This window comes from Silurus meridionalis, chromosome 12 (genome assembly GCF_014805685.1).
Source record: "Silurus meridionalis isolate SWU-2019-XX chromosome 12, ASM1480568v1, whole genome shotgun sequence".
NCBI lineage: Eukaryota > Metazoa > Chordata > Actinopteri > Siluriformes > Siluridae > Silurus > Silurus meridionalis.
The window spans coordinates 3,286,599-3,394,055 of record NC_060895.1 but is presented as its reverse complement, the minus strand read 5'-3'; the positions used below and the strand labels follow the sequence as shown (position 1 = coordinate 3,394,055).

The following is a 107,457-nucleotide window of genomic DNA, read 5'->3' as shown; positions in this document are numbered from 1 at the left end:
AAAATTTCATCAAATCAAAAAAAGTCACACCATCAAAAGTCCATTACATCAGAATAGACACATCTACAAAGTCCGTGGGAGTAAAACAACTCTGAATACGAGTAACTTTCCCCAAGTATAAACTATTACTATTTGGTCTGCTAATCCCAATACTACGATGGCGTTTCAGTGCCACGTTAAAAAATGTACGATTACAAGTATGGAGTCGAAATTACGAGAATAAATTTGACATTTTTTGAGAATAAAGTCGTAGCAGTATGAGATGAACGTGGTATTATTTTAAGAAAAAACACACAATTGCGAGAAACGTTTTACTTTAGACTTTAGGTTTGATAAGTCGTTTCTCAAGAGACCATGAGGATTATGATCAAAGAAATCAACCCTGAAGGAATTGAACACTTCGGAGCTTTCCGATGTCTCCAGAACTTCAGCCGGGGTCCCGAAGCGTCCTGGAATATTTATATGATCATTTTTTATTTAATTTATATTCTCATATTTTCGTAAATTTGACTTTTCTCCTCAAAATATTATCACTTTACTCTCGTAATCGTAGATTTTTTTTTGCATATTTCTTTTTACGTGGGACTAAAACTCGTATAATACACACCTTCCTACACACAAAAAGTACCAGTTTAGCTCGTACCCAATTCATGTTGGACCCTAATTTAAAATTACAATGACATTGCAATTAGTTTGTTGTAATATTATAGTATCTAGGAGACATAAATAGGAGAGAGCATACTTGTCTACCATTTTTGTTTTGTTCAAACCCCTTTTCTCACTTCCGCCTTTGTTCCCAAGGCCCCAAAGTTCAAAGTTTGTTCGTTCTCGCAAAGTTTTATATAATAATGTGGCCAGTTTTAAGCATTCTTCATGCATTATTTTTTCACTTCATTATCCTCAACTGTCCTTGTGTGCGACTCTGTTCTTTTTTTCCGTCAAAAGCTTTGTAAATTCACTCCCTGCACGACTTACTAATTTCAGCCACCTGAGCCGCCTCTGTAGTACGATGTGGAGTTTGTGTTTAATATCTTCTCGTGCATGACCTAGAAAGATTTAGAAGCCCTTGATGTGGCAGTAGGCCTCCAGGCTGGCGAAGAGAATGTAAAGAAGCCACAAGCCGAAGAACAGGAGGGTGGTGAGGATGCGTGAAACTCTAGGACCCCCTAGCTCGCCCCCGATGGACGGCCGTCTCCGGAAGAGCAGAACGGCCATGCAGATGAAGGCGAAAATGGTAAAGAGGGTGACTGAGAAGGCCAGCGAGCCGGGCTCCACTCTAAAACTTTTCCCTTTGATTGACCAGTAGACTGCAGCGACTGACCAGGCCACGCCGATGCCCAGAAATACGTTGACGGCGTTGCTGCCTGTGACGTTGCCGATGCACGCGTCTGCGTACTGGTCCTGCGTAGCGGCCACTTTACTAGCAAACGTGTCTGATCGAGAGAAAGATGGAGAAATGATAGTTAGGAAGGAAGGTGAGTGAGATGAGAATTAAGGAAGGAGTAAAAGAAAGAAAGAAAGAAAGAAAGAAAGAAAGAAAGAAAGAAAGAAAGAAAGAAAGAAAGAAAGAAAAAGAACCAATGGAGAAGGAAGAAAGGATGGAGAAAAGGATGGAAGGAAGGAAGGAAGGAAGGAGAACAGAGAAGGAAGAAAGGATGGAGAAAAGGATGAAAGGAGAGAAGGAAGGAAGGAAAGAAGGAAGGAGAAAAGGAAAGAAGGAAGGAGAAAAGGAAAGAAGGAAGGAAGGAAAGAAGAACCAATGGAGAGAAGGAAGAAAGGAAGGATAAAGAGAAAGAAGGAATGACAGAAGGAAGGAAAGAAGAAAGGAATGAGGAACCAATAGAGAGAAAGAATGAAGATTGGAGAAAAGGATGAAAGGAGAGAAGGAAGGAGAAAGAGAAGGTAGGAAGAATGGAGAGAATGAAAGAAAGAGAAGGAATGACAGAAGAATGACGAGAAGGAAGGAAGGAAGGAAGGAAGGAAGGAAGGAAGGAAGGAAGGAAGGAAGGAAGGAAGGAAAGGAGGAAGGAAAGAAGGAAGGGAGAAGAGAGAAATAAAAACAGTTTAGATACAACAAAAGAAAGAAGTAAAGTGTGGAGGCTTTGGGGAAACACTGCAGATGGTAGACACAGGCTAAGGCAGGGATAGAAAGTAGCCAAAATAAGCTCATTGGAATTTTGGTTGTTGGTTCAAATCTCAGCATTGCCAAACTGCCTCCTCTGGGCTGTTGGTCAATGCCCTCACCCCTCAACCGCCCCAGTTGTACAGTATAAACCACCAAATCCCAGAAATGTTACTGTACACATCCATAGAGGCATCTAATGGGTTTCCCCTAAACCTCCTTACACAGGCAAGTCTTGACGCCTCACCTGGAATGGAGGTCCCCAAAGCTACAAACACCACGGCCGTGACCGTGTCCTTGAGCCCTACGGTGCACCCGAAATGGGAGGCCAGGTCTCCGATGACGGCCGTCAGCATGCCAATGGCCGTGATGGACACCATGAAGCATGCCCAGCCATTCCAGTACTCAGTGGGAGGAACGCACGCGAACACCACCTTCCAGAACACTGTCAGGAAGTGCATGACGTAGTCGGAGCAACAAGGCGGATGCTCGCGGCCCTCCACCTCGTCTTCGCCGTCTCCTAAAGGACACGGAAAAGGATCAGATCGGATCGGACTCGTGTGCCTTTAAACCTTTAACGATATTCGCGTTACTGACCAGCTCTGACTGTCACCGCCTCCACAAATTGCTCCCTCCAGGAATGCGTGCCGATGACCAGCGCCAGGTTCGTCTTCTTTATCAGCTTATCTACTGTGCTCTACAAAACAGAAAAATATTGGAAAAAATGTTTATGCGCTCAACAATCATCAACTTTCTTTTGCGTACATTTTTTTATTTCTATCCAAGGCTTAAACTCCGTGAGCATTTACAGGTATATATATATAAAAAAAATATATTTATATATTATATATATATATATATATATATATATATATATATATATATATATATATATATATATATAATTATTATATTTTTATTTTTTTTTCTCTTAAAAAAAAAGACATTCATAAACTTTTTTTAAAGGTAAAAAAAAGCCAAATAGATGGTATACTGTTTATAAAAATATAAAAATATATATATTAAAATGCTACATTTGTTTAAAAAAAAAAAGTAGGAAATTGATTAATAAAAATCTATTAGAATAAATAAATGAAACTAGTAAAAAAAAAAAAATGAAATGAGAAAATAGTTCAATAAAAATACATTTAATTGAATGTTATTAAAAAGAATGACATTGTGTTCAAGAGAGGAAGGAAGGAAGGAAGGAAGGAAGGAAGGAAGGAAGGAAGGAAGGAAGGAAGGAAGGAAGGAAGAAAGGAAGGATGGAAGGAAGGAAGAAGGAAGGAAGGAAGAAGGAAGGAAGGAAAGAAGGAAGAATGAAAGGAAAGAATTTAGGAAGTAAATAAATGTAAAAAAAATATATATATATATATATATATATATATATATATATATATATATATATATATATATATTATTTTTTTTTTTTTTTTTAAAAAGATGGGAATAAAAATAGTATCATTAATGTCAAAATGAATTTATGAAAAAATAATAAAAAACAAAATAAATGTTAAATTAAAGTCAAATGAAAATCGATTAAAAATAAATTAATAAAACAAATTTGTGGGAAAAAAATAAGAAAAAACAAATGAATTAAAGGAACAATAACGACACGTAACCATGGGCAAATTTCAATAAGCTCATGAGATGATTCCTATCACAGACCTTTTCGTGACCTGGAATTTTACCTTGAACTCATACGACTCTTCGATGACCACCTCCAGCCTGCTGTGCTCGCCCAAAACTGGCTTCCCCATCTCAGCTATCCTCTTGGCTTCCTCTTCTTCAGTACTCAGCTGCCCTTCCTGATCCTCTGGAGGGGCCGAGATGGAGATGCAAAAGACAACAAAAAGCAGGTCAGAGACGAAGCGAGAGAGAGAGAGAGGAGAGAATTGGAGCAGAAAAAATAGAGAGGAATGACAGGAGGTCACAAAGAAGAGGACGAGAAAATAAGACAAGTAGAACAGGAAGGAAGGGGGAAGGAGAAGAAAATACAGACTATGGAGAATGAAAATATTGAAATGATACATCTATGTTGTTTAAGCACCAGTCTTGACCGATGAGATATACACTGCAAAGTCAGTTTTGGAAGTTGATGTGCTGAAAGCAGGAAAAAATGGGCAAATATCAGGACTTGAGGTAGAATATTTACTGATTTTTTCTATAGAGGGAATTTTACCATGGACTCTAACAGTCACTCCTGCATCACTTCCTTGTCTTGGCATTATAATAAATAGTTAATGGACAGTTACCCGTTAAAAGTTTTGGCTTTTTGCATAATCGTACTGGGTTTTGCTCTGACCAGTGGCTTCTGGACCCCAACTGTAACAGAAAGTGCTTGGCCCCCTTAATCGCTGCTTGCAGCTACATTCATGGAGCGTGAATTGATCAAGAAAACGAGAGATAGCACAAGCAAAACAGCGAGGGTAAGTAGAAAGAATAAGCCAAAGAGACCCCAAAAAAAAGGAATGTGAGCGAAAGAGTAGAGTGAGTGGAAAGAGAATGAGAAAGAAGGAGCATAAAAAAGAGAGAGGCTGAAAAAGTGAGCAAAAGGAAGCAAACTTTAACAAATGTCTACATTTAAGGAACACATGATGGATAATGAAAGAAGGGTGAAAGGAATGAGTAAAGGAATCTGTTTACATTTACATTAACATTTGCGGCATTTAGCAGACGCCCTTATCCAGAGCGATGTACAAAAGTGCTTTGAGTCTCTAGTAATGAATAAGTCTACACTGGTACACAAGATTACAAACTTAATATGAATATAACTCTTGAATTCTACAAGGCAAACTTGGAAAGTGCTAATTTAAGTGTTTCAGGAAGAGGTCGGTCTTCAACCGTCGCTTGATGATAGTCGGACATATAGGGGAAGTTCATTCCACCATCTCGGTGCCAGAACAGAGAAGAGCCTTGAAGTATACTTACCTCTAATTCTGAGAGAGGGTGGTACCAGTCGAGCAGTGCTGGAGGATCTCAGACAACGTATTGCAATATACAGTATGTAGTGTGATGTCGCTCTAAGTTGTTTAAGCACCAGGGTTCTGGAGGAACGTTGTCCCATTTGGGCTGAGTCAGCTATATATTATTGCAATGACAATAAAAGCTTCTTGACTCAACTTGGATTGGGTCAATCGTGTCAACGTTTTGACATATTTTGGACAGGAAGTGAACATGCGCCAATGTTTTCGATGCGGCGATCGCGATCTAGTCACAAAGTGCTTTACATCCGATAGAAAAGGAACAATAAATCAAACATACTGTAGCAAACGATTGAAAAGAAAGCAGGTTTAAACAATGTTGTATGGTTTAGAGACAGTGGCATTGAGTAAAAGACAGGAGGTGGCGCTAGAAGTAGCAGAGCTCAAGATGATGAGGAATTCGTTGGGAGTGGGGACGATGGACAGGATTAGAAACGAGGGACAGCGCATGTAGGACGTTTTGGAGACAAGGTGAAGGAGGCGAGATTGAGATGGTTTGGACATGTGCAGAGGAGGGACATGGGGTATATCAGTAGGAGAATCCTGAGGATGGAGCCACCAGGAAGGAAGAAAAGAGGAAGGCCAAGGAGGAGGTTTATGGATGTGGTGAGGGAAGACATGCAGGTAGTTGGTTTGAAAGAGGCAGATGTAGAGGAGGGGGTATGGAGACGGATGATCTGCTGTGGCGCCCCCTAATGGGAAGAAGGTTTAAACACATTTTAAACAGTTTTTTACCTACCTCAATGGCACAGTCACCTTTTGCCTTTATTCTGGAGCGAGGAACCACTAGCAAGATCTGATTGGAGGATCTCAGATTCCTCTTGGAATTCTAAAGTTGTGTGAATGATCAAAATTGGCGATACGTGAGATCTCCTCCATGACGTGAATTGCGATTATCAAGGCGGGAGGAAATAAAAGCTTGTTTAATCATCTCCATCTCCACCACTGACACAAATGTTTTCGATTTCACTATGTTGCTCAACTGCTAAAAAAAAAATTCTGACCAAATGTTTAACATGTTGATCAAGATTCAGGGCTTGTACCATATAAACCCCTAGATTACGAAGGAAAGTTTTTTTTTCTTCCAGAATTGAACTACAGGTAATTGTTTGCCATCCAGACCTTTTAAAGAGTTCATACAATTCAAAAGAGGAGATCGTTCCTTAAAGGAGGTATCATTCGAATGCATTCAAAGTGCAAAACGTCAGCTTAATGCGTGAATGCACGTGGGTTTGAGTTTGGAAGCCTTACCTTGATTAAGCAGCAGAGCTGTAGGAGCAGGAGCGGCAAGAAAAAAAGAGAAGAAGGGATAGGAAGGAGGGAAGAAAGGAAAGGAAAGAAAGATTTAGTAGTTCATAAGATTTATCGCTTTCTCTCATCTCTATCTATCATTCTTACTCTTGATTTTTTTCACACGTTCTTTTTCTCGCTTTTGTGCCCACTGTTTTTTCCCCCCTCACTTTATTACTCACTATCTCCCTCTCTCTTGTGACTTCTTTTTCTTTCTCTCTTTTTCTCGGACCCTGTCTCTTATGGTCTAGCTTTCTCCTGTCTGTCTGTCTGTCTGTCTGTCTGTCTGTCTGTCTGTCTATCTATCTATCTATCTATCTATCTATCTATCTATCTATCTATCTATGTCTCTTTCTTGCTCACATGTGCTCTTAAACACACCCTCAAACCTACCAGAGATTCCTCTCTTCATCCACCTTGGTTCCTCAAGGACGATGTAGAAGTTCTCATGCTTCTCGTATTCTTCGTCGTCAATGATCCGGATCTGAATGGTTTGTCTAAAACACACACACACACTCCATTTATATTTTACTGGCTGGTGTTCACTACATAGACAAAAGTTTGTAAACACCTGAGCACAAGATTGGCTTTTTAACCCTCTCTTTTCACATTCGTCCCCATTTCCTGTTATAATCACCTCCACTCTTCTGGGAAGATATTCCACTAGATGTTAGGGTGTGTTTGTGGTTGAGACTTGAGCTCGTTCAAGCCACAAGGGTGTTAGTAAAGTCAGGTAGTGATGTAGGTGGGAAGTCTAGGGTTGAGGGTCAAAGCTCTACAGCAGGAGATCTTCCACTCCGACCCATATAAACCATATCTTCATGAAACTGGCTTTTGTCATGTCATAGTCATTATAAGTATATACTGTGTATAGGGATGTGCATCTTCATAACTGAGGCAAAATAAAAAGAAATAAAACCATGTTTTTTTCCTATTCTGTCTCTAGGAAGTTACATCTCTACCTCTGCCATGTTAATCTGTATTCTATGTGACCCTCAGGACGGGCCGTGGTCTCAGCAGTGCTGTGATACTTCGCAGGGGTGCTGAGAGAACGCAAATAATGGTCACAAATTATTGTTGACTTTCGAAATAAAAAAATAGCGCATCTACTAATAATTATATATAAATAAATCGTTTTTTTACTGACGTAAATATTTTCAAATCAACTTGTATCCTACGGATCGCCTTGCTAGCTTGTATACCGATGCCAATCTGTGAATCTTACCATGATGTTTTTTATTTTCCATTAGTTAATCCAATTTATATAGATTATGGTTTACAATTTTATGGGTTTCAATCCTTTATTGAGAAGGAGCACGAATGAATTTTCTGACCTCCCAGTCCCTGAATGTGTCGTCCGTGCCAAGTCTGTTCATGTTCTTCCACTCATAATGGCTGCCAAACGAGAAAACTCTGCCCAGTATGCCACTGCGTAGGCCATTAACAATGACAGGGATATTAAGAGTTTTCAGCCAAGGCCACATTATTATATTATTAATGCGCCAACTCCCTAATCTCATAATGCCCATAAGCAGAGGTGGGAAGTAATGAAGTACTTCATTACTGTACAAAATGTAGATTTTTCCGGGATCTGTATTTTTTCGAACAACTTTTTACTTTCACTCATTACATTTTTAACACAAACCTCTGTACTTTATACTTTTCACATTTTCAAACCAGATGTGTTACTTTAGTCCTATTCTATTTGGTGATCATCAATTTTTTTTTCCAGCCCATTGAACTGTTTCTTGTCTTTTTCAATTCACTGATGTATCATTTTCTGTCTCTCACACACCACAGACGTAGACTAGTTTAGGAAACTCACAATGACCAGGTAGAAGACGACAAGAAGTCTTGGGTTAACGTGGATGAGACAGAGGGAGTCAGTGGTTTAAACATGACTTAGAACAGACACATTCCTGATCACCTGATCATCATCTTTTCTCTGCTTGTGTTCTATATGGTGGATGTTCAGACTGAATACATTCTTTTGTATTAGTATATCAATGTGATGTGAGGTTCAGTTACCAGCGTGACACTGAAAGAGGTAATAGTAATGGCTACTTTTTAGTTGAGTAGAAGTCAGTACAAGTTTTACAGTATAAGTTTTTACAAGCTTTTCCTCCTTCCTGGTGTAAAAAAAACAAAAAACAAACCTTCAATAGTTGTGGTATTTGCTAGCTGTGTTGCTTTACGGAAATCCACGTGTGTGCGATCCATCTCACGATGCTTCCAACTCCGTGTCAACAGAGCATTGGAATCATGCCATACAAAAATGCAATTACTGACTAATAAATGCCCTGAATTTGTGCTCAAGGGCTGTGTTTGGAATCGTTGCCCCTTAGGAGCTTGGAAATTCGTATCTAGGAGGCGTACATCTAAAATTGGCATCTATTAACGTCTTCTTAATAGTTTCCTACAAAAACAAAGGTTAAAAACGAGGCTGGGGCTGATTTTCTGTCTAGCCCAGACATGAAAATCATGCAACATGACTACTAACTTGATTTTTGGCATTTGGCAAATGCCCTTATCCAGAGCCACTTACAATTATCTCATTTATTCTGAGCAATTAGGGGTTAAGAGCCTTGCTCAAGGACACAGCAGTGGCAGCTTGCTGGTGCATTCATTGGAAATCACGACTTCCTGATCAGAACCTATGCTAGGGTTAGCATACCCTAGCATACATCAAGCAGACATCAAATACAATCGTGAAGTCGTTACTGAAAAGGTTTGGCGAGCTAGCAATAGCTAAATGAATGCGTCATGAAATTTTCGAAATGCTACAGGAAAGGGGTCCCGAACTACCGCGACTGTACCAGGCCGTGAATCATTGGGTACCGCCCAGAAAGAATAAAACCTTTGTAGCTTTTACAGATACTGTCCATAGGACTCTGTCCATAATATACCCACCCGTACCCCACCTCCTGAAAAAAAAAAACCCTGTGGCATTGCTCTAATATCTCTTTAGTGGATGGATAGCATGGTATTTACAATAGTGTTGCTATGCTTCGTCCAGGCCTGCCTCTGGCCCAGTCAGCAAAAAAATTTGGCCCAGATTTGGCATTCATCTGGCATAGCTGGCATTCACTGGCATACAGCATGTGGGCCAAACATGGCCCGGTTTGGCAGAGGTGGTACCGATTTTAAGGCGGCTCACAAGACATGGGCCAGATGTCATTGAGGACCAGTTATGGGTATTTAACTTGGCTGAGACTTGGGCCAGGTATGGCCCATGTGCGGCCCTTGTCTGGAAGACCTGGTCCACACTAGGACCATAATTCATTGCGGTATTTGGGCCAAGCAAAAGCTGGTTGTTTGGACCGGAGCTGGGCCAGAGAAAAATTGCTATGTGGGGGACAGTGTCTTCTTCGATTGGAGGACACTCTGTGCAGCTGAGGACGGTTTCTCATCAACGCCTTTGGTGGTTCCATGAAATACCGGCGTAAGAACGGGAGCTTTGAGGATGGATTTGGACTGTAGTTAATGTCAACAGTCTGCTACATTGACTCAGGACTACATTTTGCTTATGATCACCATCATTGTACTCCGCAACATTGTTTATCTGTAATAAATTAACATTCAGTGAAAACCAGATGAGGATGGGTTCCCTCTTGAGTCTGGTACCTCTCAAGGTTTCTTCCTTATGCCATCTCGGGGAGTTTTTCCTTGCCACAGTTGCCACTGGCTTGCAGGGACAAACTTACTTATAAAGAACATATTCATTTTTATCACCACATTATCTGTGTAAAGCTGCTTTAAGACAATTGTTAAAAGTGCAATACAAATAAAAATGAATTGAATTAAATTAAATGTTTATACCAGAAGTTAATAGAATTCATGGCAATCCCTGTAAGTTATGTCATTTCACCAAATTAAATGAAGCTGGGGCTCATTCCTTCTTAAAGCGTTTAGAATATGAATGTCTATTGTGTGACATGAAATTTTTTTATTTGTATTTCCAATTTCCATTTGCAATTCCAACAATCGACATTGTCTCTAAACAGCGTTACATAGATAAATAGGTTATAAAGTCGTCTAAATCAATATAGAGGTCAACTGATTCATCGGTTTTGCCGCTTAATCAGCATCGATAGTTGATTGCTGGAACTGTAGGCTGTCTGCAAAAATCCATACCGATAGTTTTTCCAAATTGTGTCTGTGCTGGAGAAGGTCCGCTGCTGGTATACAGTACTAGAGCTCTAGAGGTGAATCACCGACGTCACGGGTTTTCATTCGCAAGACTGATCAGTATGTTTGTTTGTTTTGTTTTTATCCGGTATCCATTTTAAAAAGTACGGGTTGAAGGGTATCAATGAAATCTGCTATCAATAAAAGAATGCATAAGTTTAGTGCCTATAAGTTTGTTCCCTAATGAGCAAGACTGTGACGAGGAAAAACTCCCTGAGATGGCATGATGAAGAAACCTTAAGAGGAACCCGTCTTAAAAAGTAAAAACACACCCTTATCACCATTGATCAGGTGTGCTGTTCAGTGATTGGCTCTCAAATGCTAATGCACATGAACACACTGTCTAAATCCACAATTTCCCAATATATAACGAAGAAATCCTAAATCATCTATTCAGTGTCTGTAGCGCTGTTTGCCTCCAGCTGCTTGATGGAAGGAAATCTCAAGCCCCTGATCTACGTCTCCCGCAGGGATCCTCTCGCAATCTCCCGAAACATGCCTCCTGATTGATCGCGATGCTCTATTCCTGCTTCTTTGCCTGGAGCTCCTGCACCTGCGACTCATTTCCTGTGCTTGTGTCTCATTTCACTGAACGTAACCCTGAAAAGACTCTAAATGAAACACACCTTGCAGACTGGAATTGAACTGGATGTTTGTGGGATTGGAGATTGGTAGGAGGAGGTCTTGTTTTTCCCTTGGGGGGGAGATAAAGCAATAAACTCCGGGCCATGAGCTCAGCACCTGACATGAAATAATTTCCAAGATTTCACAGCGCAAAATTGTTTCCTGGGGGGGTGTGGGTGGAGGGGCTATGTAGGTTCTAAAGGGCATGTAAAATAAAAAGATTATTTTAATGGAATAACCAATTACACCAATCATGCTGTACAAAAATTATGAAGAGAATCGAGTTCCTATGGAATTTTCCTTATGAACAATGGACATTTTAACTGTTCAAATGTACAAGAGACTCAAAAGGGGTGGTTTTCACTGAAACTTGCTGAAATTTCATGTGGAAGAAACCTTGACAGAACAAAACCCCATCCTTATCTGAGTGACACCGAATGTATGTTCATTATAGTTCCAACATGATGGACACATGAGTGAAAAATCCATCTTCATGGTTTTCAAGGTCCTCAAGTTTAACATTCCGCCTTTAGGAACCATCTTCAGCTGCAGCAAGTCATGTCTCCATTCAGGCGCAGCTCTAAATGATGAACTTTTTGACGATTCTGGCAGACGTATATAAACTTATGACCTAATCTTACTCCCCGCTGTCAGTCAGAAGAGTCTGGTTCCTCTCGAGGGACTGTTTCCTCACCACTCTCGCCTCTGGCTTGCTCATCTGAATCTACAGCTAGGCTTGTACCAGAGCTCGAGTAGAAACATTTTTTAATGCGTTTGTGTTTTTGTCACCAATTGGATTATGAACTTAATGTCAATCCTGAATAGTAACACACACATAAACTTGTACACACTCCATCACTTAATACCAAATCCCACAATACCACACATACACACCCGCTCTATCTAATAGAGTAGTGTTAGTATGTGACACGTTAGCAAAGCAAAACCACTGCAAAAACACCACAAACACAATGCAACACTACATTAAAACTAAAAACAGAAACATCACCACAGGAAACAAAAACTAGAACAGGCAAATGAGAAAACACATTAGTAAAACACTCTGTAAACACAGCAAAACTGATACCACAACTTCACAAACAGAAACAACAGCCAACAAGCAAACAAAACTGACGACACATCTGCACATCCAGGAACCCAAAATACACAAAAAAAAATATTACAACTGACAACACAACTACACACCTAGATACACAAGAATCTGGAAACACAATATAAAAACTGGCAATTGCACAAACAAAAACACAAGAACCCACAAATTAATCTGCAAAGTTTTAAAGATACCAGGAATCAACAATTGAATAGTAAAATTATATATATATACCACTAAAGGTATATTACTTATGTGCACTTTAATCAAGGAATCTAGAAATGCTTAATAATGGGTTAGGGTTAGGGTTAGGAACTTCTAATCAGCACACACAAACTCACGTGGTCTGGTCGTTGGTGAACTCCAGCTCCCCACATGCATCTTCATAGTCGATGCCTCCTCCCTGGGCTTTCCCTGGCTCGGTGTGATAGGGTAGGATCACAGTTCCACGGGCACCGGAGTTCCTTACCACCGTCACCTCCATGGTTCCCACACTCTCGCTCACCCGCATAACGGAATCGCTGAACGTAAAGATGCCCGCGTGGTCGTCATCCAGAATGGTCACCGTGGTGACCAGCGGTTCCACCAACCGGCCCTTGGGCACCTCGCCGGCCTCGTCGCTTTCAAACATGCCTTCTGCGTCACCGACTCGCAGGTTAAGCAGACGCACAAAGAAGTGCTCGTCCTCCTCGAAGATATCGTCGTCAATAATTCCGACCTGAAAGAACAGACATTGTTCAGACCGGTGAAAAAACTTGACTCAAATCGACTTCAGATTTTTGATCTCACCTTGATCTCTTTCCTGGTCTCTCCTGGCTTAAAGACCAGCGTGCCCTCGACAAACTTGTAATCCGATCCGGCGTTGGCCGTGCCGTCCTCCGTGCAGTAGTCCACGTAAAAGGTGTTCTCGCCGGTTCCCCCCTGGCACACCACGGTTAAGTTCACTGTTCCGCAGTTCTCCATGCACTGGCTGTGGCTGCTCTCGAATGAGATGCGGCTGCACGTGGCGTAGTCGTCCGGCTCGGATGTGTCGGCGTCTTTAACGGCTGTCCGACGAGCATGGTCTGCCGCATGTTTTTTCAGCACATTGCCTGCTCCTATCATCATGCGCGTGGCCTGGACGCGGTAGAAGGCGCGGCTCTTTTGCTGATGCAGAAGGGCGTAATAGTTGGCCAGCTCCATTAGCTGGTCCAGATCTTTTTTGGGATACTTCTGCTTCAGGTCCTTCAGGATACGAATAACCTAAAGAAAATGGGGAACATCATCAACCAAATCAAGTCCTGAGGTCCATTCAAAGTGACTAGTTTTTGAGAACACAGAGGCTAATACACTGATTCAGATAAATGTAAAAAAGTCTTTTTGGTCAAAACAATGCCTAACATTAATCAGTTACGGGTCCGTAATGGTTCAATCCGTGTTTTGCCAAGATGCCAGACTTGGGCCCTTGATCAGGGCCCTTTTCCCTTTGTGCTCTGGGTGTTTCTTTCATGGCTGGCCCTAGCCTCCCAACATTACCAATATATGCAACGAAAGAATTTCTCTGTATTGTATACATGACGAGTAAAAAGCCTATTTCTATACTTTCATTTGTTTAGCAAGAACACTAATTATGAGTATAAAATATAATTAGCATTTGGGCCCTCAAGCCCAAATAAGAAGAAAGGGGATGTAGGATCATGTCCTCCTTCTTTATTTTCACATTTTAACAAGATTTAAGAGGTTACTTTAGGTTAAGTATGCACTTAAAAAAACACCTCTTTGCGGCTCTCATCCAGCTCTTTGGTGCTTTCCATGGTAATGGTGGCGCTGTTGGATTTCAGCAGCGTTGCCATGGTGCCAGCACTGTTATTAGGCCCATCCTGGCAGTGTTCCAGTGTAATAATTCCAGCTGACGCACTTGGTGGAAACTTCCCACGCACGATCATATCCCCTCCTTTAGGGGACATTTCCCCTTCCGTCTCCACGACAACCCCGGTCCTTTTGTCAGCACGGTAGCGCTTCGACATGTATTTGTAGAAGAGGAGACGGCGATCGGCGATCCAGGCCAAAATCACACACACTGGGAACAGGGATAGAGTGACCAGGGCCTCCCAAACCTAACACATTTCAAACACACAAACACACACTTGTCTTAGTATACTTGTGAGGACTTTCTATTCAAATAGTGTAATTATTAATGTAGCTATTAATGACAATTTATCCTCAGTATTCTAATTCTGATTATATACATCCTAGTTATATACATTCCTGTGCTTTAATGTACATTCTTCTTCTATACATCTTGACATTCTGATTATGGATTCATCTTCATTTATTTTGATTCCAAATTGTTTACATTATTGTAAAAATTACTATATATTATAGATGAATATTACATTCTTACATCCTACTTCTAGGTAGTCTCTTTCTATATATTTAATCTCTACACATTCTAATTCTTTACATTCGGATTATACAGTACACTACACTGGATAAATATTGTGGTGATGAATATGTTTCAGGTGGTTCATTTATCCTTAATAATCCAAATTTACTGTGAGAAGATTTCAGATTTTTTTTCCTGCGGTCAAACCAAGAACCAATAGGAGCACCGTATCTGATAATGCATTGAGAACGACAACTTCAAACCACCTCAGAGAAAATGTCAAAAACAATTCAGGTGGACACTAAAGCAAGAAGAGAAACTTATCGAGTTATAGAAGAAGAAGCAATTTGTTTTTGACATTTTTATTGTCAAGCCATGTCACGAACCAAATTAACGCTAAATTTTTTTTGCTGCTGGCTACCATTAGCGAGAGAACGCGGGTCTGAACATGTCACGGTTTGATGATATAAAATCTTTTTCTTGTGTTCATCAGATTTTGACTTTCGTACAGCCTGACATTATGACAACTGAGGTCCTACAGTGTGACATGAGGATCATGTTGTCCAACAATCTCAAATGACTATAACAACTGTTCATTGCGTTATTAAAATCTGGAACAATAGTGATGAACCGTCATCTTCAAGAAAGAAATGACCGTGATCATTAAACGCTTGGTGAAATCAAATAATAAATAAACAACGGTATAACTCATGTTTATTAGTCAAAATACTTTACAAGCCTGTGGGGGTACTGTTATGATCTGGGGTTGCTGTATACTGAACGAATATACTAAATGATTAGGGTTTTTTTTTTCCATCAATGGATTTTGATGGCAAATTCCAAGACATCATTTTTCCACATGGATTGGCTACCACATGGCCACCAGAATTTATCTCTATTGAGACTCTTTGGAATGTGCTGGAGAAGATTTTATGCAACGGTCCGACAGTCATCATCAATACCTGATCTTGGTGGGAAATTATTATTGGGACAACATTTGTGGTCCAACAAAATACTAGTGTTCGTAGCTTGTTTTTCAGCCCTGCAGTGCACATGCATTATATTCAATATTGTTTCTATGCATTCTCCTACCTTCTATATGTATGCACCCTTTATTCATTTTTGCATTCTAGGCATTCCCTTTCTACCCATCTTGATTTTATTCTTTTGGATTCTCTCAATCTACATGCTAAACATGCTGATTCTGTTTTTGTTTTATACTGCCTGCTTCTATTTCTTATGATCCTACTCATTGTGCTGCCATTCGCGAAAGCCGCAAAAAACTTGGACGTACCGCGACGACTCCAGGTGAGATGACTGCGAGTATTAGGTAAAGCCAAATGTATGCAAAGATGCTCCAGAAGGCGGTAATAAAGAAGACTCTCAGATGTTTGATCTTCCTCACTTCTCCATTGGGGATCACCCAGACACAGATACCGATGATGACGAACATGTTGAAGGCGGCGCTGCCGATGATTGTGCTGGGACCCAGGTCGCCAGATTTGAAACCATGCCCGCAAACCTAGACATACATACACACACATATACACACATATAAACTCACGAAAAACATTGGTGTATTGGATCTTTAAATAGAGATACGAATAAGTTGCTATGTTATAAATAAAAATAAATAAAAACAGGCAAATTTGTCCCCGCAATTACCAACATAACTTGAGGACTTAAGTTGATCAAGTCAAGTCAAGTTAAGAGACTTTTACTGTCATTTCTACTATACACAGTGGTACACAGTAGTACACAGTAAAAACGAGACAACGTTCCTCCGGAACCCTGGTGCTACACTAGACAACATAATGCTACAACACAACACAAGCTACATAAAGTGCATCGAGTGCAACCTAGTGCGAACAGTGCAGACAAAAAACAGTACAGACAGACAGTGCAGACAGAAAACACAAGACAACACAAGACAAGACAAAAAAAACAATATAGCGCCAACTAGTAAAACTACTGTAAACGTAATTTTATACAGTACTGTGCGAGGTAAAATGTGAAATGTAAAAACTATAACTGGGAGTAAATATAAACCAAACAAACAGAACCATGTAGTGCAAAAGAACAACAGCAGTCAAGAAGTACAAACTGAACTGCCCGTGTTTAAAATGTTGAAAATGATGTTTGCAAATTATTTGCATTACAACTGTTTACTCACTTCAATGACTGACAGTAAGATCTCAGGCGCAGAGGAGCCCAGTGCCATTAAGGTCAAGTTGGACACTGTCTCATTCCAGATGCGTACGGTAGCCACTGTCGTCTCTCCACTGGGCAGGGTTATTGTAACTTCTTTCTCCTGAAAAGCAAAGCTGGTGTTATGACCTTATTTTTGTAAAATGGGGAGAAGAATGTTGAAAATGTTTGATGGAAAATGAAGGCATGGCAAAAATTTGATGCAGTAGGGGCCCATTCTGGTAAAGGTGGGGTTACAGGATGAAAAAATGCTAATCACAGTCTTGAAACTCAAATACTGTTATAGTATACATATCCTAGTAACACTGCCCTGGTAGCTCCGGGGATTTATTCCAAGCACCTAATGCTCTAGTAAGATTTATAGTCCCTTTACCAAATGTCCCCAGGCATGTTTTTCAAATGTATGGAATTGGATATGCTGCCTATTAATTATTCAACGGGCTCACCTGTGATGTAATAACCTCAATGGATGCCATAAAGCGATCGGCGATGATCGACACACCCAGGAACATGTACATCAGGGAGACGAAGTAGACAATGGATCGGGCAATCTTTTCCCCAATTTCAGGGTTGTTAGGCTTCCACACGGGCAGGAGGATACCTGGTGCACACTCCACCACCTCACCACATCGCTTTGAACTAGCATTAGAACTGGGAAACAAATTATCATAAGGCTCTGTCACTGTAGGGGTTACACCCAGCTCTTCTTCTCTTTGGGACTCAGGGGTGCAGGATGGAAAGAGAAAGAGGAAAAGGTACAAGGATAGAAGGAAAACAGCAGAGCTAAGAAAAGACTGTGCCATGGCTATCTATCCTCAGGCAGTGACAGTGACGTGTGAATTGAAGACGAAGAAAGGAGATGGGGCAGCCGACCTGAGGAAAGAGAGAGAAACAGGGTCAGAATTAGTAACAGAGGTATATATTAATGTGCTCAATCTAATATGTTATCATTTAAAAAGTAACAATTAGTTCAACAAGGGACCACACTTGTGGAACTATTGGAAAAGCTTGTGGCTATGAAATACAATCCAAAACAAAAATTTTAACAGGTGAACTAAAGACAAATTTTCATTCTTTAATACTTCACTAATATCTGACAGAGACACCAGGGGGCTATCCACAGAACCCAGGAAGCAAGGGTCTAAGCATCCTTTACAATGAGTGCACCCCTATTGGGAAGTGGTACTGTAGCTAGTGGTTAGGGCTCTGAGTTACTAATGAAAAAGTTTGGAGGGTTTCAGGTATGCTGACCCCAGCTTCCTAACATTGCTGGTGTATGCAAAGAAAGAATTTCACCAATACCCATACCATACACCAATTAGGCATACAATTATGGCCACCTGCCTAATATTGCGTTGGTCCCTCTTTTCGCTACAAAGCAGTCTTGACCCCTCGAGCATTAACAGCATTTACAATTTGAGCTACAGTAGCTCGTCTGTTAGAACGGACCACATGGGCCAGCTTTCACTCCCCACGTGCAACATTGAGCCTTGGCTGCCCATGACCCTATCACCGGGTCACCACTGTTCCTTCCTTAAACCACTTTTGACAGATACTGTCCACTGCAGCCCCGGGAACACCCCTCAGTTTTGGATGCAGTTTTGGAGATGCTCTGTCCCAGTCGTCTAGCCATAACAATTTGACCCTTGTCAAACTCGCTCAAATCCTTACACTTGAACACTTTTCCTGCTTCTAACACATCAACTTTTAGGACAAAATGTTCACTTGCTGCCTAATCTATCCCACCCACTAACAGGTGCCATGATGAAGAGATAATCAGTGTTATTCACTTCACCAGTCATAATGTTATGCCTGGTTGGTGTATGACAAGTAAATTCATGTATTCTATTTTTTTTTTTTTTCAGGTCTCACCATGTTGCATATGACACCAAAAACCCCACAGAATGGGGTTGAATGGGTTTCCTTACAATACCTCCATACATGCCTGCAATAAACTGATTACCAAAAGCCAATCATGTTTGGTAAATAATCATTAATCACCTGAAATTCATTTACCAATTAGGATAAAGATTCAGGGTCCAAAATTTCAGGCTTCTAAGAAAGAATTATTTGACTGTTGAGGCTGACCATATCCTGTGGGGACCACAAGTTTAAACCTCGGTGATTCCATTGCCATCTGAGGCCGGGAATCAATCAAAGCAAAATTTGCCCTTCTCTCTGGGGGGGGGATTCTTCTCTGTCAATCAATATGGCACTCAATAATGGCAATCTATAGCATCTATGAGGAAGGGGGAAGGATAGCACTTTCATCTAATTGTTATATCACCTTTAACCCTATCAATATCCACACACCTATCTCTGCCCAAGCCCCTATAACATTGCTATACATGGCTTTTAAGGTCCATACAGCCAATCATGAGTGCTGTGTTTTTTAAGCAAAACAAGCTCAACCATCTATGACTGACTTGCATGTGGCAGCCATATTGGTAACAGATATCAGTATTATTAAAGTTATTAAGACTTCCATGCCATTTGGATAATTTGACACCATTCTCTGGAAGATATTCAAAAACTCCAAGGATATCTTTTGCTTATGGTACTTAGATGTTTAGACATACTTTCTAAGATTCGTAATACCTCAGGCGTGTCCATTCCAAATGCCTAATGAAAGCTGGTGGCGATGTTTTTAAAGAATCAGGTTAGTGTAAAAATTCTATAAACCAAATTTTATCTGAAATTAGAGTCTCAAAATACAGTTATTTGAACTTAATTCTACCTTTTTATGAACAATGTTTTATGGTTTTGTTTCTAGTAATCCATTGCTTCCATCTAGTATTTTGATGCCTCTTTATCTAAAAGCTTGAGTTTTCAATTATTCTGCAAATCTTTTAATCTAAGTGGGCAGAATTAAAGGTTACTCTGGATTCCTAATGATATCTGTCATAGATATATCATATCCAAAATGTGTGGAAATATAACACCTACTAAACTTATTGCATTCCTTCCTGTTCCTACCCTTTACTTATTCCACCCATCCATCCATCACCAGCCTTATCCTCATGTGTAATTAAAATGGCTGGGTTTCATAGCCACATTATCAGATTGCCCTCCAGTCTGGAAATCACACTTATTAGAGCACAGCCAGAGGCCATTTTAGCTCCAGTAGTCATGTCATCAATCAGTCCCACTATTAGACATATTTTTAAATCGTTCCACCAAGCTCGAGAGATATAAGCACTGCCACATTTTTCCAAGGGACATCTGTATCCACTTGGTGGGGTTAATATTGCATTTGTTTTGGTCTATTTAAACTGGGAAGGAAAGAAAAATAAACCTCCTCATAACCCCCATGTTCTTTTTGCCTTATGTACTGTACATGAACCACATAGAGCTATTACTTGGCAACTTGCGACTATGGTTGAACTCACAGGTATCTAGAATGGCAAAGCTAGATTATAGGTTTCTCTCATCGTCTTCACTTCAGTGCACTTTTTATTGAATCCTACAGCAATCTATAGTGTATGTTAGCCATAAAACAATTTTTCCTTGCCTTGTCACCTAGCAGGCCTATATGCCCCAGTGTCATTAAATGGTTTATCTTTTCTATATGTTGCACAGTCCGTGTGCTTCAGCATCGACCATCCTAAGGACACAGTGCCTGATTCGATTATACATTGCCTCGATAATGGCCTGCTCTGCTGGTGGATTTAAACCCTGAGGTCTTTTGGAAGTGCTGAAGCCGAAACAGCTATCTGGGCTCAGATGCCGACATTCAGCAATGAGATACCAAACAGGAAGCCTAGAAAGCTTTTAAATTAAGTTGATAAACAACCGGATGGTAGGCATAGACACAAACTGTACAAATAGCTTTTGTCCCTGAAATTAACCTCTATGATTACGAAAACTCCTGACATCCTTCTTAGATGCAAAGATGATATGTCCACAGCTACATCCATATTTACAGACAGAGAAGTTGAAACATCATGTTACGAGTGTCTAAAAAGTACCTGGCCATGGCAGGTTTGAAAAATTCTGTAGCAGGCATGTTACATTGGAACCCAGGACACAAAACACCAGGCCATAACTCAGTAGCCCCTAAACAACATGGTACCTTTTTTATTTAGCTAATGTAATTGATCGCATGGGTGTCCACAAGTCTAAGAGGGACTTCCTGATCACACTTTGGCATTTGAAGAGATTTTTCCAATGCGACTGAAGCCTTGCTCTTAGTGGTGGACAAGGATAAGGACCAGGAAAAACAAAACCAGCATGGCTACAAGAAAGGTCTGCATGGCAAGTCAAACATTGTGTCTCATGCTGTCTGATACTGAAGATGCCTTGACTTCACATAAAATATGTGTCAAGGACTTATCCCATGGGTTGGATGGAGGGCACTCAAACAGGGGTCTGGGGGCATGGCTATACATGCCAAAAGCTTGCACAAAGCAGGTGGAACATGGTGAATAGCCATGCCCTCAGATCCCTGTTTTAGTCTCCTCCATCCAACCAATGGGACAAGTCTTTGACTTGGAGGGCACTCAAACAGGGGTCTAGGGGCATGGCTATACACGCCAAAGGCTTGCACAAAGCAGGTGGAACCATTATGGTGGTATAGACATGTATAGCCATGCCCCCAGGCCCCAGTTTGAGTGCCCTCCATCCAACCTATGGGACAAGTCCTTGACACATATTTTATGTGAAGTCAAGGCATCTTCAGTATTAGACGAGCATTAGACGAACATTAGATGTTCAATGTAAGCTGTTCTAGTTAACTTATTTTGTTGTTTAAAAGACGAATAGCAGTTTTTGGCCAATTATAAATTTAAGAGGGTCTCTGTTCTTGAATTTGAAAAGTATAGTTCAATAATTCAAATCAAAAGATTATTAAGACCTCCGTTAACACAATGTACATGAATAAAAACCTTTCCAAAGGCTTTACCATAGCAACAATAAATCTCTATTCTGAGAAGATTGATCGCTTCAAGACACTAAGGTATAATTTGTATAAACCTACTCATGAATCAAATTTAGTAAAAGTAAATGTTTTTGACAGAAAAAAAAATGTAATACTTGAACTTTGGTCATACTAATTTGTCTACATATAATTGGCTCGCCTGAAGTGAAAGTCAGGCGCATTGATGGTGCTTAATTAATTCAACGAATTATGAGAACAGTACAGGAAAGGTAACATACTGCACCCCGAAATTTCCATCTTTGTTGCATACAGAACATACTGTTTGTTCGTGCAAACTGACGAGTGTATTTGTGTGCATGTAATTTCTCACCCTCGAGGTGGAAGAGTTACACCAAGTGGTGGAATTTCACATTGGACTTTCATATTTCGTAAACTAGAGTTTAAATCTATATAATATTGAATGCGTGATGAAGGACAGCTGTCACAAATGAGGCAAGGGCTGGATCAAAAATTATTAACAATGCAAAGACGCCACAAATTTCTTGCAGGGGAAAGTATTAAAATTTCAGCATTTTATTTCCTACAGAGCAAAACTTGTTAGACATGGTGATGTTCTTACTAAATGCTGAATTTAATCTTTGCTTGGGACATTTAAAGCCCTAATCGGTCTGACTACGGTGTATTTTGCTGATCTGAAATGTTATACTCTATTTCTGGTCACTTTGATCAACCAAGGCATGGTTTTTATAAATCTCAAGAGTTGCTTGTAGCTCAGGTGATGAAATTTTCCAATTTTGGGCTTTGGATTATGTAAAAAAAAATTCATATTTTCTTATAGAATTATACAAGGCCAGTTCTTGATATTTGGAGGCCCTAAACGAAATTTATTCTGGCGGCCCCCTGGCCTCCCTTCCTCCACCTTTCAAGAGAAATAAAAAGTACTTGAAACTAATATTTAATTTCTAACATTTTGATTTATACATATACCAGCTCTTTTCTTCTTATTGTTATTCCTTAGCCATGGTCCCCTAGTTGGAACTGTTTTGATTTACCATCTCTTACTTTTCTTTAGTATTTGAGTTTAGAAAGTCAGCTCCTGACACAAAATCACTGTACAGTCGATCACGTCGGATGCGAAGCATCATACATACGTGAATTTGAAGTCTAAACAAGTTACGGCGCTCGTTCTGTTTTGAGCTCGGAATAAACCAGCTGGAAATAGTGATCCGTTTTTAAAAGGCGCTGACGCCAATTGGAGGAATAAGTCTCTGTTTGTTTTAATAATACATTAAAGTACATTATGACAGCACACAAGCTACGCTTTCTTTGAGTGCCTGTTCAGCTTTTCGCTTAACAGCCCCAGAAAGGATGCATTCGTTTCAGCGTCATCGGGTCAGTGTGCAGTAAATTTGGATCTTGTTCATCACTGAACATACATTATACTGCCAAAAGTATTGGGTCACCGGACCTTTCCTGCTATATGTGGTTCTTTTCCAAACTGTTACCACAAAGCTGGAGGCTCTCAATTGTACGGGACGTCTTTAGATGCACTATAATGAAATTTAGCATTCACTTGAACTTGGAAACTCAAATCTGTCCCAGCATGGCAAGTGCACAAAGTTAACTCCTTGAAGACCTGATGTACATGCTTTGGAGAGGAAGATCTTGATTGGCCTGCTATAGAGCTCTGATCTCATTCCTACTGAACACCTTTGGGATGAATTGGAAGGCTGAATGCACCCCAGGCCTCATTATCTTCATCAGTACCTGCCTTTAATAATACCCTTGTGGCTGATCAACACAAATATCCATAAGCACACTCCAAAATCTAGTGGAACATCTTCCCAGAAGAATGGAGAAAATTATAAGAGCAAATTGGACCTAAATGTGCAATGCGATGCTCAAAAATCACATACCGTACCTCTGACTTGGTGACCCAATAGTGTGGACTCTTCATGCATTCAGGGGGGGTGGGAGAAACACATTTGTACTATGATATAGACCGGTCTCATTTCAGGGGTGTCAGGTATTTTATATGCAATGGACAAAGAGCCTAGTCTTACGCTGCCCCTCTTAATTGGTGAAATAGTGTAAGTTATGGTTATGGATGGCACGCCTCTAAGACCAAGACCTTTGACAATTACTTGCTCTGCCTATAGCTAGTGCCAGCCCTGAATTTAGAGCCCTGGGTTTTAAGCTCTGGACACCTGACTATAAGATTGAGCATCCCATTTAACATTTGCTGTTACTATAACATATACTCTTTTGAGAAGAGTATATGTTATAGTAACAGCAAATGTTAAATGGGATGCTCAATCTTATAGTCAATCTTTACTAATGGCCTTGTGGCCATTAGTAAAGTCAGGTACTGATGTAGGTGAGCTGGGGGATCTTCCACTCAGACCCATATAAAAGCATCTCTTCATGACGCTGATTTTGTCATGTTGGAACAGGTTTGAGTCTTCTAGTTGAAGTGAAGAGAAAAGCTTGGTGCTACCAGTTCCTGTACAGCCCTGTGACTCTGACTTTGTGGTAACAGTTTAGATGAGAACTATATATGGCTGGAAATGTCAAGTGTCCCAGTACCCAGTCTAGTGTATTTTTGGCACGAGCTGAGCCGTTAATAGTAAACCTGCTCCAGATCGGTTCTACTCCTTCAGAAGTATATTTTAATATGTACAGTATAAGCTACAGCATTGATTTGTCATTACCATAAATTTGTGGTCAGTCCAAAACGTGATAATGGAAATGGGATAGAAGTGGAATCATGGGATTGCTGAAGTGAAGAGTTATAGTTTATTAATAAGAAACAATAAAAGTTTAACAAGAAAACGGAGAGGGGGATGAGTGGATCGGTTTAAATCGTGGCTGCACAGGCGTTACACAAACACCCTGCCTTATTCGGAGGTGAGGAATTTCAAACATACACAGACTACTAGGACACAACGGTTTTTCATTCACAGACAGCAAGACGGAGGGAGGGTGTGACATAGTACAAAATCCAGACGTGCACAGAATAGGTGCATGGATGGATATATGCAGAGCTGTATGGTCTCTACTGCACACAAAAGCATTTGTCAGGACTCATTTGGATGCGTTTGGGATTCATGTTCGCCATATCGCCGGGTTGTGGTGGAAAAAACACTTGTTTTTATTTGTTCCTCAACAATTTAATTCTTTAACTCTCCCTCACACATTGTCAAGGCATAACCGGAGGCAAGACGGTGTTCAAATCCCCAGGGGAACGGCATATTCATGCCTCTGAACTGTTTTTTTTTCAGTCCACCGACTGCCTGCTCTTCCTCTTCACTTAGTGAACAAAAGGTCAAAACACACATCAGCTCTCATTATAGTCCACATGAAATAGAGATACAGAGAAAGCGAGAAAGGTAGAGCGAGAGAGACTGCATATAAAACGCTGATCTATTACAGCCAGCACAGGAAAGACTCGTAACACGTTCAGTTTGTTGCGCAATAATTTTTAAACTAGCGATCCATTAAATGAATTGGGACGGTTTAATCATGCTTTTCTATATATAAACCGGAGCAGTAAATGCTAATATTTATCTGCTCTTTTAAAAAAAATCTTTTTAATTTATGTACAAGAACAAGCTAAGGGTTAATTTGAAAACTAGCATGCTAACAACATTGCATACCTGGCTAGGTTAATCAAGCTATGCTATTTGTTTATTTTTTGTACTGCGGATTTTTTCTACAATATCATTAAGGCTACATCCTGAAACAGGAAGTCACTCAAAATATTTAAGTATTGAAATTATTCTCATAAGATTTTATAGTTACTATACAAGATCTATGATTTGCTTTAGTGCGTCGGTACTTTTTCTCTATTTGCTTGTAAAATTTTGGCAATTATTCAGTGTTCAGTGGATATTTGTCTAGTTCTTCTGTTCGTTTATGTTCATATTTGGTAAAGGTTTTCAATTTCAGCATTCACACATGCTCCTGAGCTGTTTTGATTTTGAAGGCTAGATCCAACTTGTGATCAGTATTTCGCAGAACCCGGTGTGCTGTTCGTATCAGAGCTGCCATCTCAAGCACTGAATAAACGTCGCTTTGATTAATTGAATAGTAAACGCTAGGCTCTAGGCTCAGCTGGTTGTCACAGCAGCATGTTCCTGTGATGTCTCATTATCACTTGTGTTAGCACGTTAGCGTCAGGGCTCTGAAAAGGCCAGGTTCGGTAATGAGAGATATCGGTTTCCTGTTTACAATGTGCCGTACCCAATTTAATTCCAATTTAATCTTCCGGCCTGCATAGGGAGGTCAAGGTCCTTTTCTTTTCGAATTGAGCCGAGCCAAACCACCCCCCCTTTCTTCATTACCTAGAAATAGTGACATATGATGTCACACAGTTAGTACCCCTACATTTCTTCCAAGCGAAGTGTAAAATGGTAAAGACGTTGGACTTGTGATCTGAAGGTCTTGACTTCAAATACCAGCACCATCAAGTTTCTTCTGGGTTCTCAAGGTCCTGATCCTTCTACAGCTCAAAGTCTGCCAATTGGCGTTAAGGATGTGATATCAGGACGAAGGCGCTCCTGTAAATCTGACATTTTTCATAAGATTTTCTAGCACTTCCATCTTCAGAATGCTCCTCAAGATGACAGAGAAAATCTGTTTACCTTTTGCAACCTGAAAATAATTTCTTTTTTGATTACGAATCAATGTAATTTCTTGCAATTTCCTAACCAGCTACATCTCTTCAAGCACTTGGAGTTATATAAGAGAAAAGAAAGAGGGGAAGTGACTCAATGGCAGTGAGGACTGAAATAAAAGTGAGAATTCGTCTAAAAATATTGGAAGGCCATAAAAGCCTCAGAATGAAAATGAATTGCTCACTGTTTGTGTGTGTGTATGTGTGTGTGTGTGTGTGTGTGTGTGTGTTTTTAGAGAAAATGAGTTTGGCTTTATACCAGAGGGTTGCAGATGGCAAACACTGAGGCCAAGTCATACAATAGCAGGTACAGTAGATCTTTCAGTTATAGATCCAAGAGACAGAAACTAACACCTGCTATCTATAATCATAAAAGCAACACCCTGTTCCTGTCTATTGCATGTGTTTCCACAGTGTATTTTAATGACCAGAAATTTGTTCCATCCTGTTAAAATTTATTGCGCCGTTTCAGGTATCGTTTCGGTATACAGCCTAGTGGTAAGCCTTTCGAGACAGATTCTGTAAGAGCATTCTGAGCCTTGGCCTCCTCCCTCATTAGCGATCTATATTTTGTCTTGGCTATCCAAGGTGAGCTAGGTGGATTAAAGGGGCTTTCTAGCTGTTCTGTGGCCTCTAAAACACACTGGAATACACACTGAGACTACATCTAAGAGGTGGCCTGAATTCGGTTGCACTTGAGCTATGCAACAATTTGTGCTCGGTTGTGCACTTGTTCAGAATGTAAAATAACCCGCATGTATGAGGGCGGTTAATGACGGCATTGTTAGTTTCCACAACATGCCGCAAACTTGCGTTTTTTTGTGCATCTAATGAATGACACGATTTAGTAGACAGCCTTATTCAGAGCAACTTACAATTCTTTCATTTACAGTTCTTACCACTAAGCAGTTGAGTGTCCAAGGACCTTGCCCAGAAGAAGGCCAACTTCTTAAGCATGGAGGACCTTTCTCCATGCAATACACATACACCAACCAGGCATATCATTATGAAGTGAATAACACTGATTATCTCATCATCATGGCACCTGTTAATTGGGAGTGGTTGCTCAGTGGTTAAGGTTCTGGGTTACTGATCAGTTACTGATCAGAAGGTCGGCGGTTCAAACCCCAGTATCACCAAACTGCCAACCTTGGGCCCTTGAGCCAGGCCCTTAAACCTCTGTGCTCCAGGGGCACCGTATCATGGCTGACCCTGCACTCTGACCCCAGCTTCTGAGCAAGCTGGAGTATGCGAAGAACGAATTTCACTGTGCTGTAATGTATATGTGACAAATAAAGGCTATTCCACTATTCTCTAATGCTCGACGGGTCAGGACTGTTTTGGCAGCAAAAAGTAGACAAAACAATATTAGGCAGGTAGTCATAATGTTATGCCTGATCAGTGTAGACACAACACATTAACTCTGAAAATAAATAAAACAGTATGCTAAGTCACCTTGTGTTCTCTAGCATGTTTAGAATTGATGAAAATTAATTCAAGTGTCCTCTCTCCTCAACACTGCTGTCCACTTTCTGTGTCCCCACCATAATTTACTCATATTATCATGCTAAATAGTGTTTCATCATCTACTTAGCATAATTCTGTCAACTTAAGCAGCCCATAGAAGTGTGCTGTTTAGAACAGTGCTGTGAAATTTGGGGCACTGATACTTGGCATTCCAGTTTCCTCTAAAGCTGTGGCCTGAATGACAAAAAAAAAAAGTAACTTCCTTAATAGTCAAAAAAGTGCACCACTTATTACTGAAGTGTTCCAGAAAATGAACAAGATTTAGCATGTTGCCAATTTTCCATTGGGATACATCGATATTAACTTCTTTCTCTGCTGGCATAAAATGAATCACTGACCTATGTTTTAATATACATTTTTATATAATATTAAGTTATTCCCTATAGATTATTCTCTTCAGCTAATAACTTTTCTTTCGGTTGTGCAGCTTCCTGTAGTGTATGCGTAAGTTTCTTTCCAATGATATTTTAGCCATCATATGACATGTTGCAGGGTCAAATCTGCTTTAACAGTGCTGGCACCTGTAACGTAAAGTACATGTTGATTGAAGGCTGTTGCTTTAACTAATCAGATTTCGAGATGGCAAAACCAGGGCCATATAGCAGTCATAGAAAAACTTCAGCAATTTCATTTTATTTGATTGGACGGCCAGAGAGCACGCTAGTCAGAGCTTGCAAAATGCAAAAGCTAAAACACATTAAAATGGTAAACATACTAGAACATGATATTGCACTTCCAGTCCCCTGACTCTAACTAACATATATTTTGTGTCCTGAACACAACTAAACTAGCACTTTTCTGTTTGTTTTGTCTTTGTCTATATACATTATTTTAAAGAAAATTTAATACTTTTTTTAATTTCAGGCTACTTGTATTTTAAGTTTGTAGTCTAGCGAACCAATGTTGGTTTATTCAGGTATAGAGACTCAAAGCACTTTTTCAACAGGCAAACTGGGTATGCATGTGTTGCATGCCCCTCCTAAACCTTATTTTATGGCAGTCAAGACAATGTTGGTACAATTCCTATGCTTTGTCTTTTTCTTTATCCTGAGGGACATTGAAACACTTCTATTTTTGGCAGATACGCAGTACGAGGTGCATCAAATTAACTGAGGTTTCTTCCATATCTTCATGGCATTGACAAAAACACAGGACTCTAGGGGTTGGAGTGCAAATCCTCCTCTTCCAAAAATAAAAAAAACTGAAATTTGGAGCAGTTGACCCCATTCACAGTTGGTACTCACAGATATACCTACAATATAAGGTCTATAGGCATCGCCAATGTTTTATTAATGCCACCACTGAAGGGGTCCAACGACATTTACAGGTTTGCTCTGATTGTGAGGGAGGCAGTGTGTGTGTGTGTGTGTGTGTGTGTGTGTGTGTGTGTGTGGTTATTTCATACAAATTTCATATAAGGACATAAAGCACTCTCTCTGAAGGATCACAGATTCTCTCTCAAGGACAATAGGCACTTATGGGAGAGCCGTGACTTAAAAACCGACGTATGTACCGAACTGTGAATTTTGTGTACCGTTGTATACACACATGCACACATATACACAGACACATAACCTTGTATGTAACAAATCACCAAAGGTCATTAATAGGCTATCTCAATAAAATAACTGTTTAGGCCGGATATTGATATTTGATATTGTGTCAACCAATTTGTCTCTATCTTACTGCTAATTAGGATGGAATTTGACATCGTCTAGATCACACCATGGGTCCTCATCAATGTCACCATAATTTATAGGAACAAACTTCCCATTTTAAAATGTTATTGCAAAACCTCTATGATAAAATCTCTCTCTTTTCTTCACAGCCCTGTAGGGAGAGGTTGCGAAATTATTCATCTGAAAAAAGAAATCTTTGAAACTGATTCTGAAAATGTTCTTTTGAAATACAGTTCCCCTGTGACAATTTAGCGTTTCCTCGCACGATTAAGCAACGAAAGAGCAAAACGTGAAACTTTTTAACATGCTTTTGAGTCTTGCGTAAATGAGCATTGCCTGCCTGCAAAGGTGGTTATCAGTGATTAATACTGCAATCATTAATATATAATGCAGTTACTGCTGCATTAATGTGGTAGTCAGATTACCTACTTGATCTACATTAAATGGGTAGAAAAATGTTGTGTTCTTTGTATCATTTTATACACAAATGAAACAAAATTATATATAACAGAGATCCTTGTCTAAGCATCATGGAGGTGAGAAATGCAAATTTATTTCAGGTGTGAAAATGTTCCCCGGGCAGAATGTCGCAATACGTTACGCACTCCCCATGACGAGTAACGACTTTACATGAAAATAGAGTTCCTAACAACGTGTTTTAGCACTCAGAGGAAATGAAAATGTAAAATAAAGAAATGAATACATTTGTAATGAGTGTTTAATAATCTGCAAAGTATTAAAACGCCGAAATTTGTGCAGACAGAAACCCGACTGTGGATAGTTAACAGAAAATTGATTTCAGCGACCATAACTCACACTGAAGTCGAATGTGGTTTATCATGCTGCTTTATTAATTGGGAATTACTATGCTACAAATCATAGAAACGGTAATAACTGCAAATGCTGTTCTGCTTATCTGTTCTGCATGGATTCGTTAGCCAATTTACACAAAATATATATATATATATATATATATATATATATATATATATATATATATATATATATATTTTTTTTTTTTGTTAGCCAATTTACACAATATATATATATATATATATATATATATATATATATATATATATATATATATATATTTTTTTTTTTTTTGTGTAAATTGGCTAACGAATCCATGCAGAACAGATAAGCAGAACAGCATTTGCAGTTATTACCGTTTCTATGATTTGTAGCATAGTAGCATTTGTAGCATAGTAATTCCCAATCCCCAACTTCTAAAAATTCTCCTTTTTTTTAAAACAACATAGAACCCAAATGCAAAAAAGAAAAATCCAACCTTTCATTTAAGTACATAACTTTGGTGGTAAAAAATCATACATTTAGAAAAAAAAAAACTTGAAATCATGTGTCCCACAATTATTGGCACCCCTAACAATTCCTCTGAAAAATTTAATTAGGTTTTTTTTTTAATATATTTTTCTGTAGTTGCTAAGGTTGGTCAGGGTATCTAGGGACTTTTAATTAGTAATTCATGATTTCCTGTTTCCCTGGGGTATAAATATGACGTGACACAGAGGCCTAATTCTCTTACCCATTTGTCAACATGGCAAAGACAAGAGAACACACCATTCAAGTAAGGCAGATGTGTGTCGACCTTCATAAGTCAGGCAATGGCTACAAGAAAATAGCCACCGCCTTAACTTGCCGGTATCTACAGTCAGAGGAATCATTAAGAAGTTTAAAACAACTGGAACAGTGACAAACAAGGCTGGAAGAGGTCCCAAGTTTATCTTGCCACAACGCACAGTGAGGAGGATGGTAAGAGAAGTAAAAAAATTTCCCAAGCTCACCGTCACAGAATTGCATCAAAGAGTGGCATCTTGGGGTCACAGAGTCTCCAAAACAACCATCAGACGCTCTCTACATGCCAACAAGCTGTTTGGGAGGCATGCAAGGAAAAGCCTTTTCTCACTAACACTCACAAACGTAAACGCCTGGAGTTTGCTAAGCGGTACTGGGACTTCAACTGGGATCGTGTGCTTTGGTCAGATGAGACTAAGATTGAGCTTTTTGGCAACAAACACTCTAAGTGGGTCTGGCGTAAAACAAAAGATGAGTATGCCGAAAAGCACCTCATGCCCACCGTGAAGTATGGTGGAGGATCTGTGATGCTGTGGGCCTGTTTCTCTTCCAAAGGCCCTGGGAACCTTGTTAGGGTGCATGGCATTATGAACGCTTTGAAGTACCAGGATATTTTAAATAAAAACCTGATGGCCTCTGCCAGAAAGCTGAAGATGGGTCGTCATTGGGTCTTTCAGCAGGATAATGATCCAAAACATGTGGCAAAATCTACACAAAAGTGGTTCAGCAGTCACAAACTCAAGGTCCTCCCATGGCCATCTCAGTCCCCAGACCTCAACCCAATCGAAAACCTGTGGGGCGAGCTAAAGAGAAGAGTGCATAAGAGAGGACCCAGGACACTGGATGATCTAGAAAGATTGTGCAAAGAAGAATGGTCAAAATCCTCTCTCTGTGTTCTCCAATCTTGTGAAATGTTATAGGAGGAGATTAAGTGCTGTCTTGTTGGCAAAAGGAGGTTGTACAAAGTATTAACATCAGGGGTGCCAATAATTGTGGCACACATGATTTCAATTTTTTTTTTTTCTAAATGTGTGATTTTTTTACCACCAAAGTAATGTACTTAAATAAAAGGTTGGATTTTTCTCTTTTTTTGCATTTGGGTTCTATGTTGTTTTAAAAAAAAGGAGAATTTTTAGAAGTCCACGACCACATCTTAAACAGGGGTGCCAATAATTGTGGAGGGCACTGTATATATATATATATATATATATATATATATATATATATATATATATATATAAAATTGGGACTTTTCAGTTTATAAAATAAAAAAACAAAATGGAATGGAAATGCATTATTATTATTATTAAAGATTTGTCAGGATGCCTAAACCATCCTATGCCTGACAGCCTGCCTCACTTTGCCATCAGGGAACCACCACGATTGGGATCGCCATTGTGATTAACAGTCTCTAGATTGGCCTGTGACATGTACGCCACCTATTAGTAACAGGACACACTTGCCACTTACCACTGCATGTAGTAACACCATGCTAGCATCTGTTTTTATACCTATAAAATGAAACGTCTGGGTTTGACATAAACTCCCTGTGTATTTTTATAGGTCCAGACTGTCAAATCTAACCTTCTTCATGTCTATTCTCAAGTTTCATTGTCATTGTCACAGTGTCTGCTTTGTTGCCCTATGGTGTTCACCTATTTTATGTTAGATCATAAATTGTTTGTCTACGCACACTCCATGGCCAAAAACACAGCCATAAAATGGTCCTAACAACAAATTCTTGGTCACAAAACTGTTTGGTGGAACGAACTTCTATATAGCCTTTTTTTTTTACCTAAAATGTTTGCTGAATCTTGGTAATACATATGTCTAAGTGTACAAGATTTTCCAAAAAGATCATCTTGAACTGTTTTTTGTCCATCATTATTTGTTATCTAACACACCTGATGCAGCTCATTCAGGGCCTGATAACAAGCCCATACATTAAACCAGGATTGAACAAGGAGAGACGTGCAGGAGGTGGTTTTTTTTTTTCATTTTTTGCTAACCTTCTGACCAATGGTTTGTTGTTAAGACCATTAAAAAGTGTGGATCGAATACAAGCATTTGTATGCGCAATGCATCGTTTTTACCATATTTGAATCAGGGAAAAAACAATTTACTTATATATAATTATTAGTAGATGCACTATGCTTAATAATTTGCAACCAATATTTTATAAGTAGATTGTTTGCAATCTTTTCAAATTTATCAATCCTTTGTTATCTTGGCTGTGTGCTTAGAGTCTTCGAGTTAGAAGACGTTAGAAACTGTTGCCCCAGTCTGAGGTCCAGAGTGCTCTGGAGCAGGTTTTCATCAAGGATATTTTTGCACATTGCTGCATCCCCACAGCATGATGCTGCCACCACCATGCTTCACTGTAGGGATGGTATTGGCCAGGTGATAAGTGATGCCAGGTTTCCTCAAGACATGACACTTGGCATTTAGGCCAAGAGCTCATTCTTTGTTTCATCTGACCAGAGAATTTTGTTTCTCATGGTATTAGAGTCCTTCAGGTGCCTATTGACAAACACCACGCGGGCTGTCATGTGCCTTTCACTGAATAGTGGCTTCAGTCTGGTCACTCTACCATACAGGCCTGATTAGTGAAGGGGCTGCACAGATGGTTGTTCTTCTGGAAGGTTCTTCTCTTTCCTTGTTCTTGGTCACCTCCCTGACTAAGGCCCTTCTTCCCATGATCACTCAGTATGGCGGGGCTACCCACTCTACAAAGAGTCCTGGAGCTTCCAGACTTTTCCCATTTACATATGATGGAGGCAACTGCGTTTATTGGAACCTTCAATGCTGCAGATTTTATTCTGTCCCAATCCTCAGATCTGTGCCTCGATACAATCCTGTCTTGGAGGTCTACAGACAATTCATTGGACTTCATGGCTTAATTTGTGCTCTAAAATGCACTGTTTACTGTGGGTCCTCGTATAGACAGGTGTGTGTCTTTCCAAATCATGTCCAATCAACTAAATTTTCCACAAGTAGATCAAGTTGTAGAAACTTCTAATGGATGATCAGTGGGACCAGGATGCACCTGAGCTCAATTTTGAGTGTATTATGTACATGTGATTATCTTTTTATTACATTTTTTATACATTTGCCAACATTTCAAACAAACTTCTTTCATGTTGTCAATAGCCCATAATGACAACATGAAAGAAGTTTGTTTGAAATGTTGGCAAATGTATAAAAAATTTAATAAAAAGATAATATATATATATATATGTGCATTACTACAAGAAGGAACCTTGAAAGTCACACAAAGAATCTCAAATTTCGTCTTCAATTTCACCTTTGACTTGTTTCTCATGGTTGTGTACAATTTGTACACAATTTCCAAAAGTGTTCAAACAGCAAAATCTGTTTTGACAGCTCAGACACCACACCAATCTCATTCACTACCAGTAGGCATGAGGGAGTGTTTGCACAGCTTCTTTTTTTTTCTCTAATCTACCCAGTATAAACTACATTGGCATCTGCGAATCTGTTCGGTTGCCAGAATGACAGCACTGGCTCAGCAATTGAAGTTGGAGGATCTCAATGTTTGAACAGTACTCGACATTTCTAAGGATGTACATATTCACAAACCCATTTGTTAAACATTCATACATGCTTGATGATTGGACTGAGATCTGGGAGACCAAGTCAACATTTTCAACTCTTTGTCATGTTTCTCAAACTATTTCTGAAAGACTTTTTCTGTGTGGATGTGGAAGGAATGATGAAAGAGGTCATTGGAGTGTACTTGGTCAGCACTGACTAGGTAGGTGGTACATGTCAAAGAATCATGCACAAGGACCCAAGGTTTCCCGGCAGAACATTGCCTAGAGCACCTCCTTTGCTTTGCTTTCTTCCCACAATGCACCCTGGTGCAACTTTTTCACAGGTAAGCAACACCCACACACCCTGCAATCTACATGATGTATAACGAAACATGATTCATCAGACCAGGCCACCTTCTTCCCGAATCAAGTTCTGGTGCCCACTGTAGTTCTTGTTCTTGGTTTTTTCATATGATTTATAGACATTTGACAGGCATCAAGGGAACAATATCCACATGAGTTGATGGAAATCGTTTAGGACCTACTGCGTTTCTAACACTGGGTCCTCACGCCTGAGAGCAATTATCGGTAAAATGACAGTGCTCTACGTAACAATCCGCTCAAACCTGTTACCCGAGTGCTATTAAATTCTTTAAAAAACCCTTCTTCTAAACGCCATACGAATGCATCACTCCAAGATTTCGGCCGGATTTTCACCTCACACGTTCTCACACGTTGAAGTCTTAATTAATTCTCCAGGAAACAATTGTACAGATTTTCCTCAAGCTCCTCAAAATTCTTGCATTCTCAAGGCAAGTTTCACTCCAACTCTTTTTTCCTTTTTTTTACTTCTCTATACATTTCTGTTTTGATCTGTCAGGGAGCTCATCCTCATCATTCTGCTCTCACTACCACTAGCTTTTTAAAATACAGTTACAATAAACAAAAGAAATATGATTAGTTTAATGGAAACGGGTTTATTCAGGTTTTGACTGAATCCTAAAGGACCAAGAACCAGAACATGATGTAGATGATTCATTTTGAGAACCACATATTGTTTACAAACACTTCCTATATACACTTTATGGACAAAATATCCACAATCAGTTCCCATTTTCTCTTATAATAGCCTCCACTCTACTAGATGTTCAACTGGATTTTGTTGAGATTTGTGAGACTTCGTTCATCCACAAGGGTGAAGTTTCAATGTATCCCAATAGGGTTGGAGCTCTATAGTAGGAGATGTTCCACTCCAAACCATGGAAACCATATCTTCATGGAGCTGGCTTTGAGCACTTTCGCATCATCATGATAGAACAGGTTTGGGTCTCCCAGTTCAGTTGAAGGGATCATTTCATTCTACCCTGGAAAACTCAGATGTCCAGACATCCATATAGGTTGTACGTTATCCTACAGTATAAATGATGAGTACGGACGTCCCCCATTTTACGAAAATTTGCTCGGAGTCGGAAAAATTGAAATCGGAGGAAATCCGCCGCTAGCCTGTCATCGACCGTAACGAATCTACATGATGCACAATTGACTCGGGGAAATTACTTTTTTATTATTTAATACAAAATATTGTATACACTATTTTGATTTGTTTCAGTATATTATATTTTTTTTATAGTATTTAAAGCTCTCATATCATTAGGAGATATGCGTAGTCAACAACGAACACAGTAACAACTTACGAACAAATTTATGCTACGAACGGTAGTTATCAAGGCTACAGTATCAACCAGGAAAATGAAATCCAAAAATTCTATTATTAGAATAAACCTCATAACATATTATAGTTATACAAGAACAATTATTTACTTTAACACTTCAGCACGTTTTTCTTCATTTGCTTTAGTTGAATTGTACGATTTTAGCAATTATTCGCACACAAAAAGTTTTATTGGGCGTATTTGTCAATTCTTCAATTACTTCATGTTCATTTTTGGTAAAGGGTTTGTTTTTTTTATTGCCGCAATCGAAAGTGCTTCTGAGCTGTTTTGAGTGAAGGCAAAATTTCATGCTATTGTGTGCCGCCCAATTTTGTGGTAACAGAATGGTGGACTATCATGTTTCCTAATACTTTTGTCCATATTAAATATATAGAAAATGTATTTGTTTTGTGATCAGAGACAACAAGATGATGGAAGATGTAATCAAGGCTACACATGGCAACCTGGTAATGTGTTTTACAGTAGTAGAGTCCCATTGAAAATACCCAGAAAAGCATAATTTATGCATAATAGCTATTTCCTGTCCAAACAACTTATCTGCTATCTTCAGTTTTGTCAATATATGTAAAATATCTCTAATTAATTTCGTTTTTATTGCCCACATCAGGAAACCTACTGTAGGTAGCATTTGTGGTTTTTCCCCGAACTGTTCTGGAGGCACACAATTGTGTAGGATGTCTTTGGATGCAGAATGAACTAGGAGACTCAAACCTGTTCCAGCATGCCAATGCTCCTGTGCATTGCTCCATGAAGAAATGCTTCACATGGGTTGGAGTGGAAGATCTGCTGCCATAGAGCTTTGACCTCAATTCTATTGGGATGAATGTGAACACTGACTGCACTCCAGGCCTCCTCACCTCACCTCCATCAGAACCTGAGCACAAATGTACACACTCCAAAATCTAGTGGGACATCTTCCCTGAAGAGTGGACTTTTGTATAAGAGGAAATGTGGACTAAATTTGGAATGGGACGTTCAACCTGTGTTTTTAATGCTTTTCAATGCCTTCTGTAGCCCCGTTGATACTCCAGCTAGGGGCTATCACCATGGCAACCAGCGGCAAGTTAACACCCGCTGGGGCGCAACTTGAGAGACGTGAGGTGAAAGAAATCGGTGTGTGTGTGTTGGTGTGTGAACACAGTAAAAGTGTGAAGTGCAGGCGGGGGGGTGGAGTGGCGCTGAAAGAATGAAGGAAAATGTCAAACTCGGCTCGCTGCTGACTTAATGCACAGAAAGTTACAGAAGCATGAGCAAGACACACACACACACACACACACACACAAAATATCAGAATGTGTTACTTCATTCGCACACACACAGCGCTCATTGACTGACATCTTTTCACGACTAGCATGTGCATAATACATTTATTTCGACATTTGATTTTTTTTCATATTCTTCCCTTTTTCTTTTCTCCTATTTTTCAGGTGGCTTGAATATTTTGTAGAAAATGTAAAACTTAAAATGTTACCATCTTTCACCCCGTTTTATCGTTCAAAAAAGGTTAAAGGAAAATAGGTTTTTTTATTTAATTTAGTTCGAATTAAAACAGAAGACAAGACAATTATATTTATTATAATATATATTAATAAAATAATATCTATTATTTGTTCATAACTAAATATCAATTTGATAATTACAAGAATTATTATTATTACTATGTTTTTTAATCTCTTGACATTATGCTTTTCCAATTAAATCCATAAAAATTCAATTTTATACACCATATATATATATATATATATATATATATATATATATATATATATATATATATATATACTCTGAACAAAATTATAAACGCAACACTTTTGTTTTTGCCCCATTTTTCATGAGCTGAACTCAAAGATCTAAAACAATTTCTATCTATACAAAAGGCCAATTTCTCTCAAATATTGTTTACAAATCTGTCTAAATCTGTGTTAGTGAGCTCTTTTCCTTTGCCGAGAAAATCCATTCACCTCACAGGTGTGGCAGATCAAGATGCTGATTAGACAGTATGATTATTGCACAGGTGTGCTTTAGGCTGACCACAATAAAAGGCCAACAAAACAAATTGTATCGCAATTGGTTCAGGTTTGGGCCCTTTTTTTCTTAAGCATTTCTAATGAAAACGTGAACAATAGCAAAAATATACTTTTTAAACAAACGTTTGTAGACCCCTAAGTGTAAGTTTGGTATCTCCTTTTTTTTGAAGATCCCATTCCACATTTAATTCTAATTTGCTGTTATTATATCTTCAATTCTTCTGGGAAAATTTTCCACACAAGGGGGTTAGTAAATTTAGGTACTGACGCAAATGAGGTGAGGTGTGGAAGCCTGGGGTTCATGCAAGCGTTCCAGTTTATCTTGTTTAATAGGGTTGAGGTCAGAGCTCTATAGCAGAAGATCTTCCACATCCTCCCAACCATGTAAAGCATATCTCCATGGAGCTGGATTTGTGCACAGATCTATTGTCATGCTGGAACAGGTTCAGGTCTCCTAGTTTAAATGAAGGGAAAGACATTCTACACAACTGTGTGCTTCCAACTTTTTGAACCAGAACACATTTCTGAAAATAAATTCAGGTGTCTATATAGTCTATAAATGCTGTTAGAGCTGCTGAATTTGAAGGCAAATTTAATCAAAACCAACTCACCATTTGCTGCAGAAATGAGGAGCACTGGTATCTATATGTTTCCCAGGAAGAAGTTTTTAATTCAAACGGCTAAAGCAAATCAAACAACGCCAGGCATGACTATTGGAAGGAAACTGCTAATGGGAATGTCACAGATCCTTTTTCGACATTAAAAGGAAGCGGACAGGGGCACTCGGCAGCGTGTCGACGTTGCAGAAAGCAGCTCTGCCAGACAGGAGGCTGAAATAAATGGAAAAATGTCTGTGATGGTGAGAAGAAAAGGGTATTAGGGATGATAGATGGCTTTGTCGTTTGGTTAGACGAGTGCATTGGAGCCAGCTCCGTAAACAAATCAACTCCGGACTGTCTACTGTTTCTAAAATTGAAATTCACTTAACTCATTGTATATGTCATGAATGTCTTTCAATATCGAATGAAGATCTTTTGGGGGGTGGGATTCTTTCCAAATAATATAAACAATTGCATAAATATTTACCCGCTCCAATTGGTACAAAGTGGTGTACTGCAGAATTCAAATTATTAGTTAAAGGGGGTTTTAAGTTTAAGGGGGGATTCTAAGTTATTTACACTGTGAAAGGGTCAAACTCTAATGCTAAACATGGCCAAAGTGTCATAAAACGTTTCACTCCTCCTGGGTTTATACTTTAAGTTTCCAAAAGTATGGCCCTTCATGACATCATGAAGGACGTAATTCCTTGTGTGGTCACCCGTCACCATGCTTCATTCGGTTACGGAAGTCTTCAGAAACCCTTGCGTGAGAAGGACGTCTCTAAAGAAGTGTGTTTTTGGATGTGAGGGATACATCACCTTGTCCAGCATTATGTGAACAGTGGATGCAGTTAGTTTTTTTAGCTTGGGTGTTTTCAGGGAGTATCGTAACGCTGTATTTTTGTTTTAGAGAATAAAAGAAACTAAAGTCTCTTCAGAGATATGAAGGATTCAATCCTACTCAACACCGATCAGGTGTATTATAGTATTATATCTTCATCACGGCATCTGTTAGTGGGTGGGATATATTTATTAGGCAGCAAGTGAACATTTTGCAAGTGATCCAACAGATAAACTCCTGTAGCGCAAACTGCTGAAGAAGTTCATGCTGTTAATGATCGACATATAGAGAAATATAGTCTCCATTTGCTCTTATATGAACCTCCACTCTTCTGAAGTTGTTCCACAAAATTTTGTGGAGATTTTGATTAGCCAAAAGACCGTTGGTAAAGTCAGGGAGTGATGTAGGTGAGGTGAGGAGGCCTGGAGTGCTGTTCGAATTCATCTCAAAGGTGCTTTAATATGCAGACTTTGTATGACAAATCCATCCCGAAGTTCTGGAAAAGTATGAATCAGGGATGGGGGGATGAAAAATTGGCCTAATTCTGAACATCCCATTAATAACACAAGACTCTTGAATCTATTATTAAAAACGGTAACGAATATGCCACAAGCCATGACTCTGCCTGGCGGAAGCCAATTCAGAGAAGCAGCTCAGTTAAATATTACGGTCTATTATGTGTATAAGACACAGTATAATGTTCATTATATGTATTTTAGTTACATCGTTGCTAATTGTTGCAGGGTTGAACGCGAGCGCAAAGCCGTATAATTGGTAATTGTGGGTCAAATGCAAAATTGAAGCATTAACACAAAGTCAAACAAAGATCACACGCTGGCTTTAGCGCTCGTGACACTGGAGTGCCGGTGGGTGACGAGAACACTCTGACAAAGAGCTTTAGAAGAGTCGCTGCCGCCGAGCTCCTCGGTGATGAAAAGCCCCGGCTGTGTATTGAAAGCGAGAGGCTTTCATTAGAGAAAAGAAAAAGAGATTGATGTATGAGAAACGGAGTCTCCGGGCAGAAAGGAGGCACATTCAATGTTTGTTCACAGATCCGACTAGTAAAAACAGGACGTTCACGGCAAAGCGAGCGTAATGTTGCTTTAGGGAAATATCTTTTGAAATGCGTTTCACTGTAAATATACACTCAGCGCCTCTGCTCGTTCATGCACTTATGCAATCAGCCATTGTTGTGTCGGGCGACGCTTAAAAGCATGCCGTTACGGCTCAAGAGGTTTACTTAGCATTCTCTGAGGGGCTCTAGCAGTGGTGTGGGTGTTGAATTAAGGTTGAGTATTTCAGAAACTCCTTCCTGAAATCTCCTTCCTGAGACACAACAGGGTGGTGCAAAACACAAAAAACATCCAGTAAAGGTGCCAGTTCTATGGGTTTAAAGAGATCTGAGGACAATAAATAGACTACTTCAAGCTGACAAGAGGTCAACAGTAAGCCAAATGATCATTCTAAACACTACAGTGAGAAGAACATCGAAACAATAAAAAGGACTGTGCTGAGAATTTTCAAAAACTTTCTTCACAGCAGTCTCTAGTGTTTACCCAGGGTGGTGCGAAAGACAAAAAACATCTAGTGAGCAGGAGTTCTGAGGGTTGCTTTAGAGAGATCTGAGGAGAATGACCGGACCGGTTCAACATGGCTAGTGGGCTTAACCACGCTTTGCACAATTGTGGTGAGCAGAAAAGCATATCAGAACATACAATACATCAAAACAATGAGGAGGACAACCTTCAAGAAGATAAGGCCAAATCAGGTTACAGTCCTGTCAACCAAGAACAGGAACCAGATGCTATAGAGTGGACAGAAAATGTATATACAAAAGTCACTAGAGTTTACCCAGGGTGGTGCAAAAGACAAAAAACATCCAGTGAGTGCCAGTTCTGTGGGGTGTTTGAAAGAGAACATACATCGGGTTAGACGCCTATTAGCCATGAATAGGAATTTGATGCAATAGAATGGACAAGCTGACAGAAAAATAGACCAAGACCAACATGATTTTTTGACATTAGAACTTTTAACTTAATCTATATTAATGCATCAAATTTATTCATCAAACCAACGCAACCTTATTATGATGCATTACTATTCTGTTCCAGTAGCTACCTGTGAATTTTTATACATTCAGGACATTAGCTTGGTGGGTCGGCTAATGAATTTCTATTTTGTTTACCTCCGGTATTGACTCCTCGAAACAGTAACGAGATTCGATCGCACCCAATTTACTAATTCCTCCTGGTCAACCCTCAGAAATTCTATTTCCACCGAGCTTTTCCTGACTAATATCCCAACGTAACAAACTGAACAAATGTAGGTCAAAGTGCTGGGGTCCATTTTTAAGAACAACCAGGGTTTAAGATTGTATTGGGTATAAGTATACGAGCACCAAGTAATAAGAACTGGTATTATGCTTTCGCACTGGTGTAAAAGAAGGTTATTAGACCGGACACATCTTACATGCTAGATTAGTCTTTCAAGCTCTTTTCTCTCACTGCAGAGGAAAAAAAAAAAAAAGATTAGACGTTAATTACATTTCCACAATGAAGCAAGTGTCCGTTTTTTTTCCTCGCTCGCTCTCAGTGATCTGCCACCTCGAATAATGGATTGAACCGTTAATTAGAAGATGCTAACGTCCTAACGCCGAGGGTCCTGGTGGACTAATCATGCAACGCCAAATATAGCGTACGTATATAATGAAACTGTTTTCTCCCATTTGAAATTAGTACGCTCTGTATCTGCCACTCGGACAAAATCTATATATGTATAGATGGTCTTTTCTGCAGTCTAACAGACTTAATGCAATGCATTGGCAGGGGTGGGAGTGTGGGGGGGGGAGTCATCTCTTCTCATGATTCGAGGTCCATAAATTAAAGAGCGAGTCGAATCCAAAATCGATCATTGAAATGAGACTTGCATCCAAAATCAATAACGCATTAAAACAAAAGGAAAGAGGCGGGAAAAAACACTAAACAGCTACCGCAGAATAGCATCCACCTGAGTTTGATTTAGTTCAAGTTGTGCTAGAAGTAGTAATATATATTTTATTTTTTATTTAGTAGTAACCGGAAATGTAAATGGAAAAGTAAAAAAAAAAAAAAAAAAGACAAAAAAACAAAGGCTTTATTTCAATTGTTGATTCTTGATCGATTCTTGATTCTTTCTTCGAACATCCCAGCGATGTTTACATTAACTTCTATATCTTGATGTTCCATACATCTTGGCTTTAAAAATGTTCTGAGAAATCGTTTCACGGCTACATAGCGTCATCCACCAGTAAGTAATGATGTCAGCAAGATCGTCATTAGCGTATCTCCATAACATAATCGGACACGGATAACAGAGGCGCATCGCCAGTTTCTTTATGTTCAAGAATTCCGTTTGGATTTAATGGAAACGTCTCCTACAGTGTGACTGGTAATAATCCTCGCTTCGCTGACGGCGCAGTCCGGGCAGCCGGTGGAGATGATGTGCTATTGCACTAAATTAAAAAATTAATTTTAAAATAAAGCACATCGCTGTGGCTCTGGCCTAGTGAACTGCTAAGCCTCATTACTTTTACGAAAGTGTGTGGGTGGGTGGAAAGAGAGAGAGCGAGAGAGGCAGAGATCGACAAAAAGAAAGGGAGGGAAAGAGAGTGAGAGCGAGAGAAAGAGAGAAACAGTCATAAGATGAGAAAAATAGACATGCAGAATACAGACAGATGGAGAGAGTGGGAGAAAATGAGAGAGAGGTAGACAGACAGATAGAGATAATCTTAGGGAAAAGGGGTAAATAGAGATGGACAGATGGAGAGACAGGGTGGGGAGCTGGGACAGACAAACAGACAGACAAATGGGTGGAGGTTGGAAGAGACAGATGAACAGAGAGGGTGGAGGTGAGAGAGAGAGAGAGAGAGAGAGAGAGAGAGAGAGAGAGAGAGAAAATAATGATAGACGGGTGGGGAAGCTGAGACAGACAAACAGACAGACAAATAGGGGAGGCTGGGGAGACAGAGAGACGGATAGACAGATGGGTGGAGGGAGGACAAAAGATGCAGATAGACAGGCCAACAGAGATAAAAAGAGTGACAGACAAAGAGAGGAGAGAGAGAATGAAAACAGACAAACAGATATAGAAGGAGATAAAGAGAAAACAGAGAGAGGAGATAGATAGAACAGGGAAGAAAATGGAGACAGGGAGACAGATAGGGTAGGCGGCAAAGAGGATAGGGAGAGAAAAAGGTAGAGTTAGGAAACAGACAGAGAGGGAAAGAAATAGGCAGATATGCAGAGGAGACTAGAGAAAAAGAGACAGAAAGAAAGAAAGAAAGAAAGAAAGAAAGAAAGAAAGAAAGAAAGAAAGAAAGAAAGAAAGGCAGAGAGAGATAGAGAGACAGAAAAGAGAGTGAGAAATAAATAAATAGAGAAAGACAAAAAGAGAGGAGAGAAATACAGACAGGCAGAAAGAGATAGAGAGGGACAGAAAAGAGAGGGAGCGAGAAAGACAAAAGAATGGCAGGCAGTGATAGAGAGAAACAGACATGCAGAGAAAAGAACGAGGCAGAGAGAAAGACATGAGGAGATAGAGACAGGGAGGCTGTAAGAGAGAGACGGCATTTGGTTAGATAGAGGGACGAGAGGACAGACAGAGTGGAGAAGAGTGACATACATGGATGGGGGGCAGATAGAAAGAAATAAAAAAGGAGAGAGACAGAAAGAGATATTGCAGCCTATAAACCGTGATTTATAATTTTGCACATAAAACTGCACAAAACCTTTATTTAAGAGGCAGGAAAAGGGGATTATGGGTAAGCACCTAGAGAATTACATTATCCCAATATTACATTCTTCCAGCAACTGCTAGCGGGAATATTACTATAACGGCTCATTGGCTGATCCAACTAGACTTTCCCTAAGTCTGTAATGCTTCGAATGTATAAAAAAAAGTCTACACGCATGTGAGCAATGCAGTTAGCATCCAAACACTAATACTAATAGCCAATAAATTAAATAGTAAAATTTTAAGTAAAAATATTACAATATCCTGGTTTTATACATCATCACATGCCTTATTTATGTAATATGACCCTTTTTTTTTACACAATAATTCAATTCAATTGTATTTGTACAATAACAATCAAGAGCCTTATGGTTTTTTCCGAAAGACACGGTCATGTGACTCATGTGAATCCTAAACCAACATGGCTGCCATTCTATATTTCACCATTACACCATACAATTCCGCCTGGACTGAGGTTATTGGAACCCCCACAACATCATACAACAAAACAATGAACCAAAGCATATGTTTTCACTATTTACTGCTTATCTCTGTGTTGTGGATCTTTGGTAGACCTTCCATCACTGAGTTCACCAGTTCAAGTCTCATGTAGACCTCTTTTTTCGTCTCTATTGACTGACTACGATGAAAGATGAGCTAATTTTGCTAATGTTGCTATGGTTGCTAATGTGAGCTCTGTCAGTTAAAAGGCAGTGGTTCTGGAAGGTAATTGCTCTGATTGCTGTGAGTTGCTGAGGTTCTGGATTCAAACCCTGCAAGACCTCATTCATGTTTGCTTTTCCCTCAGTATAAACAAATTTTTTTTTTAAAAAGTGGTTGTTGTATATGAGATCCTGTGGCTCAGTTGGATGAGCTTAGACTCTGGATTAAGAGGTTGCTGGTTTGAACATCAGCCAGGTCTCGAGGACTTGAAGGTAGCAAGTTATGGAAACCCCAACCGTAGTTACGTGAAAAATGCTGGGTGACTGAGCCTAGTGAGAGGTTCCCGGTGGTTAGCTAGCTGATGGTGTGACCCTTAAAGGAGGGGGATATCTGGGTAGCTGCCCCCCTTAGATCTGAGATGAACCCAGGATGTTATGGGTCTCAAAAAAACTTAGTTTTGCATATATCGGAAGTTCAGCAAAAAAAAACATTTTTTGGGGGGGTTATGAAGTACCAATTTGAACACTTTTTTCAGCTATCCATTTTCATACTCTTCCACTCTTAAATTCTCATCCTTCTTCAAAGTCCCACACCTGACCATGTTTTTTGGGGGGCTTTCATTTTATACAACCCCAGTTATCCCACAAGAAATAAAGGGACATCTGATGCAGCAAACAAAGCAGAAACCACAGTCTTTAATTTCTTTGAACAGTAGTCGAGAGGCCTTAGCACACTGCACCATCGCAGCTGACAGGTTTGGCCCTATTATTTAAGAGGATTTCTTGTTCATTTTATAATCAGAGTGAATTTATCTATAAAAAATGACACTGAAACAACAGTAACACCTTCAATAAAGCCAGGACTTAAACCAAGTTCAACATGGGACATGAAAGGGACATGCCTTAAGCCATTGAGCCATCTGGGATGACTGAACCACAAGAGGTTGGGGAAAAAAATATATCAATAAAGAAGAACCCAGACACTTTTCAATCAATGAATCCAGGACTCAAACCACAGTTGACACCCTCTGTGAAACCTCTTGGTCAGATTTCAACTGGTAGGTTTTCATAGAACAGCTAAGTCCAGCACCAACTGAGACAGGTATAGGCATGTAACCCATTGAGCCACCGTAGATGACTTCTACTACTACTATTTCTATGGGGTTATCTTTTGTTTTAGGCTAAACATGCTAGAAAATTGTTGCCAAAGGAAGACACATTCAGAGCAGAATCTACCCCAGGGAACAAAGACTCAATCCATGCAGTGTAAAGCTCTTTGAAAGGAACAAGCCTGAACCCAATGTGCTACCAGAGCTGACACGCTTAAAGGCCTTTACTTAGATGGTTTATCTTTAGCTTCACTTCTACCAGCAGAGAGAAATCATTTAAAAAAAAGACACTTTTATCACTTGACCTAGCAATTCGAATCCTGATTAGGACCTTCAGAAAATCACTTGTTTGTACCAACTGAGACAGCAGCTGTTTGTACCTTTGTTTAAGGTAGTTTATTTAAGACCTCTTTCAGCAGAGAGTGTAATTTATCAAGAAAATCACTCAAATCACCTGAATCAGGATTGGAACCCATTTGGGAGCTGTCTCCTCTTTAGACTTTAAGGATTTGCTGCATTACTATTTTTATTGAAATGAATAAAAATAAAAGGATTTGACCAAGAATGTAAACCTCTGACATCATTAAGCTCAGGGGATTGAGGTCAGACAAACCAGGATTCCTCATACAGAGGTTTAACAAACTGAGTTTCACACCCACTACAGGTACATTTAACCCACTGACAATCCTCTTTTTTTAGGTGGGGTTATCTTTTGTTTTAGACCAGCAGCACAAGAAACCTTTGCTAAAGGAAAACACGGGTATCAGCAGCATCAGGACTTGAAACATGCTTTGTACCCATTTTCGAAAGGGTACATGCCTTAACCAATGAAACCACATGAGCTGACTGTTGAGTTTATTTTTAGGTGGTTTATCTTTCATTTAACACCCCTATTAGCAGAAAGAAACTGTATTTAAACTTATTTAGGAGTTGTCTCTTTCTTAGAGTTCAAAACTGTTGTTGCTCCAGCAATATTTATTCTGAATGTTTAACAAGTATTTGATTGTGAAAAGTTAAGGGTCAGTGGTAAAAGCTTTTCAATCTTCAAGCTCAGTGGCTAAGGAGGAACAGGACATACTTATTTTTTTAGGTTTTACAGTCCCATTTAAGTCCAGTCCCTTTATTATTCCAGAGGCAGGTACCAACTGAGGTTCACCCACAACAGGTATTGACATTTAACCCACTGTGCCATCAGAACTGACTGACATTTTTTTAGGGGGTTTATCTTTTATTTTAGATCAGCAACAATGGAAATCATTGCTAAAGGAAAACACAGATGGGACTTGAACCACTCTTTGGAATCAGCCTAAACCAATTGAGCCACAGAGAGAGCAATTTCTATTTAGACAAACACTTGTATCACCAAGACTTAAACTAATTTGGGAGTTGCCTCATGCCTCCGACCTCAAAACTACAAGACTTTGCTCCAGTATTGTTCCTGATTAAATGTTAAACGAAGGAATATGACTGGATTTCTAAACTAAAGCTCTTAAATCTTTAAGCTCATTAGTCCTAAATTGGACCTTAATTTATCTTTCTCCGCCTGGTAGCTTTTACTATCCTACCCAATTCCAGCACTTACTGCATTCTGAAGCCAATTACAAAACTGAGGTTCAGCCCCAAGACCAGTACACACATTTAACCCACTGAGCCATCACAGCTGACATGGCCTACAGCTCTTTTTTTTAAAGGTTTATCTTTTGTTTTATACTTCTAGCAGACAGGATGCACAAAGAAGACAATTAGAGCAACGGTTGCATTACCAGGACACGGCCTATGCTCAACATTTGCATACAAAACTTATCCTATTAAGCCACCAAGACTGACAGAGGATTTTTTTTTTTATAGGGGGTTTATTTACACCTCTAACAGCAGAAAAGAATCAACTGAACCAGGACTCGAGTCGTGATTAGTATCCTCAGAGAGCCACTGGCCTCAACCCACTGAACCACCAGCGGCAAGAAGGGATGTGCTTTTCACTAATTGGAACTACTGCCACCTAAGTAAACACGAACGTTGTCCAGCCAAGTACATTGCCCTTCCGTCAAAACTACAAAAACGTTACCACTCTGTTGGTGGACATTGTGACTAAAAAAAAACAACAATTTCATCACCTGAACCAGGACTCAAACCCATTCGGGAGTCGTCTCTTTTTGGTTTGTGGGGTGTTGCTAAGTCAGGAAACAATAGTAATTAAGTATGAGATTGTCAAATGACTATGTTCAGATTTTCAAGCTCAGGTGTCAAGTTGAACCAGGTCTGACATTCATCTAGTAGCTTTCTAAGTCTCAAGCAATCCCAGGACCTACCGTAAAACGGAGGAAGAAACGAACTGAGGTTCACACAGGAGACCTTTAACCAACTTAACCATAAAAGCTGACTGACTATGACTTTTTATAGGGGGGTTTTCTTTTGTTTCAGCACAACATCACTGACGATTGTTGCTAAAGGGAAATACAGATACCACAAAACCTGCATCAGTAGCACCAGATCTTTAACGATGATTTTAACTGTTTTCGAAAGACACAGGACTCCCAAAATTTACTTCCTTGGTCTTATTACAATGATTTTTTTTCCCACCACATTTTGGTGCAACCTTGGATGCCTTGAAAGAATTGAGTATAGGAAAAAAATAGTCATTATGGAGACAAAGGTCAAAAGGTAATAATCAGAAAAGCAATAAAGCAATCTAAAGATTAGTTGAAGGCACAAAAAAGGCAAGCAAATCTCAATATAGATAACTCAGGTGATTGGCAAGACTTCGCAGCAGGTAACAGAAAGCCAAGACTAAACAGGAAATGAACAGGAAATGGGAAACTTAGGCCATGTCTACACTTATACATTTTGGTAAGAAATATCTTTCCGTTTTACGGCCTCCCGTCCACACCAAGACGGCGCTTTTTCAGTCAACAAAAACATATCGTTTTGAAAACGTTCTCGAATCAATTTGAAATTGGCGTTTAGACTGTAAAAAAAACTTCGAAAAAGCATTTTTATCATTGCAGCTACATTTCGAAGAGCTGAAATGTAAATAAACAGCAGGCGGAAACGATACGGGTCGGAACATCTTACGTTTTGCCCGTGCGAAATACAGAGACGTAATCAGTTTCAGACGTTTCATTGCAGATAAGCAATTTTTTGGAAAACGTTTGGAAACTAAATTTATTTTTTTTTCGACCAAATTTTGAAATGTGTAGGATTTGTGTAGATGTAGCCTCAGACTTTCTATTTTAAAGCTCAGACATGAAGTTGTTTTTTTTTTACAAGGAACAATCGAGATGTTTCTGCAGCCCCATTAGTGTTGCCCGTGGGTCTCTTGGCAGCTTCTTTGAGCGCCTTTTATCTAGTCCTTTCTGGTCTATTTTGGAGGGACGGCATGCCCTCTTCTTGATAATGTCAGTTTCAAGGTAGAAAGATATATCTGACATCTTGGATTGCATCACACACCTTTTAGTGATTCTTCTCATGTTTTTACAGATTTGCATTAAATGTCTAGACTAATGCAAACACCCTGCTTTGCTTCGAAAATCATTTTGCAAACGAGTGGTTATGAGCAAAAAAAACCCCAGACGACTTCTTTTATTTTTTCAGGTGCGCAGTAAGCGTGCTGTAGGCTGTGTGCGTGACACGAATATTAATGAGCTCGAGTCCAACCTGAACGAGGCACTTACTGAGAGAACACTTCCACCTCTTCCTGACAAATGAGCAAACTGCGAAACATATCTTCGCGTGCCCATTCCGGGCGTATTATAACAATAACGATATGCTCACGGTTAAAAGCTGAGCGCTCGGCACTTGTCAGAATCGTTCAGCCCGAGGGGACCAGAAATGGAACTGACATTTAACTGTGAAGTCTTGAGGACCTACTCTACATCCTCGTATAGCGAGTATCAGCTATCATTTATTCATATCGTTTCACTTTCTATCTGCTGCACTTCGTTCATCTTCCGTAAGCACTTTTCTCTTCGGCAGTGGGCGTGAGGTGGGACACACATTTCGCAGATGTTATTTGCATCGCAAGTTAATATCCTGTCTGGAGATGCTTGAAACCTTTTCTTTTCGCAACGCCCTTGAGATATTTTACGCTTCCGATTATTGAGGGAAAAGTTTTTACTAGAAAATCAAGATTATTAGGATAAAAAAGGATCAAGAAGATAAAGAAAAGATATCAGATAGTGCCCCAACCAGTGTTCCTGCCGCTGTCTTCTTTGCGAAGCTCGTCAAGAACCTTCCGCAGTGGTGTCAATACGGTGACCCTCGAGCCGGATCTTTGTCTTCGGGAAGAGGGCAGAATGCGCACAAGCCGAGCGGAAGTGAGATCGTGTGGATTGTTCTACGACGATCATCATGCACAAATGACTGAAGGTCTTCCCGAACCCCTCGTCGTCTTCCGGTGAAGTTCTTCTGCTTGTGCCCCTCGAAACACCTGGAACGACTCCATACCGGCGTATGTCATGTCAAACTGTTCATTGGCAGATTTGCTCAGAATAGCATCAGTTAACACCTTTTAGTCTCTACACTTTTTGATACCACCTCGTACGTGGAGATTTGAACGGCAATCAACTTGTTGGCGAAATCGGAAGGAATACTGTTGAAAAAAACATTAATGTTTAATATTTTAAAACTCCAGTACAGGTTCCCTGGTGGTCTAGTGGTTAGGATGTGGCGCTCTCACTGCTGCGGCCCGGGTTCGATCCCCGGTCAGGGAACCAACCCTAGCCATTAGGGTTGCACAAGCCATAGTGCCGGTCCCAAGCCCAGATAAATGGGGAGGGTTGTGTTAGGAAGGGCATCCAGCGTAAAAACGTGCCAAATCGAACATGCGGATCATAAATACGGATGATCTGCTGTGGCGACCCCTAATGGGAGAAGCTGAAAGAAAGTTTATTTTAAAACTCCAGTACAAACAGCAGAATACAGTCTCCAAAAATGTTCTCAAAACTGTGGCTGTGCAGTAATGAAGCAAACTATTACCATATATTCTGGGAATGTTTACATATTCAAGAATATTTCAAAGAAATACCGGGGGGCTCACCCCGGTAGACACACCATTAGACGGCAAATTGCTGTATGTGTTGGGTGTGTTTTTGGCAGGTAATAAGAAAGCAAGAACACATAAATGGTTAAGAGAAGGTGGAAAAGATTTACTCATTTTAATATTTAGTGATCGCTCTATTCCAGCACTTCTAACCTTTCTCTTGCTCCTTTATCATTCACTTCTAGCAGACTGGCATTAGCGTTAGCAGGGTTTAGCAAGGCTTAATTGTCTGCTATAATTGTCACCTAAAAAAAATTAACTCAAGTGTTTCTAATATCAAATGGCTCTGAAGTGAATCAGCTTGTGGTGGGCTTCTTGATGTAACTCATCCGATTCATGTTCAAAGGTAATTGGGCGTGGATTATTTTTTATTATTATTATACAATAAATTCAAAAAAGAACAAAAATGAGCTGAAAAAAAAAAATTAAAAATTAAAAACTGATTCTCTAAACTAAAAAAAAAAAAACAGGAAACAAAAAATAGAACAGTAATTTGAACCTATTTGTAATTTCTTGAGTATTTTTACTCATTTTCTAAAAAAAAAAAAAAATTATTTTATTTTACTTTTTGTGCTTTTTTAATTACTATTTACACTCTATTGACATAAGTATTGGGACACTTGACATTTCCAAACTTTCCAAATCTTTTTCAACAAAACATTGCCCGAAGCCAGCTCCATGAAGACGGGCTTTCCATGGGTTGGACTGGAAGATCTCCTGCGCCTTAACCCTTTTGGGATGAACTGAAATTGCACCCCAGGCCTCCTGACCTCACCTTCATCAGTAGCTGACTTTACTAACACCCTTGTGGCTAAATGAATCTCCACAAAATTTAGTGGAACATCTTCTAAGAAGAGTAGAGGTTCTTAAATGAACATAGAAATCTTAAAATTTTGTCCATATAGTGTAAGTATTTTCAGAGAAAGAAATTTTGGTATGTTCCTAATCTATATATATATACACACACACACACACACACACACACACACACACACACACATTTTTTGCTATTTCCTGAATGATCAATAAAACTACTCTCTTGTCGAACAGACAGAAACAAAAATACACCACCAGATGCACCACAGCACCAAATACACAAAGTCAGCAAGTTTCCATCATGACCTGGAAGTGATCTGTGTGATGTTCAACCATCCCTGAATTTTAAAGGTCACCGGATACGTACTGTTTTCTCATAGTAGCCAGCCTGTGAAACAAACAAGGAAGGGAGACACGATGATCACAGCGGGGATAGGACACCCAATCACGACGGCCGACTGGGAGACACCTGCTCCCACCGAGCCTGGACGAAAGCCACTGGGACGGAGTAGGCGGAGGTGGTGGACGAGAGTGGATTCGAGCTAAAACTACGTGCCAGAAGAGCGGGATTTAATTCTTTAATCCATCCCGAGATGAAGGACGGGCCGCTCGCCAAAAAAAAGTGGCGGGTCTGTAAATCAGCAATGGTACTGAAATGTGAGCACCTATAAATTTCACAGTATGGAATCCAGATTCTAGAAGTATATGAAGCTTTACAAAGTATATTAATTAAAAAAATAAACCCGAGCAGCCCGTTAGAACGGTTGAGGACACCTGACCAAATGTTTTGTAAACATTTCATTCCAAATCTGGTGCCTATTTGCTGAAATAATATCCTCCACTCTTCTGGCCAGATGTTCCATAGATTTTGTGGAGATTTTATGAAGATTTGTGAGATATTTAATCAGACAGTTGTTAAAGTCAAGTACTGATGGAGGTGAGCTCAGGAGGCCTGGGGATGATGTTCTAATTTATCCACTTCAATAGGGTTGAGTTCAGAACTTTATAGCAGGAAGATCTTCCACTCCAAACCATGTACACCATATCTTCATGGAGCTGGCTTTGTGAAAAGGGGCATTTCATGCTACCACATCTGAAGACATCCCATATAACTGTGTGCCTCCAACTTTGTGGTATTAATTTGAAGACACAAGTGTCCCAATACTTTTGCTCTTATAGTGTATATTATTATCACTCAAAAAATTTAATGTGTACTGGAACTGTTCTGGTTTTTAATGGAACGTGTAATGGTATAATCCTGTCGTCCTGGTTATAGGATGCCTACTTTTGGTATGCATGTTCTCATGCGATACCATCAAGGACCAATGGAAGACATTTGGCAGCTTGTAGACCATCTGTTGCAATCTACTGGACACCATTAGGACGCTATGAACCATCCGGATTCCAATTAGTGTGAAGGTAATGATTTCCCACTAATGCGATAAACTGGAAACCATTTGGTAACGGTGTAATGATTTGTAATGGGATGTGTAGTGGAAGCTATTAGAACGTAATGCAAGACTGATAACACACAACATTATTGAAGGTGTTTTTTTTTTTTTTCTTAGGAAGTATTGAGCTCACGTTTATGGGCGAAGTCTACAGGCATCCTAACGCGTTTGCGAGGGTTTTTCCACCACATGAAAGTCTTCATGTGTTCATAGATCATCAAGAAAAAAAAGTGCATAAGGAATAACACATTTCAGCACCATGGACAGTTTTTTTTTTTTTTTGTCCAATCTGTGCACACCCTGTCGCTTCAATTTAATCGATGCGCCATCAATGCGCCATCAGTGCGCCATCATCATCATCTTCATCATCTATCATTTGGAACTGGAAAGGGAAGGATTGAATATGGTATGTGTAAAAAAAAAATTGTCAGTGTTTTCCTGATATATTCAGTACTCAAAAAAGGACAGCCACACCCCTATATACACTCTTCATGTACTTGATTTTATTACTGTGGATTGTGTGTGTGTGTGTGTGTGTGTGTGTGTGTGTGTGTGTGTGTGTGTGACTTGAGCAATTTATTTGAGACCAACCAAGCAAGTAATTGGCTTGATGAGGAAACCCAGCAACGGGTCCCAGCGGAGAAAGAACACAGAGCATTGAAGAGATGGACTGCACCACACCCATCCAGCCAGCTGAGTATGTGTGTGTGTATATATATATTTATGTCTGTGTGTTACTGTGTGTGTATGTGTGTAAAGCTAGATTTAATATTTTTGCCCAGTATCATGTTATCAGTATAGAGTTATCAGAAGCAGTTGAAGTGTGCAAAGCATAGGAAAGGATTCCAAGCACAAGGACACTGTTGTGCTGTGCAGTGAGCTGGATGAAGGAAGGAGGGATAAACGGAGGGAGGGGTAAACCCTTTCTGCAGCAACACTCCATATACACGAGGAAAGCCCTTTCTGTATGGTGTATCCCCGTCACGTCCCGACTACTCATTTCAGCACCACCCACTATCCACCATGCATCCATCCATCCATCCGTTCATCCATCCATCCATTCATGCATCCACCCACCCTATCAATGCGCCATCAAAATCATCATCATCATCATCATCATCATCATCATTATCAAGTCTACAATGCAATGCAACCGACACAAGTCCTCAATGCTTTCCATATTTTAAAAAAAATGAAGGAAAAAAAACAAAGAAGAAAGAAGAAGAAGAGAGGAGCGGTCTCGCGCACGGCTTGAATGCATAATCAATCGCACTGCACCCGCAATCTAAAGCGAGCGGCTCCATCAATAATGAACGCACGCACACACGCACGAGCCAGAGCTCTCTCTCTCTCTCTCTCTCTCTCTCTCTCGCTCGCGCGCTTTCTCGCTCCCGCGTGCACTCGCCGAACATTTTTTTTTGCACGTGAGCTCGCACGCAGTGCACGCGCAACTCTGTCAAATGCAAAATAAACAAAAAACAAAACAAAAAGTCACAAGTGCCAGCGATGTCCCAGGAAGTCCTGTCTTTATGTCCATGCAAACTTATGGACACCACGTATTAAAAGAAAAATAGAAATCGCGCGTGAGAACGCAAGCCGAACTGGAAACTTTGCATGCGTCGATCAAGTCCGTGCAGCTTCTGTGCAAGATCATTATTAAAAAACAACAATAACAACAACATAAATACTATAAATAAATAAATACAAAATATTATATTGTTATTATCATCATGATTCTTACCTTAAGATGAATAATATCGCGTGCAGGTCAAAGCAAGCAGAGCAGGCGCGTGCATGGTGCTGGGTTCTCCAGTATTTCTCTTTTCTATATAAATATGTGTGTGTTTTCTAAGACGTATCGTAGCACGCGCTGTCACAACGTTCACACTCAGTGCTTTCTTGCCTGCACGGTGGCTCGCGCTGACAAGCATCCGGGCAGCCGCGCGCCAGGAAGGACAGAGAGAGATTGAGCGAGAGAGAGAGAGAGAGAGAGAGAGAGAGAGAGAGAGAGAGAAGGAGAAAAGGATGGAGGGAGGGTGGGAGTTCAGTGGAGCGCGAGCGTGCGTGCTGAGCAGAGCAAAGTGATGAGCACGCGCATTTTGCTTGGGATTTTTTTTTTCTCCAACCCAGATTTATTATGAAGAGAGGCAGAGCGTGAGAGTGCACAAACAAATGCATTCATTCATTCATTCATTCATTGCCAGCAATTTCGTTGATTGCATTCATCATATTTTATTTAAATGAAATGAAAATAAAAATGTATTCAATTAAATAGACGATGCAGAGTTTATTTTAATGCTCAAAGGGCCTCAAATTAAAGATTTTAAGATTCAAGAATATTTGATTTTTTATTCTGCATTAAATTAAAAGGGAATATAATTTAAAAAAACAGAAAATAAGAGAAAATATATTAGATAATGATTAAAGTGGTAGTATAATTAGTGCATATGTATTCAGACGTGCAAAACAAAAGTACAAATTGTATGAAATGTCATAAGGTATGACCAAAAGTTTGGAAATACAGTGCATCAGAAGCCACTTTCAATCTGATCTTTTTCGATGTTTCAAATCAGACTATGCTAGCTGCTAAAGCTCTAGCTAATAACAGCTATTATGTTCCATGCCAGGGTCCTGGGCACAGGTTCATGGGTCTTGAACTGGAAAATCTAAAAACATTTGTCAAAATCAGGGTCTCAAGAAAAAAAAAAAACTTGCTACAGCATCCAAAGAACATTTAATACAATTGTTCTGTTTTTGCTGAGCAAGCGCATGCGCATGGACACGACGAGTGTTCCAATTTTTTTGGCCACCCCAATGTGGCCCAGGCTGGGATTTGGCAGCTGTGTGTGCTTTTTTTCCAGCAGTGAGAATATGCACAGTAATCCTGTTTTGAGCAGTTTGTTACGTTTAAAAGCCTGATTTATGCTTGATTGGCTCTGACACCGTCTCCTTCTCCACCGCTTCCTGATTATATTAAATTGATGAGACAGGAAAGCAAATGGCGAACGCTTTTTTTTTTGTTGACTGGGAGAAAAAATAAAATGCGGATTAGTGCAGGTTTTTTTCGCACATCACGTCACGTCTAGTGTGTTTTTTTTCTGTCTGCGATGGTTCAATGAATCTTAATATCATTATACACTGTATGGATAAAACTTTGTGGACACCTGAACATACGATTTGTATTTCCTGTTTGATCATCCCATCCATTTCGTCTCGATTTGCTTTTATAATGACCTTCAATCTCCTGGGAAAATGTTCCACTTAGATTTCAATGCTTCCTAATGAAGTGCCTTCATTCTCTCATGATGGAAAACAAGGATGGTAGAGGGCGGGGCTTGTATGAAAGGTGGGGGTCGGTTAAAATCAGCGAGTTCTCCAGAGAACCTGGAACCGGTTCCATCAAGACAACAACTGTGCACAAAGCCAGCTCCGTGAAGATGCGCTTTATATGGGTTGGACTGGAAGATCTTCTATTGAGTTCTGACCTCAAACGTATTGAACAAAGAATTGGAACGCTGATTGCACCCCAGGCTTCTTCACCATCTCACCTACATGAGTAGCCAAGGTTTTTTAACCATCTTGTAGGTGAACGAGTACGAATCTCCACAAAACTCTAGTGGAACATTTTTCCAGAAGAGTGGAGGTTATTAAACAAAACAAATGAAGACTATATGTCCACAAACGAGATTCAAAACTTGACTACAACTTATTGAGAACAATATTGAGAAGAGACAGAAAAGCCACAAATCTCATTTCATGACGATGAACTTCCCCTTGTCTGGTTCAAAAATGCTGCAACGAGTCCTCCGAGGTGTTTTGAGTGGCGGAAGAACATCACCGGGAGATGACGAGAGATCAGGAAGACCTTCAATGAGCTCAACCGCCGGGAAATGTCGAAACCATTCAGCAACTTGCGTAAGATCCACGGGATCTCATTTCTGCACCCATTCTACTTGCCAGATTTGGCTCCTGTGGACTTCACCCTCTTCCCAGGAGATGAAGATCCAGCTGGCTGTATGTCGAGTTATTTTTCAGAGGACAGTAAATTTGTACTGCTACACAAACTGCACATTGACTACTTCTACTATTGACTACTACATCTAATTTCTATACTACTATATACTACTATACTAGATAGTAAAATAGTAGCTGAAATGTGAGGGGTGTCCCACAGGTCCAAACAGCAAACAACTGGTCATGATATTAAATCTGAATCTCTAACAGACATTGACCAGGTCCTTCTCGCATCCATGTCTTATTATTACTCTCCTAATGGCACTTTTGAGCATTCTTTCCATTTGGAAATTCCGGTTTAATCCCACATGTAAAACCTGATCTCTGGCTAAAATTCCAATTTATATAACAGGCAGTTGTTCCATGTCAGTGTCACCCTCATCTTGCTATTCATGTCAAGTGCACAGGTTCCTGTAAACCTGCCTTGTGTTAACGTTTAGGTCAAAAGTCCTACAGAATTGAATACAATAGCTAAACACTCTAGCCACACTCGTCTGACAAATAGAGCCACTTATCAGGACGTGTGTATAGAAGTCTGTGTTTTATCCACACCACTGATGTAACTCTGAGGGGAAGCTCTAAAGCAAAACTACAACAGAGAAATGTACTCGCAAGGGCCTTATTTGAGCTTTCTTTCTCATTTTTCTAGTTGTGGTTTGCTTGGTGAAGGCAAGGTCCCTCATTCAATGAATACAAAACAGGTGGCAGATGAAATCCAGGACAGGTCAAATGAGCACCAGTGAAATAAAGCTTAGGAATTCATGAAAAAGGAAACTACTTTGAAATTTGTTTAAATAGGAAAATGATTCAAGAGGAAGACAACAAAAAAGTGAACACATTAAGGTAGTGCACTAATGACAGTATAAGAGCAAAGATGTGATTTTGCGTGAAACTGGGCAATTCTGCCCTAATGATTTGTTTGAGGTGTTTTGGTCCGTACGTGTGCTTCAAGAGCGGGAGAACATCACTGGAAAACAATTAGAGATCAGGAAGACCTTTAACGAGTTAAACCCCAGAAAATGTCTAAACCATTCAGCTACTTGTACATGATGATCGTCTGAGAACAAGCCACACAATCTTCCTTCCCACCCACCCTATTTGCCAGATGTGGTTCCTACGAACATTGCCCTCTTCCCGGCGATGAAAATCCAGCTCCATGGGCCCATGAGCAAGGCGCCTAACCCTTCTGTGCTCCAGCAGCGCCGAATAATGGCTGACCCCAGTCTCCGAGCAAGCTGGGATATGCAATCTAATGTATATGTGACAAATAAAGGCTATTATCTATCAATTAGGTTGTTGTAATAAAGGATATAGTGTATATGTAGAAACTACACATTGTGAGAAAATTTTAGGAGGGTAGAAACTCCAATTGGCCTCAATATCCAGTAACACATTCCTGATCAGAGTCCTGAGAAAAATTGTGTCTCCAGAGTAGTAAAATCTTTGATGATTCTCCTAGCCTTGGTCCTTCATCTTAGGGTGTCGATGTATGTGATTCAAGGGCTGTTGTATCTCCAAATCAGGCATTGATGTTCTACGTGGAAAGACTTTCCAAAGTGTATAGAAAGACCTCAGGACTCGGTGAGAGACTTTGAACCCGGCCAGACGTTGTATGTGCTAAAACCTACTTGTGTATTAATGCAGTGCTACCAATTGGTTCTTGCTTGACCATTGCATAAACATGGTACATATTAGTCATGTGGAAGTAGTATATGGGGAAAAAATGCAAATTGTCCCATATTTGAGTTTAACACGCTGCCACTGAGCCTCAGCTAATGCCAAGGCACCAATTTGGTAGAGTTAATAGGCTATGCTATGACAATGTCGTACCTAGTAAATCAAATTTAATTCAGGCACATGGGAAGTATACCGCCAAGCAAATGTTGATTTTCTCTCTAATGCTTGTGTGCATGTCAGCTATAGAATTCCACCTCAAATCGAATAGCCTGGTGATAAATTTTCAGTGTTTCTTGTTAGCAAATAGCTCAAAGCAACAAAAATATGGTGTACCGTTAATAGCTCACGTACACCCAAAGACTGAAACGAATGGCCTAATCAGAGTTACCAAACAAAGACATTAGTGTACCTGCTACTACTAGAGCTGATTAAATACATCCCTGCTGGAGAGGCTGGAGAGGCTTTGTCTCTTGCTGTTTGACATTTTATTTCCTGCTAATTTTCTGCTTTAGATTGGTTAGCATAAACACAGCTATTTGAACCCTCACCTACAGCTGTCAAGTTTTGTCTTAAATGGCTTACAAAATGGTTAGAAATTTAGAACAGAGGTGTGTCACTCCATTTCCTTATCCTGGTATTGTTTTATTCAGTCCCTGAGACAATGAATTCCTTATGTCAAGCTAATTAATGTTAAATCACAAATAATTCTTTGTTTAAAAAAAAGGAATAAACATGGCCAAAAGCATCAAAGATTAAATATTTAACTTAAAAAATATTATAATTATTATTATTAAAGTTCTATTAAACTTAACACTGAATTTCAATACAATAGTCCACTTGATAGTCAAAAGAAAATGTATGAAAATCTATTCAAATTAAAACCGACTGTGAACAACTAATATATGTTTGTTATGATGCATGTATTTTTTTAAAGTATAAAATGTTTGTCACATTTTTTTATCGGGGGTCCCTGTCCTATGTCTCTATCGGATAAGGGGTCCTTGACCTGTAAAAAACATTGAAGACCCCTGTTTTTTTATTTTCAACCATTTAGACAATGTGAATGAATTACCTACTAATAATTCCACATGTTGTATCTGTGCAAAAAAAGAGCCATCACGTTGTCATTACCCATAAACCTTCAGCCGCCTACCCATGCTCTATTCCTGCCACTATCATTAAGAGCCATTTATATTTATACACCCCATTGCTGAACATGCAGTTTCACTGAGAATAAGTTGGATTTCTATTCAATTTTCTGGACTGACCTTCGGTGCACTTTATAGCCTTATTTTCTCTGCATATTTGGTTTGTATTACCCAATTCCAGCATTGTGCAGGTCTACAGGTCTTGTCCCTGACATCCTTTGAAAGCTTTTTGGTTTTTCCCATGGTGGTGGAGGGGTTTAAATGGAAGAGGTTGATTCTCTGATGGATGACTTTTATACACATAATGAGTTGATATTAGGAGTATTTTCTTAAAAGGACAGGACTGATTTGGGTCTGTTGGAGTCAGAATTCTTGCTGGTTGGTACGGGATCAAATACTTATTTCCTTGATCAAATACAAATTAATTTATTTTAATTACATTTCTTTTTTCCCTTTATATTCCTTCTCTTTATGTTAAAATAAACCTAATATAAAAATTCATCAAATAATTCTTTCCCCCACTGTATAAAGGAGGCAGCTTAAACTTAAACTGAAAGATTTTTTTCCTCAAAGTTGATATGTTAAAAGGAATAATGGGCAAGTGTGAGGAACAACTTCTTTTATTAAAGTATACAGTCTACAACTAACTACAATGGAGTGGGTTTAAAAACAAATTAAACATGGTGAAATAACCAAAGGTCTAAAAGTGACAGACAGACAGATTCTATCCTTGGTCAATACTCTACAGTCAACTGTATGTGGTATTATAGGAAAGTGGAAGCATTTTGGAATAGCAACATGTCAGCCCCAAAGCAAAGATCATTTAAACTCACGTTAGGGTAATACTATGGAGCTGGATATCCGAGGGCACAACCCCTTACTTAATGATCTCAATGCTTCAGCAGACCAAGACGTTTTGGACAATGCAATGCGGACAACTTTGAGAGGACATTTTGGGGATGGCCTTTTTCTATTTCAGCATGACTGCACCCCAGTGCATAAAGCAAGGTCCATAAAGACATGGCTGGAGTTTGGCGTGGAAGAACTCAACCGGCCCACACATCCCTGAACTACGTATATCTGTTAGGCGAGGTACGGAGGCGGAAGCCGGAGTAACGGCAAACAGAAACTTTATTTAACAAAAGGCAGAGCCAACACAAAATACCCGCGTAGATCGGGATAATCCGGCAAACCGCAGTCCAAGTCCGAGGTGCGCTGGGGAAGGTATACGCAGCTGTGGAGTGAGCGAGGAGTCCGGGAGGAGAAGGTATGTAGCGGGAGCAGCATACATACGACCACACACCACCATGAACCTACACAAACACACATGAACATATAATAACGGACGCTGAGTTTGGGTGAATGAGGGGTTTATATTGGCGGTTTGATGAGCGAGTAGATGGGAGTCAGGTGTTCCCCATGAAGCCCGATTGCGAGCAGCTCTTTGCGGGCGGGGCACGCACGGGAGAAGGAGCGAGGTGCTTTGGGGAATGCCGAAGTCTGACAGTAGCCGAAGGGGGCGTGGCAGGGGAATTCCTGACAATATCTGTATCGTATAAATGTATAAATGTACTCTCAGCGTCCAAGAAAGCCAGTAGAATGTACACTAATTGAGTTCATAAACACAAATGACTCTTGAAACCCCCTGGTACACACAAAAGATATACAACGCATAATGATATATGAGTGAAACATTTTAAATAATGTGATTATAATATCGCCATTGGCACAGGACCGAAATTAAACAACATAACTCATATAAATAGCAATTACAATTTGCAGAACCCCTTTCGTTGAACCACCCTACTAACAGTAAAAGATGTGTACAGAATTAAAAAAAAGAATTTTAAAAGATGTCTGCATTTCCTGTTCATTTCCTGGTTAGTTCCTGTATAAGCACAAGGGTTTTTTGCCAATCAAGTAAGTTTGTTAAATGTAATAATAATTTAAATAACCTTTGGATTACTTTATTGCTTTTCTGATTATTATCTTTTTTAACCTTTGGCTCCATAATGACCATATTTTTTTTTCTACACTTCGATTTTACCAAGGCTAATTCGTTATACCTTTGTCCTACCTTGTGTTGTCCCTGCTTTCAAATCTCAGGGTCCCATTTGACTCGTGTAATCACTTAAGCAACAGTCGTCTGGGGAGGGTTTCTGCCACATTGTTAATTAAAGAACAATCAGCTCCTTTATGAATCCCGGTATCCCGAGAAAAGTCTAATTCAATTCACAGTATAGCAAAACCAGTTACGTTCGCTCTCTCCGGTGGACGTGAACAAAAGTTATGAAACATCTGCAGGTTTTATAGACTTCAGTTTGATCTTGTACAAAGTTCTTCAATCTTCTCAAACATCTATTAAACCAATGATATAATCAAATGGAATGTCCTTCAGAAGAGCAGATTGAGACAGGGTCAGTGCTTTAGTCTGACTCTATTTAAAATGATTTAAACAAAATGTCATCCATTTTAGAGCATTTATCAATTGGTTCCTTTATGCACATGATGGTTGCATGTAGTGGACCCTGCATGCCTGGATGCTGACTAACCAATCAAAAAAAACCAAGAATTTTAGGGTCAAAGACAAAACCACAAATTCCAAAGACCAAAGAGCTCATTGTGGACTTCTAGAAATCAAAAAGCAGCAGACACTCAACTATCTACCCCATTGGGACTGAAGTAGAGTGTATCTCCAGCTTTAAGTTCTTGGGTGTCCAACAGCATCTATATTTCCTGAAAAAATATAAATGATACTGAAGAAAGTTTACTTGTTCCACCGGATTTTAACAGGTTTCCATCACTGTATCACCGAGAGCATCCTGTAGAAATTCAGAGTCCACAAGATCATCAATGAATCCTCACTGTGCCATGGCTGGATGAGGTTGATGTGAAAGAACTTGACTGGCCTACATAAAGCCCAGACCTGGATTCTATCAAAAAAGTCACAAACTGCTCAACCTACTTCCATCCTTCCAGGAGGAGCTACAGAAATTTCCCAGTAGAGCCAGAAGGTTTAAGGCCAGCTTGTACCCCCAAAACCAACCATTACCATATAGAACATCACACAGTTCTGCTTAGTTCTGAGTATTTAGTGTGTAAATGTATATTCATTATATCCATCGGTGTAAATAATTTAGTTTTCTAGGACTGGATAAATGACTCGGATGACAAGGCGGTTCATTTGCCTCGGTTTAATGAAATGAAAGACAAAGCATAATGGATGTTCTATGGAATTAAGAGACAAATCTGTAATCCAATTCCCAATTTAAATGTGTGCAAGCAGACTTCATGTTCACGCTTGCCACCTGCTGCACCACCCACACCAAGCAAACCAAGCTGGTCTGTGGAAGCAGAAGATAATAACTCAAAATCACAAAACTCTCCGGCTAGCTTGACTGTTTTCTGTCGAGACAAACATTTAGTTGGTATTAATACGCCCTAGATCACGATATTTTATACCATTACAGTATAGTAGCTAACACATTGTAGGCTAGCTTAGCAAAACATTGTATTCGCTTTTGATTTGCCTCCTCGTGATTTGCTATGATAGTGATGTTTGGAGTCGACTCAGAAAACCAATATGTCAGTCAGGACAGATGGATGCAAGTGCAGGTAAAATAGTTTTTGAGAATTCGTGGCGGAATGATCCAAAAACAGTAATCTAAAATCTCAGTAAAATAGTATAACAAGGTCATGCCAAGGTTAGGTGAACAGATTAAACTAGACAATATTGTACTCCAAATCAGATCAATAACTAAGTAGCAAAGCAGACCAGTATAACATATAACAAACATGAAAATGGAGACTATATTTAGCTAGTCAGTGTGTGCGTATGATTGCCGACACCTGTGCTCAATTACAAGCTCGGGAGCTGTAGTTTATAGCAGCCATGATTGATGGTGTTTGCTGGGAATTTTTTTTTTTTTCTGCTACAATCTGACGATCAACCCAAGGTTCCAGAAGAGCTGAATTTCCGATAAACATGATGATCGTTCCAAATTGTAAAAAAATGTAAACATTTACACATACATAATGTGAAAAGCTATAATCGCTGAGCGAGAGGCTTTCTCAGACTATTTAATCATAAACATCATTCCTAAAATGTAATAAAATCAGCGGGATACTGTCAAACACTCGAATTTCTGTAGCCACTGTTCATTTATCGAACCTTTATTGTATATTCATAATAACAGAAAATACATTTTCCAGCATCATTTACTATCAGAGACGGCAAAAGTCCACCCATCCTTCATTCAGTAGAAATGCAGATCCCCATGTTTTTAAAAGACTCTGGTAAAAAGAGGTTTGGGCTCTGACATGTACTTAAGTAAAAAGTAGTGATTATTACTACCTGTTTCAGTGTCACGCTGGTAACTGAACCTCACGTCATATCAATATATTAATATAAAAGAGTTTCAGATTGTGTTACATATTGAATGTATTCAGTCTGAACATCCACCATGTAGAACACAAGCAGAGAAAAGATGATGATGAGGTGATCAGGAATGTGTCTGTTCTCAGTCATCACTAACCCCCTCTGTCTCATCCACGTTAACCCCAGACTTCTTTTCGCCTTCTGCCTGCTAATTGTGAGCTTTATAAACTAGCCTACATCTGTGGTGTGTGAGAGACAGGAAATGATACAACAGGGAATTGAAAAAGCTGCACAATGACAAGAAACAGGTTGATGGACTTAAAACAGGGTAATGAGAAGATAAAACTGGTCTGGTTTGAAAATGTGAGTAGAAATGCAGATATTTGTGTAATGAGTGGAAGTAAAACGTCCAAAAAAATGAATAGTGAAGTGAAATACTGATACCAGGAAAGAACATGAGTACATTAACAAAATATTTGTACTTTATTACCTCCCACCTCTGATTACTATATTAAAAGACATTAATTAGAAAATACCCCCCAACCCCCACCCCATACACCCCTCCACTGCCTGGTGTCCTACCTGAATCAATCCATCTCTTAATACCATCATTATTAAACCACGGCTATAAAAACCATCAATATTCGATATTCATTTGTATTTTGTGCATTTCTTTTACGTCAATTGCGTGTTTTTGTGCAGGAAAGAAAAGCAAAAGTATAAATAGTTCATGAAAAATGTTCATGTTTTGGTCGACCCTTTTCGATGTCCAGCTTTTCTTAAAAACTCTGTGTGAGTAATGTGAGTGTATTCGTGACCAAATAGATTTCTTTTTTCTCAGCCATCGCGAAATGCCCTTCTTTACTACGTGTCAGCCGATTTACAGCGAACACACAATCTCGAGTGCAGTTCTCAGCTCTCACCTCGCACTTATCCTGTTATTAGAGCAGAAGGAGAGCAGAGATCTGGCAGCGCATGGCGTATCAGCCTGTAACCGTCTGAGAGACAATGAGTGACACACACTCTTACACACACACGCACACACACACATGCGGCCCGGCATGGCGCTGAATGATTATGCGCATTTGTTTCGTTTTGTGTTTCTTTCCCTCTTTTACGTTCCATTTTCCGAAATTTTACGTTCTATTTTCTGAAATCTGAGAGTCACAATACAGATTGACATGGCAGAGGCAGAGCTGTAACTTCCTGCAGACAGAACAGGAAAATAACGTCTGGAAAGGAGGTGCAACGGTTAGCAGCCTGGTGTGGAGAGAACAACCCGTCTCTGAACGTTGACAAAACTAAAGAGATGGTTGATGACTTCAGGAGAACACAGAGTGAACATCCTCCACTGATCATCGACGGATCCTCCGTGGAGATCGTCAAGAGCACCAAATTCCTTGGTGTTCATTTGGCGAATAACCTCACCTGGTCACTCAACACCAGCTCCATCACCAAGAAACCCCAGCAGCATCTCTACTTCCTGAGAAGGCTGAGGAAAGCTCATCTCCCTCCCCCCATCCTGTCCATGTTCTACAGAGGGACCATTGAGAGCATATTGAGTAGCTGCATCACTGCCTGGTTTGGGAACTGCACCGTCTCGGATCGCAGGACCCTGCAGAGGATAGTGAGGACAGCTGAGAAGATCATCGGAGTCTCTCTTCCCTCTATTATGCACATTTACACCACACGCTGCATCCGCAAGGCCAACAGCATTGTGGATGACCACACACACCGCTCACACACACTCCTCACACACAATCCTTAACCTTTTGCCATCAGGGAAGCGGTTCTAAAGCATTCGGGCCGCCTCATCCAGACTGTGCAACAGTTTCTTCCTTCAAGCCATCAGGCTTCTAAAACAAAGAACTGAACTAAACTAAACTGAACTCACACACACACACACACACACACACAACTGTGTGACTGATCTGTACAATCCAGACTCAACAAACACTCGTACTCACTTCGCACACCCATGTCTTCAGTACCACTCACATTACATCAACTCATTACCATAAACTGTTCACAAATAGCAGAGCTATTTTGTGTTTTGTGTGTTGTCCTGCACTCTCTTGTGTTGTCTTTGCAGTCTCTTTTGTTGTCTTTGCACTGTTTGCACCAGGTTGCACACATGCACATTATGTGGCGAGGACACTTACTACTCCTTAGCCATGTGTTTTTTGTTTTTGTGATTATGGTTGTATGTAGCATCAGGGTGCAGGAGGAATCATCGAGTGCACAGACCTTCCTGTTTTTTTTTTGTTTTGTTTTTAAAGACCAGAGGAGGGCGCCCTCTAGCTGCCTAAATTACAGTCTCATTATATTTCTTAGCCATTATTTTCTTAGGTATGTAAATACATACATTTTTGTTATTTTATGTAATAATATTCAGGATATTACACTTATAAGTTTAAAAAAAAAAAGTTGTGCATTATTCTGTGCGAATACTTAAAGACAATGATCTAATTTAATGTAAAAAATTTTTCAGCTGAATCTTTTATGTCTCGTTATTTTTTATTTACAGTCTCGTTATTTTCAAATATATATATATATATATATTTTTTTTTTTTTTTTTTAAATGATAAATGACATCATTTTCTTGAGATTTCTTGAACAATATACACTATATGGACACATGTTTTGTGGACACCTGAACAAATTTGTATACTTTTTTTAACATCCCGTTCCACATTTAGTCTCCATGTGCTGTTTAAATGTCCTCCAGTGTTCTGTGAAGATGTTCCACTAGATTTTGTGGAGATTTGATTCAGCCATAAGGGTATAAGTAAAATCTAGGTGAGATGAGGAGATGAAAAATGTAGGTGAGATGAAGAGGCCTTGGGGTGCAGTCAGGTGTTCAATAGGGTTGGGGCTTTTTAACAGGCGATCTTTCACTCAACACAATTGTTTTGCATGTTTGTTGAAGCACATTTGGCTGGAAAAGTCAGGTGTGCCAATATTTTTGTCCAACATAGTGTATTACATCAGAATTATGATTTTATAAAAATGTTAAAAAAGGGGTGAGGAAAGGCCATTGTACTGTCTCTGTCTCACACACACACACACACACACACACACACACACACACACACACACACACACACACACACATAATTATCAGCTTCTCTGCCTGACCTTTTAGCTTCTCTGAATGAACTGTGTAAAGGTGTATGTATGCGTGTGTGTGTGTGTGTGTGTGTGTGTGATATAGACATATCCACACTATATACACACTAACCCAAGCTAGTGTTCTGATCGAAAGAATCAGCAGATAGAATAAAAAGTGAGAAAATAGTTCTCATTTTGCGTATCCTTCTCTAAAAAGATGGGCGTGGCCTTGGTTTGGCGTCATGCCCAGGAAGGAGGTAATAAAAGAAATAACAATATAACAAATGCTAGTTACATCGATCAGGCATAACATTACGAGCGGTGAAGTGAATAACGCTGATGATCTCTTCATCACGGACCTGATAGTGGGTGGAATAATTTATTAGGCAGCGAGTGAACATTTTGTACTTAAAGTTGATGTTAGAAGCAGGAAAAATGGGCGTAAGGATTCGGGAGAGTTTGACAAATTGGGACATCTAGATGACTTGGTCGGAGGGTCTCCAAAACTGCAGCTCTTGTGGATGTTCATGGTCTGCAGTGGTCAGTTTTTATCAAAAGTGCACCAAGGAAGGAACAGTGGTGAACTGGCAACCGGGTCGTGGGCTCACTGATGCACATGAGGAGCGAAGGCTGGTCCGTGTGGTCCAACAGACGAGCAACTGTTGCTTAAACTGCTAAAGAAGTTCATGCTGTTAATGATCAATGGGTCAGAACTGTTTTAGCAGCAAAAGGGGGACCAACACAATGTTAGGCAGGTGGTCATAATGTTATATATGATGTTATATATGATCGTTGTTTATCTCGTGCTTATGCAAAGATTCCATTTAAACACGATTCATTCTTTCAATATCCTCGGATTTTTCATATCAGACCCGATCCAAGGAACAGCGAGTGTGAGGCAGGAATTTAAATTGCATGGAAGCTCAGTGCGTTGCGTTCACTCTGAGGTGTGTGACGTCACGCTTCGATTTTTAGATGATTATACTGCCCAATGGAAGGTAATGTAACGTTTTAAAGATTTATAATCACACTGTTGGTGTCACCCAAATGAAAATAGGTTCCCCTTTTAAATCTGGTTCTTCTCAAGGTTTTTTCCTCATACCATCTAAGGGAGTTTTATCCTTTCCACAGTCGCTCCACGCCGCTCATCGCCGACAAATACACATCATTAACTTCTTGGTTTCATTGTTAAACCAAAAGTGATTTGTATAATGGAAATCGTTACTGGGAACGAAATTTGCAGGACAGTTGAATGAAAAAATAGAGATCACACACCCAGGACCTCCTCACCTCATTCACCTGACTTTACGAACATCCTTCTAGCTGAATGTGGCGAAATCTCAACATAATCTCCATAAAATATAGTGGAACATCTTCCCAGATGAGTGAAGGTAACAGAATATGGTGACTACATGTTTAATGGGATGTTCAATAATTCAAGAACCCTGTTAGGGTTAACCCTAACCCAACCTGACCCAACCCGACCCTGACCCTAACCCTAACTCTATCCTAACCCTGACCCTAACCCCTAACCCTGACCCTGACCCTAACCCCCGACCCTAACCCCTAACCCTGACCCTAACCCCTAACCCACCCTAACCTCTAACCCTAACCCCTAACCCATGACCTTGACCCTGACCCTAACCCCTAACCCTAACTAACCCTAACCTCTTACCCTAACTCCTAACCCTGACCCTAACCCTAACCCTGACCCTGAACTCTAACCGACCCTAACCCTAACCAACCCTAACCCGACCTGACCCAACCCGACCCTGACCCTAACCCCTAACCTGACCCTAACCTAACCCTGACCCTAACCCTAACTAACCCTGACCCTAACCCCTAACCCACCCTAACCCTCTAACCCTAACCCCTGACCTTGACCCTGACCCTGACCCTAACCCCTAACCCTAACTAACCCTAACCTCTAACCCTAACCCTAACCCTAACCCTGACCCTGACCCTAACCCACCTTAACCCTAACCAACCCTAACCCCTAACCCTAACTAACCCTAACCTCTAACCCTAACCCGTAACTCCTGACCCTAACCCTAACCCTGACCCTAACCCACCCTAACCCCTAACCCACCCTAACCCCTAACCCGACCTGACCCAACCCGACCCTGACCCTAACCCTATCCTAACCCCTTAACCTTGACCCTGACCCTAACCCTAACTAACCCTAATCCACCCTAACCCTAACCCCCAAACCCCTGACCCTGACCCTAAACCTAACTCTATCCTAACCCTAACCCCTAACCCACCCTGACCCTTACCCTAACCCTAACCCCCAAACCCCTGACCCTGACCCTGACCCTAACCCTAACTCTATCCTAACCCTAACCCACCCTGACCCCAACCCACTCTAACCCTTACCCTAACACTTACCCTAACCCTAACTCTAACCCTAACCCCCTAACCCTAACCCTAACCCTTCACCCTAACCCACCCTAATTCTAACTCTAACCCTGCATTCATTCACTCTTAGGGACAATTTAGAGTGGCAGCATTTTTTTTTATTTTTTGGAAATTTGGAGGAAAACCAGAAAACCCTGAGGAAGCCCAGAGGGACACAGCAAAAGTGTGTGAAATTCCATGCTGGCAGCTCAAACCTGGGACTCAAAAGAATTTATTTTAAGGAATCATTACACCTAGCAAGGTTCACCTGATGAGATAAATGGGGATCAATGAAGCGAGAGACAAGAAAAAGAATAGAAGCCGAGGCAGGGGATGATGAAAAGGTAGCGGGAGGGCTCTCTGCCAAGATAATAAACAAAACCGACCATGTCCTTTCGCGGTCATGATAGGAGTGCGGAGATTTCAGATTTTCTTTATTTTTTTTCGGTTTTTTTCCATTTTAAGGGCAATTTGTTGAACACTGACTTATCACTGCACTTTGAGGCGGGCGTTAATAGGTTACTCATATTGTTTTTTCGAATATATGAGGATTTGCTTGCGTGTTATGGCTTTTGAGAGCAGAAACGTTATTTCCTTTTTGTTTTTGGGGTTTTTGTGCCGAAAGCTTTCATCGCTTCAAACGCTTTGTTCGGTGCGGTGGCAGTTGAAAGATGTGAAGTTGATTGACAGCTGAATAGCATCGAATTGCATGAACAAGAGTGACACGACTATGGTCTGATGTCTCTGTGTATGTGTGTGTGTGTGTGTGTGTGTGTGTGTGTGTGTGTGTGTGTTAGAGAGATCCCCTGCAGAGAAAAAGGTTGTGTAATGTGATAATGCCACATTCCAAACACATTTGCCACGCGACAGCAGCAATACGATCCACAGACTGGAACAACACCCACACACTGATTGTTCTATCTCGATTCACAATCTCAGCCATTCTCTGCCCCTTTTATCTTTCTCTTCCTTCTCCTGTTCTGATGGAGTTAAACTCCGTTGAACGTCTCGCTGCTCTTTCTTTGTTTTTGTAACTTCTTCTTTGGAGGCAAGCCTCCTATTGAGTTAGGTGGCAGGAAATGGCTCTTGGTTCCTGGGTATTGGAATTCCGTTCAGACCATAGATTTGATTCAGTTTATAAATTGGTTTATATAATTACACTTGGTCTTGAAGGCCACTAGGTGGCGTGCATTACATTTATGACATTTGGCATTGACGCCCTTATCCGGATACAGTTAAACAGTTGAGGGTTAAGGGCCTTGCTTCCAAATCCCAGCATCTTGGGCAGCTTGGTGGTGCTGTGATCTGAACCCATGACCTACTGATCAGAAGTCCAAAACCTTACCCACTGAGCTACCAAATTCTTTCTTCACATATTCCGGCTTATTAGGAAGCTGGAGTTAAAGCACAGGCTCAAAAATGATCCCACACCCCTGTAGCAGAGAGGGCCTTGTTCAAGTACCTACTAAGCTTGGAAGTGCTGGGGCGTGAACCCTAAACCATCCAATCAGCAACCTAGAATCTTAACCACTGAGCTTTTACAGGATAAGAAGCTCTCCAGAATGTCCAGGAGACAAAAACTCTGTTTCACTTGATAAACAACCTCTTAATCTCTACTTGAAAAATAGCATTTAACATCTCCATCATTGAACATTTAAAAGCTCTGGCATGGAGGAGTTGGTGTTGGATCTATAATGATCTCAGATGTTGGACTATTTTATGAGTTACTCAGGAGCTCCTGGTTCTACAACTTCATCTGACAGTATACGACTGTTGCAAGGGCATTTTTTATAATCACACACTTTGGTGCTCGTGGTATTTCTCACTCTCCGTTTTTTTTGGTGGTATGATTTATAATCACACTGTTGATATCATCCGAATGGGGATGGGTTCCCCTTTTGAGTCTGGTTCTTCTTAAGAGATGCCTCCCCATACAATCCTTGCTACAGTCGCCCCAGCCTTCTCATTCAATTTTTACTTCTATAATTCTAAAATTCTGTAAAGCTGCTTCTAGACAATACCCGTTGTAAAAAACGAAATAGAAATAAACTTGAAACTTAAAACATCGATTCCAATCAAGCATTAGGTAGAACTTTTAAGGGTTGACCAGCAACTGCTAGATCCTAAAGGTATGGACCAACACCACATTAACTTGTTGGCTAGTCATGGAGTCACTGCTGCCTAAACCAAAATAAGATACAGAAATTAAGCAGCAAAGCAGTTAAAACATTTCGTAGAAAAGGACTTCCTCCCATACAAGGATGCCTTGAAGAACCAACAAGACTCTCTCAGCCAAAAGAGTTCCATTCATTTCAAATTTGTATTGTACAAGACCATTCCACTTTTTCACTAATACAATTCCAGTGCAGATTCCGATCCTGTGAAACTATTGGGGTACATTTACACAACATTGAAGGAAAAATACGCTCCACATGTACTGGAACCTCACAACCCGTTTTATCAAGGGGGCAAGTTCGGTGCAGGGGTGTGGAAAATAGCATCACCAGAAAAAAATTCTAGATAATAATCTTATATTTTGATATATAATGATATTCTCAAAACTACTTGTTCATAAGAACATTTCTTGTTGTTTTGATCAAATTTGCAAACGCTTTAGTACTTTTATTTAATTGATTGTGTACAAGTGTCTGCTGTTTCCTACATTATCAGTTCATGTTGATCAAAATATATTACACTGGTTCCACCTGAATAGTTTTAACTCTCCTCTCCCGTCTCTCTTTTACATTGTAAACATTCTGAAAATAGATGAACAACTAAGAAACATACAAACACTATACTCTACTAATAGTACAGTAAAAGTGAATCCTGTCTGGGTCCCTTGCATTCGATATAAATCAAATATACAATCAAATAAATGAATTTGAGCTGCTGAAATTCATAGATGTCGTACAGAAGGAATTCAGCCTGGACAAAGGGACTTTTCATTCTGATAGGAATGACATGTTCATTGACACAAATAGTTAGTTTTAAGAGACGAACTAAGGATTTGGAGTGAAGTTCAGACTTATGCAAGAAATCCAATGCATTGTGCTGTTTGTACAAATTGTTTTGAAAAAATGCAAATATTATGGATGGTTAGAGAAATGCTTTAAAGCAACTGAGGAAAACAGACAGACAGACAGACAGACAGACAGACAGACAGACAGACAGACAGACAGACAGACAGATAGCTCTGGACACCTGAACTTATGACATCCCACTCCATATAGAGTTCCTATTTCATGTTATAATAACCTAATACAATGTTCCATAGAGAAAGGATAGATAGATAGATAGATAGATAGATAGATAGATAGATAGATAGATAGATAGATAGATAGATAGATAGATAGATAGATAGATAGATAGATTAATTGATTTGTTTTTTGTCCAATCTGTGTGTGTTGGGGGATGGGGGGATGGGGTGGTAACCTAGGCTTGGTAAAAAGGTCCACATTAACCATTAAACCCTTTCTGGCCAGCGTTTCTACATTCACTGGCTTATACATGACATATTATTTCAGACCAATTATAGAAGACAGTAAAAGGGCACGCTTAATTAGAGGCACACTCTTCTTTGTAACATTTTAACTTAATTCTCTCTCTTTCTTTCCTCTCCCGTCTCTCTCTTCCTCTTTCCCCCTCTCTCTCGCTTTCTAATCCCATTTAATGCTATAAAAGTATGGCTATTTTTTTTTTGCTGCTACTTTTCCATAGGTTCCTAATCGAACCACCAACTTTTCCAAGGTGTGACCCTCCAGGCATTGTGTTTAAAGGTTAATGCCAATAGTTGATCTACAAGTTTCTCTCTCTCTTTCTCTCATTCTCTCTCTCTCTCTCTCTCTCTCTCTCTCTCAGAGGCCTCACATGCTGTTCTTAGATTACAGCTTTCCGACTCGAAAAAAAAAAAAATCCCAGTTATCATAAGGGTCTAAAGGGAGACATATGCTATTATCGTTTCAATGGAAGTCGTACGGCGGCGGCACTGGGCTTCAATCCTGAGCTCAAGTTACTTAACTCTGTCTGCATCGAGTTTCTCCTTCGTGGCCGCGTGGGTTTTCTCCAGGTTCCTCCCACCTTAGTGTGTGAAAGTGTGTGTGTGTGTGTGTGTGTGTGTGTGTGTGTGTGTGTGTGTATGTGTCTATGTGTGTGTGTATGCACATAGTCCCTCACGTTGAACCAGCTTTTTTATCCATGATGTCCTCCTACTGCATGCAGGGTGTTCCTGGGACTCTGGATCCACAGTGGCACTGACGAGGAAAATGTACAAAAGTGAAACGTAATTGTGCCGGTCGAAAACAATATGGGTCTGCAATGTTAATCTGGCAGGGTGGGTTTTTTTCTCGTTTAACCACAAAACCACCATTGACATAAGAGATGTGTGTGTGTGTGTGTGTGTGTATGTGTGTGTGTGTGTGTGTGTGTGTGTGTGTGTGTGTGTGTTGGATGGGGGGCTTTTTTTTTCCAATATAACAATTTGCTACAAATTCACACATTTTCATTTGTTTTAATACATTTATAGCTAAAATATTATGTTATCCCATCCTATATTGAACTGACTGCTAATATGTTTCTATTTTTTTTTTTTTTTACAAAATGTATATAATGCATTAACGATGTAAACACTTGATGAGAGATAAGAGAAACTGTATTTCCATTTCTCTGTACGTCTGCACAAATGGTGGCATTAACAAATAAACACCTTGTATCTTAAAACAACCCTGTGAATGGGAATCAGAAATAAACTGTTCCTTCCATATATGTTAGACATTTCCTCACTGAAAACTCCAAAACATCATTGAGTTCGGTTATTGTCAAGCGTCCATCGTTCTCCGAGACACATGCTGACCAGCTTCTTGACCCCTGCTGCATGCTAAATAAGGTGTTTTCCTTGTACCTTGTTTTCCTTGTTGTTTCAGGGATTTTTTATGGGCACTCAGGTTTCTTTCTTCAGTTCAAAGTTCAAAGAAATTTCTGACGCCCTGAAATAAATTGGCCCCCATCCAAGAATGTCCGTCACCTTATGGTAAAGACTATTTATACAACTGAGGAGTAAAGGGTTAAGGGTCTTGGATAGATGGATGGATGGCTGGCTGGCTGGCTAGCTAGATGGATGAATGGATGACTGGATGTCCAGCTGGCTGGCTGGCTGGATGGATGGATGGAAGGATGGATGCATGGATGGATGGATCAGTGGATGGATGGATGGATGGATGGATGGATGGATGGATGGATGGATGGATGGATGGAAGGATCAATGGTTATCTAGTGGGCTGAATGAATGAATGGATGAATGGCTGGATCAGTGGATGAATGGATGGATGGATGGATGCATGGATGGATGGATGGATGGATGGATGGTGGAATGAATGGATGGATGGCAGGATGGATGGCAGGATGGATGGATGGATGGTGGGCTGGATGAATGTATGGATGGATGGCTTTCCAGCAGTGTCAATGGCAGAATGAATAGCTGGCAGGATGGCTGGATTGATGGATGGATGGATGGATGGATGGATGGATGGATGGATGGATGGATGGATGAATGACTTGTTGAATGGCTGCATGGTTAAATGGATTGATAGATGAATGAATGGATGTCTGGTTGACTGGCTGACTGACTGACTGGATTGAATTATTTATGGACACTCGTCTTTCCTTCTCATTATCATCAGCTTAGTTTTTACCATAGATACACTTTTAATGAATACATCACCACTGTCACCCTGCATACCACAGTAGGAGATAGTTAAATTAATGAGTGATGGCATAAAGCCAGGTTGATGATGCATATACATTTTTATAGCTCTTTAATGGTTAATAAATATACACGTGTGCATGTCTGCAACTAAAATCGTGATCATGTGGTAGAAATGTGTGTGTGTTGTATTAATGTTACACTTTTGCCCATTTCTTTTGAAATTCAATGCTTGCATACAAATTATGCATCTTTTAAAGAAGTCAGGAGTAACTGGTGTAAATATATCAATGCAAGTATATGAATATATATTTTTTCACTAATTTCCAATGAATACACAGTTTCTGTATGCATAGATTTTATTTGCACTGGTATATTTTCAGCCTTCTATGTTTTTACATTTATTGTATGGATTTTGGCTTTTTATTTTAGGGGGTTTGAGGGAAAAACCGCCCTCAGATGATTTGAGAAAGAAACCTTAAGAGGAATCAGACTCAAATGGGAATCCATATTGATCTGGGTGACATCCAGATATTCATTCATTATAGTTGAACCAAAACAGAAAATTGTCGTCTTAAACCATTGTATGTCTCTGTATGCAGCTGATGTGTAGTAGAAGAGACCCTCATTAATGAGACCCTCATTGATGACACAATGAATTGCTCAACTAAAGCTATCAGAGCTTGATCTATCCCAAGCCTTGTAAAGGAACAAGTTGTGTTTTTATCTTGATGACTGAGTCAGTCTCCAAGGCAGACTCCCATTTTGCAGCCGGTGACAGAACATATAATTATGAGTTGCAATATGAGAGGATGGTGAGGGCTCGAGCAAGGAACAGCTTCATCGCATAGCTAATGACTTCTTTATGACCCCTGTTGTAAACCTACTGGGTTCATCGAGTCCTGGGACATCTCGCTCTCCCACTCTCTCTGTCTTTTCTTTTACTACGTTTATGCATCGGGACAACCTGCTCTCTACTTCTCCTTACAATCTGGTGGGCATCTGCAGGGGGATTAACCGTGTCATTAAACACAGACCACTCACCCGCTTCCTCGGCAGCTAGCTTCGGCGCCTTGACTTTCCCTGCCATTCCAAATTCCCTCGGGGGCCAGGTGGGTAGCACCAGGCTGAGTGAGGGCGGGATGGAGGGTTGGAAGCATCCCGTTTTAGATCTCCCCCAGGGGGCTGTGTGGCCCATCTCAGACCCACAGGGCAGATCAGGCAAGTAGACTCTCCTGAGACTTGGAGAGCACCCCTCCTCCTCCTCCCCTTTTCTCCTACGTCTTTTGTCTTTTAGAGGCGGGAGAAACCGTGGAGAAGCTAAGGGGAGGCAAAGAGTGGGAGGGAAAGAGCGAAGGAAAGGAGGGAAAGACTGAAACAGGTGTGAAGGAGAAATGACAGGTTAGTGTTCTCATCCAGACCATGAAAAAAGGCTGATCCGAGTGTGTTTGTCGACAGATAAAATGTGGGTTACGGTTGCCAGGGCGACCTTTTAGTCCACGAAGGTCAAATGCACACCAGGATGAAACATTAAGAACATAAGCGACACCAGTGACTCGAATGATTGTTTATTGATTTGTTTTCTAAGCAGCTAATCAAACAAAAGATTCTGCGTTAATCACATGTTAATCAGTTGAACAATCCCCAAGTCAGATTTAACACAAAATAATAGTTTTTAATAATACCAAGAGTTCAAATATACCATACACACTGTGGTTGATTCATATTATTCGTAAGAATGCTTGCTTTCCATGCCATATCTGGGGTTTTAATAAATGAGAAATAGCTTCTTCATATCATTTACTTTATGAACACTGTTTAGGCAGCCAGGTGAAATTCCATCCACCTTGTGAGTCTCTGCGTGTGAAAGCCTGTCCCTGTGGGAATGTGTGGGTCTTGACGCTGTTTTGTGGACTCAGTGACATGCTGAACGCTAAGTCAGTTCGACTGCGCGTGGACAATGGTGCTCCCTCGTCCCCTGTTGGACTGGGGAAACCGTTGCCATGATGGCGATGCTCTGAGCTCGGATGTGGGGGCGCTGAGGAGTTGACGCCGCCTTGGGAGGGCTGAAGTGTCTATTCGGAAGATCCCGAAGTGACCCCGTTAACGTCACGGTGTACATCCGTGACGTGCCAAGAGACCAAAAATCCTCGCTTCCGTCCATACCGTGGCTGAAGCCACACGATGACTCGATGGGGCCACTGTATTCGCAGTGGCTGTCCGAAGAATAAGGGCTGTACATGGTGCTGTCCTGGAGTGCAGGGCTGAAGTGGTCTGTGCTGGGTGCTGGGGAGCTGAAGGTAGGCGTGTGATCTGTCGTAGGGCTGCTGAAACTGCTGTCAGTGTTGATGGTGTCCTCATCCTGCAGCCCCAGCGTTTCCAGAACCCAGGAGTCGAGCGGAGGCGTCGCTGCCACTTCATCAGCCGAGCAGAACTCCAGAGAGAGGTTGCGGCACGTCCGCTTCCCCTCGCCGCCCTGCAACAGCCGGCTCAAGTTCACGAAGTCTGTCTCGTCGTGTAGAGCTCTTTTCCTTTGCCGCCCCTCTGAGAAAATCCTCTACAGGAGCCCAAGAACAAACACATTAACGACCAGGTCCTGATTTCTAAATACCTGTTTTTTGTGAAGATTTGACTCAATGTACCTTTGACTTGTCTTCTAGTGACTTCACATAGGATGAGTTTAGAAACTCCTTGAGTTTGTTGTTCTCTTCCTGGAGTCTTGCGAGTTCTTCTTCTTTCTGTATCAACGTATCTTGAAGCTGATAAAAAAAAATACTAGCTTTAGAAAAGTAACTTAATTGTTGCTTTGTTGTTTTATGAGGAATGCAGCGTGATGTTTTGGACCTGCTTGTTCCGCTGGAGGTGAGGGGACAGGGGGTCCTGCCAGACGGAGTCGTGAAGAGAAGCATGCGCTGGAACCAGCTGCGGAACTGAATAATGTTGCAGAAGTGGGTGGAGTTAGAATCGTTGCCATTGGAAAGATTCAACAATCTGAGGTTTGAATTTGTATGTTGTCTACAGAAATAAAAAAAATCAGAAAATCTTAAAGATGTAGGATTGAAATTCCAAAAATGTTCTATATCCTAGAATTTTTCTTTTTAACTATTCAATATTTGAATTATGCAATTAAGCAGATAACAAAACATTGATAACGCAGGGGAAAAAAATTCCCAGTCCCATTCCCATTCCCAAAACTCCAGTGCACCGTGAAGCGATGTTTATGAAGTGTGTTTATCCCTGATGAGCAGCCATGGCGACTGTGGCAAAGAAAAACTCCCTTAGATGTTATCAGAAAGAAACATTGAAAGGAACCAGACTCAAAAGTGGAACCCATCCTCATTTGGGTGACATCAAGAGTGTGATTATAGTTTTTAAAAACAATACAAAACACCGGAGAATGAGAACTAACATGAGCACCGGAGTGTGAGATTATGAGTGATGTCCTTTCTACAGTCTTATACAGTCAGGTGGCGTTGTGGAACCACCAACACCAGCTTCTCCGTGCCAGAGCCTTTAAACACTCAAAGAGGTCCAATGTCCAAACTCTACATGAGGTGGAATCCAGCTGGCGTTAGTACATCTCTAGATGGTTCGGAAGAGACGTACCAGTGCCAGCAAGTCTTCCATTTGCCTTGGGATAATAATAGCGTAGAAAGTAGAATAAATGGACGTTCGAGGCCACCCAGATGAGGGTGGGTTCCCTTTTAAATCTGCTCCCTCTCAAGGTTTCTTCCTCATAACATCTCAGAGAGCTTTTTTCCTTGCTATAGTCACCACTGGTTCACTCATTAGGGAAAACCTTTTAAGGGATAAACATAAACCTCATCTCTCTAAAGTTACTTTGGGACAACCTGAATTCAATTTAATTGAAAAGTCACGTGAATGTTCTAAGTATAATGTCAGACCTGATTTTTCCAGATATATGTGGAACGGTTCTTATTATTCTCTTTATATGTCTGCTTTATATGGGTTGGTGAGGAAAAATCGTGAGATCTCAAGTTCTAGATTTGACACTTGATGGTTGTGCTCTATTTTGGGCAAAGGTATTGGGACACCTCTTCTTTTTTTTCAGCCATGTGTAGTTCTGTCTCAAACTGTTACCACAAGGTTTTAGATACACAACTGTATAGGATCAACTATGAAATCCAAACCTGTTCCAGCATGACAGTAAACAAAAGTGAGCACCATGAACATATGCTTAAAATGGGTTGGAGTAGAAGATCTTGATGAAATGACCTGGAGCGCTAACTAGATTCTAAACAAACTTTTTTGTACAAACTTTTGTAGATATAATATATATATATATATATATATATATATATATATATATATATATATATATGCATTCATATATACATTAATCCTGAAAGTAAGCAAATGCAATAATAATAATGATTATTATATAGATTTTAAAAATGAGATCATTTTTCTTTCTTTTCTGTTTGTGATGCAGAACTTCATGGCGCGTCATGGTAAAGAGCTTTGCGTGATTTGGAGAAAGAAAAAAAGAAAAGGAAAAATCTCGCGCGTCTCGTCCCGCAAAAATGTTTCGGTGGTGCCACTTACGCTCGCGCCGGCAGCCCACGTCGTCCAAGCGACCGGCGTCCCACAGGGACACGAGCGTCGACGTGGAAACGTCAACAGCGGCGCGCACCGGCGGAGAGGCCGAGTACGCGCACTCGAAGCGCGTGTCCCGGCAGGAGAGGATGGAGCTCTGCAAGCAAGGAGATGAAGATGATGAAGAAGAAGATGATGATGATGATTTGCAAGCGTGCATTTGGAAATCTCTCTTTCTCTCTCTCTCTCTCTCTCATGGCGCATGGCTACAACTTGTTTTTTATATTCATGCAAATAATGTTTTTTGGCACATATTTTCACACACACACACACACACACACACACACACACACACACACACACACACACACACCACGTACCATCCCTAATCAAATGCATGTCCTTTATTCTGATCATGCACAGCCTTGCAAAAGTTCTCTCATTATTTTGGAGAAGTTAGAACTCTAATGACGGAGCGCAAAAACCTCTAAAAAAACTCTGAAACGACTTTTTGAATGCACGTGCACCCGATTATCTTTTGCTCCATTTTTTCCCACCAGAGTGACGGAGTAAAAGCGCTTCAGCACTTACCATATCGCGGGCAGGACGAGCTGGAAGCGCGACAGAAGTCCCGGGAGCTCTGGAGAACATTTGGGGAGGAGGAGGAGGAGGAGGAGGAGAAGTGCGAGAGGAGGGAGAGAGCGCGCGCACTAAACACGAGCACGGGGTTGCGTTGAGCGACAGGAGTCACGTGACGTGCTGGGGTCGTTGCCCTCCAGATGCGCAACCACTGTCCTGGGCTTGTGTTGTGATTTGCGCTTTTGTTTCCAGGACAGAGGCAAGTGTGTGTGTTTGTGTGTGTGTGTGTGTGTGTGTGTGTGTGTGTGTGTGTGTGTGTGTGTGTATATGCATATGTGTGTGGATGAACGTGGAAAGACAACGGTGCGCACCTGTGTGTGCACTGATGAGTCGTTAATGTGTAAGCACCGCACACACATACACACACGCACGCGCGCGTGGTCAAAGGCGTGATGAATTGGATATGACTTGGTGGACATGCTCTCATCCCCAACCCCCGACCAAACACACAGAAAACACGCATTCCTTCGAGTGACACATTAACGGCAACATTATTTATTTTTTGCACAAATGAAGAGCATCTCTGCGCACCTGCATGCAGCCAGGACGCTTATTTGGTTTGTTTGTTTTTGTTTGTGCACGTTTTTAGACATCTAGACCTAGTTGCAAGATTGGGTTACATGAGCAGAAGAAGAAGAACAAGAACAAGAAGAAGAGGAAGAAGAAGAAGAAGGGAAGAAAACATTTGTTATTGAATATGACCTTCCTTATTGGTGTGAAAAAAATGAAAGAAGCATCATTTTCATATCATTCGACATCATTGTCAGCATTCGAGAAGATTCTGAGATCATTTCTGATTTGCCGCTCCAAAATATTTTTTGATGCCCACAGAAAGATTTTTGCATTCTTCCATTTTCCCCCTCAACAACCTAAAGATCCATAAAGTTACTGAGCAACTCAAGATCCACAGGTTGCATAATTAAAACAATACTGGAACACATTCGGCGATGAGGATGGGTTCCTCTCAAGGTTTTTTCCTCATGGAGATTTTCTTTTGCCACCACTGGGTCACTCATTAGGGTTGAACTTACTGTTATAATCAATGAACCTATAGTTCTAGATTTTGGATTGTCATATCTTCATGATGCTGGCTTTGTGTACATGTGCATCATCATGCATCGTCTCGTAGTACATCTGTAAACGTCCTGTACAATTGGGTGGCTCCAACCTGAATTCCTCAATTTGTTCCTTATATTTATACGTTTCCCCCAAAAAACGAGTCAGTAGCGATCGTAGCAAAAAAAAACTCCCTGAGATGGTGTAAGCAGGAACCCTTGAGAGGGAGGAATCAACTCAAAAAGGAACCCGTCCTAATATCTGAATCTCCATCTCCATTCTGTATAGTTCCATCACTTTAAAGGAGTGCAGTAATGGGCAATTCAATGCTGGGGGTCCTGATCCATTGTTGATATTAAATACAGTTCATCCTCAAAGTTCTTGAGTTGATAAGTATATTTCAAGGAGCTTTAGACTTGATGTGGAACCTGCCCAAGCTGCACAGATTGGTCTATAACTCAAATTAAATTTTTATTTGTCAAATACACATTCATACAGTGTCCATGTAGTAAAATCCTTGTTTTTTTGGGGTTTTTTTTTTTTTTTTTGATGACTGAAATATTGAAGTAGAATATCAAATAAAATAAAGCACAAATTAAATAAATAAAACAATTTTAAAAAGTGTAAAAGTGTATTAAAAGTATACCTATAAAGTAGAAAAATAAGGTTAAGAATAACCTTAATTAAGAATAAAAAAATTAAAGGAAATAAAAAATGTTCAGACAGAATCAGACAGAAAGGGAAGAATGTGTATAACAGATATTGACAGAAGTACAGCTTAAAGTGATCCACTGTGATTGTCATTTAAGTTGTTACCAACCAAGTTGGAAAAGAAGCACATATAAAGTCTAGATAGTGTCTTGTGAAGCATTTGGATGCGTATTTTCTCATAGAAATCTCCTCGTCTTCAGCCATAAAACACCACTGCGTCCCACCTTATCAGCTCGAGGTCTTCGTAAACCCTGCCATAAATGGATATAAATGATGTCTTTAAAGTGTTTGTTTAATGCAGGAAGCATGAGCTCCATTGTTTCATGTGACTCGATTCTTTTATTTGCATTTTGTTAGGATGTGAAGAGACGGTTGGCTTATCCATGGCGATCCACCGAATCAACTATTGTTTGGTTTCTCAACAGTGCAATAAACCCTCTCTCTCAGACACACACACACACACACACACACACACACACACACACACACACAATTATAAGTATAAACTCAAATTTTCTTATATAGCCACATAATTGATATACTTTTTTTACAGCAGTAGGTACTGACATAGTTATAATAATGTAACATAATCATTTATATTCATATATCTCTATAACTTAAAATTGAAGCCCCCCCCCAACCAGGGTTTTGCATCCTTAATGTGGCCTTATGGGTATCAAAGAACCGTGAATGAAGAGATTTGCAGAGGAAATGAAAAGCCGAAGAGGCAGGACAAGAAAAAAAGAGGCAGGAGAGGCGTGGGTGTTAGTGTTTATTTCACCTCGCTTAAACAATTAAGACAATGGCATGCCCTTATACGTTTCACCTGACCCCCCCTGCTGCTTTCTCTACATGGACGTGTGCATGCGTGGGTGGATGTGAGGGTGCGTTTGGCAGTGCGAATCGACGGGTAATCGCTCGAAAGTTACTCCACGTCGACGCGTAAAATGCCGACGCGCTCGAGTAATAGCCATGCTTCGCTTGCTTTGTGTGTGCCGTATTGTGCGATCGGGTCTGCGGCGCTATTGGAAGCGTGTAATTAGATTACAAAAAGAAGGCCTAGCGTTTAATACGTCTCGATTTCTTAAATAATCAACTGAAGTTCTTGTGGGTTTTGGTCAGGTTCTCTGGTTTCCTTTCACTTTCCAAAAACTGCTGGACTGCAATCGTTAAATTGGCTTTTGCAACGTTTCGAACATATTTGCATCGCTAGTTTATTTACATACAATTATTAGTTATTAGCTATACTTTTATTATTTAGAAAGTGACCAATTGCGATATTTGTTGCGTAGATTGATTTCTCCACGCTAAACTGTTTCTCGGACACGTTTTCTCTGCACCGCTGCTGTCCTGAGAGTGACACCGAATACAGATTAACATGGCAGAGGTAGAGCTGCATCTTAATAGGGGTGAATGGTATCGAATCACATCTGTGGCTGCTTCATATGTTTCTTTAATGTATCGTCTCGTCGGCTCTACCGTTGGCCATTGAATTTTGTACTGTGCTAGTTTTACACTTACTACATTAAACTTTATTGCTTTAATGTCCTTTAAATGAATTTCAGTGGCTCGTTCCCCCTGGGTCTTCAAAGTGCTTCATTCATCTCTCAGTATCCCCAATAGCCTCTCAACATTTAAAATTCTTTCCGCATGTCCCTTTTTCACTCTTCACCCAGGCAGGGTTTTGCTTCTGTAACACTTCTGTCTGTATTACAATATATACACAACCTCCAGCCTCCCTCACTGCTGGTATCCACTAGAACAGGGGTCACCAACAAGGTGGCTGCGGGCACCAGGTCCCCCGCAACGACCACATGAGTCGCCCGCTGGCCTTTTTAAAAATAGCTCACCATAGCACCACTTACCGGTGAGCTGCATCTAATTTTTGCTATTCTTTTTTTAAATCACACTTGCATTGGTGTGAATTTTGAAAATGACAATATTAAAATATAGATGACCAGATATAAATGAATATAATTAATGATTAATTATAACATGGCGGTGTTGGGATTTTAACCTATGACGTAAGTGCACCTACATAGGGCATAATCACCAACCAGGCAAAACGTTATGATGTTATAACATTATGATCGGAAAAAAGTGAATAACACTGATTATCTCTTCATCGTAGTACATGTTTGTGGGTGGGATATATTTATTAGGCAGCAAGTTAACATTTTGTCCTCAAAGTTGTGTGTTGGAAGCAGGAAAAATTGTGACGGCTAGACGGAAACTTGGAAACAACTTGGGACCCGGAAAAAACATTAAAAAACATTGTTAAATGAGGAGGATGGTTAAACTGGGGACCAGCTTGAAAAAACTGGAAAAACCTTGAAAAACTATGGGAAAAACTGTTTAACTGTAAGGACTAGTTTAAAAGTACGGACAAAGTGAAACTTTCTTCAATTTTAACAAAACCAATTAAAAAGGTCTAAAAGTGTGCAAACTACCCATTAAACCTACTGGCTACTGGTGCACTATTTCACTTGTTACTTCACTACATTTAATTCATGTGATCATTTATCTTAAAAAAAATTCAGCTTAACTATTATGTTACAGCTTAAAATACAGGCTTGAATAGAAGCATAACCAGTTCAGGATTGTGGACTGGAAGTTGGTATAAACTGGATTTTCCAGCAAGGATTTTGATATTTGGGGCATAATCCTGTAAGAAACATCACTGACAAATCTGGCTTTGTTTTAAATTGCACAAGCAGTCGTATTTAAACAAAGGGATATCGTGACATCATACTGTAAATTTGTTTACAAAATTTAACAATTAATCTCAAATGCTGATTGTAAGATGCTGGTTTTAATGTACATTTTTGACAAATTTTTGAATGTATTTTTGATTAATTTTTTAGAATTGTAATGCTTTTTCTTGTACTTAGTTTTAAATTAGTAATTTGACATTTTTTTTGGGGGGGGTTAGAGTTGGTAAAAACTAGTAAAAGTTGCATAACAACGCAATTCTCTCAAAAAATACTTTTGTCTACTTACAGCCGAAATACATTATTGTGTATTAGATTCATCTGCTTTTAAACTATAAAACTTTTTCCTAGGTAACAAAAAAAAAAAAACACATTTGTTCAAATTCTATTTTATGTTGGCCCCATGTTAGTTTCTGCTAGACTGTGGGTCTGACCTGTTAAGCTTATAGAGATCTGCTTTAATTAAAGACAGAAATGGCAGCTTGGGTAATTAAGGGCAGAGCTGTTTGTCAGGTGCCCCATTGTGATATGAATGGTGGTTTTTCACTCCCCACCTCCCCTAATGCTCCAGCCTACTCCCTCAGTGTCTGTCAACCAGCCTGCCTGTCTGTCAATCTGTCTGTCTATAAGGCCCATAAGTTAGCATAGAAACTGAAGTTAAAGGATGATGATGGTACTGATGGTACGCTCCTGTTAAAGCCAAAGGAATCACAGACATTGTTTGGCTAATGCTATTTCTTCCCCCAAATCTTTAATTTTCCTTGTTTCCCTTTTTAAGATTGTAATGAAATTGCCCCATTTCAGTTAATAAAATTTTGGGTTCCACAGAAATTTTAAATAAATATGTTCAATAATCCCTTACATAGATGATGGTCTACTACGTCTCGCCTCCCACCTCAGTCCCAGTTCTATCTCCCGTTTCCCAGAGCAGTTGGGCAGTTAATTGCTTCCACTCTGGACTGGTAATGAGAGTACAGGTGGAGATACCTGGGCAACAAACCCAACAGCAACCCCTCCCCAGCCCAGCTGTCCTGCAGCCTGGGCCCTTTTTGCCTTAAACACTCCCACAGAGAGCCCTAATGACCAGCCGAGCCTGTTCAGGGTTTGTTGGCCAACAACCAGCATCCACTGGGGGCCTGCAATCTATGCCTCCTGCGAACCAGATGACTGTGAGTCCCATATCGGCATAAAAGTCAAAACAAAGTCATCACTCTTGACTTCTTCACAGGGGTCCTCTTTTTTTTTTTTACTTATCACCCCCCCCCCTCCTTTTTCTTAAATCCTCATCTTGTTATTAACACCCTCCCCCTTAGAGAATTACACTGGAGATTACTCTCCAGACGCGTGGAGAAGCGGACTCAGTGGCCTTACTACACGCGGCAATGCTAAGCCTCTTTAACGTGAACAAAAGTCTCCAGCAGAGCCTATCCTGCCAATTAGGCTCAGGGCTCTCTCCAGATCCCCAGCCTGCTGAACTCCTGGCTGCTGAACTCCTAGTCTAGTCGCTTCGACATCAGCCACCTGCCAGGCATGCTCCATACACACACCTCAGTCCTAAATACGCTCCTTTTGTGTGCGCGAAGGAAGGACATATTGGTTTGGGCAGGACGCGTGTGGACCCCCCACAGATACAACTTGCCGCCAAGTGGCATCAAAGTGCCGCCGGGGGACGGAGAGATTTCCTCACCTTGCACAAGTTCATGTTCCTTCTGCCACCTTGATTTATAAAATACTTCCTAACTACTGGTGGCCCCGACTTGAGCTGGACATCATGGATTTTAATGCGAGTTTTAATGATCAACACATTTGGTACAAACCTGTTCAAAGATATTGAGATTGATATTTTTCTCAAATGACCATACCAGAATTAAACAAAATATGTGGTACACTGACAAGAAAGGGTAATTCCAAAGGGCTTTTGTATTTACATTGCGCCCAGTTTCTGGTAGTTGGTAAGTTTCTGTAGGTGTGTATATGTGTGTGTGTGCTTTTGCAAAGCACGAGCAAAGATTACAGAAACGCGAAACCTCTTTACTATGCGTTTCATTTCGCGTCTTTGTCTGCGACCCCATTAGGTGGTGAGTGCGAAGTCGGATTGCGATGGAATGTTTTCAAAACCTTCCTTCTCGGCGAGGCACTTTCAGCGCCTTCAAAATAAACTTTACCTGACGCCCCAAAGATGTCTCATATGACACACAGTGCCATGCAGCACGCCCCAACACCCACTCACTGGCGTTAGCAAACAATGGACCTGCCGCCTAGCGATGACCTCACGCTCGGCATGCCTGGCTGTTGAATGTCTGATGGTCACGTGAAAGAAAAAAAAAACCTTCTGGACAAAACATTCTACAGGAGCGGCAGGAGTGTCAGCTACTCATGAAAAAAAAGAAAACTGATGACGGTCCGGCTTCATAAAATTCCTTTGTTCCTTGCTTTAAAAGAAATGTACTGAAACTAAATAAGAGTCATCAGATCAAGTTCTAATTTGTATTTGTGCTTCCCAATGGCTTTCACCATTGACGTTATGAAATCAGGAAAGTGAAAATGACTTTCTACTACATCAAATGTTGATATAATTCATTTCACTAATGAGCTGCTGACCCCTGATTGAAAGTCTGCCTCTATATGACCAGTCACAGACAGACAGACAGACAGACAGACAGATAGATACATAGATAGATACATAGATAGATACATAGATAGATACATAGATACATAGATAGATTAGAATCTATCAATCTACCAGAAATGCAAATATAGTTTTCCCCCTAGAATTTGCGGGGGTTACGTTCTAAGACCCCAAGCGAACTCCGAAAATCCGCAACCCCTACGGTACCTTTGTGAATTCATCTAAACATTGTCATTTCATAAACGTAACAGTGTACAGTATTGGCCCAAATACATCGTTTATAATGTTATTCCTAACATTCCTGAACATTCGGTCTCGCTGCGGATTCCCGCAAATTTTAAGATAAACCGCAACTTGCTGTTTGTGTGGTTCCAAATGAGAACCCGCGAATTTACCGAACCGCGAATTATCACTGTTGACTGTAGTAGCAATTGTGCAAATTAATAAAGTGCTAATAAATGTGCAAATATATCTACAGCATGTAATATGTAAGTGGGTAAATATACAGCAAATAAATATACAGGCTCTGCACAGTGTATTTATTTGAACACATATACCGCAATTTCCGGACTATAAAGCGCACACATATATAAGCCGCAACAGTCTATAAGCCGTAGGTGTCTACATTGAAACTAATGAACTTTACACAGGCTTTAACGAAAGACAGTGTCTGTTACACGGTGTAACGGGTAAAATATGTTGCGCTTCCTTTTGGAGCATAGCGGTATTTTGGGAATAGCCTGCCGCCGCATTTTTCTGCTATTACTGCATGTGTGCAAGACTGGGGATTATGTCCTTATTATTTTCTGATGCTCATTTCTAAGTTTCTTTGACTAACCCGTAATGCTGTTGCCAAGAAAATAAAAAAGCACGAGTTTTGGAAACCTGTCTGTGCTTATATGATTTCTGTTGCAACTGGAGTTAGCGAGCTCTCCCTTCACCCAGACTCAACGCGTTACAACGGCTTGCATCTAAACAATAGCCTACCAAGTAAATCATTGTTCACTGTCTTCCTCCTTCCTTTCACAACTATTTATCTCGGGAGTTTATCTTTTGGCATCGTCGTGCGTTTAAAAAAAAAGTTTTTTCTCCCGAAGCCGTTCAGCTCAGAACACAGGTGAGGTGCGTTTTTTTCATTTCCGTTCGGAAATTTAATTGGTCTAATGTTATGGGGTTCAGTTTTTTGGCTTGAAGTTTGTGAAAGCGGGAAAAACCCAGGAAAAATTCATAAATAAGCCGCTTCGTTGTTTAAGCCGCGAGGTTCAAAACGTGGGAAAAAAGTAGCGGCTTATAGTCCAAAAAATACGGTATATACTTATATGATCAATTATGCTAGTGCAAAATGTGTGCAAGGTTGCAATTTTCCAGAACCTGTACAGTTCCATGATTGAAGCAAGTAGCCATGATTGTGGCTGACCCCTGTCACACTGGACCCAAACTTTTTGATCCATTCGTCTCTGGCAGGAGTCTACGGCCCATCAAGTCCAAAACCTCATCATCAATACCAAGGACCCACCATATTCTCTGATCGGTCTCCATAAACACTAACATTAACGTCATGTTACATTAACGCAATCAAAAAAGACTACCATAGTGCAATCCATTTTTACATACCTTGCACTAATTGCATTTCTTTACATTTACAATCAATTATGGGGTTAAGGATCTTGTTTAGGGGCACCAGGAGTGGCAGCTTGGTGTGGCTGGGATTTAAACTCATGACCTTCACATCCAAAGTCCAATGCTTTAACCACTAAGAATTAGAACACTGACTGCACCCAAGGCCTCCTCAGCTCACCTCCATCAATACTTGACTTTCTAACACTCTTGTGGTTGAATAAAATCACACAAATCTCCACAACACACTTGAAAATCTGGTGGAACATCTTTATATACAGTTCAATGTTACAACCATCAGTGTTAAGTATTGAAGATTTTCTCAGAAAAGAGTGTTTGCTGGATATTTAAAAGAAATAGCATGTGTAGAAATAATAACCTGCATAAAAGGAGAAAAACTGTGTATCTCTGTGTGTGTGTGTGTGTGTGTGTGTGTGTGTGTGTGTGTGTGTGTGTGTGTGTGTGTTTTGAGGAACGCACAAACTTTGCCCACTTTCAGCACTCACTGTGAGGGGGCCATGGATTCAGACAAAACATCCAACAGACAAAACATCCAACAGACAAAACATCCAACAGCCCAAAACAACAATCCGAAGCAACAGCATTAATCTGAACAAACAAAAAAATGAATGAATGAACGAATGAATGAATAAATGTATATTATTTTCAACATGTACCTTCACAGAACTGTGACCTAACACTGATTATGTTAAAAGTTTAAAGACACAGACATACACACACACACACACACACACACACACACACACACACACACACACACACACACACACACCTCTACATAGATACATCACACTGTATTCTCCTGTCCATATATTCCCAACTGTATATTTATATTTTTATACAGACATTAACCACATTACATACACCTTAAGAACAAAAGTTTGTGGACACCTCACCATAAGATTAGTATGTGCTTCTAAACATCCCATTCCACATCAAGTCTCCATTAGATCTTATAATAAGATCCACTCTTCTAGCAAGATGATGATTTCACTAGATTTTGTGGAGATTTGTGAGATTTGATTCAGGGCGTTATTAAAGTCAGGTACGTTCACGTTCATCTTGTTTAATAAGGTTGAGGTAGAGTTTTGTAGCAGGAGATCTTCCAACCCACATCTACATGGAGCTAGATTTGTGGTTTAGGTTTGGGTCTCGTAGTTCAAGAGAAGGAAAAGTTTTATGCTACCCCTTTTGGGGATGAGGTTCATATGGCTGGAAAAGGCAGGTGTCCCAGTACTTTTGGCAATAAAGCGTGCAACAAATTTTGAAAAAGAAAATTCAAAAACAACTGAATGGAGTGAAAAAATGAAACAAAAGACAGAAACTGCTTGAGCACTTTTGGGCATGTGTGAAGAATGTATGTGTGTGTGTTTGAGAGAGAGAGAGAGAGAGAGAGAGAGAGAGAGAGACATATACAGTGCCAACCTCTGGACTAGAGCCAAGCCTGAAGGGGTGACACTGCCGAAAAAGGGTCCTTATTGCATTCAATCAAATAAAAAGGAAAGAAAAAGAAGAACAACAAAACCCTGCAGCTGAAAAACTCAAAGGATTCCTCACAAATAAACCCCCAACAAATATCGGGGCTTATTTTCCAGTTACCAGGATAATTCCGTAATTCCGTAAAAAAAATGTTTTTATCGTTTCTTTAAAGTCATGCTTTTTAAATGCTTTTAAGCTTATAAATCTGTACAAAATGTAGATTTCTTTCAATAGAATTGCTAAAAACACAAGTCTTCCATTAAATAGCAACCTGTACACAAGTTCTAACAATTGACTGGTTTTTATAATACATTCTCATAATTGTTTTCTTCTTTTCACGATCCTCTAAAGATGCATCTTGTGACTCGAGGAAAACTCCAAAGTCCATTATGTGGACAAAAGTATTCAGACACCAATATGTGATTCTTCCTAAACTGTTACCACAAACTTAGAGATGCTTTTTTTTTTAGATGATTTCCCTTTACTAAATCTGGAAAGCCCAAACCTGTTCCAGCATTAAAATGCTACTGTGCACAAAACCAGCTCCGTAAAGATATGCTTCCCATTGGTTGGAAGATGTGGAAGATCTTCCTGCTACCAAGCTCTGACTCTCAACCCTATTGAACAAGATGAAAGTAACCATACCTTTCTTTACTAACATCCTTGTGGCTGAATACAATCTCACAAATCTGAGGACTCGGTGTGAACTGGGATGTTTAAAAAGAAACACCAAGCTTATGATGAGGTGTCCATAAACTTTTGGCAATAGTGTATTTTACAGGACTAAATGTGTTTGGGTCAGACAGTAAAATAAATACAGATTAAATATGTGTGTGTATGATAAAGATATAAGTTTATTTTGACATTTTTGGTAAGTATGATGTAGCAAGGACTAGTTTGCTTGGGTTTACGATCTGCTGCCATCTGCTGGTAGAGAATATATAACGTTTTTACGCCAATACTGAAATAAAGAAAGAAAGAAAGAAAGAAAGAAAGAAAGAAAGAAAGAAAGAAAGAAAGAAAGAAAGAAAGAGATGGACAGATGGCTCAAATAGTCAGATAAACAAAAAAGAAAGAAAGAAACTTTATTCATCCCAATGGGAAATGTACAGCTTCCAGCAGTATCCACAAACACAGGCAATAAGGCATCCAATAAATACTACAAAAATACGAAATACTACAAATGTGAAGGTAAGTTAAAGAAAACAGTCTGTGCAAGTTAAGTGTCTGTGCAAACACTCAGTGTTTTATCGAGTCCTGTGCAACTCAAAGCGTTTTATAGGCCTGTGACAGCAACCTTTCACTGACGCTGTTCCTCAGCCTGGAGATGATTAAAAGGCATTCCAACAAAGATCTACGATGTTTTTCTTTTCAGCATGGCTGCAAAGAGTCAATTATTTGTGTTCACACAGCCTTTTTTCCCCATTCCTGTCATTGCTTTCTCGCTTTTCGAGTATAACGATTGGCCGGTCACATAAACGTGTCAGTGTTTTGACACATCACACTTCCATAAACGGTTACTGGAACAATGCACATATAGTAAGAACATATTTATGAAGATATACAAGCACAGCTATGGGGTAAAAACGCAGAGCGGGGCGGGGTGTGATCAGGACAGCTTTGCCAAATCTACAGAGAAACACACACTCACACCAACACCTGCTTCACCTCATATACTCTGCAATCATGAAAGTGGCTGCGCTGATCTGTGTTTCTCTTCTTCTTTGCCTTTCCGGTGAGTATACAAGATTTATGATGTAATAACACAAATATCAATGGCATTCTGTTTACCAGTAGTCAAGGTGTGTATTAAACTTTCTAAACGTATATAATCTTCTAAATAAAAATGTGTTTTAGGTCAGATTTAGATTTTCATCAAGATTATAACCATTATGTCTTTCTGGTTTATTAGCATTTTCTATAAATCACATCAATTTTTCCTCAAATGTTCCTCAAATTTTCCTCATTGTCACAAATTTCTAGAAAGTGGTATTTTTCATATAGATTCCCAGATTTGAGAGTAAACTAAAGAAGGCTCTCGGAATGAGTTTAAGCTCGCTTCATGTTAAACATACTCCCTAATTTCTGAAAACAAGCTAGCAGAACCTGAGCAAAATGTACAAGAGGACCGCAGGTGTCCGTCAACAGCCGAGTTCCCACGCTATTTTTTTTTGTGTACCAGCAGGCATTTGGGTGGAAAATTCTCCGTGGTTTGCAGTAGCCTACACATTTCTATGTACCAATGAGTCACCATGCATTTTTAACTACCCGTAATCTGTTACGTGATAGCAATAAACAGACATTCTGTAAAACACAGATTGAGATGTTATTGAGGAACTGTTTTGGGCCTGAGAACTTTTCCTTGAAAGTGTAAAATGAGCCAACAAACCTGTTTAAATAAAGTGAACGAAACAAATCTGTGAGGATTTGACTGACAGATCTGAGTGTAGGGAGCTAACAAAATTAATAAAGTTGACTAAACTAGGAGAAACATTGGAATAAAAATTATAGGTTGTGGCGACCCCTAATAGGAGAAGCCGATAGAAGAAGAAGAAGAACTAAAAAAGACTACAGAACTAACAAAATTGAGTGACCCAAGCAAACAAAAGTAATAAAATGAGATTTCAATTTTGTTACAACCTAACAACCTAACAATGCTGAGTGAAACAAGCTAACAAAACAATGTGGCTTAGGCTAATACAATAAAATGCTATGAGAGCTAACAAAATTGAGTAAAACAAATTTTTTTTTTAAATGGGGAGACCACGCCAACCTGAAGGAATTGTACTAGCAAACTAGAGTTTACATGTTTATCAAATACTGCGTATTCGGAGTGTGGATGAGGCTAACACAACTGAGTGTACAGAGCTAACAAAATTGAGTGAACCAAGTTAACTAAGATAAGAGAAACATACTAATAAAAATGAGTAAATATGAGCTAGTAAAATCGTGTTAACAAAACTGAGTGAATCAAACTAAACTATACAAAGTGCAACAAGCAAACAAAACTGAGCAGGAAAAGCTAAAAATCTATAAAAGTCTAAAGAGCTAACAAAAATAAGTGAACCAAGCTAACAAAACATAATAAAACAGGATAAATAAAAATGAGGTGGCCATGCTAACCTGAATGAAATGAATTAGCAATCCCCACTGGACCAAGATAACAATTCTGATTGGAACATGCTAACAAAACTGGGCGTACATATTTATCTAAAACTGAGTTTTGGAGCTAACAAAGCTGAGTGAAACCAGATCGATACAGCCCGAACTGTATGGATCAGGCTATGACGGGTGAGGAGTCGTTCATGAACGACTTGTTTATTTCGAAAGCGTATTTCACGTGACTCAGAATAACAAGTAGTCTCCAAAAGTGATTTAATCATTTTTTACTGGACGTGCAAAAAACAGGAAACAGAATTAAGTACAGTAATACCCTGTTTAACGTGGTGTTTACGTTCCAAAACCGCCCAGACGCCAACCCATAAATGCTATTTTATGTATACAGTACTGTACTGTATTAACATTTGACTTAATTTTATCATTAATAATTATATTTTTATTAATACATTTTGGTATTTATTAATAAAACTCCATAAAAACAATTCCCTATAAGTTTTTTGGTCGCTCGTGCTATCCGCGAGAGACCGGGAAGATTAGCTAAACAAATTAGTTATGTGGCAAATGCAGTTCTGTGAGATTCGTAAAGCGGGAGATTACTGTATTTTATCTCTTCACTCTTCTAGTCCGATTCGGTAGTTCTTTCATTACGTGACTTCCATATACTCTACACGATGCAATAGATTAGGGGATTTTTTGGTCCGAATCTTAACATTGTTGTTCCAATCATTTTGGGAGTCATGTGACAAAAGAAGTAACGACACAGCGGTGAAGCTACACATTCTGTTTTTATCATAATTTGTCCAAAGCTGCATTGTCATATTTTTATTATTGGTACTATAGTCAAAGTAGGTGTATGTAGACGTGTTTGGTGGATCTTCTTATTGAAAATGTAACATTTTATATTATTTAATTTTATATTATTTTATATATTAAATTGAGTGAACCAAGCTAACTAAACTAAGAAAACCATGCTAATAAAAATGAGGGGATTTAAAAACACTGTGAATGCGAAATGGTTTATTCTGTTAGCTTGGAACTAACTAGCCACTCTGTGAGACCATATTGTTTTGCAGTCTGAGCATAATAAAATGTTATTATTTTGTGAATAATCTATTGGTAAAGGAAATTGTTAGCTATTACACCTTGGGTTTATTTTTTGTTTTTGTTTTTTACACAGAGATGTGTAATATGCAGAATGGTGTAATTAACTATGTTTTCTCTGTGCAGCTGTCATATCAGCAGATGAAAAGTCACAGCCCAGAGAGGTAATCACATATTTACATCCATGGAATTTAGCAGACATTAATCTTATTCATGCACATGAGCAGCTAAAGGGATTATGGGCATCGCTCAGGGGCCCAGAAGTGGCAGAATGGCTGGGATTTGAACTGACAACCATTCGTTCCAAAGTCTAAAATTCAACCACTAAGCTACCACATCCATCATATGTTTTGGTATGGTATTGCAAATGAAATGTTGTTCTAGAGCTCTAGAACAACATTTGGAAGGTGTAATGTGGGAACAGCATGATGAACATCTCATCTGAAAGTTGCTCCTCACTGTTTCATTTATTTCTCGCACCAATATGACGCTGCTGTATCTGTAACAGGCCGAATGCGAAAAGTATGTGACCTCGACATGCACCCGTGAGTTCGACCCGGTGTGTGGCGACGACGGCAAGACGTACTCCACTGAGTGTGTTCTCTGTATGGAAAACAAGTAAGGCAATTAGTGCATGTTGTACATGTGTGTGTGTCCAGTCATGTTTGAATTAGATTAGATTAGATTAGATTAGATTAGATTAGATTAGATTAGATTAGATTAGATTTGATTAGATTAAACTTTGTCATTGTGCAGGTACAAATACAGGGCCAATAAAATGAAGTTAGCATCTAACCATAAATATGTAAATAAATACATCTAATATAAATATTCAAATATACAATTCTATGATATACATATTCAATTGGCATATGCATCAGACCAGGATTATTTTATTATTATTATTATTTTATTTCATTTTTCTTCTGTGCAGAACACGAAACCAGCATGTCAAGGTGATGCACAAGGGAATGTGTAAAGATCTACCAAGAGGAGAAAGGACTGGAAATGAGAAGACCAGGAGATCTGTACACTTTTAATTATTTATCATAGAAATCCTTGTGTTGATAGTATCATCTCACTAAAATTCTGTCCATGAACAAATAAAAAGTCTAAGCATCACATTTGTCTCATTTGCTTGATTATGGGTTGAGCTTTTTGTACATTAAAGCATCTTAAAAAAATTCCCAAACAGAAAACCTTTTGGTGACAATACCAAGAAAAAAAAGGTGCCTTATACTTCTTTCTTCACATAGCCCAGTGAGGATACAGTGCCCCTGGGGTACAGAGGGTTAAGGGCCTAGCTCAGGAGCCCCAAGAATGGTAGGCTGAAATATTAAATTAAGTACTGAAGCATAGGTTTACATTCTTGCAGCACAAGAACCCTCAGCATAATGCGAAAGCTGCTACGATGTGGTTTGAAACCCAAAATGTATTTAATCCAATTGGGAGACTTTGGAAAAACTTGGCAATAAAATTGCTTTTCAACAACATTAAGCATTCATTCAGACAGAGTGTGGGTAATTTGGTCATTCTTGATTTGCAGTGTTAAATTGTGGAGTAATAAAATCTCATAAATCTCATCATTCAACATCTTCCCAGTAAAGTGGAGTTTGTTATAACATCAGACGGGAACCAAATGCAATAATCCAATTTTTTTAGTCAGGTGTCCTCAAATGTTTTTTTTTTATAGCGTAGTTATTTCCCAATGTAAGACAGTTGTTGCTAAATAGCAGGTCAAATTTCGATGAACTGTGTGTGAAAATGTAAATATTCACCCGTCTAAAGGTCGTGTAGCAGTCACAGTACAAATCCACGTTTTGTAAAGTCACTGCGTTGCTAAAGGAAACGGAAAAAGGAACAAACCTAAAAATTATTCATACATGGGATTTTGACAGAGTGAGTAAACTGAAGTATATTGATTTATTTTTTACACAGGTTCATTTACAGAGGGCATTGTATTAGCTAAAGAAATGTAACTTGTTCTAATTACCGTCAAAGGTTTGAGAGTCCTAATCATAACACTACGAAGAATAAGAATGGGTCTATGTCTTACAGGACAGTTCAAATGTCTGGATCTGTGCTCTGTTTGGTGATATTTGTATTCAGTACATATACAGTCAGTCTTCAATCAGCAGGTAGGTTCATAAAATCACGGTTTATCGATGCCATCCTTGATATAAGCACTAGCGTGGACTAAGTGTTCTGTGTTCCCAGTGTTTCTTAATCACAGGGATGCTGTCCGGATCCTGAGGCATCGGCGAGCCAACTACTTCCTGGAGGAAATGACACCAGGAGATTTGGAACGCGAGTGTTATGAGGAGACTTGCTCGAAGGAAGAAGCTGCAGAAATCTATCAAAGCACGGAGAAAACAGTACATTGACTGTGTGTGTGTGTGTGTGTGTGTGTGTGGTTGTTGGTGGTTGTTCATGGAATAGGTCCTGATTGTCTTGTCATTTACGTCGGCTTTTTTTCCCACAGTCAGAGTTTTGGTTTCGATATAAACGTAAGTGTGTTTATATATAATAATTATAATAAAGATTATAAGAATATTAATACGGTATATTCTTGCTGTACCGTTTGTCTACTGATACCTAATCGTTATCTTGTATGTGTGTTTTGATCAGGTCAGAGTCGATGCCTTCAAAACGTGTGTTTGAATGGAGGGGTTTGCACGGAAAGCGAAGGACTTTACGAGTGTGTGTGTCCACCACGTTTCAACGGAAAACACTGCGAGACAGGTCCGCTGACGCTCTCGGTACCGCGATACTACATCTCCACCTTAATGTTTTTCACAATAAGATGGCATTCAAAATGTCCTGAACCGCTTTGTTCCTAATATAATGGCCACATTGTTAACCATGAAATATATTATATGGACTAAAGGATTGGGATACCTGATGATTACACTAACAGAAACCGTGATGATGTGGCATTCTAAATACATACGAAGGTGGTATCAAAACGTTTCCGAGACTGATGGTGCTATTCTGACCATGTGCGTTACCACGTCTGTTGTTGGGTAACAATCCCCATGATCTTACTTCCAGGGTACAGACTCCCTCATCAGACACACCACAGAATGTTTGCAATGCTAATTGCTAGAGTCTAGTTTTGGCATTCCATACACCACTCACCACCATCCAATGCTTGGCATTGTACTTGGTGACACAAGGCTTGCATGTAGCTGTTCGGCCATTGAAAACCATTCAACTAAGTAAATGTTTGGAACTCCGAAGCTAAGTGATCAGCAGAGCCATTTCTTCACACCATATGCCTTGTTGTAGTTCCCAAATACTTTCACTTCCCAATAATACCAAATACGTTTGACTGTAGAAAATATCGAGTAGGTATGAAATTTCACGAACTAACTTATGCAAAGGAGGTTCTCAAATTTATTGTTATTGGGTCTGAGTGAAACACCTGAATTAAATAATGAGGAGGTGTGTCCCAATATCTTTGTCCATATAGTGTACTTCAATTCAAACTATGGGACAAATAGTTGCTAATTGGACTCTCAATTACTGATTGGAAGGTCAGGGGTTCAAGCCCAAGTATTGCCAAACTGCCACTTAACCCTCTGCCCTTTGACCCAGGCTTACTAAAATCACTGAGATCTGCAAAGAAAGAATTTCACTGTCCTGTAATGTACATGTGACAAGCATAAAGCACCTTTACATTTAAATGTCATCATTATTGTGATTTTCCTTATCCATCAAGTTCATCTTGACCGGTCCAACATTGCATTTCTGCACCACATCCTAGAATACATACATATTGTAGATTATAGCAAGCAGCAAATATCTAGCCAATGGTATTACTTACAAGTATAAACTGCATACTGACTTACTGTAAGTTTAAAGTTAATTATTTAACAGATTGGGATTGTTTTAAGCTTGGGCCTAGAAATAATAATAATAAATTATTAAATAAACAGTAATTTCATTACGTCTTATAAAAAGGAATATTATAAGGTAATATGTGAAAACTGCAGGGATGAATGCTTTTATTATGTCCCCAGAAACTAGCTGATGCAAATGTAATACTTCCCAAGCGGTCTTTGCATTGCAATAATGGCTTCCTGTGGAAAAAAAAGGATTATGCTCTGGCTAATCTTGTGGGTGGCATCAACCAAAATTGCATACTTCTTAAGAAAAATAGATCAGTTTGTGTTACTGTTATCAGGTTTTCCAAATAGAAACCCTTATGTATGTGTGTGAGAGCATGTACAGCTGCAGTGGCTGCAGTAACGTATTTAATCTGTGTTCGTGTGTGTGGATGTGTGTGTGTGTGTGTGTGGATGGGGTGGGTGGCTGTTTGGGTGTTTAGAGGTGTTTGAGTGTGTGTACAAGAATGGTGGATGTCTTCATTACTGCAGAGACTCACAACCGATTGGTAAAAGTGTCACCTGCAGCTGTGCTGAAGGATATGAACTGGAGGAGGATGGAAAGAACTGCAAAGTGACAGGTAATAAACGCAATGCACAAAAAAACAACATACCCATTTGACATGCCTTTGTAACATTTACCTGTAACAAGCCCATTTTATCCATGTAACATGCCACTGTAACATTCACCTGAAACAAGCCTCTATAACATATCCATGTAACATGCCACTGTAATATAACCCTGTAACATTCACCTGTAACAAACTTCTATAACATATCCATGTAACATGCCACTGTAACCTGCCACTGTAATATACCCCATGTAACATTCACCTGTAACAAGGCTTTATAACATATCCATGTAACATGCACCTGTAACATGCCACTGTAACATTCACCTGTAACAAGCCTTTATAACATATGCATGTAACATGCCACTGTAATATACCCCTGTAACATTTGCCTGTAACAAGCCTCTATAACATATCCATGTAACATGCCTCTGTAATATAACCCTGTAACATTCACTTGTAACAAGCCTTTATAACATATCCATGTAACATGCTACTGTAATATAACCCTGTAACATTCACCTGTAACAAGCCTTTATAACATATCCATGTAACATGCCACTGTAATATAACCCTGTAACATTCACCTGTAACAAGACTCTATAACATATCCATGTAACATGCCACTGTAATATACCCCTGTAACATTCACCTGAAACAAGCCCCTATAACATATCCATGTAACATAGTAATATAACCCTGTAACATTCACCTGTAACAAACCTCTATAACATATCCATGTAACATACCACTGTAATATAACCCTGTAACATTCACCTGTAACAAGCCCATTTTATCCATGTAACATACCACTGTAATATACCCCATGTAACATTCACCTGTAACAAGCCTCTATAACATATCCATGTAACATGCACCTGTAACATGCCACTGTAATATACCCCATGTAACATTCACCTGTAACAAACCTCTATAACATATCTATGTAACATGCCACTGTAATATACCCCATGTAACATTCACCTGTAACAAGCCTCTATAACATATCCATGTAACATGCACCTGTAACATGCCACTGTAATATACCCCATGTAACATTCACCTGTAACAAGGCTTTATAACATATCCATGTAACATGCACCTGTAACATCCCTCTGTAACATGCCACTGTAATATACCCCATGTAACATTCACCTGTAACAAACTTCTATAACATATCCATGTAACATGCACCTGTAACATCCCTCTGTAACATGCCACTGTAACATGCACCTGTAAAATACCCTGTACTATTCACCTGTAACAAGCCTCTATAACATATCCATGTAACATGCCACTGTAATATAACCCTGTAACATTCACCTGTAACAAGCCTTTATAACATATGCATGTAACATGCCACTGTAATATACCCCTGTAACATTTGCCTGTAACAAGCCTCTATAACATATCCATGTAACATGCCACTGTAATATAACCCTGTAACATTCACCTGTAACAAGCCTTTATAACATATCCATGTAACATGCACCTGTAAAATACCCCTGTACTATTCACCTGTAACAAACCTCTATAACATATCTATGTTAAATGCACCTATAACATGCCACTGTAACATGCACCTGTAACATCCCTCTGTAACATGCCACTGTAAATAACCCTGTAACATTCACCTGTAACAAGCCTCTATAACATATCTATGTAACATGCCATTGTAAGATACCCTTGTAGCATGCCTCTTGTAACATACCCCTGTAACGTGTCTGTTAAATACTTATAGCACAATTCCCGTGTGGAAAACAATGGATTCAGGGCATTCTACAGCGCTCTTTATTGGATGATCTAAACCACACCCACATGGCAGAAAGCCCCACCCACTCCCCGCAAAACACCAGTCAAGTCACCTCCAACCACACCCACTCTACCGAGAACACCACTGACCCACTGTACACCATACCCACCTCCGATGACTCAGGAATACGAATTGTAGAAGGTGTGCAACAGCCCCAGGGTAGAAGTCCGTGGCAGGTGCGTGGAGACTAACAGTCATGTTAATGTGTAAATCTGACTGAATGTATAGCAGTGTTGATTGTAGTGCATACTTTTCTAGGCTCTGTTACGCAGGAAAGATGAGAATGGGTTCTGCGGAGGGACACTGATCAGTAAGCGCTGGGTTGTTACAGCAGCTCACTGTCTAGAGGATGCACCCGATCATGTGACCCTTGGTGAGCATTCAGCTTTGCATACATCATGTATATTACATTATTTTAGGACTTTGGGTTTGAGTTCCTTGGGGGTTGGTGTTTCTGGGTTTAATGTCTTTGGGTTTGAGTTTCTTGTTGTTTGGTGTTTCTGAATTTCATGTCTTTGGGTATGAGTTCCTTGTTGTTTGGTGGTCTGGGATTAAGTTCCTTGGGGGTTGGTGTTTCTGGGTTTAATGTCTTTGGTTTTGAGTTTCTTGGGGTTTGGTGTTTCTGAATTTGATGTCTTTGGGTTTGAATTTGCTGCATGTGGATTCTCTGAGTTTAATTTCTTTTGGTTTGAGTTCCCTGAGTTTTGGTGTATTTGGGTTTGATAACTTTGGTTGTATACTTTCTGCATTTAATTTGCTTGGATTTGGTCTCTCAGGGATTATTTATTTATTTATTTGGAGAATACTTAGGACTTGAGATATCTGAGATACCAAGGGCTTAGGGTCTGTTGGTTTTATTTCTTTGGATGTAAACTCTAGGGCTGCAACAACTAATCGATACAAATAATAATTATAATAAATATTATTCGTTGTCAACGAATGCCGGTATCGCATTAGCTGGGCGTATATCATAGATACCATAAATTTGAATTTTATACAGATATAATAAGCAAAGCATGAAAAAAATCTGATTAATCGAATACTAACAATAATAATTGTCAGAATAATCGATTTGCAAAATAATCGTTAGTTGCAGCCTAGTAAACTCTTTGGGTTTGATTTTTCTGGATGTAAACTTTTTGGATTTGTTTTCTTAGTTTTTGAAATCTTTGTTGGGTTTGTTTTCATTGTGTTTGGTCTCTGGGTTTGTTTTCTTTGTGTTTGGACTCTTAGGGTTTGTTTTCTTCATCTTTTTTCTCTGGGTTTGTTTTCTTTGTGTTTAGACTCTTAGGGTTTGTTTGTTTTTGTGTTTGGTCTCTTGGTTTGTTTTCTTTGTGCTTGGACTCTTAGGGTTTATTTGTTTTGTGTTTGGTCCCTGGGTTTGTTTTCTTTGTGCTTGGACTCTAGGGTTTGTTGGTTTTGTGTTTGGACTCTTAGGGTTTGTTTGTTTTGTGTTTGGTCTCTGGGTTTGTTTTCTTTGTGTTTGGATTCTGGGTTTGTTTGTTTTCTTTGTGTTTGGACTCTTAGGGCTTGTTTCCTTTGTGTTTGGACTCTGGGTTTGTTTGTTTTGTGTTTGGTCTCTGGGTTTGTTTATGTGTTTGGTCTTTTGGTTTGTTTTCTTTGTGCTTGGACACTTAGGGTTTGTTGGTTTATGTGTTTGGACTCTTAGGGTTTGTTTGTTTTGTGTTTGGTCTCTGGGTTTGTTTTCTTTGTGTTTGGACTCTTAGGGTTTGTTTTCTTTGTGTTTGGACTCTGGGTTTGATTGTTTTGTGTTTGGTCTCTGGGTTTGTTATTGTGTCTGGTCTCTTGGTTTGTTTCCTTTGTGTTTGGACTCTGGGTTTGTTTGTTTTTGGGTTTGGTCTCTGGGTTTGTTTTCTTTGTGTTTGGACTCTGGGATTGATTTCTTGATTTCTTGGCCTCTTTGTGTTTTATTTCTTTGAGGTTTCTTGGGGTTTGGATTCTTTATGTTGGGTTTTGGTTATCAAAGTGTATAGGGCTTTTGTGTATGTTTGTATGGTTGCAGGAGACTTTGATAAATTACTTCTAGACGTCGGCGAGCAGAGGATCAAGGTCGAGAAGGTTATCGTCCATCCTCATTTCCATGAGTACACATTTGACAGTGACATTGCTTTGCTGTACCTGGCTCAGCCGGTCGTGTTCAGTACGGTCGTCTCTCCGGTGTGCTTGCCCAACACTCACCTGGCTAAACGACTGGAGCGACCAGGGGAGTACGGCCTAGTGACTGGCTGGGGTGCGATTAAATACCTCGGCCGTTCTTCACGATACCTTCTAAAAGTGTCCCTTCCTGTAGTGGACCAGCAAGATTGCATGGATTCCACCGAACAGGCGATCACAGATAACATGTTCTGTGCCGGATTTCTGCACACAAAGAAAGATGCCTGCACTGGCGACAGCGGTGGACCTTTTGTAGTGAACTACAGGGGAACGTGGTTCCTGACTGGAGTGGTGAGCTGGGGTGAGAAATGTGCTGCCGACGGAAAATACGGCGTATACACCAGAATCAGCAATTTCCTGTACTGGATACTAGATGAGATTAAGAAACAGGAAGAGATCATTAACATTAACACCAACCAAACCAATGTCAGTTAGACCCTGGTTTCTTATTAATAGAACACAATTCTAATGATGCCAGATGTTTTTAGTTACGCTTTTTGATGAAGATGTTGGTGTAAAACTTGTGAATTCTGAGTATACGCCAGTATTAAACAACAGTTCTAAACCACGTTTCTGCTGAATGCTTGATTCTGATTAGTTAGATAGGGCTGATTCCTTCGTCTGCAAGGTTTTCACGAACGCACTAATATTAAGACCTCAGGTCCTATCACATCATTATTCATACACCATATGAGCAAAAGTTTGTGGACACTTAAGTCTCGTACTGTTTGTGCTTTCTGAACATTCCATTCCACAATCATGCTGTTCTAAAAACCTCTACTCTTCTGGGAAGATGTTTTATTAGATTTTGTTGTGTGGAGATGTGTGAGATTTTATTTAGCCACAAGAGTGTTAGTAAAGTCAGGTACTGATGTAGGTTAGGTGAGGGGAGCTCGATGTATTCCACTCTAACCCATGTAAATATCCATATCTTTAAGGTGCATCATCATGCTGGTACTGGTTTGGGTCTCCAAAATTCAAGTGATGGGAAATTTTCATGCACATCCAAAAATGTTCTATACAACTGTGTGCATCCAAAAGTTCAGAGAAGAACCACATATGGCTGGAAAAGTCAGGTGTCCCAATACTTTATCTATTGTATGCATCCATAGAAATGATAAGACTGGACCATAAGTATCATTGCGGCCTCATTTGCTCTAGGGTCCTAGGTTCAATCCTAAACTTGGGTTACTGCCTCCATGGGTTTTTCTTGGGATTTTCTGGTTGACTTGAGGTCCAGACCCCTTTTTTCACTGTCAACAATGCTGGTTTGCCGGCATGTTTGATTTTTGGGAGAAACTGGCAAGCAACCACAACAATAAAATGGTTGAATAACATTTCTAAACAAATGGTCCTGAAAAAGTAACCATTTGAGGAGTGCTTAGCAAATTTAGCTTGTGGAGACCGTCTCCAAATAACAGTCGCTAGGTTTGCAGCAACTCTGAAGATAATAAAAACACGGAAAGCCGTTCACAGATGGAGGAAACATGAAATAATCATTTATTAAAATATCAGACAATCTCTTCCATGACCCCACTTTCCCACTTGCAGGTAACAGATAATCTCTCCAGGGACAAAAAAGGTATAAATTGCTAACATCCGAATACAATAGAAATGCTAGTGCCACCTAGTGGAGCAATTAGGCATCTACCTTACATCTGCATGAAACAACAAATTTGAAGTTTTTTTTAGACCCCCTCATGCATATATATATATATATTAGTTATTGATCTAAATGCACACTCCTTACACAATATACACAAAGAAAGGTCACCAGGGTCAAAGAATTACAAGACTGAGAAGTACAAACCAAAAACAAAACTAGCATGAGACAAGTTAGTGTAGTATAGAACAAAAATACGTATATCAAATCATGTGCCGTATTATTTAAAAAAAAATGAACATATCGAGTCTCAGGTTACAGTGTCAGCGACAAGTATCAAACAGGATCGACGCAGAAGGTTATACAAAAATATACAGTCCACTTTATTAGGAACACTGTGCAGTTGTCCAACCTGGGGTGTTCCTAATAAACTGGTCAGTAAATGCTCTTTTGTCTTTGTCACAACTCTGCAGTCTTTGTTAAACACTTAGTTCAGGTAGTTTAATTCGGCTATATGATATGTAAATCCCCCTTGGACCTGGAAGTTATATGACCTCCCAAACCCTCGGTTCTACCCTAAATACTAATTCCTAAAAAGTCTACAATCCCACTAACTCTTTTCCTTCATCTAGATCTAAAAGGTGAATCTATGCACTCGGGACAGAACCACGACTCCCGTCCTCAGCTCTTTTGGGGTTCTTCCTGTGATTCGTCCTGAGTGCCGAAGTGTCTGCGCAACAGCTGTTCTGGATCATGAGATGCCATGTTACTAAAATCGCGGACGATGTCCTGAAACGTCTCGTCGTCCCCTACGCAAAGAGAGTTAAAATATAGTCCGAAATAAATGTGAACTAAACTATATTAAATAGCAAAAAAATATATACATCATGATATAAACGTGTGTGTGTGTGTGAGAGATGTATTACGAGAAGTTTCTTACCCACTGATCCGAAAAATCCTTCAGACTCCCTCATTTCTTCATTCATACGGGCCATTCTCAACCTGCACACACACGTGTCATTTTAAAGTGACAAACACTGCAGTAGCAAAGAAAGAAGAATATATTCTAGTCGCACACACACACACACAGACGCACACACACACTTGGGGTCCTCACAGAGTAACGATGTCGGCATGAGCCGTTTCTACTGCAATACTAAGTGGGTCCTTTCCCTTCTCGTCTGCCGCGTACTGATTGGCTCCTCGCTTCAACAGCAGACACACTTGCCTGAGTGGACCAATCAGAGCAGAGCACATTACAATTCGTGCAACACAGCAGTGTGTGTGGGTGTGTGTATGAGTGTGTTTTACCCTGTGTGTCCCCGGGTTGTAGCCGTGTGTATGGCTGCATGCCCGTGTTGATCTCTGTGATTGGCATTGCGCCATTCTGCAAGAGGAACTCGCAGGCCAATAACGAGCCCTACACAAAAACACACACACACACACACACACACACACACACACACACACACACACACACACACATATTAGTCTGTAA

At 39.9% G+C, this 107,457-nt stretch overlaps 5 protein-coding genes across 7 annotated transcripts in view; 2 read left to right on the top strand and 3 right to left on the bottom strand.

Moving 5' to 3' along the window:
- Positions 1–501: 501 nt before the first annotated feature.
- On the bottom strand, positions 502–55,781 carry slc8a2b (solute carrier family 8 member 2b). Of its 2 annotated transcripts, XM_046862250.1 has the most exons (13): positions 55,587–55,781; positions 17,339–17,765; positions 16,858–16,995; positions 15,979–16,206; positions 14,074–14,415; positions 13,109–13,561; positions 12,661–13,037; positions 6,790–6,893; positions 6,358–6,375; positions 3,814–3,938; positions 2,720–2,819; positions 2,370–2,642; positions 502–1,433 (listed from the first exon to the last, which is right to left on the bottom strand). In XM_046862250.1, the coding sequence occupies exons 2-13, from the start codon at positions 17,693–17,695 to the stop codon at positions 1,057–1,059; spliced, it is 2,892 nt and encodes a 963-aa protein (XP_046718206.1). In that variant the 5' UTR covers positions 17,696–17,765; positions 55,587–55,781; the 3' UTR covers positions 502–1,056. The 2 variants fall into 2 exon arrangements, with proteins under 2 accessions (XP_046718206.1, XP_046718207.1); XM_046862251.1 differs by lacking the exon at positions 6,358–6,375.
- A 22,128-nt stretch (positions 55,782–77,909) lies between these two features.
- Positions 77,910–81,643, bottom strand: gmnc (geminin coiled-coil domain containing). Of its 2 annotated transcripts, XM_046862259.1 has the most exons (5): positions 81,417–81,643; positions 80,835–80,982; positions 79,113–79,198; positions 78,911–79,027; positions 77,910–78,825 (listed from the first exon to the last, which is right to left on the bottom strand). In XM_046862259.1, the coding sequence occupies exons 1-5, from the start codon at positions 81,474–81,476 to the stop codon at positions 78,202–78,204; spliced, it is 1,035 nt and encodes a 344-aa protein (XP_046718215.1). In that variant the 5' UTR covers positions 81,477–81,643; the 3' UTR covers positions 77,910–78,201. The 2 variants fall into 2 exon arrangements, with proteins under 2 accessions (XP_046718215.1, XP_046718217.1); XM_046862261.1 differs by lacking the exon at positions 81,417–81,643 and having other exon boundaries at positions 78,911–79,283; positions 80,835–80,961.
- Positions 81,644–93,302: 11,659 nt separating this feature from the next.
- On the top strand, positions 93,303–97,031 carry LOC124394159 (serine protease inhibitor Kazal-type 1-like). Its single transcript, XM_046862272.1, has 4 exons — positions 93,303–93,423; positions 96,036–96,073; positions 96,418–96,527; positions 96,844–97,031. Exons 1-4 carry the CDS (start codon positions 93,375–93,377, stop codon positions 96,947–96,949), a joined length of 303 nt encoding a protein of 100 aa, XP_046718228.1. The 5' UTR covers positions 93,303–93,374; the 3' UTR covers positions 96,950–97,031.
- A 671-nt stretch (positions 97,032–97,702) lies between these two features.
- LOC124394151 (coagulation factor X) lies at positions 97,703–104,924 on the top strand. The gene is made up of 9 exons (XM_046862256.1): positions 97,703–97,808; positions 97,968–98,047; positions 98,127–98,284; positions 98,392–98,416; positions 98,538–98,651; positions 100,240–100,377; positions 102,110–102,357; positions 102,440–102,554; positions 104,205–104,924. Exons 2-9 carry the CDS (start codon positions 97,978–97,980, stop codon positions 104,789–104,791), a joined length of 1,455 nt encoding a protein of 484 aa, XP_046718212.1. The 5' UTR covers positions 97,703–97,808; positions 97,968–97,977; the 3' UTR covers positions 104,792–104,924.
- A 909-nt stretch (positions 104,925–105,833) lies between these two features.
- The window catches only part of zgc:162872 (BAR_ACAPs and ArfGap_ACAP domain-containing protein), a 9,814-nt gene continuing 8,190 nt past the window's right edge, over positions 105,834–107,457 (bottom strand). The window contains 5 exon segments of the mRNA XM_046862253.1: positions 105,834–106,768; positions 106,900–106,961; positions 107,077–107,187; positions 107,271–107,340; positions 107,343–107,379. Coding sequence (XP_046718209.1) covers positions 106,641–106,768; positions 106,900–106,961; positions 107,077–107,187; positions 107,271–107,340; positions 107,343–107,379 — 408 coding nt within the window. The 3' untranslated portion in view covers positions 105,834–106,640.

Bases quoted from the DNA above. Each gene is read 5' to 3' on its own strand.
- slc8a2b (XM_046862250.1), bottom strand. From the start codon at position 17,695: ATGGCACAGTCTTTTCTTAGCTCTGCTGTTTTCCTTCTATCCTTGTAC. The intron at 13,038-13,108 runs GTGAGATCAAAA...CTGTTCTTTCAG, and splicing joins AGACCAGGAAAGAGATCAAG to GTCGGAATTATTGACGACGA. The intron at 2,643-2,719 runs GTCAGTAACGCG...CGTGTCCTTTAG, and splicing joins GGCGGTGACAGTCAGAGCTG to GAGACGGCGAAGACGAGGTG.
- gmnc (XM_046862259.1), bottom strand. From the start codon at position 81,476: ATGTTCTCCAGAGCTCCCGGGACTTCTGTCGCGCTTCCAGCTCGTCCT. The intron at 79,028-79,112 runs GTCCAAAACATC...TTTTTTTATCAG, and splicing joins ACCTCCAGCGGAACAAGCAG to CTTCAAGATACGTTGATACA. The intron at 78,826-78,910 runs GTACATTGAGTC...GGGCTCCTGTAG, and splicing joins CACTAGAAGACAAGTCAAAG to AGGATTTTCTCAGAGGGGCG.
- LOC124394159 (XM_046862272.1), top strand. From the start codon at position 93,375: ATGAAAGTGGCTGCGCTGATCTGTGTTTCTCTTCTTCTTTGCCTTTCC. The intron at 93,424-96,035 runs GTGAGTATACAA...TTCTCTGTGCAG, and splicing joins TCTTCTTCTTTGCCTTTCCG to CTGTCATATCAGCAGATGAA. The intron at 96,528-96,843 runs GTAAGGCAATTA...TCTTCTGTGCAG, and splicing joins GTTCTCTGTATGGAAAACAA to AACACGAAACCAGCATGTCA.
- LOC124394151 (XM_046862256.1), top strand. From the start codon at position 97,978: ATGTCTGGATCTGTGCTCTGTTTGGTGATATTTGTATTCAGTACATAT. The intron at 100,378-102,109 runs GTAATAAACGCA...AAATACTTATAG, and splicing joins AAAGAACTGCAAAGTGACAG to CACAATTCCCGTGTGGAAAA. The intron at 102,555-104,204 runs GTGAGCATTCAG...GTATGGTTGCAG, and splicing joins ACCCGATCATGTGACCCTTG to GAGACTTTGATAAATTACTT.